This window comes from Pongo abelii, chromosome 2, assembly GCF_028885655.2.
Source record: "Pongo abelii isolate AG06213 chromosome 2, NHGRI_mPonAbe1-v2.0_pri, whole genome shotgun sequence".
NCBI lineage: Eukaryota > Metazoa > Chordata > Mammalia > Primates > Hominidae > Pongo > Pongo abelii.
Window position 1 is genome coordinate 150,713,571 of NC_085928.1, and position 101,966 is coordinate 150,815,536.

At 45.3% G+C, this 101,966-nt stretch overlaps 1 protein-coding gene and 1 pseudogene across 6 annotated transcripts; one reads left to right on the top strand and one right to left on the bottom strand.

Moving 5' to 3' along the window:
- The first annotated feature begins 4,663 nt into the window (after positions 1 to 4,663).
- PXYLP1 (2-phosphoxylose phosphatase 1) lies at positions 4,664 to 67,873 on the top strand. 6 transcript variants are annotated; one of them, XM_054552715.2, is made up of 7 exons: positions 5,169 to 5,256; positions 18,426 to 18,531; positions 33,341 to 33,472; positions 51,638 to 51,796; positions 52,671 to 52,797; positions 60,549 to 60,688; positions 65,506 to 67,873. In XM_054552715.2, exons 3-7 carry the CDS (start codon positions 33,394 to 33,396, stop codon positions 66,441 to 66,443), a joined length of 1,443 nt encoding a protein of 480 aa, XP_054408690.1. In that variant the 5' UTR covers positions 5,169 to 5,256; positions 18,426 to 18,531; positions 33,341 to 33,393; the 3' UTR covers positions 66,444 to 67,873. The 6 variants fall into 6 exon arrangements, with proteins under 6 accessions (XP_054408689.1, XP_002814155.1, XP_054408690.1 ...); XM_054552714.2 differs by lacking the exons at positions 5,169 to 5,256; positions 18,426 to 18,531 and adding an exon at positions 4,664 to 4,837; XM_002814109.5 differs by lacking the exon at positions 18,426 to 18,531 and having other exon boundaries at positions 5,135 to 5,256.
- A 13,000-nt stretch (positions 67,874 to 80,873) lies between these two features.
- Positions 80,874 to 81,303, bottom strand: LOC100443102 (PHD finger-like domain-containing protein 5A; annotated as a pseudogene).
- Between the last annotated feature and the right edge of the window lie 20,663 nt (positions 81,304 to 101,966).

The following is a 101,966-nucleotide window of genomic DNA, read 5'->3' on the forward strand; positions in this document are numbered from 1 at the left end:
CCAAAGTGGGCAAATTAGAGGAATATTCATAGAGGTAATGATGAACAGGACTTGGAAAAAGACCAGATGTGGAGGATGAGGGATAGAGAGGTGTTTCCCACGTTTCGAATTTTCAGATTAGGAGAGTTGGCACAGGTGCTATTCCCTACAATAGAAAACACCAGTTACGTTTTGGACATCATGAAGTTTTTGGTGCTTTGAGAAGTTCAACGGAATCACTGAGTAAGCATTTGGATATTCTGGTCTGTCACGCAACAGGGAGGCATGGGCTGAAGGCAAAGGATCTCAGAACCCAAGGCAACTCAGCCAGTGTTCATGAATATAAGTCGCCTGGATCCACTGAGGGAAGTGGTGAGCCCAAGTAGTTTCGTGATGCAATTTGTGAACAATCCAAACTTGTAAGATAAATTTGTTCTGCTCCTCTTTGGAGAATACTGAGATGTTTTATTTTCTTTTTATTCAGTGGCTTAAAAAACATATATATGGGGCAAAGAACCCAGTGCAGTTTAGTGAAAAGGGCCCTGAAACGTTCAGGAGGCCTGGATTTTAGTCCTGGGTCTCCCACTACCTAATTTTGTGACTGATTTTGGGCAAGTTGATTCTTCTCTGTCTCTTGTTTACTCTGGGCATAGAATTCTACATTGGCAATGACTTACAGCACTTTAAGGCTGTTTTCTAGCTTCCAATCTCTCTCCTTTGGGTCCTAACTGGAAGTCTAGGGTATAGCCTGGGCCCCAACTCTCATGGACCCTGAACTACAATTGCTGTTTCTCAAGTGGCCATGAGACGGCAGAAAGCTCCGTCAGCTGCCCAACCTCCTCTCATCTCCTTTCTGATTAACATTCCATTATAAAACAAGAAGTATGGTCTTTTAGCCCATCTATCCATTCATCCAATTTTTATACAGTACCTACTATGTGCCTGGCATTGTTTTAGATGGAATAGAAAGCCAGAGTCCTTGTTGTCCTTTTATGACTTCTAAATGTGATTTACATGTGTTCATTTAGTACTTGTTTGTTTCTTTTTTTCTTTAGAAGCCTCTTTCAGTTGGGCTTAGAGGTTAGAAGACAAAAATGAATATTTAGATCTATGATTCAGCAAATTATTGCAGTTCTTTGATTTTTTGGCTCAAAGTCAAGTTCAGAGCCATCTCTTATTTTTATTTAATGTGGTTATTTTGTGTTCTGTTCTTCCAGATTTGGCTTTCTAATTAAATTTCACCCAGATAGATGGAAAAATGAGTTTGCCTCCCTAGTTGCTCTCAGGAGGGGGAAGGGACTTGTATAATAGGCCTGCTAGGGGTGGGGAGAAGGGATTACAGGCTGCTAGTAAGTAAAATGAATCATGCATACATAAATAATAGAGAACAGACCACCCTGGAGCTGGCCTGGATTGCATTTTTAAAAACTATATATGTGTTAGAGAGAGTGCAGCATTTCTGCAAGAAGCTAAGAGATGATCTTTAGCTTTTTGCAAGATATTTATCTCCCTGAGGCCCTGCAGTTGCCAGGTGTGGGGTAGACGTGTGAATGAGACAATCTTCTCTCTTTACATCATAGTTTGATGTTCTCTACTATATAAATCAACATAAATCTATTATGTATAATTTTAGTTTTAATCTTTATTTTTGTGTGCTTTGTATTTTTCCAAGTTTCAACAATGAATAGGTACTTCTTTTGTCATCGGAGAAACAAAACCCATGGTAAATGAAATTTTGAAATGAAATTTATTATCTGGATACTGTGATGGGCACAGAAGAAAGGTTTAGTGTGGATGTATAAAATCTGTCATAAGTCAAGATTGCAGGCAGCACAGGCCTTTGGAACTTAGAACATGGTGCAAATAACCACTCCACCTCCATCCCCCAGAGGACTCCCTGGTATTGTCATCTGTCATCTCAGTCTCTGTCCTAGACTATTTGTCTTTCCCCATGGTAAAGTCCCTTTAAGTGTAGAGGCAGTAGCTCCTTGTTTCTCTAAGTCTACAGTACGGGACAAAGGAGGCTGTGCAAATATTTGTACAATTTTTGCTCAAAGGCTTGAAAGCGAATTGAAGCTGGACACCTGCTCCCAGTTGCTTATAGTCAAGGAAGGGATCACTTGTGTAACATGGCAGCAAATGCTGCCTAGCGGAATATTCATGACTTGGGTGAGTCTGGGACTATTTTTATAAGATGGGTGGGCTCTGCTTTTAATGAATGTTGAGGGTTTCCTTGGAGGTCAAGATGTGAATTTGGAAAGGACAAAGGAGCAGGCTGGGAATAAGAGGGGAGACAAAAGTTATCGAGCACATGGCATGCACTTTTCATTTCTACAGTTTACAGTCACCAAAGAGGATGGCTTGCTCATTTATCAGATGAATAATGGTGATGATAGTTGCTATTTTACAGGAACTCCTGTGTGAGGTCCTATGCTAGGGGCTCATACTAGTCAAGACTCTCTTGGTTGCAAGTGACAGAGAAATCCAATTCTAATTTGCTTAGGGGAAAATGGGGTATTTACTGGAACACGTACTTGAAAAATCCAGTGGTATGTGGGATTCAGGCACAGCAGAAACCTGCCTATGACATCCATTCTCTTGTGAAGGTAAATAAAAAAGAAATAAACCTGCCTATCTCACCACTGCTTTCCTCTGTCAGCTGCAGTCTCTGGCACAGTCTCCCCAGGTGCGGGCCAGATGGTCCCCAGCTGTGTCAGGCTGCCATCCTACCTCTTCAGCAACCTTGGAGGAAAGAGATTTAGTGGGAGTAATGGTCTTGAGATACTTCCTCATATCTATTTTCCCTGTAGGAAGCTTTTCTTTTTCCTTCCGTGTAACCCCTTTCTCCATTAAGGCTCGATGGGTACCACTCAGAACCCAGAGTCCACAGGGAGGGGGAGGAGATGCTTCCTCTAGAATGGAAGGTAGCATAGACATCCTCAGGGAATCGGGAAGGTGAGGTAAAGAAACAGGATGTGAGTCTAGGGAGTGTATGATGTCTGATTCCATGAGGGCCTGAGGCCATCCCTATACCAAGTGTGGACCTAGGGAAGGGGGTGGTACAAAGACACAGATCTCAGACAGGTTAAGGAGGAAGCTGAAAGCAGAGAGGGCCTGCATCCTATCTCCAGGCTGAGACTCTGCCCCCACAGTATGCCCTGCGCCGTCAAGCAAAGCGCTGGTGTGGCAAATTTTGCAGAGAAATGGCTAGAGATGGTGCCCTGAATTACCTTTAGTCCCCTTGTGACAGAGAAGGGATCCAGGAGTGCCCACATGCTCCCTGCTGAGCGTGACAGTGTGTCCACGAGTGAACCCACCTGCCATGGAGTCACTGAGGCTGAGAGCACAGCATGGACATGTGGCCCAATCCTGCAAACAAAGCCAGGTCCAAGGCTAGTTGCAATGACTGACAGAGAAGCTGATTTTCTGCTAGAACTAGAGCTGTGAGGCTGTGAGCCTGGATCTGCCAGGATCTCATGTGCGCATGAAAGCGTAGCTCATGTGGAAGAAAGCAAAGCTGAGCCGGGGAGACCCTGAGACCCTGGGACTAGAGCTAGGCCTGAAGCAGACAGGCTCTTCATGTACACAGCAAATCAACCCTTTGTGATTTAAGCTAGTGTGAATTGGGTTGTCTTTTACAGCAGAAAGCACCTTGACTAACCCATGTAGAGAAGAGGGTGACAGTGTGAGCTAAGCAGTAGAGCCTGCAATCGGTGAGAGGACAATCAGAAGGGGCAGAGGGGACATTGTTGGGCGGGCGGGGGTGGGTTTCTGTGGGGGCCAGGTGGGAGAGTTGGGGGTGATGCTAAAGGGGACAGTGAAAAGATTTCGTGCTCATGGATTGGGAGAGGCTGTCAGTATTCAGGGCAGAAAAAGGCCCGGGATAGCACTGCATCGGGGGAATACCAGAGGGGGATAGGCAGCAAAGTCCGGTACTGACGAGCCATTAAGGCACCTGATGAAGAAGCCATGCCAGGTGGCTGAGAGAATGGCGAGACCACGGGGATAAATGGAGTTGGGAGCTTGGAAGAGGTAAAATTTAGTGCCAGACGTGGTAACTTGAGGCGGAAAGTTCTAAGAAAAAAAACCGGAGGGTAGGGGGAAATATGGCTAACATATCTGGGCCAAGTGTGTGGATTTGAGAGCCATCAATCAAGGAGAGAAAGCAAAAGTCAAGGGAGGAGATTCTCCCAAAGGTGCACCTCAAAGGTATATAGTAGCAAATTCGAATCCATATTTATTTTGCCTGAGGCTAGTTGTGCTAGGACACACAGCGTTGCTGTAGACCTCGAGCTGACAGCAAAGGCCTCTCTGACAATCGCTGTTGGTCGTTTCATCTCCCACAGAGAAATCTGGTGGGAATCTCCATCAGCTGGAACCTAACATTTGCAATAAATGACCCACAAATACTGATCAAACCAAATACAACCGTTCGCCCATCAGACGTCTAACGGGGCGTTACAGGCAGCCCTCAAGTGCTCTGAGGATCTTCAGCAGCGGCTCCAAGGAAGCCGCGGGCCGGGAGCAGGTGGGAACGGCGACTGCGCGGGGCCACGACCTCCCCGGGTCCCTGCAGGCCGTTGGAGACGGAGCAGCAGTTAGGACTAGAGCAACACAAGGCCGGATGTGTTCTGAGCCGGAAGAGGAGTGTGGGATAGGCCGAAAGGGGTGGGGGGTGGGGGGTGACAGTTTGGGTCTACGTGGCAGCAGGCGGACCCCAGACGCGCGCGCCCACCCGGCGATAGGATCAGCGGCGCCGGGGCAGGCACATGGCCCCAAAGCACCCACACTAGGGCCCGGGCCGGTTAGGGCTGTGTTCCTGGGCCTGGGGGCGCCTCCGCGCAGTCCCTGATCGCAGGTCAGGAGTTGTGAGGCACGCGGGAGCCCTGCGCGTCTGTGGTCGTGGTCGTGGTCCCTGCGCGCTCGGCTTGCCCGTGCTCGTGGCTTTGCACGCCGAGGGCTCTGCAGACTGACTAGTATCTCGGGGCTGGGCTGGGCCTCCCAGAGGCGGCGTCCTCTCAGCAACCCCGCGCGGTCGCCCCAGCCCAGCCGCACCGCAACACCGCCTCCGGGGCGGAGCTCCAGGGCTCCTGGTGCTCGGCTGGCCGAACTGAGCCGGGGCGCGGCGGGGTCGGCAGGGGGCGCTGCCGGGCCCCGCGAGCTGCCCGGTGGCGGGTGCGCGCCGCCCTCGCCTCCCCTAGCGCCGGGAGGAGCTGGCGGCGAGCGCCGAGCCGGGCGCGCAGCGGCGGAGCCGGGGCCGGCCTGGGACCATGGGCGGTGAGTGCGGCCCGGGCCTGGGCCGGGGCGGTTGTCGTTGGGGCTGAGCCGCGCAGAGGTTCTAGGCGGGTGGGCGTCCAGGGTCCGAGGTTGGGAGACTGAGGGGGTCCCCCTAACTCGCCAGTGGGAGAGGGGCGGGAAGGCTGGGGGCGCTTCGAAGCGTCGGGTCCGAATCCCGCGACTAAGCCTCCTCCTTTATCCCCGCGCTCGCCCCAGAGCCTAGGACTTGCGCCCTCTTTCCTGCCACTCCCCCCGTGAGCCCGCTGTCCCAGCCCTGGCGCCCGCCCCATAGCCCCCTTCTCCCAGCGCTGGCGCCGTCTCACGCCCGCTGCGAACCCCCGGCTCTATCTCCAAGCCCTCGCCCCCTGCAGCCCCGCACTCTCCCACGGAGCCAGCCTCCACCTCGCCCCCGCCCCTCCAGCCCTCTTCCACAAGGCCCCCGCACTCCCGCCGCCGGATTCCAGCTGAGATTCAAGCTCCCGGGATCCCCCTTCCCGGGCGGTCCTGAGCCGGCTAGTCTCCAGGTAAGCAGGCGGCCGCAACTTCGCGGCCTTTCCCGGAGACGGGGCTGGCTCCTCTTGGCAGCCACCTGCAGCCTGACGCCTCCGGGAGTCCCGGGCCTGGCCACGGGGCCGCCCGAGCGCGGTTTAACATTCCTGGATGCGCAGGTTAGGACCGCGTGGTGTAGACCCACGACATTGCTTTTGCTGGTGAACTTGCATATGTCCTGATCTTTTAAATAAGCTGGGTTTGTCACACACATACAGAGACAGAGACAGAGAGAATGGATTTGCTTAGGGTAGGTTGCCTGCTTTGCAGCCGCAGCTGCCTTTTAAATTGTACCTGTGGATGGTAAAGGATTCGCGGTGCAGGACGTGGAGCCATATTTTCCCGCTTCGTCTGTGAGTTCAGCGATTGCGAGGGGGCTCTGTGGTGAGTGAGGTTATCACCGCCTGGCTAGCCAGTGTCTTTGTGGGAAGGCAAGGATCCTTTGTAAGCATTCAACAAGTAAAATCAGGAGAGATGTGGAATCAGATCAAGCTGTGAATGGGGAAGTGTAGGGGGGTGGATGGGGGATCGGAGAGTGCTCCACAAATAGGGCCGTTTGTTGATATTTGCAGAAGGCCCGTGGGTGTGAAGCTGGCAGTGCGGAGCCCACCCTTTCAAACGGGACGCGACTGCGGTCGGGCTTGGCAGTAACTTACCCTCCTCGGAGGTGTTGGTGCCCAATCGGGACATCTGTGGGAAGGGGATTTATAGCAGATGGATCAAAAGGCCTTGGGCGCGGTGGCTCACGCCTGTAATCCCAGCACTTTGGGAGGCCGAGGCGGGCAGATCACCAGAGGTCGGGAGTTCGAGACTAGCCTGACCAACATAAAAACCCCGTCTCTACTAAAAATACAAAATTAGCCGGGCGTGGTGGTGCATACCAGTAATCCCAGCTACTCGGGAGGCTGAGACAGGAGAATCGCTTGAACCTGGGCGGCGGAGGTTGCAGTGAGCTGAGATTGCGCCATTGCACTCCAGTTTGGGCAATAAGAGCAAAACTCCGTCAAAAAAAAAAAAACAAAAAAAACCCTTGTGGTCCCTGGAGAGAGGTGGAGATGCACGGGACAGCCTGAAAGCCAGTGTATGAATCTGCCCCATCCCTTCTCCTGGCTTTCATTAAGCCTTGGATTAAATTAATTGCTTATCTCAGAGAAAGGATGTGTAGGGGGAACTTCTCTGTTAGGGATTGGCTCCTGGCCAGCCCATCCTCACTGATGCCTTGGGAGGCTGCGTTTGGGCACCAGGAACAGCATGGGCCACCTGGCCTTTGGAGCACAGCACTCTGAGTGTTTGTGGAACTGCAGTATCTGTAACTCTTTTTTCTATTGATCAGCTTGAATAGTAATTAGCTCAATATTACTTCACTATTGATTAGATAAGTAGCCCAAGGACACACTGGGGATCAGTAGGGTCTCTCTCTCCAGAAATGCCCGTGGGCTTCTCCTTGGCCCTCCCTACACCGCGCTGTGATGAGTCGCTGTCAGATGCCCCACTGTGCAGGAGCATCCTCAGGGATGGTGGAAGGAACCATCTCTGTGACCCCAGGTCCCTGCCTGGTCCCCCCTGTCTACCACATAGGGGTACTCAGTGTTTGTGAGGAAAAAAAATGGATGCCCCAGTGAATTAGTCTGAGTTCACAACCAATGTTGTCTACACTTTGCTACACTGTTCAAAATGTTACCCTTAAATTCAACAGTTTTTTTTTTTTTTAATGTGTCATATCACCAGAGACAAACTCATTTTTGTGTGTGTTTGGGGCAGGGAATGCAATCTACAGATCAGGCTCTGATGGTGGGTCATTAACCTCAGTGGGGACTCCAGGATTTCCATGAAGAAAATCAGTTGTCTTCATTCAAGAATTGGGGTAGGTGGTGGTGGGCGCCCTTGGGAGCTACTAAGTTTGTCTGTTGAGGGTTGAGTCCACCATAGCTTAACCTATAGTGCCCAGAGCTGTAGCCCCAGTCCCCTTTAACATTTCCTATCCCTGCCCACTGATGGAGGAAGCTCCCAGGGAGACAAGGTACCACTTGCAGAGCCCCACTGGCCGCTTCAGATTGCACCATCCCCACTCCAGTGGGTGCTGCTCCCTGTGGTGGGCTGGGAGTGCCTCTTCTTGCACATTTCTGGCACTGTGGCTTGCAGCTCTATTGGTGGGAGGGAGGTTGGTGTTTTGGGCCAGTGCTTTGGTCTCTTGGAGGTGGCTATAACCCACTGGCAGATGGGGCAAGGTCCAGCTCTTGTGCCTCTGTCAAAGGCCACCCCCAGGCAGTCCAGCCAAATGCTGAGGGGGTGGGAACACCTCATGTCCCCCTTTTTTTGGGGGGGGAATCTGGAAAGGGCTAAAATTGAGACTGCCACTTGGCTGTGGGAGCCTGCACTGCCCCTGGCTGTCACGAACTTATCTTTCTTACCCACATTGTCTCTGTCTTCAGGTCTGGCTCAGAATTCCTGCAGCTGGTGAAAATCTGTTTTCTAGAAGAGATTTAATTAATGCCTGCAGTCTGTGAGTGAGAGAAAGGGAGGAGAGGGAGAAAGAGACATACTACTATCTAGAGGTGGGTGGGAGAAAGGATGGGAGAATGTTCAAGGTCCTGAAAATTCATAGGGGGAGATTTCGGCCCCAGAACCTGTCCCTGGACAAGGTTCCTGGTTGGTGGATAAGGAAGTGTGCCCACATTCCAGTGTAGGGGTTACCAGTTAGGAGCAAAGTCACTGAGATAGGAAAAATGGCCCCATGGGAATCTGAAATCCATTTGCTGGGCCCATCATTCTGGTTTTGAGAAGGCCTTGAAAGCCAGCTGAGACTTGGGCTTAGCACGGCAGGAGAGCACTGAGCTGTTTGAAGTTTTTGAATGAGGTGTGTGCCCTTTTGGAAATAATGGCTTGAGCAAGATTGGTCTGGGGTTTGGCCTGGGAAGACACTTTACCATGGCTTAATTTATAGGCCCTGAGCTATAGCCCCAGTCCCCTTTAACATCCCCCATTTTCCAATGGAGGAAGCTCCCAGGGAGACAAGGTACCACTTGGAGAGCCCCCCTGGCCACTTCAGATTGCAGCCATTGCCACTTCATCTCACTTGAGGTGCTGAGGGGAGAGTCTAGGTAAGTGACAAAAGGAGCAGTGGCTTGGAAGGTCTGTGCACCTGTATTTAGGAGGTGAAGAAGAGGGAGCAGCTTTCTAGTAGGATGGTGGGCCTTTTGTTAGAAGCATCTCCCAGGGACTCTTTTTGAACCTGCTGCGCAGCCCTGCAGGTAAACGAGGGCCCATTGGAGCCTCTCAACCTGGAGATGCTGCACGGCAGCCACGAGGAGGCACCCGTGAAACCAGAATGAATTTCAGGGTCCGCTCTGAGTCCAAAAGGCAGGAGGGCCCTGGCCAACTAACACCTAACTGAGCCACAGACTCTGGCCTGTTTATCCTCCACCCTCAAAACCAGCAGGCTTCTCTGACCCTTTTTGGACTTTGGCTGGGGAAGCCACTGGCTTTTGGAAAAAGTTCAGTCTGTAGTGATGGCAGGAACAATCTCAGGAGTGTGGAAGAAGTTAATGATTAAAAAGGCATGGAAGAAGAACTGGATGGTGGCTTGGGGAGTAGTTCCTGCAGTCAGGAGGCAGCCTTCATCTCATCCCCTTGGCCCACAGTCATCTGTGCATGCGTCTGCCCCTCCCTCCATCAGTGAAGCTCCCTCTGAGCTGCGTAGTCTAGGGTGGAGGAGAGTTTGGGGGAGCTCAAACATCTAGTAGTAGAGACTATAGTAACTTTAAAATTCTCTTTGTATTTGCAGAATCATTTCCCCAATTTATACATTCATGTTTCAGTTTACAGGGCATCCTTTTGTCACCTGCTCGCCACCCCTTATGCCCCTGGGTGTGACCAGCTTCCTTAGAAAGAGCTGTAATCAATAGCATATTGATTAAAAAGCATATTAAGATGAAAATTGTTGCACCTGGTTTTGATACCCCCACTCTCTCCCCTTCCTCCTCTACTTCTGTTTGTGGTTACAGCCATCATTTACATTAAAATTACAAATCATTTTGAATACTATTTGTCCCACCCCTCAATTATTCAGAGACATGTGTCTTTCCAACCAACAAAACCACAGCTTGCTTTCCTAGGCTTACCTCATTCTTGGATCCAACACCAACCTTCAGGCCTTCAGAGATACAGCAGTATCATTTTGAGCTTTTAACTGTAAAATAAAATGAAGCTCTTACTTGCTAAGTTTGTTCTCTGCAGACATAGGAGAATCTAGTTAGAATTAAACATTTACTGTCTTGTTAAGGCTTTATGCTTCTAAAATGAAAGTGGCAGTTGGATTACCGTAAAGTTAGTAAAGTTGTAGAACAAATTTTTGGAAGCTCAGAAATAATAATGGAGGGACTTACAGAAATAAACTATTAAGCTTAAATATTAAAACATGGAGAGATATAAATATGAACTATCTTGAAATTATAGAAAGTTTGGCAAGTATAGATTAATAAGTGTATAATTTTTTTATGCAAGTTATAATATATTAATTATTAGGATCATGCATTATGTTTATACAGTACCTTACTATATAAAAAAGCAACTTTGTCCATGATCTCATTTGATTCAATAAGCCTGTGATCTGCTTAGAGATGGGGAGATGGGACCTTGGGATGGTTAAAAGGCTTCCTCTAGAATTCAGATCTCATAAGCAGAGAAATACTATGTAAACCTAGATATTCCTGCCCACGTTGCTTGATAACCGAATGGTGGTTACATAGTTTTTTGAAAATTGTAGGTGGTCCTATTCTTAGGGATAAAAGTAGGCATTGGTTTTCTCTAAAACTTTCTGCAAGTCAAACAAACAAACAAAAACTGTGTATGTAGTACCCAGAAACCTGAAAGGACTTCTCAAGGTTTGTGGATGTCAGAGGTTCTCTGTTGATGACTTCCTAATACTAGAGTACCTGAGTTGGTTGTGTATTCAGCACAGTGCAGTGATTGAGTGTGTACATTCAGAGGCCAAACTGACTTTAAACCCTGGATCTACCATTACTAGCAATATACCCTTGAGCAAGTTACTTCTCTGTGCCAGTTTCCTTATTTGTAAAATTTGGGTGGTGATAATAATACCTACTTCGTGGTACTGTTGTGAAACTGAAATATAATAATACATGATGAGGGCTTAGAAAAGCACCTACCACATGGTACATGCTTTAAAAATGTTAGCTGCTATTCCTATTCATTTGTTTCTTAAAATTACCTTTTAGGCGCCAACCGACTGCACTGAGATGATGGATACAGGATAATGGTCTCTGTCCTCATGGAACAGAGGACATTATACTTCAGTTTGTGGTGAAGGACATGAATGGCGGTGCAGATCGATTTCCAGGCACTTGCTCACTTACAGCCATGAGAGGCTGTGAAGGGGCTGACCATGGGGTGGTGACCTTGCCAGCTCTTTGAAACAGGCACTCATTTTGACTCATCTGTGTCTGACACATGCTGGTTGTTTTAACTGTCACTCTTGGCCACAGGTTGTTAGTGGGAAGCGTGATAAGAGATCCTAGATCTGTTTAGTCACCTGGTTTTGCCAACACTATTTTTGGTCCTGGTTGACAGAATGCTGCCCTGGCTACTATTTTGGACTGGACTGGCTCTTCAGCAGCCCCAGAAACCTTTGGTACTATCCGAGACCCAGTTCTCTGAGCAAGAAATGGCACAGCTGCTCCTGAGAGCAGGTAGAGGACAAGCCAGAGGCAGGAAGCCAGAACACCGCATTTCCTGTGTCTGCCGTAGCTAGAAACTTCTTGACCCAAAGAAACTATGTTGAGAGGCATAGGTTTTCTAACTGGTGCTGGAAAGACAGGACCTTCCTCCTCAGACCTCGCTTTGCTTGCTCTGTGCGTCCTACAGAGAGGCTCCAGCATGGCAGCCTGCCCGACTAGCACCTGCCATCACAGAGCTGGCACGGCCTCCAGCAATGGGCTGTCGACCAGAAAATCCTTCTGTGATTGCTGCTTCAGGAACTCGAGTGCTTCTCTGCCTTGTTTGAGCGTGATTAGCCTAGCTTGTACTCAGCATACACTGGAATACGTCATACCGATAAGTCAGCAGTCAGACTGGAAAACCAGTCATCAGTTATCTTAGTGGCAACCAGCTTATTTTTATTTACTTTAAACTATGGTTGACCCTTGAACAACTCAGGAGTTAGGAGCACTGACTCCCCCCACTATGGCCCCCCACAGTTGAAAATCCAAGTATAACTTTTGAATCCCCAGCATCGTAACTATACATAGCCTACTGTTGTTAGCCAGAAGCCTTACTGATAATGTAGTCAGTTAACACATATTTTGTATGTTGTATGTATTATATGCTGTATTCTCACAATAAGCTAGAGAAAAGAAAATGTTATTAAGAAAATCATAAGGAAGAGAAAACATTTCCTATTCATTAAGTGGAAGTGGATCATCATAAAGGTTTTATCCTCATTGTCTTCACATTGAGTAGGCTGAGAAGGAGGAAGAGGAGGGGTTGGTCTTGCTGTCTCAGAGGTGGCAGAGGTGGAAGAGAACCTACATGTAAGTCGACCTGCTCAGTTCAAATCCGTGTTGTTCAAGGGTAGGCCTATGTCCTGGAAATTTTAAATGAAGTTTTGTCTTAAAAAAAACCTTGCCCCACACTTGCAAAACAAACAGCAAATAATGCCAACCTTTTGTATGTAAGGAGAATTAAGGTAAAAGGGGGAAAACCCTTTCTCTATTTTACAAATGGCTCCCCAGGTGCTCTGACTTCTCTGGTCATGATCGTCTCTTGATTTCCCAGACTGGAACCTCTTTTGTCGCCAGTGTGTCTGTCTCCGTTGCAGTCCCTAATGGAAACACAGACCTGAAAAATCAAAGCTTATGGTCGAAGGTCATGGCATGGATGGTTGATTTTTTTGGCTCTGTCTTCAAAGTGAAAAATCACTGTCTTCTTTGAGAAAGAAAGTATATTTCGGGAGGTGGCTAACGTCAGCAGGCGGGAAGATCTAAGCAAGCCTGTCTCATCCTCGGTTCACATAATTTCTAGCATTGCTAAGTTAGCAGCATATGATTTTTTTTCTCCTCTTGTGCATCTTGCTCTAATGACTGCTGATTATCTTGAAACAGCTGCATTAATTGATGGTGTTTAACGACTCCACTTACACTAAGTAATCGCAGTTGGCTTGGCTGAGGATCGCGAGTTCTTTTTACTTGCTTTTTAGCTTGAGAAGTGTTTATTTACTCTGTGTGCCAAATGCCAGAAGGGGAGTTGGGAATGCCTCACCTCAGTGCCGGCCCACTGCCCAATGCTCACACTCTCCTGGGACATCATCACGTGCCACCACAGCATCCGTTCCCTGTGTATTCTGATTGTCTGCTCACTGGCATGTCTTCCAGCTTGATAGGGAGCCCCTAGAAAGCAGGGACCATACCCAGCTCATCTCTAAAGCTTTGGCCTTTAGCACAAGGACTGGCATGAAACAGGCCTCAATAAAAGTTGGGTGAATGAATGATGAGTGGTTGCAAAACGTATCAGTTATGAATGTGTCTGGCTGAAAGTAGCAGAAAGCCCTGGCTTAGTGGCTTAAGCAAATAGGGATTTGTTTATCTCATGTAACAAAATGTGTGAAGATAGGTGATTGCTGGTGTTGGTTTTAGCAGCTGACATCTGTCTGTACTGACACTTGTGTTACTCTCTTAGCCTTTCCTTCATGATGGCAAAAAACACCAGCAAACCAGACTTCCCCTGACATTTCACGGCCAGAACTGTATCACATGGGTTGCCCCCAGTTAAACGGGCCATGTGAGTGTGTAGCAGGGCACGCTGAGGAAGGCTCACTGCTTGAACAAACCAAGTATGTTTAATGGTTCAAATATGGTAGGCATTCACTTTTTGCTCACACACAGTCCAAAATGGCTGTTTCTGCTTGGGGCTTTCCTCCAAGAGGAGATTCAGGGACTCAGGCTCTCAAGGCTGCCATGCTCCTTTGCCTCACTCAGCTGAAGAGGAAGGAACATGGAGGATGGTGTGTGGGAGAATTTTGTGGGCCAGGCTCAGAGGTGCTGAACTACTGGCCCTGACATTCCACTGGTCAGGGCTCAGTCGCGTGAACATACCTTCCAAGGGGAGGAAGTGTGGTCCAGCCACATGCCCAGGAGGGAGAGGAGATGGGTATCACAATTAGCTGGCAGTCTCTGCTACACTGTCTGCCCCCTCCTCCCCCCAAAAATCAGGATTCTCTTAACAAGAAAGAATGAGTGGATATTGAGGGGCAAGTGGGGGTGTTTTCTTTAGAAGGAAATGCTGTGCTAAGAAGGCTGCAGCCAGAAGTCGTCTTCATTCCCAGGAGATCATCTGTTCTAAATCCCTGCTTCTGTTCCTACCTTTGGGAACTGGGCCAGATGACTCAGTAGGACAGTGGGAGGCCCTCATTATCCCCCTGTCTTGACACAGGGCATGTTCTTAACAGCTTTGTGGGAATGTGTCCTAGTTGATTCACATCAGCAGTAGGAGGCTACCCCACGGGAAATGGTCTTCAGTCCCCCAAGGCCAGAGGAACCTATGAGAGCTCCTTTTTTCCAAGTGCCCCTGCCCACTCAACCTTCCAAAGCTTCTCTTCCTCTCCAGCCCCCGCCCCAGCCCACATCTGGAGGGGAGGAGAGGACACAGCAAAGAGTGACCTGATTCCCCTCTAATTCATTAAAAAGTGTTTTCCCACTGCTTCCTGCTAGTTTTCCTCAGTAATAATTGATGAGTGATATATTGATATACTGGGGTATAATGCTTTATTCTTGTTTAGTTTGTTGTAGGTTTCTGTGATGCGGCTATTCCATCCACAGCATTCTTCCTGGTGCTCACCCTTCCTTTTTCCCACCCTCCCTCCCTTCCCCTACACACTTCTTGAGCACCTGCTGCTTGCTCTGCTGTCTCTCCACCCAGCCCTGGGGAAGGTGGGCAAGGAAGCTGACATGAGTCTGTCGTGTTGATGAGTAGAGTGGAAGGGGTAGGCTCTGAGGGCTGTGGTTGCCCAGTATTGGAGGATGTCACCCAGCCTTGGGGTCAGGGAAGGCTTCCAGAGGAAGGTGGTGCTTAAGCTGAGTTTAAGGATAAGCAGGAGTTAACCAGGTCAAGAAGGCATCTGGGCCAAGAGAGTGGAATGGGCACAGACATTGAGTTATGAAAAGGGGGAACAGCAAGTCGACTGTGTCAGAGTCGGACTGGATGGTGTGGCCATTCACCCATCCAACACTGCTGTGCCATGGGACCTGGCCTTACAGGGTCTTGCAGGCAGAAAAGGACCAGCCCCCATGGAACTCATGGGCTGGCTGTGAGAGGGGATGAGTCTGCAGAGGAGTTTGGGCCAGAATCTGAGGAGGGCTTGGCTGCTGTCCCAGACTGTGCTCTAAAGGGTCTGCTGCTGGAGGCTGAGTAGGAGAGGGGCCCCATCACTTGTGCCATCATCTCTTGTGCCCCGTCCCTCTGTGTCTGATTCTTGACTGGTCCTTTGCCTGGGCATTACTCAGGCTATAAAAATAGAGGCTGGCACCAGAACTCCAGCATGTAGTTGGTGAAGAAAGCTGAAGCTGTCATTACATATCAAGATACTTGCCAGGGAGATTTTTGATGGAGCACTTTCTTGGAGTCTGGAGGATGAGGTTCTAAAGTTGGCTTATAGTTTTTTTCTCCCTTGGACTTACACCAATGCTTCTGGCAACTCACTTGGAATATGTACTGGTTGTGCTTGTTACTCACCCCCGCCCCAGGCTCATACATGCCCTCAAGGACACATTGAAATGAACACTCAACCCTGAAATCCACCAAATAAGGGCTCACCTTGCCACAGACTGGCCGGATTAGAGGGGCTGAGTCCTCTCCATGGGGCCCGCTGGAGGCTGGCGTGCAGTCCATCAGGTGTTCATGTCCCATATAAGGCAGGACACCCTGGCCCGATAAAGGAACTTTCAGCACTGCCTGAGAAGGTAAGGGTTCTGATAACTGTGCTTTCTTTCCCTAAGGAAATGAGGGCTGAGCCAGGGTTTAGCAAAGCTGTCAGCTGCCTTGATTGTGATGAATGGTTCCAAGGGTAGTTTCCTTCGTTCTCCCTCCCAGCCCTGTTTATTAAGATGGACTGGAGACAGTGCTGGGGGGTGGGGTACAGAGAGATGAACCATCATGCTAGTCTAAGCCAAGGGCTGAATGAACTGCACTTTGCTTCAAGGTGGGTTAATCTGTATTCGTAGACAGAGACTGAATAGTTTGATGCTGTTTTTTGGGTGCCTTCTTGGTCCAAGTGCTGCAGGGAATACAAATAATAATGAGAAGGAAATCATGACTGTCTTATGTTTTCCAGGATGGATCTCATCTAATCCCCTCCATGCCCCCTGAGGCAGGCAGCCATATTACACTCCACTAGAATAGAAGCTCCATGAGGGCAGGAATTTGGGGCTGGTTTGGTCACTTCGAATCCCCAGCTTCTATAACTATCCTTGGCATAGAGCAGATGCTCAGTAAATATCTGAATGAATGAATGAATTACTATTTGCAGGTGAGGACACTGCAGTTCGGAGAGATTAAATACCTTGCCCGAGCTGTTAGGTGGTGGCGTAAAAGGCCTGGTCTCAGTGCCAGGGAGGGACCGTGAGCTGTGACTTGGGGACCCCAACCCTACTGCCCCTGGAATGAGGGCTACTTCTAGGATAGCAGTGTAGGAGGGCCAGAGCCTGCCTGGCCTGGTCTACTGAACACAGCACAATCTTGGAAAAACCCACCAGTTGTATGATGGTAGAGCTGCAAGGACCCAGGAGGTTGGAGGGTGTCTTTCTGCTGCCAGCGCCATGATGTAACTCAGAGGTGGGGTGATATGCAGGCTGTATCTATCAGCAGCTTGAGAGTGACATTTCAAGAATACCACCTTCATCCAGTCAGGCGTATGCTGAGAGACTTTCAGTGGCTCCCTACTCCTACAGGAACCTAGTCTGGCTCCAGCCCTCCTCCACCCTGTTCACTGATGAGTCACTGCATAAGGCCTGTCATCCACAGTACGGTGGCATAGGGGTGGGCTTTGCAGCCTGCCTCTACCATTTATCCTCACATCAGGCACGCCCACTGACATCCTCCCTGCCTTTTAGTTTAGCACAGTTTCTGCCTCTTTCACGCAGCCCTCTCGCTGATCATCCCAGCACAAAGAGTCCGCCACCCCTCAGGTGCCTGTAGCCTTTGTCTGTCTGTACAGTGCATTTCCTAAGGATGTTCTTGGAACTCTGGGTTCTGCAGGTGGATGGAGCTGCTGCTAAGTGGGGCATGAGGCCCCTCCCAGTCTACCTAAGCACCTCCACTGCTACCTGAATTCCACATCAGATTCCATGTTGTGATGAGTTTTGAAAGAGGATACTGTTTGAAAACCACTGGTCTCTATAATTTATCATGTGCCTGCCTTGTGAGATACTGCTTAACTGCATTGTTTAAAAATAATTTAAATATGTTTTACAGTACTCCTTTTTTCTGATTTTTAAAAGTAATACAAGTTTGTTTAAGAAAATTTAGAAAATGCAGAAATATATGTGAGAAAATAAGCCTGCCAGGATTCCTACTTACTTAAGGAGTAGTGAGCCAATCTTCTGTCTTGTAATTTGTTTGTTTTAAAGAAAATTTAGATTACTTGTCAGTACAGCTATAACCACTCATAATATTTAGGACATATTTTCTCTTTTTAATGTTTTTCCTTTTTTTAAAAAAAATTGTTACTTTTACAAATAGCAATTATTTAAATTCACTTTTTAAAATAGCGCAGGTTCAAATTCTAAAGTATACAATAAAAAGTCTTGCTCCCACACCTGCTTCAAGCCATTCAGCCCAGCCTGTACATGCTATATTGTAGCTTGTCTTTTTGACTTAACAATATAATGTTTTCCTCTGTCATTACTCACCTTTTTTTTTGTTATTTGCACCCAACATACTATAAAATCAAAACATTAAAATATGTGAGTAAATATTGGAAAGTTCTTCCTACTTCACAATAGAGATGACACTGTTAATTTCAGCAGCCATCTCCTACTAGACCTTTTTCTGTAAATTTATGTTTTCCGAAAATTTACATATATATGTTGGGATATGCTAGCGTTGGTTTTACCTAAGTAAGATTACACTGTATCTAGTATGCTGCTACTTTTGTTTTCTGTCTTTTGTTTTTAACTTGGCAATATTTCTTGGAGGCTTGTCTGTCCACACCTAAGCCCCACTTCTTTCTTTTTTTAAGACTGAATCGTGTTCCATTGTTTGGACAAACTGTGATTTTCCAACTGTTTCCCTATGGATGAACATTTCGGTTATTTTCACATTTTTATAATGACTCCTAATGCTGCTTTGTACATAGGTGGTAACATTTTTGTAGGATAGAAACCTGAAATACAAATTCTTGGGGCAAAAGATGTGCATGTTTATTGTTTTGGTGGAGACCACCATTTCCCCTTCACAGATACTATTCTAATTAATCCTCTCACCAGCAGTGTATGAAAGAACTCATCCCCCTGAGACTAACTAACATTCATGACAGGTGAGAGGTGAATTTTTTTGGCCAATCTGAAAGGTAAGAAATGCCACTAACTCCCCCTTTTTTTTTTTTTTTTGAGACAGAGTTTTGCACTTTCATGCAGGCTGGAGTGAAGTGGCGCAATCTTGGTTCACTGCATCCTCCGCCCCCCAGGTTCAAGTGATTCTCCTGCCTCAGCCTCCCAGGTAGCTGAGATTATAGGTGCCTGCCACCATGCCCAGCTAATTTTTGTATTTTTAGTAGAGACAGGGGTCTCTACTAAATATAGCCTCGTCATGTTGACCAGGCTGGTCTCGAACTCCTGACCTCAGGTAATCCACCCGCCTCGGCCTCCCAAAGTGCTATGATTATAGGCATGAGCCACCACACCTGGCCGCCAGCTCATTTTTAAATGTATATTTCTTTCCATCCTGGTTTTCCAAACATATACATAACTATACATATTGATTAGAATCGTGCCATGCCTTGTTCTCTGTCCTTTTTTCCTTTCACATTAGGTCAGAGACGTTTTCTCTGTTCGTTGCATTCTCTCCAAAAGCTCAGTTGTTGAGGGTTGTTGGCCTGTTGAGCTATTGCAGATCACCTGGAGTGTTTTTTATTTTAGTTTATTTGTGTCTTTGATCTTCAAAGATCCTGGGAATGACAAGTCATAGAAAAGAAAGTAAAGCAGAAGAAACACCTCCTGCAGAGAATTGGCACAAGAAGTGTCCAATAGACAAGAACCAAATGAAAATCCAAATTGGCTATTTGCTCAGGGGCTCATCTCTTAGGTATTTGGCAGGGAGGTCCCTAAAATATCACCATGAGCTCTTGTTATATATGGATATTGTATACTCTGTGTTATATGTTAAGCTTGACCTGTTCCATGCATTCTGCTATGAAAAGTACACAGCTTTGCTGTTGTTGTTTGGATAGAGAGATTATGATGGTTTCAGAGCATTTAATGTCAGTGGAAACATCCAGGAGTCAGTGTGGTGTGATGGAAATAGCATTGAACTGGAAAGTCAGGAGAGCTGGCTTCAAACTCTAGTTCTTCCCCCGACTTACCGAGTAAACCTGGAGAAGACACCTAGCCTTTTGGGTCGCCTGGGGTCTGCGTGGCAAGGATGACCTGGGTGTAATGGGTTTGGAAAGCTTGTTGGGGGTTAGGCTAGCAGTTAGAGGTCAATTCCAGCTTAATATTAAAAGAGAGCTCTCTAAGAATTGGCACTTTCTAAGATGAGACTGGCTGTATGTTGCCAGTTTTCAGAAATGTTCTGACAGGTGGTCAGTCAGCTCTCTGCAAACACACAGACACTATCCCTACTGTCATGTAGCTTAGGGTCGGTCGCAGGAGACAGCCAGCCAGCCAGGAATTTCACCATGGTCATTTGATTACATAATGATAGTGCTGAGAAGTGTCATGGAGGAGAAATACAGGGTAACTTGAGAGTATGAGACAGGGTGCTAAACAAGGCGGGTGAGTTGAAGGGCAGCCTCTATGAGAAAGTGATCTTTGAGCTGGGATCCAGGGCATGGTCAGCAGTCAACAAAGTGAGAAAGTGGAGGCACAGAGGAGAGGCAGCATGCTGGCTGGAGGCAGGTGGCGGGATTGCTACTGGCTGTAGTGAGTCCTCCATTCATTAATCTCTTCATTCATACATTCATTCACTCTCTCAACAAATATTGGTTAAGCACCTGCTCTGGACCAGGCAGTGTTCTTGGCCCTGGGGATACATGTATAGGGAGCAAGACTGACAAAGTTCCCAGCCTCATGGAACTCAGTGTTGCCACATAGCAAATCATTCCCAAACTTGGTGCCTTAAAACAGCCGTCATTTTACACTTCTCCTCATAGTCTGGAGGTAGGCCAGGCCCAGCCAGCTGTTTCTCATACATGTGTCTCACACAGTTATTCAGGCAATAACTGGTCTCATTCTCTGTGTTTTTGAGCACTTCAGCCTTGGCTTCAAACCCACTACCTGTCTCAGCTCACCAGAGTCCTCCCAAAAAGGCAGTCTAGTGGCCTTGTGTGCTGGCTCCAGCATACTCCTTGGGGTCTTACCTCCCTCCCCTGCCTCAGGCAGCTCCAAGAGTAACAGGTTTCTCCACCTCAGGTTCATTCTTGGGGAGCAGGAGTGATGCCCTTTTGATGTTCCAGGCATCTGCGCAGCTGACCCAGGCCTGGAGTCCCCAGTGAGCAAGGCTCTTCTGTGGGGCTGAGGGATGTCTGGGTCTGGGAGAGGCATAGTGTGAGGGCTTGAGGTGAGGCTGCACTGGTAGGTGGGGCCATGGAGGCCATGGGCAGTATTTGGTTGACATCCGTGGAGCGTTATGGGAACCACTAAAAGACCAGAGATCTGATGACTCCCTAATGGGAAGATTACAGAAGACAGTCCTTCTTGGAAAACAAGATTTTAAAATTAATCTGTTAGAATGATTTGTCTTATAAAACAAGGCTTTCAGGTATGTTCTTGAAATGTAAGTGTCCTCTAGGATTACTTGTCCTCTGGCTTAAAGAGAGGAAGCATAGATGTCCATCCTGATTCTATCAGTTATTATATCACAATCAGTGATATGGCAATCTGCGGTTCATTATCACAGAGTTGGTGGGTAGAGTCAACTTTCTATAACCAAGAGTTCACATTCTACAACAAACATTCCCACCACTGCAATTTCCTATAACACACAACAGTGCCCAAGCAGTAACTCCATGGGCCTTGTAAGAGAACTACAAAAACAAACCTCTAAATAATACAGTATAGCTTTTTGCCCTATTTGATAGACATATTAAGTAAGAAACTCCATCTAGAAACTTGATTTTATGATGATAATACAGAATAAGTACTTGCTCAGTTAGCTGCAGTTTGTGGAAACTGGTGTGTAAACAAGGATCATGGCCACCCCCATTGCTTTTCATTCTCAAAATTACTTGTGTCAACCACTTTTGCTCCCAAATTTCTCATTAAGTTACATCAACCTGGAGTTGTGTGTTTCATTACAACTGTTAGCTAAGCTGAATCAAAGCTTTGGAGCTTTTAAGAGTTTTTGTTTTTTGTTTTTTGTTTTTTGGTTTTTTTTGAGATGGACTCTGTCACCCAGGCTGGAGTGCAGTGGCGCAATTTTGGCTCACTGCAACCTCCGCCTCCCGGGTTCAAGCAGTTCTCCTGCCTCAGCCTCCCAAGGAGCTAGAACTACAGGTGCCCGCCACTACCCCCAGGTAATTTTTTTTTTTTTTTGGCATTTTTAGTAGAGACAGGGTTTCACCATGTTGGTTAGGCTGGTCTCGAACTCCTGACTTCAAATGATCCACCTGCCCCGGCCTCAAAGTGCTGGGATTACAGGAGTGAGCCACTGAGCCTGGCCTCTTAAGAGTCTTATTACCTACTTTACTGGCAGGGAGCTGGGACTCGATGCAGTTCAGATTTCCTCCAAAGCTAAATGTCGTAATTGTAGGTAACAGTGCTCTTAGCTCTATTTTTGCTCTACCTGTCACTTTATAAGTGCAAAGAAGCAATATGTATATATATATATATACACACACACACACACACATATATATACACACACATGTATATATATATATGGAGAGAGAGAGAGAGAGAGTGTGTATGTGTGTGTGTTTTGAGAGCTTGTTTTGGGATCTGAGTCAGAGAATCCTTGGATCTCAGCACGTGGAGGGCTCCGAAAGGTCACCCACATCAGCCCCTCTGTAGCATCACCAGCAGTGGCTACACACGCTTGGCCACCTCCGTGGGCAGGAGGGCTCATTCTATACTGACTCTGTCAACCTCCCACTAAGTGAGACAGCTGTGTTCTCAGATTTACTTCTAAGGACATAAAGTTCATGCCCACTGGCACTGGCAGTGATAACGAGCTACAGGACTCCTGGTGCCCCACTCCTCTTCATGAATGAGTCATAGAATAACCTGCCAGTGAGCACAGGGTCTTGCCAAAGCTCTGTAGGTAAGTGTGATCTCAGCCCAAAAAGGCCTCATTGGGCAAAACGCCTCTCAGTGGCATGCGTGAGTGCTCGTGTCCATGCGTCCATCCAGAGCAAAATCCCGTTCCTATATAATATTGTTAACACAGAAATGCAGGCCTTGGTAACCTGTGCTTTCAGGTGTGCCTGATTTACATTGCACAACTATGAGTCTCAGGACTTTGTAAGCTTTTTTTTTTTTTTTGCCTTTAAAAGTTTGACTTTTATCATTGAAGCCTTTATATTATGCCACTTGTACTTCCAGTCTTGCAGCCTGCCTGTTTAATCCTTTCGTGCTTTCTTTGACATTTTAAGAAACTTTCAGTTGACACACTTTGCTTGCAAAATTTTTTTAAAAACAGCTATATTTTTAAAGTGGCTTTGTGATGAGTAAATCATGCCAACTGCATGTTCTCCTTTCTTTGTTGAGGTACTTATAGCTTCTCGACATTCTAAAATAATAATGCCAGTCTCAGATGTAGCTACTTCGAAACTTAAGAAAGAGCAAAGCAGTAATGTTGGATGGAACACAGACTTGTTCCAAAATGTCAAAAAAATAATAATAATAATAAGTGAAAAGTACATAAAAGTGAAAATCCTGGCTTGATGGGTTAGTTATTTTCGTCTGTTCTGGCCCTGAGAAATGATCAGATGCCTTGACAAGTTTATCCTTTGTAGAGTTGGAAAAAAAACCTCAAAGGAGAGAGTGGTTAGAACATGTAATTCACAAAGGAAAAAAAAAAGTTTACTATTTCAGGGATTTAAAAATACGAAATCTGCAGATTATCAGCCTCAAATCCTTTTAGGAAAGAAATGGTAGGTAAATAATTAATGCTGCATATGTTAAAAACGTAAAATATGAAACAAAAGATCTGTTAGTGGAAGACGTACGGTCAGTAGGCTGCAGGAGGCTGCTCTACTGTTTGTCTCTGCTGAATTACACCTGAGCAAACCAGCACTGATGTTTTTTAAACATATAATTATGACTGTATGTGTTTTGATTACTGGATCTGAAAAGTTGTGGTACTGTCATCAGATGACTGTGTTTGAGAATAATTTTTTAGAATAATTGTGCATGTTGTCACACCTTCTCCAGTTGTGAGTTGTCACAAACATCCCCTTGCTCACTTATTCCTAACAGAGCCCTGACTCTATTCAGGCCTCTGCCCATTCTATCCCTGCATGGGCCTCTGCCAGGAGGTGCATCCTGATTGGTTCCATTCAGTCGTTGTATCCATTCCCAGTGTCAGTGATTGGTTTGGGTGCGGGCACATGACACACTTCAGCCAGTGAGATGCGATGGGCAGCCTGGGGGAGGGGTTTCTGGAGAAGGCTTCTTTGCTTCTAGTAGAAATGAACAGAGTTATCCCTTCTGCCTTTGCCCATGGCTGAGTATGGCTGTGATGCCTGGCAGTGTGGCTGCCAGCTTGCGACCCTGAGAGAAGCAAGCCTAGTAAGAGGACAGACATGGAAAGCTCTTGGTTTCCCATTGATGCTTGGAGTTGCTGAATCAACTAGCCTTGGAGCTGCTGTCCTAATACTATGGTTTGTCATGTGAGAATGTGGATGAGTCTCTTTGCTTGCTAGGGTTTTCTGTTACCTGCAGGCAAGCCATCTTTATAGATACATGAATTATTTAAGATAAAACAAAAACTAAAGTGCAAAAAGAACAAAGGTGACCACAACAGTGTCTCATATCATATCTAAGAGTGGTATTCAGCCTGGTCAGTGATGAGGTTTTCTGCCTAATGCAGCTCATGAACGCCTGTGCACTTACTCATTACACCTCCAGAAGGGAGCCCCATGAAGAGTACCAGCGTTCTGCTAACAGCAAGTTCTAGATCAGAAATTGGTTTGTCTGCTTAAACAGAAGTGAAATAACAATGGATTAAAATGCTGTGAGATTAATTTCTCTCTCCCAAAATGATTTGAGCTGGAAGGCAATGAAGGAATGGGTGGCCTTGCACCTTGGGGTCATCTAGGGTCCTTCTCTGTCATCCACTAGGATGTTGCTTCCATCTGCATGGTGAAAGTTGCTCCTCATCATGCCAGTGTTTCAGAGCCTGGAATAGGAAAGAAAAAAGTCAGGATGGTGGTCTGGGGCAGGCAGCTTCCTTTTGATCTGGAATGACCATATTACGTTCAATCACGACTCATTGGAAGAACTTGATCACATCACTACAACCAGTTGCAAGGGAGTTTAGGAAATATTCTCTCTAGCTGGATGGTCATATATCCAGCTAAAATCCAGAGGGTTCTGCTCATAAGAGGAAGGAAGGAATAGACACTTGGGGAAGCATCTGCCACATGGTAAGTCTTTAGACACTTTAGAAGCATCTGCCACATGGTATGTCTGCTACAGTGAAGAAGAACGTGACAAGGGCAGATTGCTGGGTACCACTCTGAATGTGAAGCAAGGGTTTCAGCCATGCAGGCCAGCCTCCGTGAGCAGCTTGGAGCCTTTTGCCCCTCAGACCTGCCCTGGCCTCTCTTCAGGTAAATGAAGGGGTTTGAACCAAATGATATTTAAAACCTCTTCAAACTCTGACTTCTCTGGCATGGTCCAGTGGAGATTCTATTTCTAGAGTTGGGGAGAGGGAACAAAGACAAGGGAGAAGTAGGGTAAGTAGCTCACTTGTGGCTGGTGGGTATTAAAACCATCAGCAAAATCACTGCTAATACTTACTGAGAGCTTATCAGAGGCTAGGCACTGTACCATGTTCCTTACATATCTTAACCCCACGACTCCCTCCCTATACAACCTATGAAATGGGCTCAGAGATTGTTTTCACTTCATAGATGGGGAAACTGTGGCTTATTATCAGGTAGAGCAGGGCTCTAGACCTAGCCAGCTGACCCCAGGCCCATGCATTTAACAGCCTATTGTGGGTATGACTGGGAAATGAGGTGGGATTTGTGGGGTGTAGCCAGATCATAACAGGTCCTTAAAGCAGGGTAAAGAACATTGAGTTTGGTGCTGCCCTTTATTGAGGGCCTGCTTCAGGATCAATCTGCAGCACTGATCAGCACACCCCCTGTGTTAGTCCATTTTGTGTTGTAAAGGAATACCCAAGACTGGGTAATTTATAAAGAAAAGAAATTTATTTGGTTCACAGTTATGCAGGCTGTAAGAAGCGTAGTGCCAACATCTGCTTCTGCTGAGGCCTCAGGAAGCTTACAATCATGGTGGAAGGCAAAGGCGGAGCCAGCGTATCACATGGTGAGAGCGGGAGCAAGAGAGAGAAGAGGAGGTCCCAGGCGCCTTATAACCAGCTCTCACATGAACTAACAGAACTACAGCTCACTCACCACCAAGAGGACAGCACCAAGCCATTCATGAGGGAACCACTGCCATGACCCAAACACCTCCCACTAGGCCCCACCTACACTGGGGATCACATGTCAACATGAGATTTGGAGGGGACACATATCCAAACCATAGCACCACCTCAGCTCCCCACTGGCTTCCCCACAGCCAAGAGGTGGCTGTTACCACTCCACATCACATCTGGGCATGACAGTGACGCAGGTCAAATCACCCCTCACCACCCTAGGGTAGAAGATGGGCTGTTTTTCAGGAGGAGACCCCCAGGTGAGAGAGGGCCTGGGAGGGTCTGTGGTGCGGCAAAGTGCAAAATGTTCCAGGGGAGCCACGCCTCATGACTATTAGGTATCCTTCAATATGTTGCCCCTGCTGAGAGGGGCAGGGAGGCCTCTGGACCTGCTCCTGTCCAGTATTCCCCAAGGAGGCCAGATGCTGGGAGGAGATAGGACCCTGGCCCTAGAAAATAAGGGTAGGTCCATGAAGTGGGCCTGTCTTTCAAGCTGGCCTGCCTGGTGGCGTGAATCCTGCAATCAGACCCCTCTTCCTGCTCCATCCTGCAGCTCAGTCAGCTTAGTGCCCAGAGGGCACTCCAGGGAGGGAGTGAGAATCAGTGAGTGTGTTTTCTGGTCCCACTGATGGTAGGACACCTTGAGGTCAGTGGGGAAGCTGGCCTGGGTAGAGGGCTGTGGGTGCTGGGCCAGGCAAGCCCATCCTTTGGAGAAGCAGACCCAGACATGGCAGGGGTGCCCCAGCTCTGCCTGTGTGGCCTCTGGGCAGCTGGCTTTCCCTAGGCACAACACTTCCCTGCGTGTATCAGTGTTGGATGTATCATCTCCCTTCTCTGGCTCCTTTCACAACCCGATACCTCCCCACCACCTTTAACACCATCCCTTGAGTTCATTCTGTTTTCCTAAAATTCAATCACAGATGCACCAACACCAATCTGCTCTTCAAGATGGAGTTCTGGCGTTGCCACTTCAGAAAACCAATCTGCCGTATCCTAGCCTGGATGCAGTCTTCTTTCCTCCTGATAGCACTGGTTTGATAGAGCCTTGTGATCTGTTTACTCCCTACTTCCCTCGCCAGACTCTACACTTCTTTTTTTAAAAAAACTTCTTGAAACTTTTCTAAAAAAAAACACCTTTAACTTCCAACATACACAGAAGCAGAGAGGAGCAGATAATGAACCCTCAAGGATCTGTCACCCTGCTTCAACTATTGTCACCATTTTGCCAATCTTTTTTCATCTATTCCCCTCAACCTTTTTATCTCCTCTGGAAAATATATATATATATATGAAACTAATATATATATTAGCTATGTATATTATATATAATATATAAATTATAAATATATATATAATTTTTTTTTTCGAGATGAAGTTTCTCTTTGTCACCCAGGCTGGAATGCAGTGGCGCAATCTCAGCTCACTGCAACCTCCACCTCCGGGGCTCAAGCTATTCTCATGCCTCAGCCTCTTGAATATCTGGGATTACAAGTGTATACCACTATGCCCAGCTAATTTTTTGTATTTTTAGTAAAGATGTGGTTTCGCTGTGTTGGCCAGGCTGGTCTTGAACTGCTGTCCTCAAGTGATCTGCCCGCCACGGCCTCCCAAAGTACTGGGATTACAGGCATGAGCCACCACACCCGGCCCCTCTGGAATATTTTAAAGCAAGTCCTAGGTCTTGTATCATTTCTCCCATAAATACTTTAGTGCCTTTCAGGTGGGACCTTCCATATGACAAAAACTGTGTCCTGTATCCTGTGTCCTGTGTTCTTACCACTTAGAATAGTGCCTGGCACCTATTGGCTCTCAGGAAATGTTATTTTGAATTGACTGACTGAATGAATGAGTGCGTGAACTGGCTTCAGCTTTTAGAAATGAGCCTGCAAATTAAGTGAAGAACTCTGGAATGTGAATAACTGCTGTGAACTCACAGCCCCTTCATCCCAGGTGCCTTCCTGGGGTTTCCAGGAGGCTCTGGAATCTGCCCATCTTCATCAGACTTCAAGGTTGGTTTTTCTTGGGCAAGCATCTTAGATTTTGCAATTAAACTCCATTTTAATGTGACTTTGGAGAAGGAGAACTATTAAGATATAGCTTTTACCTTTGCTTGACTCATATTTTGTTCACAATTGCAGACTTGAAGGGTTTTTTTTTTAATTATAATGCTGTATTTACTTAGGCCAAAATGATTCTGACCAAAAAAATCAACGTGTAGAATACATCTGAAGCATTTTCTTTAATACTACCTTTCTATTCTTGGTAATGGTATTTTAACTGCACAAATGAAAGGTAATTGTACATTTTCTTTCTAGCAGTTGTGGTCATGTTTAAAACCCTAAATTCTGTACACTTTGAAGGACAGCCTGGACCAGAGTTTGTCACTAGATGTGGTGTTTTCAGCTCTTATAAGGTAAAAAATAGGCCAAGACTTGGGCTCAGGAACTCTCTGGTGGTAGAATGGTAGCTTGTAAAAATTCCTTTGACATGTTCTTTTTTTCCTTTTAATTCAGAAATGGCATTCATCATAATGTAATGGGAACTGCTTATTAACTAGTACTATGTTTCAAAATTGTATTCTAAAATCTTTTCTTTCGCAGCTCAGACTTGTAATAAGGTTGAATTGAGTTAGCTGGGTTTTCTGTTTTTTGTTTTGTTTTTGCTGTTTCATCAGGAATTCAGAGTAATAATTCAATTTCTAGGTTTCAGATATTTTTACCACGTAGGTTTAGCACAGGGGAGTGCAGCTGTGCCCAACAGACATGTGATGACTGACAACTATTTCATGTTCAGCCTGGACATATAGCAGTTGTTTACACAGAAGTATTTGTGGGAATTGGATTTGGTCATGATGCCATATTGAGCCAAGAGCATCTTTTCCACAGAAGGTGATGGGACTTGAGAGATGTTTGGGGATTAGAAGATGTGGGAGCTGTAATCCCATAGCACCTCACCCTGCTGGTGAAGCAGGGACTCTTCCTGTGGATCTTATTTTTAGGGCTGTGAGCAAGCAGGCTGTGGGGGTCCTGCTCTGGGCTCAGAATCCTGGCTGTCGCCTGGCATGACTTATATGAGTCTCACCAGATGTCTTGAGGAGCTGCCGTAGACCCCAGGGGTAGGCGCAGAACTCCTGTGGAAAGAAGTGCAGGAAGATGGCAGGAAGGGAACCAAGGACTGCGTGACTTCTTGAGTGGCTGCAGGAGCCTCCTACCTACCTGGAGATGGAAACGGGGAAAGGGAGCTCTGGAAAACTCAGGCTGGAGATTGAACCACAGTGCCAGAAAGAGCCAGTTGGCTGGAACCTCATCCTCTTGGGGTGGGGCCCAACAGAGGCTGAGGCAGATGTTCCAGGCTGGAAAACCTAGGGCAAGGCAGGGACACAACAGCTGAGTCAGCCCCCAGGAAGGCTCACGATGGCAGAGGAGCCATGAACATGGTTGCAGACGTGGCTGCCTACTCTGATGGATGGGATGGTGCTAGTGAGTAGGGGAGGGGCCAGTGGCCAGAATTTGAAAGCAGAGCCACAGCATGGAGCAGAAGCAATAGTTCAAGGAAAAGGGTGACTCCTTGTGTTTAGATTGTGGTATAGGTGTCTGTGTGATTCTTCCAGAGTGTGGAAGTCAGACATAGTACATATCTGCTCGACAGCAGGGCTCTGCCTGTTGTGAGATTTGCTCCCCACCACCACCTGCTCTTTTGTCTCTTATCCTCAGTCTTATTTAAAAAGCAGGATCCTGCAGCTCAGAGAAGTGGAGCCAGTTGTCAAGACACACAGAAAATAAGCAGCAGAACTAGGAATTGAACACAGATCTGCCCATCTCTGGAGCCTCGTCCTTTACACCGCATTAGGTCTCCTTTCAGTCTCTTCCACTGAAGTGTCCCCAGCAAAGAAACACCCACAGCAGCAGAACCACGCACTCCACTTCCCATGTTGGACACAGGCACGTGCACATGTACACACGCACACACACACACGCACATATGCACACACACACACACACCCCTACTCCTTGGGGTCTTAGCTTCAGCTGCAAACTTCTTCAAATCCATGTGAATTTTGGATTCTATCATCATTATTTAGCCATTTTAAAAAACCAAGACTAAAGTATGATCATTATCTTCAAGTTTTCTAGTGAAATGGGCTCCAAAAGAAGGCATCCTGGGATTCAGTGTTCCTCTGGCCAGGCTGTGTACATACACCCCTAGGGCTGTGATCACACCAGACTAGTCCCTAGCACAAGTAGAAATAATGGGAATGCTGACCATGCTAGAGGCTATCAGAAGAGAGTCAGAAGCGGGAGGGTGCAGACCCCAGAGAGTATCAAGGGGAAACGGTGAATGTTCCCACTGTTCAGCAAATTAAAAGTCACAGATAGGTGATGTCAGCAGTGCAGACTAGAAGCAGTCAGGCAGTTACACGATCCCGGCCATCTGGTTAACCTAACATATTTAAATCTAAAACTAAATATAGCTGTTTTCCCAAAAAGCACTCCGCATATTAAAGAACGTAGACAAGATGGAGATTTTCATGTCGTGCCTACAGATGAGGATATTGAGATCTAGATCCTGGCTTAGAATTTCCTGGTGAAGATGCAAGGCATTTCCCGTTTATTGTATCAGTTAGCTTTTGCTTTGTATCAAGCTCCCAAAACTTACTGGCTTAAAATAGCAACCATTATATTTGCTTATAATTCTGGGGACTGGCCATGCAGTTCTTTTAGTCTGGGAAGACCACTGATAACCATCTGCTGGTGGCGTGGCTGGAGCAGGGTGGTCTGGGATGGCCTCATTCACAGTTGTGGTGACAGTTTGCTGTCACCGCAGTTTGTTTGAAGGGAGCCTCAGCAGGGACTGCTTACCTTGGCTCCATGTGGTCTCTCATGCCCCAGCAGTCTGGCCTAGGGTCTTCACATGGTGGTCTCAGTGTTGCAAATGTAGCAAAGGAAGACAAGCCCCAATGCATAAGTACTTTTCAAGTCCCTGCTTGCAACACATTTGCTATTGTCCCATGGCCAAAACAAGTTCCTTGGCCAAGCCAAAAGTCAGTATAGGAAAAGACCAGGTAAGCCCATGGATACAAATGGCATGAAAAAATTGGGGGCTGTTACTGCAACAATTTACCATGCTATAAAACCGAGACTTATAGCAAGTAGCCACTGTTTCCACCGAATGCCTGCCTGAAGACAACTGTAAACCGTACTGTGGCTAATCTCTTATGAAAAGGCAGTGTCAGCCGGGCACAGTGGCTCACACCTGTAATCCCAGCACTTTGGCAGGCAGATCACCTGAGGTCAGGAGTTCAAGACCAGCCTGGCCAATGTGGTGAATCCCTGTCTCTACTAAAAATACAAAAATTAGCCGGGTGTGTGGTGGCAGGCACCTGTAATCCCACCTACTCGGGAGGCTGAAGCAGGAGAATCACGTGAACCCAGGAGGCTGAGGTTGCAGTGATCCAAGATCGCACCACTGCACTCCAGCCTGGGCTACAAGAGCGAAACTCTGTCTCAAAAAAAAAAAAAAGACAAGAAAGAAGAAAATGCAGTATCAAGTAAGACCATAGGAAACATACTTAGCTGTTCTATTGGCCTCTCCCATGAGTCAGGGAGGGGGAAATCCCTTAAGAGCATGGAAGCAGGAAGTAGTTGAGGGACAAGACATGACCCAGCAGCAGAAACAAGGCCCTTGCCTCCCACGTGCAAATGCAGGGCAACCAGCAGGCAGGTCGGCCTCTGAGGTGATGACACAAAAGAAACCATGCGGCATCAGAAACCGGGGGTGGATGATTCCCCAGGGCCAGCACAGTGGCTTCCCAGGCCCAGAGTGAGAGGCCTGAAGACAAGATTTGCACCAGAACTGCAGAGGGAGGGATGTGCAGGAGAACATGTGTACGTGTAGTACTGAGCTTGGGGCATGGAGGCACTGACTCTCAGTTAGGCATAGTGACTCATAGGACAGAAGTGTTTCCCTCAAGCTCTTCCTTTCCATCTTGGGCCTGGGAGAATGGCTCCCACAAAGAAGGGTGGCAAGAAGAAGGGCCATTCCGCCATTAACAAGATGGTGACCTGAAAATACACCATCAATATTCACAAGCATATTCAAGAAGCATATTCAAGAAGGGGCTTCAAGAAGAGTGCCTCTCCAGCACTCAGAGAGATTGAAGGGGAGGGGAACTCCAGATGTGCACATTCATACCAGGTTCAACAAAGCTGTCTGGGCCAGAGGACTAAGGCATGTTCCATACCATCATGCGCGGCTATCCAGGAAACGTAATGAGGATGAAGTTTCAACAAACAAGCTCTATATTTGGTTACCTATGTACCTGTTACCACATTCAAAAATCTAGTCAATGTGGGTGAGAACTAACTGCTGATTGTCACATATGCCAAATAGAGTTACAAAACCACAAAATCAATAAATAAAATGAAATTGGGATCTGTTTGTTAACAGAGATGCTGGTTACTGGACACACAGGCGCAATCGTAAGGTGCAAGTGTGTTTTCATCAATCTGTTAGCAAATGTTCTCTTTTGGTAGAAAGTCTGACAGGTCCCTTAAACAAGTGGGTTTTCAAAGTCACCTACTGGGCCCTTGGGGAGGAAGTGGTAGGCAAGGGGCTCTGGGAGTCTGGCTCCTGCTTCATTCCCAAAAGACGTGCTTTTCATAGTACAGCTTATTGAGATAGAATTCACCCCAGGTGTGCAGCTCAATGGCTATATTCAGTTATATTCACAGTTACGCAGCCCTCACGCATTAGCAGATGAGCTTTTATCTGATTTTGTCTGTCTGGTCTCTGAAGAAGATTATATTTGAATGGGGAAAAGATTCAAGTTTGAAATTACCGTTACAATCTAACTATAGTTTAAGAACCTTTTCTAAAGAGACTATGGTTTGCAAGTTCTCTTTAAAATCCCAAAGAGAACCAGGAAATAAACTTGACTTGTAAAACTGATAGGGTAAAAGTTATAGTAGTCATTCATTTTTTTTTTTTTTTCACAGAAGGGACATTTAGGACCTTATTCAGCTTTTTAAAAAAGTCCTTTTGCACACTTCTAATGTGGTTAAGGGAATTTTGAATAGGCAGGACGAGGCTTCCAGAAGACCCATGGATACAGCTGAAACAGGAGGCTTAGTGGTCCAGGATGAAGGGAGGTCTCAATTAGCAGATGGAGCTAGTCAGTGTAGGAGCAAATCCTTTTGCACACCCAAACCATCCCCCAAGGCATTACTGTGGGACATGTTGCAATGATTGTTGTTCAGATTAACAATTACAACTAAAGAATACCAAGATCATTTCAGCAGAATGTCCGTCAAAAAACGTTGAAGATTTAAAGTTAAAGGTCACAGCAAGATGAGTCCATGTGAAGATTTCCCTCATTTTTCCCTCATTGTCCAGCACATTGTAAATACTCAATAAACATCCTTTGCGTTTTTCCTTGGAAAGGTCATGTCTGTAAAATATCTTATTCCCTGTTGATGTCAGATAAACAAAGCATTCATGAACTGGTTTTTGCTTACTAACTTGAAGGGAGCATTCTCGCTTGGGCTTATTTGGGGGCAAAGACTAATCGTAGAGCATGCTGTTGTTCTCCAGCTAGAGATGCATGCTTCCCTGCCAGGGGACTGGGCTAATCAGATTATTTTCAGTTGACAAATTTAGTTTTCCACCTCTAAACACTCATTTATCACCTCTGCTTTATTCACAGGACATGTTCCCGATTTGAGGTGAAACCATGAAGAGAAAATAGAATACTTAATAATGCTTTTCCGCAACCGCTTCTTGCTGCTGCTGGCCCTGGCTGCGCTGCTGGCCTTTGTGAGCCTCAGCCTGCAGTTCTGTGAGTAGAGCCGGGCACCGCAGGTCGTGGGAGGGTAGAGGCTTCATAGGAAACAAGGAGGCCCCAAAGCCTTGTTTTATAAATGAACAATGAGGCTGAAGACAACGAAGTCTTTTTATTGTTGGCGCTCACAGTGGCCAGTTGCAAGGAGGGATCCTAAACCACCGAGCAGTGTTCTGTGTGCTCTTTTGACTTTTGCATGAATTCCTGAACTGCCTGGTTATTCCCAGATTTTTTGTTCAGATTCACCAGATGGAGACACTAAGTGGCCCTGCTTGACTTCTTATGCTGAGCCACACAGAGCAGAGGTGTTTGGCCCTTTGATTGGGTCCTTGCAAGTTGGGTGTCTGTTTAGCCTTCAGTCAGCCGTGGGGCTGGAGTTGTTTAGAGGGTGGGGAGATTAGGTCACCAGTATCAAACCCACCCCCAAGGCAGCAGGGGCTGCATGGGAAATCCCCTGTGACGAAACAGGAGAACTCTGATAAAGCCAGGCCATGGGCCTCACCATGCAGCATCCTCCACTGAGATTCCTAGGCTCTGGCCAGGCCCCAAATCTATGCACGCTACAGCTCACCTAAGAGTGGCTGTTCTCAGACACAGATGTGGCCCCAGGACCTCCTTAGTGGCAACCCCTCAATGGTGGCCCATGGTCTTCTGGGAGGCCCCTTGCCCTCCTGTGGCCCCTCTCTGCTTCTTCTGTGCTCAGATCCTGGTGCTCCTTTGCCAAGAGCGTTCTCCTCCTCACCCGCTCTCATCATTTCCCTTTCAGCCCTTGCCTCTTCTCCTCTAGGACCCTTCCAGGAATACTTAAGGGTTTGGTGCTTCTTTTATATACATCAGGAGGCCCTGAATCCTTGAACCTGTCTCCCTCCCTCCTTCCCTTCCTTCCTTCCCCCCTTTTTTCTTGAAATAGGGTCTTACTCTGTTGCCCAGGCTGGAGTGCAGTAGCACGATTACAGCTCATTGCAGACTCAACATCTGAGTTTAGGAGTTTAGGTAATCTTCCCACCTCAGCTTCCTGGGTAGCTAGGACTGGAGGCATGCACCACCACACCTAGCTAATTTTTTGTATTTTTATAGAGACAGGGCAGGGTTTCATCATGTTGCCCAGGCTGGTCTCAAACTCCTGACCTCAAGTGAGAACATGAGTTACATAAGCATAAACCTGTGCATTATGGATTAGTGCCATTTTTTACAGCACAATAATAAGCAACCAATAAAGCAATTAAATAAATGGAGCAATTAAACTCCATTTCTACAGAAATGGGGAAATTCCAAAGTCACAGTTTACCTAGAAGAAGAAGAGCAGTAAGAACATCGGCCTCCCTAAGTTCTGGTATTACAGGCCTGAACCACCACGCCTGGCCCCCTCCTTTCACTAACCATGCACTAGTATAATTTTCAGTTCTTGTGTCTCTTCCTCCTACCAGATTGTCTGCTCATTGAGAGCAGGACCACATCTTGTTTCTCTCTGTATCCCAGGAACCAGCACTGCCCAGCACATAGTAATATTTTGTAAATGTCTGCTGAATGCATGAATCCATGCCTGCTCTAAAAAGCAGATGGACCCTTATTTTCTTTCCTTCTGTTGCTGTGTATTTGAAGCTGAGAAAACATCTGTGTGATGCCAGGAATTGTGCTGTTGCTGTCACCTGCCTTCTCTCCATTTAACCACCTCACCCTGATGGGTAGGAGACAAGCAGTTGGCACCCACACCACCCAGGACAGCTGTGTGAGGAGGGGCATTTCTGTTGCAGTTTGAATGATGGAAAGAAGGGCAGGTGGCTCGGTAAGTGGGAATGTTATGAGTGCACAGAGGAACATGGGGAAGGCTTGGCTCTAGGAGGAGGTGGTTTCAAGAGAGGAGGCTTTGAGGAAGTTTCCCTGATTCACTTCCAATTGTGACATATTTCCATGCACATGCATATGACAGGCTATTTCTAATAGTAAAAAGAATTAAAAATACTCGTTTTATCCTTCCAGAATTGGAAAAGAGGTCAAAAGAAGGTGGGCATCAGAAGTTTAAAAATATTCCAGATGGCAAATGAATTGTAAAATATGAATCCTTTCCAAAAAGTGTGGTAAGATTTTCAGTAGTTTAATTGTTTATAAATTTTCATTAAAAATTTTCCATCCTTTGGTTGGAGAAGTAGGATGTTACAATCAACCCTGATTTTATTTTGAGAAGCTGACAGGTTCTGAGACATGAATGTGTGTTACTTGTGTTTGTGGCATTTCTCTTGCATGAGCTGGTTTCCACGTCACTGAATTGGCCTGTGTGTTTTGCTTATATAACTCTTCTGAAAGTACCTTCTGTTTTAGGAAAGCCAATTTTCAGCCATACTTTTTTAAGGAAAATTTTGCAGGGTAAATTAGCCTGTCTGGGTCTGAGCTCTTTATTCTTGGATACGTTGGAGATCGGAAAGATATTAAGATATGGACGTTCTTACTGCTCTTCTTTTAGGTAAACTGTAACTTTGGAATTTCCCCATTTCTGTAGAAGTGAGTTTAATTGCTCTATTTATTTAATTGCTTTATTGGTTGCTTATTATTATGCTGTAAGAAACGGCACTAATTCATAATGCACAGGTTTACGCTTATATACCACTTATGTTCTCATTCTTATCCTAAAATATATGGACTTTTTTCTTTACCATTTCTTTTTACTTATTTTTGAATACCAAATTAGCATATATAATTACTTTAAGTAACATATTTGAGGCAACCAAGTATAACTCGGTTTTCTCATGCTTTAAGTAAAGAGTATGGCTTTGTTATCTGAAATGATCATGTATTTTATTTGGTCTTGTTGGTAGCTTTATTTTCCTGATGTTTTGAATATGAAAAAGAAATAGCCCAGGTTACGATTCAAAAATCAGATTGCTTAAATAAGTATGTCTTCCTCTGGATACAGAAAGTATGAGTGAACCCACATATATTTATTAAGTGCTTATGTGTGTTTGACATTTTTCTACACTATGGAAGCGGAGGTAGTAAGGAAATACAGAAAAGATTAAGATATTGTTCACAGTTTCTCAAAATATGTTCATCTTAAATGGTGCTAATGACTTGCTATATGCTAATAGTCTTTAATAAAAATAATTCCATTTTTGTTTTCAAGTCTTTAATGTTTTGTGTTTGGAAGGTGAAACATTCTGAAATTCCTGATGTTTGAATTGTAGAAGGGAACAGGCAAGGCATAGATATTTTTGGTTATTGTAGTTAAATACATACAAGTGGAAAAATAACTTCAAATTAAAGGACTCTTTTAGTGCAACAAGGAAATACTGTCAGGATGTGAAGACTTAGGAATCATGAGTTATGTTTCTGCTTTTTGTGCTCATTTGTAGTCATTCACTTCCCTCCTTGGCCCTTGCATTTTCTTAATGCTGATTTTATGCTCATTTCTCCATGTTCTGACCACCATTCCCAAAATGGTGGTGTGACAGGAGCACGCAGGCTCTAGAATCATAATTTGAATGTCAGCTTCCCTGCTAAGTGGCTGTGTGTCCTATTCCTTCTTCTGTAAAATAGAGTTAATTATTGCTGTTTTGCAAGGTTGCTGTGAGAACGGAGATATGGGAAAACCCTTGGCTCATGGAAGCATAGCCAACATAAACCTTTTAAGCAAACCAGTGCAGAGTTCCTTCATAGTGCACCATCATCAGAAACCAGGGCTCCTGGTGTTCCAGAAGTTGCCAGAGCTTATGTTACTTCAGCCACTTGGTGGGGAAAGCTTTTGAAATAGATCACGCATGCATTTGTTTTTAATCAGAGGGCGTTGGCCATGATGGGGTTAATTTATACTGAGCACATGGCACCCATATCTGGGATTTCCCTCTTGGTCAGGGCCCTGATTGGCCAGAGCAGAGTCGAAGGGAATGCTGACGGTGAACTGGAGATTCAGATTCCGAGTGGGAAAAGAGGAAAAGAGGAAAAGAGGAGGGCTAACCTGCAAAAATGAGAGTGAGGGTTGTCGTCAGTATCTGAAGGGCCCTTTCTGCAAGAGGAGGTGAACATGGAGACCCATTTCAGTTAAGCATATGGTAGAACTTCCTAAAAGTCAGTGCCATGCAGAGGTGGAATGGATGGTGTGTTCTCCGTCACTGGAGTCTGCAAACTCTGGAGGGCTGCTCTTTGAAGAGTAAAGTATTGGATAGGTCATTGAGTCTGATCCCATTTAAAGTCTCTTTAAACTCTGAGGTTTTATGAATTTTATGTTTTCTCATTGATCCAGTGCCATGAGTATGTGAAACTTTGTTCTTTAGCAAATGTTCTTTAGTTTCCACTGTGTATTAGGCCCCGGGCTGAGAGTTTAATCCCTCATGGGCCCCAGGGAACTCTTTGTCCAGTGGAGAAGAATCACAAGCCTACACCCTGGAATACCAGGTGCTGTGTGCTGGGACAGGTAAGAGGCAGCAGCACAGTGGGGTCGGAAAGAATGTGGGCTCTGGAGTCAGACTGCCTGGATCAAATCCTTGTCCTGCCACTTACCAGCTATGTGACCTCAGGCAACTTCTTTACACTCTCTGTGCCTTTGTTTCCCCATCTGTAAAATGGGGACAATGATAGTTTGTATTTCATAGGGTTGGCAAAGGATTCAGCAAACTAATATTTATAAAACACCCGGAACAGTACCTGGCACATGGTAATCACTACATATGTGTTTGTTAAACAAATGAATTAGAGATTGTTTATGGAAGGGTAGTATGAGAGACTAGAGTACAGGAACCCAGTCCAGCTTGGAGTTGGGGAAGACTCCCTAAAAGAGGTGGCATCTGAGTTCATCCTTTAAAGAAAGCAGGAGTGGTCAAGGAGGCAGCTGAGTACAGGTGCTCCTGGCCAAATGTGCAAAGGCAGAGTGAGAGAGAGCAGGCCTGGGTGAGTCACCTGTAGGTAGATGTGAAGTTGGAACGAAGTCTGGGACCTACCTGCTATCACTACACTATTCCTGAGGCTGTGAGGAGCCACTGAAGCGAGGAAGACACTGTCAGATTTGTGTCTTGGAAAGACTGCAGTCCAGCACAGTGTTTTCCAAAGCACCTTCATCAGAATAACCTGGGAAGCTTGTCAAAATGCATGTTCCAAAACCAAAAAAAAAAAAAAAAAACACATTTTGTGCCCTTCCTTACGGAATCGGTAGCGGAACCCAGAAATCTGCATCTTTAACAAACTCCCTGGGTGAGTCTAATGCACACAAAATCTAAGAACTGCCAATCCAGAGGCTGGTGAAAGGGTGATGCTGGGAGGCACCTTAGAGGCTGTTTTGCTCATCTAGTAGCAAGCTGAGGGTGGCCCCAATGAAGGTATTGACCCTGAAAGGAAGAAGCAAAGCCAAGAGGCGTCATGGTGGTTCTGTGGAACTCTAGCTAATTGGGTGGTGTTGTGGGGCTAGGATGATGGGGTCGGGGGGACTCTACCATGGCACCCAGGAGTCTGGCTCGGGGAGTTCAGTAGACATTTCATTCATGCATGCATTCATTCACGTAAATGTCTCATCTCCATCTGGGATAAGTCTGCCATAGGTGGAAGTAAATTCTCAGAACACAGACTGGGAAGTCAACCATGCAGGGCTGGTGGCTCCCTGGGTCTGAAGGGAGAGGCCCAGGGAAAGTGCTCAGAGCAAGAAGGGAAATGGGACAGGTCCTAGGCAGCAGGACAATCTGGGGCAGAGCAGGAAGGAGACCAGGCTGGGAGGAGTCATTGAAGGCACGGACATCATTGGAGGTAGCCAACGGGCCCAGTGGATGCAGTGTCCTGCCTAAGAGTGGACCTGAGGGTCTGAGGCCTATGAGAGACCCTGTCAGAAGCCACCGTCTGGGGACTTTGTATTCCCTGCTGGTGAAGCCCTGGTTTCCAGAGGACCAGGGCTCCTTGGAGCGGTGGAAGCTGCTCCAGACCAACAGCCTGTGAACTTGTTTTGTTTGGCCCAACCCCTGTTTTTAGATTGTTACATTTATTTACCAAAGTTTTAAAACTAGGCAATTTCGTGTAAACTTCCAGCTCCTCTTTGAAAAACCAGACTCTGCAGCAACCTGAGGCCCACAGTGCATTACAGGGACCGCTGGCAGGAGCCGGGCAGCTGAATTGGGGCTGCCTCCGTGGTGGGGGGAGTGCTGTCTTGGTCGCCACAGCGCCCACCTGCCTAGTCCCTGTCAGCTTCTGAATTTGTGCCCTGTGATGCAGATGGAAGAGAGAGCCAAAAGAAAATCTGGGCAGATAGAGGACAAGGGGCCACGAAGGAGACAGAACAGCAGCAGCCAGGGGGTGGACTGTGGACAGGAGTGGTCTAGAAGCCAAGGGGGCAACCTGCTTAGAAGTTCTCAGGTGGGGAGCTGAGGAGGCCCCACTCAGCCAGCTCTGTGTGTGTGAGAGAGGAAGAGATAGAGGGAGAGAGGGAGAGATGGGGGCAGAGAGGGAGAGATGAGGGGGAGAAGGGGAGAGACAGCCGGTGGGGAGAGAGGGAGAGATGGCAGGGGGAGAGAGGGAGAGACAGCGGTGGGGGGAGAGAGGGAAAGAGCGTGCATGTGTTTTCGATAGTTTCCCTGGAAACTCTCCTACCTGCAGAGCTATCATGTTTCCTGTGGCCCCGATCCCCTATATCCCCTCCCTTTTTCCGTGCTGCTTTCAGTCTGATATCCGCTAAGAAAGAAATTAACAATGCTTGATAGAACAGTGTGTACATTAACATAGAACTGCCTCTGAGTAGGCAAGCAAGGAGCCCTGACAGGTGCCAGGGTGCTCTGACACCTTCCTCGGTGGTTCAGACCCTCGTGTCCTCAGTCCTGCTCACTCTTGTAGATGGCCATTAGCATTTGTGGTTTTGACTCTTTGCAGGGACCCCTGAGATCTGTAGTATATGGTGATAGTGATTCTGCTGAGGCACACATCTGGATGAAAGTAGCGGGAAGTGAGCTGCTCAGCTGCTGAGGAAGCCACGTCCTGCCACACAGCCAGGGGAGGTGGTCGTCCCTTGTTCTTTGTCCTGTGTACGTTCAGTGGAGAAAAGCACGGAGTGGTATGTTTGAATCTGGGGATGCGTGAAGATCTCAGTATGCTTCATGGAAAAGGTTTGGGGATGCAAGCCCTTAGAATGCCCAGGGTCTAACGTACTGCGTCTTCTATTCTAAAAGCCCCAATGCGCTTCCTCCTGGGCTTTTATTTTGTTCAGCTGGAGACAAAAAGTATGAGAAATTGAAAGTGAAGGTTTACATTGTTAACCTAAGAGTTCTGTCATATCGCCATCTCTTCGTTGCGACCAAAGTTTTAAATTCTTTAATGAATTTAAAATTCATTTTAAATTTTTTATTAATTTTGGTCCTTTTCTTAAGATTTTACTTTCTGTTTGATTTCTGGGAATTTTAATTTTGCTTTTCCTCAGAATGCTGTATGTCCAGTTGCCACATAGAGTTAAATATCTGCAGGTGAAAAAAAAAAAACACCATAGATGAGTGACAAAATTAAATCTGACAAATAAGCTATTGTCACAATTTCTTAAGCTCATGTTGTAGATGCGTTGGAGTGGGAAGGTGAGAGTGTCATGTAGCAGGTTCTTCTGCAAGCTGAGAATGGACACATGTCTGTGGGTCATTTCTAGTTTTCTTTCAGGGTGGAGCTAGATAATGACCTCCCTCCCTCCCTCCCTCTCTGTCTCCCTCCCTCCCTCTGTCCCTCTCTGTCTCCCTCCCTCTCTCCCTCTCTCCCTCCTTCCCTCCCTCCCTTTCTCCCTTCTTCCCTTTTTTCTTCTTAGTTCCTTATCTTAAAGAAGTTCTCGTCAATAATTAGATGAGGGGATAGAGATATCTGTTAAAGATGTTTACTGCAGCATCATTTGTAATAGGAAACAGAGGAGAAGGCAACCAACGTGTACGACAGTAAATATCCCATTACCTCATGATCACATAGACCTGTCTCTATTGACTTGGAAGGTTGTGCATAATATATTAAATTTAAAAATGGTACCTTTATATGGGGGTGGGTGGGGGAGAGAGAGAGAGAGAGAGAGAGAGTGTGTGTGTGTGTGTCTCTTAGGTCAGCAAGAGCAAATACTATCATGGCTAGTTAGTAAAAATAGAAAGCATTAGTAGAAGTATTCAGTGAATTCAGGAGAGTGCCTGGAGATCTCCAAGATCCACTGAAGAGATGAACAGAATAGGAAGCCACAGGATTTATGTGGCTGTACCCACTGCAGGGAGAGCGCAAGGCCAGCTGGAGTCTGATAGGCAGAGTGTGCGCCCGCTGATCCAAGCCACCCAGCACAGACCCCGCTCACTCCCTGTTGTCTTGGCAACAGGGCTTCGGCCCCATGCTGATGACATTAAAAGGAGGAAGCCCATCTTGAAATGAAGTGAGTGCTGATCAGAGGCAGAGCCCTGTCATGTACTAGCAGCCCCACCTCACGAGAGGGAAAGAAGAGGCTGATCTAAAAGAGACTATGAAGGCAGAATCTGAATCCTGTACACAAGGGTGAAGTAGGGCGGGCACCTGGGAGGGAGCTCTGGGACTGCCTCACCATCCTACCCTCACTGCCATCCTGCCCTCCTGCCAGTGTGGCTGTCACACACACTGCAGATGCACTCTGTGCCTCAGAGCCGTAGCTCAGGGGTGGGCTCAGGTGGGAGAGAATGGGGAGGTGGCTGGGATGCATGGCCCCTCTAGGATTTATCTGGCTGGAGCTTCAGCATCACATCTTGCCTCTCTTTGCCTTTCTCTTTTCCCTGTGTCATCCGAGGGACTGGACTCCACTGGCCAGGGGTTTGCCCGTCCACACCAGCCCTAGGTATCTACCAGAGGGTGGGGCAGCTCTTGTGGGATGTCCACATGCCTGAGAGTACAGGCCCCACCTTGGGCCACATTCTCTCTTTCCTTGAGGTGGCCTCCTCAAAGCCCCTCGCCTGTCTGGCTATGTCTTTTGAGCCTTTACACAGAAGGCAGACAACCCACCCACCCTCAAGGACAGGTTGCTGGTTTGGTGGCCTCAGTGGGTTGCAGACCTTTGAGACACAGGAAGCTTATTTGCTCCTCTTGGGGAGAGAGAGCAATGTCCTCGGGCCTGAGTGACCATCCGTCACCATTCCCACCGGAGCAGGGACAGAAGCACATGTTTAGCCTCTGGCAGGGCACATATATACTCAAATACTAAAATATTCCTTGTGCGGTTCTCTGGGTGGTAGGATTTATGGGTGATTTTCCTTTTCTTTTTATACTTTAGTGTTGAATCACTATTTTAGGATGAACTCATGTTTTTTATGAAGCCTAAAGATGCCTTTTCATTTTGAAAAAAGAAAATGTGTTCATCTCTTCTTGAGTGTTGAAATTGAAAACCTGTTTCCAGGTACATTGGGTTCTTAGCCTGAACCCGTGGACTTCTGCGCTGTCCCATGGGGTTTCAGGGGTCCTGTAAACCCCCAGAAGTCAAATTCACAAGACTGTGTTCACATCGTCTTTCAGAGATGAGGATCAATCGTTTTCATCAGATTCTCAAAGATGAGGGTCATAACCTTCATGACCCAAAAAGGTTAAGGAGACAGGTTCTTTTCATGGTTCTTTTTGGAGGCCTGTCCTGGAAATCTCTTATTTCTAGTTTCTGTCTTGAGTGTGTGGTGATTTGGAGTCTGGTGTTGGCATCATCTAATCCAATGGCCCTGTTAGGGTAAGGCCAGTTACCAGCAGCTCCCAGAAGAGTGTGGGGTTTCCCGACTCCTCTGAGAGGCTGCAACTGGGGCTCAAGCCCAGGCCACAGGGGGAGCCCCCATGCCCAAGCAATGGGTGGACTTAGGTCCCAGAGGCAAAAGTCAGAGGAAAGGGTCAGGGAGGGAGGAGATAGAGCTTGCAAATAGCCCAGGGAGCAGAGCTCCAGGCTGATAGGATGTGCCCAGCCCTGAACTCTGCTGGAGTTCTCCGGCTCCCTGAATGCTACCAGGCGTATCAGAAGCACTTAATAAATTCTTACCTAATGTGGTTCACCATGAGGCAACATTAAGAATGAGGAAAACAAGAAAGGTTGGTGTATTGTGGCTCAAAGTGGGTAGATCAAAATGGGAAAAGCAGAGTCAACTGTTTGATCAATCTCATTTATGTAAAACCAAGTGTCTCAAAGTCTACAAACATGGGCTTGACTTTTCCCATTTCACCTGTATAACATGATTCCCACTCCAGCCTTTAAAAGCAGATGATGAGAGGCAGATAACAACTGTGGGCTCTTCATTGTGGTTCTGGTTTTCATTTGACACTTACAATGCACTTTTAAAATTCGGTACAGGTTAGAGACAGGGTGGGCATTCAAGATAATTTAGTGTGTCGAGGAGCACTAAGGGAATTGTGGGAACTGACAGAGTGCGTCATTATTCCTTGGCAGACCAGTGAAGGAGAGAGAATTCAAGAGGCTTTTGGTTTATTTGGGGGAGGAAATTGGAGAAATTAGGTGGCAGGACTGGGGGGTGTTTTAGCTTATGAGGAGGCGCTATCTCAGATAAGCTGAATGTATTTAAGGGAGCCAGAAAAGCTGCTAAGATTGGAGTGGCCGAGAGGAGAAGGGAGATTGGCTGGTTGTGCTTTTGTGAAGGGGTGGACGCAGGGGTTTGATATCCCTTCCAGATCCCAAGTTGAAGGGAACGCCTTTTAAGAGCCTGCGAGAAACAGGAATAATCACATCCAGGGGATGGATGTAGAAAATAGCATTCATTCATTCATTTAGAAGATGGGGTCTCACTCTGTCACCCAGGCTGGAATGCAATAGTGTGATCAGGGCTCACTGCAGCCCCGAACTCCTGAGCTCAAGCGATCCTCCTGCCTCAGTCCCCCGAGTAGCTGGAACTCTAGGCGTGCACCACCATATCCCACTCACTTTTTAAACATTGAAAATAGTATTTCTTGATTCCTTACCAGAATCCATTCACAGGTGGTATCTCATCATCATCATTACCACCCTAATCTGTAGGTGTCATCACCTTCATTTGACAGATGAAGGAAATGAGGCACAGAGAGGCAGGGATACTTGCCCCAGGTCACACAGCTAGGAGGTAACAGAGCCAGGATGTGAACTCACATCTTTGTAATACTATAGCTCATTTGCAGCCCCCAGCCCCGGGCTACCTCCCTGCATTCAGAACCATGGTAGCAGGGGCAACTGAGGACAGATGTCAGTGGAGTTCCAAGGAAAAAGTGACTGTAGTCCCCTAAGGAAGTGACTAGCCCAGTGTTGAAGTCCCAAAAAGGGCAAGGCAGACCCTGGAGCTAGGAAGGTAAACAGATAGTGGAGCTGGACCTTGACCCCAAGAGGTTCTTTGCTGGTGTAGTCAGTGGGGTGACTTGTGTGGCAGCTGAGCCCAGAGCAATGGAGACAGAGCTGAGCCAACACTTTAGCCTCATCATGCTCACATTTCCCGGGAAACTCTGGGTCCCTGATACCCAACTGTAATCTGCCAGGTGTCTGTGTAATCAGAAGAAGGCTGGCAGCCAAATCACACAAGCATGGGGATGGCAGGAGGGAGGGGTTTAGAAGCCATCTGACTTCCACTGCAGAAGTGTCTTCCACATGGGACAGCCTGTCTTTCCTGGAAAGGTCCTTTATTGGCACAGCTGCCTAGAGTCAGGTCCCCATCCCTGGGCTAGTTACCAAGGCAGAGACATGGTCCTGGAGGAGCAGCGTGACAGCCCCCACTGGGCCATGGGGTTGGCACGAGGAGGAGCTGCTCCCAAAGGAGGATGGGTCTGTCGCCACAGAAGGAAGTGGGGAAAGATGAGCTGACCCAGGGATGGGGCCCTTCGTTGTGCTCCATTAAAGTCAGTTTCAAGGCACCTGCAAGGAGCTTGCATACAACAGTTTCCTAAGGCAAGAAGAAGGCTGTGTATGCAGGTAGATTTCTGTCCTTGGCCCTATCCCAGGGCCTTGGTATAGGGAGGTGACCTGGATATCAGGGAGGTTGGCTTGACACCCTAGGGGAAAGAAACTGGTGTGTCCTTGTGCAAGTCAAAGTAACTCCCAGATGATGAGCTGGCAGCAGATGCTCGGCTATAACTTTATCTGCTGCCCCTATGGTTGTTGAGTTTCAGGGATAACTAAGGTGCCCTGAGGTTCAAAGGCCAGGCAGGGGTTTGTGGCCTAGCAGCCTGTGCTGTTATGATCTGACTCTGACCCTGGCCTTTTCCCTCCTTTTTTTCTATTCCATGGGGACAATCAATGGAATAAACAAAAATTAAAATGAGCAAATCATCATTAGATGAAACATGTCTCTCTAGAAAAGTTTCTAGTGTTCGCTACTAACCCAAGTCTAGTTGATTAGGTCGTGTTTTGCTTAAAGCTGTTATTGACCACTCCTGGGCTCTCTATAGGGACAGAACTAATGGAATGTGTGTGTGTATATATATATATATATATATATATATTTATAAAGAGGAGTTTATTAAGTATTAACTCACACGATCACAAGGTCCCACAATAGGCTGTCTGCAGGCTGGGGAGCAAGGAGAGCCAGTCTGAGTTCCAAAACTGAAGAACTTGGATCCGATGTTCAAGGGCAGGACGCATCCAGCACGGGAGAAAGATGTAGATTGGGAGGCTAGGCCAGCCTCTCTATTCATATTTTTCTGCCTGCTTATATTCCAGCTGCATTGGCAGCTGATTAGATGGTGCCCACCCAGATTAAGGGGGGGGTCTGCCTTTCCCAGCCCACTGACTCAAATGTTAATCTCCTTTGGCAACACACTCACAGACACACCAAGGAGCAATACTTTGTGTTCTTCAACCCAATCAAGTTGACACCCAGTATTAACCATCACATCGGTAACTTCCCAATATTTCCTTTATATCCATGTCTTCACTGCATCATTTCCATACCTGCACCCCCCCCAACCAGCAACCAGTGAGTATAGGGGGCCCCATGCCTAAGAAGGCTATTTTCTCTTTATGGTCCACGTGCTTTCTCCCCACCTTTTCTTATTTAATGTCTGACTGTCCCCCGCAACTGGATTATAAACCCCATGAGGCTAGAGACCTTGTCCGTTTTATTCTCTGAAGAATCCCCAGCATGTGCTCCATACATGTTGGATGGCCAGATGGACAAATGCATAAATACTGAGCTTAGTGGGTGAGCAGGCCCGGGCTTACAGGCTGCAGGACCTTAGGTAACTCCCTTGACCTGCCTCTGCCTAAGGTCTACTGTCTGGCTGATGGTTACTCTTCCTAGGTTGAGATCCAAAGCTGGGAAAAGCAGAGAGAGGATCAGTTTGGCTTGCATCCTAGCTATAACTATGGGAATGTTTACTAGTAATACATACAGAGTCATCCACTGTGCATTTGGGAGATGGGGTGGGGAAGGGTGGTGGGGAGGGAGCCTGCATGGGATAGCATCTGGTTGTTTCACTCATGATTCTAAGAAATTTGTTGGTTGCTTCTGAGAGGGAGGGTCCAAAGGAGATGCTTTAGAGGTCATGTTCTGTGCCATTTCTTTGAAATTGAGACCTTGTTGTCATCTTTACACATGTGGGTTATAGATGTGTGGACAGGATGAAAGTGATCGTAGATGAGATGAGCAGAGAACGCCGCCATAAAAGAGAGGCTTATTTCCAAAGGTAGCTTATGGAAATTTGCCCTCCTACTTGGTAATCACACCACAGAGAAATTGCATGCCCGTTGGTACAGAGTTAATCATCAGTAAAAGATATCTGGTATCCTGTTATTCATGTTGGTCCTGTTGGCACAGTGGCCCCAGGGCACTCATTTAGATTCATGGGTTTTCCCAACTACATAATGAAACTCGTTATCCTTCCATCTATTTATCTGCCCACTATTCCTTCTGATGCCACCACAGCCTCTTTCTCTTGCCCTGTGACATCTGAGCTGCTGTCATCTGCCTGAGGTCACCAGAGTTTCTAATTGTCCCACAGGACAGCAAGAGGCATGGGGGGCCTGGGCAAAGCCTGCTGGGAGGAGCAGTGTCCTGGAGCAGTGTCTGCCCGCAGCCCCTGGGTCTGTCCCTCAGCTCCCTTTATCTAGATGATCAGGGCAAGCCTCAAGAGCTGATGTGGTGAGTAGCACAGCACCAGGGCAGAGGCAGCCTGCAGCCTGGGGTCTGCTCCTCCAGGCCCCTTCCCAGCCTTCCTCCTGGAGCCTGGCCTGCACATCGACCCTGGTGAGGCCAACCTGACCAGGCCTTACGGGACCTAAGGCGTATCCTGAGCCAGCTTGCTGACCCTCATCTGCCATGTTTGGCTGTGTTTCACGGCCTCCCCTCTGCTCCTCTCCTCTTCCCCTCCACACAGCCAGCTTCATCAGCCTTTCAGGCCCAGCTAGGTGTCTCCTCTGGGAAGCCTGTTTGGATGCCCCTCACCCAGACTGGTTCAGCAACCCTCAGTGCTCCACATGAGGAGTCAATGAGATATTTCATCAAAAGCATGGAGCACAGCATCTGGCCCATTTCAGCAGGTATTTTTGGAAGACCTATCCTCTGTCAGTCAGTGGGGGATATAAATGTGAAAGAGGCACACTCCCAGCCCTCTGGATGTTTGGGATGGCAGGGTGACAAACTGGGATACCCCTGCTTACATATACTATGCTGTGAGCCATGACGGCAGCAGGAACTGGGTAGGCTCATAGAAGAGGATGTGGGAACTGGGGATTCAGGGCGGGCTTCCTGCAGGAAGTGACCCTAGGATCAGTTACAGTGTTGGCCAGATTTCGGGAGCAGAAGGTGAGAGTAGAGTTGCCAGCAAACAGTGGAGCATAGGTGAGAAACATCCTGTGGGGTGGGGCAGCTCAGAGCAGCTCAGAACAGTGAGAACCAAGTTGGGATTGGGGTCAAGATGGAGCTGGGAAGACTTCTCCTCACAGCTTCTATGCGTCAGGACCTGTTTTGGATGCTTGGTATTGGGAAGGCCCCTTGTGAACTGGTGCTATGTCCTGGTGACTCAGGGAGGCACAAATAGTACAGGGTGATCTCACACTCTGAACTAGTAGACAAGGTTGACAGGCCCAGATACCAGAGGAAGCAGCAGATAAAATCTTTCTGGACAGAAGGTCTCATTCTGATCTTTATCTGTGGTTTTCAAACCACTGCTTCCTTGGGTCATGGGTAGGTCATTTGTACCCAGCCACCATGGTTCCCAAATGGCAGCCACAATAGGCCTCACCCCGGGTGCTTACAGATGAACTAGCAAACTGTGGGCACTCTAGGACACCCACTGTCCTCACCTGTGCCCCTCCATTTCTATGTCACTCATATTATCCTGTCTCCTTAGCTGCTTCTCTCCCTGGCCCAGACTCCAAGGGAGTGTGCCCACAGGCATGGCCAAAGGGCCAGGACTTGGTAGATTTCACAAAAGAGCAGAATCAAGGACTGAGCCAGCCAGAAGGGCCAGGTCACTAAGAGACTGCCTTAGCACTTTTCTGTATTTCCATGCTCTTGTGCTAATCCCCCTGTAGTGAATTCCCTCTGAACACCTAGGCTGTGTTAGCCATCCTAGCACCTTCCAACTACTGGAAAGAAAGTGGCCCTAGGAGCAACCAAAGGGCTAATGTTGGGTGGGTGAATCACCAGTTCTGTATCTCTGTGATTGTTGTTTTGGTAACACAAGTAATGAAGGGAAATATGTTCATTGTAAAAAAAAAAAAAAATGCATACCTAGACAGCATAGAAATACAGAAATATATATTTCTATACATATAGAATACATTAATATGTGCTTACTATAAATATATATGCAGTCATGTACCACATAATGACTTCCATCAACGACAGAACACATATATGACAGTGGTGCCATATTATAATACCGTATTTTTACTGTATTCTTTCTAAGTCGAGTTATGTTTAGATACACAAGTACTTACCATTGTGTTACAACTGCTTACAACATTCAGTGCGGTAACATGCAGTTCAGGTTTGTAGCCTAGGAGCGGCAGGCTGACCAAATAGCCTAGGTGTGTAGAAAGCTCTACCATCTAGGTTTGTGTAAGTGCACCCTATGATGTTTACACTATGACAAAATTGCCTAAGGGCCATTTCTCAGTGCATCCCCATTGTTATGCAACTCATCACTGTACGTATATGTGTGTGCGAATATACGAAACAAGTAAAAATACTTTTTGACACCCCATTCCATCCTTTCCCAGAAGAAAACCAGTGCTGTGTTATGATGGGTAACCTTCTAGACATTTTTTCTTTGCATTTACGTAATAAACAAATCCCTGTATATTTATGCATTTATGGTTTGTTTTTTTTCTTTACACAAAGAGGATTATATCAGTATACAGTGACTTGGTGTATTCACTTCACTTAATTTATCTTTGATTCTTTTCCCTTCTTTTTAACTGGGATAGAACATTCCACAGTGGGGACATAACATTCTGTTCTGCTGGGGATGGATATTTAGGTTATTTCCCTTTTTTTGTTATTACAAACAGCACTGCAGGGAATCTCTCTGGCCATATATTTTTGTGCGTGGGCATCGCTATCTTTATAGATACAGAATGGATTCCAAGCCGTAGAATAACGAGATTGGGAGTAGTGCACATATACCATTTTGATAGCTACTGCCAAACACTCCTGAAAGGTGCCAGTTTCCACCCTCCCCATGATGTTTGGAAGCGTCAAGTTTCTCACACCCTTCCCAATATTGAGTGTTATCATTAAAACATGATTTTCCAGTTTGATGAAGAAAAATTATTAATATAGTCCACTGTTTGATTTATATTTCTTTAATTATGAATAAACTTAATTATGAAAAACAGTATCCCATTGTTGTTTTATCTATATCTAATTATGAATAAACTTAAGCATCTCTTCATGTGTTTATTGGCCATTGGTATTTATTTTTCTGCGATTAGCCTGTTCATATCCTTTAATGATTTTTCAGGTGTAGGGGCTCTTATGGACTTTGGATATTAATCATTTGTCTGTTAGGTTAGTTGCAAATATTTTTCTCTCAGTGTGTTGCCTTTTATCTTTGTTTATGGCATCTGTTTGCCAAAGGGAAGTTTTAAATATTTATGTAGAAGAATTTGTAGAAGTAATTAGGGAATTTACATTGATTTAGGCTGGTGGTTGGTCCCTGTTTTAGCTATTGTTCGTGTGCATGTGTAGATATTATGGTGATTAATAAATCTTTTAGAAGTTAAAAAGATCTATGAGCACACTTATTTTCATGTGTTTCCCTCAAAGGGCGGATGCTGAAAGTATAACTATTACTGTGTTAAGAGTTCTAGAGGATCTATGATGCTACAAAGACATTCCCTAGGCATGGAGAGATTAGGGACCACTGAGACAGAAGCTGTTCATGAGGGATAGATGGCTGGGCAGCCCCACATTTCCATTCTTACAGATTAGCATACAAAAGAAAAAGAGCACCTCTTCTAGAGTCTATATATCACCCGTCTTGAGGAAAAGGAGTCCAGTTGCCCCATTACTACACTTATTGACTCTGGTCACATGTCCACCCCTGCCAGGGGGTGGGGACACTGTGATTGACAGTCCAGCCTGACCACACGTGATGGTGAAGGGTCAGCTCACTAATGGAATGAGGGTGGTAGATGGACAAGCACACAGATTGCAGGACCCACACATGCCACCCTGAAGACAGTGGCAGGGAAGCTGGCCTGAAGTCAAGAAGTAAGCGTGAGACAGGCTTTCACCCACCACACATGACTTGGTCCTCGGCTTTCTTCTATAAAGTGCTCTCATGGGTTAAATGAGCGACTCTGAAGGCCCACAAAACATAAAGCAGATGATGATAAATGGGATATGTCAGACACCCACATCTGGCACCTAGCAGGTCTTCAATGAGGAATGATGGTTTTCCTCCTTGTTGTTGTTACTGGAATTAAAGGGCATTAGGAAGAGGTAATCAGGTCCTAAGAAGTTAGTGCGTGAGTTCTTCCTCCAACTGCCCTGAGTGAGGCCCCTTTGCTTGGGAGGCCCCCCTAGTGTTGAGTAGATGGTAAGGAGAGGGTAGTGGCAGTTAGGAAGGGGCAGGACACAGTGGGGCTCAGAAGCCCTTCTCGAATGGAAGCCCTTCTCGAATGGGAAGCTGACTTCTGCTCCACTGAAGTGCACCCTGATTCTCAGTGTAAGAATAGCTCGTCAAAGTGAAATCCACTTTGCACTGGGCCGTGCAGCTGGCCTGGCACCCCAGGAACTGTGCGTCACAACCTGCCTTGCTTCGTTTCAGTCCACCTGATCCCGGTGTCAACAGCTAAGAATGGAGTGAGTAGCAAGAGTCGAAAGAGAATCATGCCCGACCCTGTGACGGAGCCCCCTGTGACAGACCCCATTTATGAAGCTCTTTTGTACTGCAACATCCCCAGCGTGGCCGAGCGCAGCATGGAAGGTAGGCCTGACTGTGCCACCAGGACAGACACCCCTTTGGGGACTAGTTATTCCAGCAGCATTGCACAGCAGTAAGGAGCAAGATGGCCAGCACCCAAGTCCCGCAGTTGCCACCAGGCTGTGCCCTTGAATGAGTTCCTGGGTCCTTGCATTCTCCTCTATAAAATGGGAGTAACTCGCAGGACTTATGCCTGGGACTGGAGAGGTTTCAGTAACTGCTCTGAACATACCACGTGGCTCACGATCAGCCCACCACAAATGTTTGCCATCATCATGATCTTTAGTGAGGCAGCAGCAAGGTAGAAAGGTGGCCTTGGCAGGCACTAGTGCAGCACATTGAGACACTCTGCTTTTCAGGGTAGCCTCTTGAGACTTAGGTTGTCCACGGGATGTCCTGCTGGCGTCTTGCCATAGAAGTGAGGCAATTTCTACAAGTTTTGCTTTTCTAAAAGTGTATCAGAGCATAGTGTCGAATCCTTATTGATCTCTTTATGCCTTCTCTTGTCTCATGAAAGATTTAAAGCAGAAATCATTGTTTCTCGTATTTCTGTGGCTCTCCCCCTGGTCTGTGCATGTGAGTGAGGCCACATTAGTAGTCATGCCCGCATTTCACCGGCCTCCCGTTGTTTCCAGGAGGTCTGGGACATAATCAGCCTACTCACGTTCCTCTGTCCCGCCTTGTAAGACTATTCAGTGGCCCCCATCCAGAACGGCAGCCAGGGCCCCTTCACTGTGGCTCTGCAACCCCACGGTGGCCCCTGCTGCCTCCCACTCAGATTCCCAGCACGAACGTGGCCAGGTCATCCCCTTGGCCCCCTTCTAAAAGGATTGACACCTATTGAGTGATAACCAGACAATGTGCTTCTCTCGCGCAGGTCATGCCCCGCATCATTTTAAGCTGGTCTCAGTGCATGTGTTCATTCGCCACGGAGACAGGTACCCACTGTATGTCATTCCCAAAACAAAGCGACCAGAAATTGACTGCACTCTGGTGGCTAACAGGTAAATTGCACTTTTTCTAAAAGTCATTTTCAAGTATCTGTTATATCCTGTAGGATAGAGAATGACAGGACCTACACTTGGTGAACCATACTGTTTGTAGGAGCCTGAGCTCAGAGCAGTCCTACATGTGAGTGCCATTATACAGTTGAAAAGACGGAGGCCCACAGAGGCGGGGACAGCTGTCTGAAGCAACGCAGCAGATATACTGAGCCCAGGCCAGTCTGAGGCTCACCCTTCCACCCTGATGTTTTTCACTTTAATAAACAGTGGGGACACAGTACAGTGAGCACTGAGTTAAGAGTCCTCCGCCCCAGCTCACCTGCTCCATTCAGAGCAGCGGGCAAGCCCCTTAGTGTCCTCTGAGCCTCAGCCTCCTACCTCTGAAACGGGGATCACAAGGCTCCCCATGCAAAGTTGGGGCAAGGAGTAAGTGAGATGACACAGACAGATGCGCGTTGGCAATTGCAGAGCCATATAAATATAAGAATTATTTCACCCTTCTAATTTTTCACTGGAGTAGAGGCAGCCTGTTCTTGGTTGAAAGCCCTTAGGATGAAAAATAATTGAACAGAGAGTGGAAATTGTATGGAAATGGCATGGCCCTAAAATTAGAGGCATAGTTAGCAATAAAATGTTGAGCTAGACCTCAGCAAATGTGTCTGGAGGCACATAACATTCTAGCAGAGTTTACTGAATGAGGTCAGGAGATGAAGGAAGTGCTCGGTGGGAAAGTCGTTATTTTGATGGAATGCTTCTGGGGTGCCAGCCTGCCCCGGGAGGGCGAGCCTGGTGGAGCTGTGGATTACCTCACTACAGCCAGGGCTGTTCTTTAAAAGTGACACTTTGCAGCTCTTCTTGCAGGGCCCTTGTCACAGTGATGCCAGGACCTTCTAATGGGGCCATTTTTGGCACTCCCATTTGAGAGGTTCAGTTCCTAGGGACCAGTTGGCCTGGCTGCCTCTGCCTTTATTTTCCTTTGCCTAGTTTTATTTTATTGAACATTCTGTATTTTTAGAAGCCACTTTAAATCCTTTGTATAAAGAGGGTGGAGTATGCATAGTTACTTAATATCATTTAATTAATTTAATCTTTAAAAACAGTAATAGTTGACTCATTATTATAAACAGGTACTTAAGAGTAAGAGTGAGCAGGAACCCCGGTGAAGGGGACCCTCTCTAGGCTGCTGACTCCCCCAGGACTGTGGGATCTGGGTCACGAGCAATACCTTCTGTCTTCCCAGGTGCTACTTCAGCTTTAAAAATTACTAATGTTGTGACCTCCTAAAAGGTGGTGTGCCCTGGAGCATGCCCATTATTCTAGTCTAGTGAAACGGAATACTGGGGTCAGCAGGCAGGGTGCAGTGAGCTGAACCAAGCACTAGCTGGCGGTCCACAAGTTTGTTGCCCCAGGGTTTCCATCCACGATGACACACCCTGTGACTCTCAAAGCCTTTGTAGTAGAAGCTGCCCCTTTGTGAATGCCATGTGCTTTATAAGGAAGGCGCTATTTTAACCCTCATAGTATTACGTTTAGCAAGCATTAAGGTTATTAGTTATTTATATGCCATATTTAGTAAATGCTTTTTTGCATTCATAAATATGAATTAAATATGCTTCTCTACATCCAAGGAAGAGAAAACATCCACTTTGATAAGCATTTATTGCACAAATTTTAGTTTTATGCTTCTATCATGTGCCAGGTACCAGAAGGTAGTACACGACCAGGCACCTACATGAAGTGAAGGGGCCAGCCCTGTGATGGTCCGGGCACAGAGCGTTCCCGATGGAGTAAGCAGCAAGTGCAGGGGGCCCGAGGCTGAAAGAACTGGGCAGGTGTGAGCCACAATAAGACCAGGGTATGGCTGGGCTGGAGCAGTGACGAAGGGAGTGGGCTTCTGAGGAGTCGAAGAAGAAAGGCCGCTCCTTGGGGCTGCCCCTGCCCTCAGGGAGCTCAGCACCTTTACAGAGACAGGTCCGGTGCCCAGGACACAGCAGCCCTCAGTGAATAGTGGCTGGCACAGGTGGCAGCAGTGGTGGCAGCATTAGAGAAAGAAGAGGAAGAAATGGAAGAAGAGCAAGAAGTAGAAATGGAAGTAGTTTGGGTGACATATTTGGGGGCATGAGCCAGAAGACGGGCAGCCTGACCCAACCTGGGGCAGGGAGGGGACACGGGGTGGCAGATCAGGGAAGGCCACACAGAGAAAGGGACCAGAAAGGTGTGCAGGAGCAAGTCAGGCAGAAGCTGGTGCTGAATGGCCCCTTGGGCGGTGAGACCAACCCATGCAGTGTGAGGTGGTGGACAGCTTGGCACACTGGGGCCCTCAAAGTTAGTTTCACAGGCTTAAGCATGGAGTGGAAAACTGGGTGGGAACTAGGTTATCTGAGGCTTTGAATACAAGGGAGTGTGTCCAGGCGTGAAGGCAGCGAGAGAGCCGGGCAGTGAAAGGGATGAAAAGATGAAGGTCTCTGACAGCCATAGTGTGGAAGATGGATTGGAAGCTGGTGGCAGCTAGTGGTGTTATTATTAGGGTAGTGATCCAGAGGAGGGACTTCACTCAGAATCAGAATCCACATCCTTAAAATGCCCCACAAGGCCTGAGTGCCCTTCCTCCACCCCTTACCCGCCTGACCTTGCCCTCTGCTCTCCTCGTGCTCGCTTACTGTGCTTCAGCCACAATGCTTCTAGCTCTTCCTTCCACATTCGGGCACTGTATGCTGCCTCAGGGCCTTTGCACAGACTGGTTTCTGTCTCTAGAAGGCTCTTCCCACAGAAAGCTTTATGGCCAGTCCTCTTACCTCCTTTAAGTCTTTGCTCAAATGTCACCTTCTCAATAAAACCTACTCAAAACACTCCAGTTAAAATGACAAGGTGCTCCTCCTTCCACCCTCGTCTCCCACAACCCCCTTAGCCTGCTCTTCTCTTTGCCACAGCATCTGTTACTTTCTAACCCAGACAAACACACATACACACACTGTTCATTGTGTATTGTCTGCTTCCCCAGGCTAGAATATAACCTCCCTGAAGGCAGAGATTTTTATTTGTTTTTGTTCACTGCTGCTGCCTCCCAAGTGCCTAGGACAGTGACTGACATATGAGTGGTGGGGTGTGATTAAATGTTTGTTGAATGAATAAATGATGGCAGCTGAAACTCAGAAAGTGGCAGCAGAGATGGAGAGAGTGAGTGGGTCTTAGAGAAGGTTACAAGGTGGGATCAATAGGACTTGGTGGCAGGTTGGACAGGGGTATGAAAGGCAGGCCCGATGAGGCCCAGGTTTCTGACTGGGTGTCTGGCTGGTGGTGGTACCCCTCCCTGGAATTAGAGAACACAGAAGGGAGGTATGGGGGGAAGTTAGTACAGGCATTGGTGCTACATTTGAGTTATCATGAAACATTCAAGAGACAGTTTCTAGTCAGTAATAGGCTGTATAATTTTTTTTTTTTTTTTTTTTTTTTGAGACAGAGTCTCACTCTGTCACTAGGCTGGAGTGCAATGGCGTGATCTTGGCTTGCTGCAACCTCTGCCTCCCAGGTTCAAGCGATTCTCCTGCCTCAGCCTCCTGAGTAGCTGGGACTACAGGCACGCGCCACCATGCCCAGCTAATTTTTTTTTTTTTTTTTTTTTTTTTAGTAGAGACGGGGTTTCACCATGTTGGCCAGGATGGTCTTGATCTCTTGACCTCATGATCAGCCCGCCTCAGCCTTCCAAAGTGCTGGGATTACAGGTGTGAGCCACCCTGCCTGGCCTAGTCTATATAATTTTGCAGCTCAGGGGCACTGGCTTGCTGGGAGAGAGAGGTTTAGTTGAGAATCTTCAGCATGTTGATGGCATTTGAAGCTGTGGGCTTATATTACAGACAGAACCTGAGGAGTGAGGGATGGGCCAAAATCAGAGTCCTGGGAAACACCAGCATGTGGTACTCAGAGAGAAAAAGGATTTCAAGAGGGGCCAGGGATGTTGCAAACAGGGAAAAGTCAGGAGAGCAATGTTATGAGAGCTAAGGAAAGCAGGGCAATGCATCACATCAAGTAAGACCAAAAGGTCCAGAAAGCTAAAAACAAAGAAAAGTACATTGGGCTTATCTTTTCATAATCTCATGTTATTAATATGTGAGATGATAAATTCTTTAATTGGCATGAATTTTAAAAATCTAGTGTGATTCCAGTTTCCAGCTATGTATGCTCTTTTGGATTGTGTTTTCTGGTAACAGTGTCACTGGTCGTCTGCCTCCTCTGCTTGCCTTAACATTCTGTGCAGAACTCAGTCATTGCTGAGATTTTAAATAAACAATAAATGTTCTCATAGGTGTGTAGATTAGCCTTGGGGTTCAGCCTCAAACTTTGTGGCATTAATAGATGTGAATAATGCATATAAAAGTGAAGATAAGGACTCCAAAGTGAATGACTTGAAGGCTTATGATAGTAACACTTTTGATTATTTCAGTTTTCATTATGAAAGCAGATTTTCAATGAGCCCACAATAATATGAGTTTTTCCTAAAGAAAAGTTTATTTTCATGGATATAATCATGTCTGCATTAGTCAGGGTACACCTATTTGATAAGTTTATTTTGTAGCACAGGGACTCATGAATGGATTACCTTAAGTAACAAGGAAGTTTAGCTCTTCCTCATGTCACGGTCTGATATGTGTGTTCCAGATCGTGCTAGTCAGCTCCACCTGGTCATTCAGGGCCCCAGGTTTCTTCCAGGTTGTTGCTTCTACCATCCCCTGGGGATGGCTACATGGTTGAACCCTGGTTGCTGCCATGCCTAAATAATGGCTGGAAGGAAGGAAGAGAATGTGAAGCGGGCATACACATGATAAGAAAGCCTAAACCCAGAAGTGGCATACATCTTTCCGTTCTATTGGCGAATGCGGCTTTACCTCATTTCAGGACCTCAGAAATAGGATCTAACCAAGTTCTTAAGAAGAGAATGGATTTTAGTGTACAACTAGTACACTAGTCTCATCTGCAGTAGCCTTTAGTTTTAATACAGTCATCCATAGAGGATTGGTTCCAGGATCCTCCTTGGATACCAGAATCTGAGATGCTCAAGTCCCTATGTAAAATGGTGTTGTATTTACATAGAACCTGCACACATTCTCCCATGTACTTTACATCATCTCTAGATTACTTATAATGCCAAATACAATGTAAATGCTATGTAAATAGTTGTTATTTGTATTATTTTTATTGTTGTATTGTTATTTCTTATTGGGTTTTTTCCAAGTATTTTTGGATCCACAGTTGAATCTTCCAATGCAGAATCTGAAGAGATGGAGGGCCGACTGTATTTTCATCAAAATCTGAATATTTTAACAAACTGTATGGGAACTTATCGTATTCATTTCTACAGATTATGGAAGGCTTGCTATTTTCATGAAACATCCAAGGATGGGACACTTCACAGTTGAATTCACTCACATATATTTTTAGAACATCTGCTGTGTGCTAAGCACCCTCTGGGCTCCAGGGATGGAGCAGTGGACCAGGCAGACAGGGCCTGGGTAGTCAGATCCAGGTCCAGGACTCGAGTTACCTGGTCTGCTTTCCACTAAAAAGTTACAGCCATTTGTTGTCAAATGTTTTTTTTCTTTTTCTTTTTTTTTTTTTTTTTTTTTGAGACAGGGTATCTCTTTGTCACCTAGGCTGGTGTCACCTCACTGCAGCCTCGACCTCCTGGACTCATGTGATCCTCCTGCTTTAGCCTCCTGAGTGGCTGAGACTATAGGCCTGCGCCACCATGCCTGGCTAGTTTTTGTATTTTTTATAGAGACATGGTCTCACTATGTTGGCCAGTCTCAAACTCCTGGCTTCAAGCAATCCTCCCACCTCGGCCTCCCAAAATGCTGGGATTGCAGGCATAAGCCACCATGCCCAGCCTGTTAGCTATTCTTTAAATGAAGTTTTTCTTCCACAAATCTTCATCTTTGCATGCCAAAAACAAACAACACAACAACAACAACAAAAATAAAAATAAAAAACATTGGAATGAATGCAGTTAGATATCATTAAGCAGTCAGATGCCCTGAAAACCTGGGTCACCTCAGCAAACACTTCCAGTCGTGAAATTCCATTTCTAAAATTGGCAGCAAAGCTTTCTTAGATCCTCAAAAAACCTCCAACCTGAAATAATGGCCTGGTGCAGAACATTTGACTCCTGTTGATGGATAGCCTTTGTTTATGTGGATTACTTTTGGCAGTCTCATTGTCACTCTGGACATTGTATTTCCCAGTTTGCAAACATTTATGTGCTTTAGCCTCAGGCAAAATAACGTACCCTGTTTTTGTGGAAAGGCATAACTCCCTTTAACCATCCAGGGTGATTTATTAGACTTTACTACATGTCTGGATTAGTATTCTCTAATTTAAAAACATATTTTTAAAAGATGGATTTTTTTTTTTAGCTTTATGTTGTTGATAGATAATAAACCCATTTTGGCAGCCATTTTTAAAGCACTTTCAAAGTTAATTGGGCCTTCAGACAGCAGGGGTTTGCCATTAGAACAGTTTATCTTTGCTTCTTTTCATGCTGATTCTTATAGAGTTTAGGCATGAACTACTCTATCTGTCCACTTCTCTTCAGCTGGAAAATGTATATACATTCATAGGCTACTTTATTATTCAAAGAAAAGATGTTTATATTCATAGGTCATTTCATTATTCAGGGTAATTGTATATTAGTGACTAGAAAGATTTACCACATATACTTTGTGGCAGAAATATAGATGCTCTCAGATCTCATATATAAACTTTTTTTGACATTTATCATTACCCTATATTAAATGAGAGGTTATATGTCCAAAACGTGGAGTGGATTGTAAAGAGGTATAGAGATCCTGGTTATCTTATTCAGTTAACAATTTTCCTAAAGGGAGATTTTTCAGAGGTCAGAAAAATTAAGGATTATGGGTGACCTTGGTAAAGATTAGGGTAGATTTTCTAGGAGGAAGGGATGGCTTGCGGAAAGTGGTGGAAGTGTTGGAGAATGAGGTACGTTGTGTGTTGGAGGAAAGAAGGCCTTTGGCTTGGTGTGGCCAGAGCACAGTATTAGGGTAGAGAGGGCCGGTGAGTACCAGGGCGAGGCCAGAATAGAGTGACAGGCTGTGTGTGGCCCCTTCCAGAAGGTGGTGATAGGGAAGGGCAGTGACTGGTCAGAGTTACCTTTTAAATCAATCCTTCTGGCGGTGGAGAAGGCAAGATTATTAGAGGGGCATGCTTAATCAGCAAGAAGACCAATAAAGAGCCCATTGCCAGCCAGACAAAAGCTGCCTGAGGCCAGAACCTAGGTACTAGCTGTGAGGATGAAGGAGAAGGGGATGGAGAAGCACCAGGAGAAAGAATCTGCAAGACATGGGGAACAGACAGCTTGTGCAGGGGCAGGGAATGGAGAGAGTGGGACGACGCCCAGCCTAGGCGTACCTGCTGGGTGGGTGTTGGCGGACTCCCGAAGAGTGAGCCCGGAAGGCGGTGCAGGTTGGGGAGCCGGAAGATAGACGGCAAAGCTGAATCCCACAGTACTGAGTTCAGCAGAGGTTAGAAACTCTGGCCAACCTCACAGAGGGGATTTCATGTGTCAGTGTCAGTGGTCGAGAAATAATGAAATTGGAACTGAAAAGTGATTGAGCCGGTACCTGTTACAGTGGGTGCAAAAGGCTGCGACACACGTGGGATCTGGCTCACTGAAGCTGGAAACTGTTGGGACTGTTGTGGAGCATTCTGACCTCTAACTGTCTCTATCATCTCTCTAGGAAACCGTATCACCCAAAACTGGAAGCTTTCGTTAGTCACATGTCAAAAGGATCCGGAGCGTCTTTCGAAAGCCCCTTGAACTCCTTGCCTCTTTACCCAAATCACCCACTGTGTGAGATGGGAGAGCTCACACAGACAGGTATGTGTGACCCCCATGTGCTCAGGGGTTCCCCCACGCGCTCTTCTGCTTGCATACCTTCCGAGCAGTTCTCCTGGGCAGGGTGCTGTGCAGCTCAGAGTGGGTAAGCAAGGACTGGCTCTGCAAGGAGCTCGGTCACCAGGGCCTCTAAATAAACATCAGAGTTCTCAAAACTAAATAGAACCTTTCTTCTTACAAAAACAATACGTGTTCATGAAGATAAATTAGGAAAGACAAGTAAAAAGAAGAAAAAGTTTAAGCAACCGTAATTCCACCACAGAAATAGACCCTTAAGAGGAACCCTTCTTCCTGTGCTTATGCAGACACACACATCTTACTAAACACACTATTTCATAACCCACTTTTCCACTCAACAACACATTTTGGTAATATTTCCCTATGAATAACTGTTTATCCACTACATCATTTGTGCTAGCTCCATGTTCTTTCACTCTGGATGGGCAATTGATCATTTCTTTAACTAATCTCATGTTCTCAGATATTTCTAACAAAACTTCTAATAGGTTTTCATGTACAAGATCTCAGGGAGGAAAATGCATGGCACATTTCTACTGTGTGTGGAGTTTGTTTGGCTGAGCTGAGTTCTCACAGAAGCACAGCTTTCCCTCCGCAGTCCTAGTCAGACCATGTGCAGTCAGTTCACCATCAGGATAGGTTGGTGAGTTAACTGTGGAGTCACCTTTGCTGGGAATAGAGGAAGAGGTGGTCCTTCAAGAGGTTTCAGTTTTCTGATTCTTCAGTCTGGAACCTCAGAGGACCTTTGCTTGGTCACCAGCCTTTATGGGTGAATTGGGAAGACCCATTGGCCATGTTCTGTTTTCATCTTGCATCAGCATCTTAGGACCTCAGCAGGGATGGAGGGAAGGTCTCTGTCCTATAGTCAGCCCTCTTAGGTTTTGCCATTATTATTGGGGGAATGATATTGGATGACAGAGTGGAGCAAGCTGAAGCCTCTGGAGGACTAGCCGTGGATAAGGAGTTGTGTCAAAAGCCTTTGGCAATTAGTTCCACATGCATTACTTTAGAACTAGGGTTTTCATCCTAGCAGATCCAACACCCCCTTTGATTACACAATTAACTATTTTGCAATCTCCCTCAACTATCATGAAGTGAAATTTAAATATAATACAACCAGCCAGGCATGGTGCCTCATGCCTGTAATCCCAGCACTTTGGGAGCCTGAGGCAAGATAATCGTTTGAGCCCGAGGGTTCGATAGCAGTCTGAGCAACATAGTGGAACCCCATCTCTACAAACAATTTTTTAAAATTAGCCAAGTATGGTGGCATGTGCCTGTAGTCCCAGCTACTCAGGTGGCTGAGGCGGGAGGACCACTTGAGCCCAGGAGGTCAAGGCTGCAGTGAACCATGATCATGCCACGGCACTCCAGCCTGAGTGACAGAGTGAGGCCCTGTCTCAATGAATGAATGAATGAATGAATGAATGAATGTAATCTTTCTATGCAGTTAATTATTTAAAAGTTATACCAGGGTCCCCAGCTATAACAAACAAAAAGAAACTAATTTATTACCTAATTATATGTGTCTCTGTATAAATGCTTAAGAACAGCTACACTAGAAAATAGAATGAAATCTTCAAATGATTGTACCTAAATGTGACTCTGACAACTACAAATGCAGATGATTGATGGATGCTGTATTGGTGACTCTAATACCACATGTCAGGACATGGTTTTTCTGAAATTCTGATCAAAACAAAGTATAGATGTTCCTTAGTTTATATTGTATTTCTGGCAAATTCAGTGAACATTAATATTATACAAAAATGGTTTTGTGTTCTAGACACAAAAAAAACAGAATTAGATTCTACAGGCTAAAGTATTCAAATATGTTTTGCACATGATGGAATGTCTCATGCTGCATTCAAAAGTTGTGTGGGACACAGACACGTGTCCCTTCTGGAGACTATCTAGCCCCCCAGCCCCTACCCACTAGGTGCCAGGAATGCCTTTCCCCATATTATTGTGATAACTCCACCCCCAAGCCCTCTCTGAAGGCAGTAGCACTCTTGCTGAGAACTGCTGCTTAGATTCTCTGGTTAAAAATAACAGAAAACACCTCAAGCGAAAAAGGGAAATTTATTATAAGAATTCAGGAATGACTCACAGACTCCAAGATCAAGAGTGTGACCAGACCTCTAGAGACTGGAACCAGGAATAAAAAAGCTGTCTTGTCCCTGCCTCTCTGTAATTTTTTGCTGTGTCTGTCAACAAAATTACAGTCCCAGCCACACACACAGATGAACTTGCAAATCCAAATTCTTGAGAGAGGGAGAATCCTTGAGGTCCTAGGGGTTAGCATCCATCAGCCCTGGCTAACAGGTCAGGGTGACTGTGCAGAGAACAGGAGGTGAGGGCGCCAGTCTCTGGATCCAGGAGCTGCTACCTGAGAAGAGGCTGGGGGGTTGGCCCTCACATACCTAATCATTCATTCAGGTCTTTCTTCTCAATTCATCTATCATCATCATCGTTTCTAAATTAGTGTTACTCTAGAAATCATTTTTGTAATACTATCTGCTCCTGTTTCCTCATTCTCTTTTAATGGTCACTTTTATTTCTATTTTAAATATCATGAAAAATGCATGGCTGTTATAATCGTCTTTTGTCCCTGGTGCACTTATGGCACCCTACAGTAACTATGTAAGGTAAGGTTGCTCATGAGTGCCTACCCTGTTGAAGCTGCTTTGGCAGCTGCTGAGTGTGAGAGGGTAGCAAGATGAATAGGACCCTCCTGCCTGTCCTAAAGAAGGTTGCAGCTGCAGCACACAATGCGCGTGGAGACAACTTCCTGTAATGCCAGATACTGCAGGGCCTTAGAGAGTAAACACAGGCCTTGGAGTCAGACAGACCTGTAGCATGGGGAGGAGCCTGTCTCCCTGGTAGCTGGTGGTGAATTTGATGAGGTAGCATGTGTAGAGTGCCTAGTGCAGGGCCGGCATATGAGAGGCTCCCAATAAATGCAGCTGATGTTGTCATGGTCCAGCAGCATATGGGAAGAGGAAGGAATTATTAACTTGACCAGGGAGAAGAAGAAGGAAAGCACTACAAAGAAGGTAGTGTTGGAGCCAGGCCCTGGGAGGATTTCTCTAGGGAGAGAAAGGGGAACGGTATGAACAAAGCCATGAAGATGCAGGCTATGTTTGGCAAGTATAAGAAGCCCTAAATAGCTAGAACTTAGTATTTCGGCATGAAAATCTAAGGGTCTAAGAGCATAAAATTAGGACCAGATGGGGTCTTGGGTTTTCGCTCTGTCACTTTTTAACTGTGAATGGTTCAAGGCCTTCGTTTCTTCATCTATAAAATAAGGAAAATGGGGGTAATATAATAATATACCTTCTTCATTGGGTTTTTGTGAGGATTAAATGAGAAAGGCCTGGCACACAGTAAGCACTCTAACTTTATGTGGCCTAACCAAATAAAATAGGCCCAGCAGTGAACTAGGGCGAGACACAGGATCTAATGTTTGTCTCTCACGGTTTGCATGTTTTTTTGCAAAGCGTCTTGGAAATGCTAAATCCTGTTCCAGCCTTTAGTTCCTGGGTTCCTGGGGGAGTTCTGTTCTCAGCACTCTTCATTCACAGTAGGACCCAGACATCCTTTGTGAGTTTTGCTGAGCTGTTCCCTTTCCCAGGGGAACATATTTCCCTCTGTCTCACAATTTTCAGCTGAAGTTGTCTCATCTTTGCAGTGGGACTTTTCATACTGTTTGGACATCTGAATAAATGGTGTCACTGGTCACAGGGCCTGTGTGTAGAACTCATGCCCATGACAGATTGTGTCCCGCTACCTCCTACTACAGGATGAGAGTGAGCTTGTTTTTGTCTTGGGTTGCCTTCTCCTGCTTAAAGATAAGGCTTTTTCCAATGTTAAAAGTTAATTTATTATCATACTGTGATAGTTCAAAACTAAAACAGTACTAAGAGGTAAACTTTAAATTCTTGCTTCTACCCATGTTCCATCCACCTCATTTTTGTACCTCCATCACCTCCAGGGAACCATTGAGATTAGTTTCTTATACAACGTTCCAAAGTTTCTTTATGCAAAACTCAGGCAACCACAAATACACATTCTTATTTTTCCCTCTTTTTCTTTTTAAAGGAGCATAATCAACATACTGTTCTACACTTGGCTTTTTTCAAGTATTCTATCTGGGTATTGGGAGATTGTTCCATATCATACAGAGAATGCATGTGTGTTGACGAGTCTGTAAAGCCCCCAGGATCAGGCAGAACATACCCAGCAGGTTATCAGAGAACATTCGGTTGGCAGGCTGGAGAGGATGGGGTCAAGGAGGGAACTCTCCAGCAGTGAGGAGACAGCAGCAAGCAGGGAATCTGTAGTCAGCCTTCGCCTGAGCGGTTTCACTGAGCACTCGCTGCACACTGAGGAATGCTGGACTGGAGGGAAAAACCTCTCCTTAGGCCCATGCAATTACAGATATCCCCTGGCTGGGTGACTTCGAATCCTGAGACCCACCAGTCACAACACTTTCCCCAGGGAAGAGGCCGCTCTGGAGGACAAGCGCAAGGCAGATGGTCCAAAAGCCATGGTTCTCAAGGCCAGGGCCCCGCTCTGCTCATCCTTCATGGATACCCCCAAGAGGCTCCCTTCACAAGCTGTTGTGAACTCAAGCATGTAACTTCCACACCATGGGGAAACAGGCTGGATGCCATTCTCTTGCCCTAAAACACTCCAGAGCCAGACACTGACTCCACCTCCCCTTGCTGTTTCTTTTGCTCAGCTGGAAGTAAGGAAAGCTTTGTGTGCTTGTGTTTCAGGAGTCGTGCAGCATTTGCAGAACGGCCAGCTGCTGAGGGACATCTATCTAAAGAAACACAAACTCCTGCCCAATGATTGGTCTGCAGACCAGCTCTATTTAGAGACCACTGGGAAAAGCCGGACCCTACAAAGTGGGCTGGCCTTGCTTTATGGCTTTCTCCCAGATTTTGACTGGAAGAAGATTTATTTCAGGCACCAGCCAAGTGCGCTGTTCTGCTCTGGAAGCTGCTATTGCCCGGTAAGAAACCAGTATCTGGAAAAGGAGCAGCGTCGTCAGTACCTCCTACGTTTGAAAAACAGCCAGCTGGAGAAGACCTACGGGGAGATGGCCAAGATCGTGGACGTCCCCACCAAGCAGCTTCGAGCTGCCAACCCCATAGACTCCATGCTCTGCCACTTCTGCCACAATGTCAGCTTTCCCTGTACCAGAAATGGCTGTGTTGACATGGAGCACTTCAAGGTAATTAAGACCCATCAGATCGAGGATGAAAGGGAAAGACGGGAGAAGAAATTGTACCTCGGGTATTCTCTCCTGGGTGCCCACCCCATCCTGAACCAAACCATCGGCCGGATGCAGCGTGCCACCGAGGGCAGGAAAGAAGAGCTCTTTGCCCTCTACTCTGCTCACGATGTCACTCTGTCACCAGTTCTCAGTGCCTTGGGCCTTTCAGAAGCCAGGTTCCCAAGGTTTGCAGCCAGGTTGATCTTTGAGCTTTGGCAAGACAGAGAAAAGCCCAGTGAACATTCCGTCCGGATTCTTTACAATGGCGTCGATGTCACATTCCACACCTCTTTCTGCCAAGACCACCACAAGCATTCTCCCAAGCCCATGTGCCCGCTTGAAAACTTGGTCCGCTTTGTCAAAAGGGACATGTTTGTAGCCCTGGGTGGCAGTGGTACAAATTATTATGATGCATGTCACAGGGAAGGATTCTAAAAGTTATGCAGTACAGCAGTATAGAATCCATGCCAATACAGAGCACAGGGAAAGGTCCACTTCTAGTTTTGTCTGTTGCTAAGGGTAGAAGATTATTGCTTTTTAAAGGCTAAATATTGTTTGTGGGAACCACAGATGGTTGGGGTTGAACAGTAAGCACATTGCTGCAATGTGGTACGTGAATTGCTTGGTACAAAATGGCCAGTTCACAGAGGAATAGAAGGTACTTTATCATAGCCAGACTTTGCTTAGAATGCCAGAATAATATAGTTCAAGACCTGAAGTTCCCAATCCAAGTTTGCACTCTTCTGGCCTGTCCCATGTTACTATGTGGTGGAACCAGCACACCTCAACCAAAATTTTTTTAATCTCAGACATTTTTACCTTGTCCTTGTTAAGAATTTCTTGAAGTGATTTATCTAAAATAAAGGTTGGCAAACTTTTTCTGTAAAGGGCCAGATTATAAATATTTCAGACTGTGTGGACCAAAAGGCCACATACAGTCTCTGTCATAACTACTCAACTCTGTTTCTGAAGCAGGAAAGCAACCACAGATAGTACATAAAGGAATATGTGTAGCTGAGTTCCCAGGCTGGACAAAACAGATGGTGACCAGATTTGGCCTCTGGGCTGTAGTCTGCTGACCCCTCATCTAAAAAATAGGCTATACTACAATTGCACTTCCAGCACTTTGAGAACGAGTTGAATACCAAGAATTATTCAATGGTTCCTCTAGTAACTTCTGCTAGAAACACAGAATTTGATCTGTATCTGACACTAGAACAAAACTTGAGGGTAAATAAACATTGAATTAGAATGAATCGTAGAAAACTGATTAGAAGAATACTTGATGTTTATGATGATTGTGGTACAAGATAGTTTTAAGTATGTTCTAAGTATTTGTCTGCTGTAGTCTATTTGCTGTATATGCTGAAATTTTTGTATGCCATTTAGTATTTTTATAGTTTAGGAAAATATTTTCTAAGACCAGTTTTAGATGACTCTTATTCCTGTAGTAATATTCAATTTACTGTACCTGCTTGGTGGTTAGAAGGAGGCTAGAAGATGAATTCAGGCACTTTCTTTCAATAAAACTAATTATGGCTCATTCCCTTTGACAAGCCGTAGAACTGGATTCATTTTTAAACCATTTTCATCAGTTTCAAATGGTAAATTCTGATTGATTTTTAAATGCGTTTTTGGAAGAACTTTGCTATTAGATAGTTTACAGATCTTTATAAGGTGTTTTATATATTAGAAGCAATTATAATTACATCTGTGATTTCTGAACTAATGGTGCTAATTCAGAGAAATGGAAAGTGCAAGTGAGATTCTCTGTTGTCATTGGCATTCCAACTTTTTCTCTTTGTTTTTGTCCAGTGTTGCATTTGAATATGTCTGTTTCTATAAATAAATTTTTGAAGAATACCTATACTATACAACTAATGGTTTGTACCTATAAGTCACTCGAGTTATTTTCAAGTGAGAGCCTGTATTTTATTTTTCCCCCTTCATTCAAATGTCATGCAGAGAACCAGTATTTTAAAATTTTATTTTAACTGCTTTACTTACTGCTGAAAGTTGTGTTATCTCTCAAGTATTCAAAGACTAAATGTGTTTTCTTTCCTTCCCACTCACAATATATCTGAATGAGAACTGCTAAACACAGCTTGATGATTTAAAAATAAAAGTGACTCGGAAGATTTTTAAAAAAATCAATTGATAGTATCTGTTGGTAAAAGTAAATATTGTGGCTAAGAGTCAACACCAAAAGTGTAGATAACAGTTTTGTCTTCTAAGACACTGGTATGCACAGCATCAAAATATCTTCCTCACTATCAAGTTCTGAGACACTTCATTCCATAACAAACACTAAGCACAGAGGTGAGATCAGTGGACACAGTCATAGTCCTTGGTTTCTGGGCAGTGGTCTAATGACTTAACTCATGACAGGCCTGGGTGTATACATGCATAATTTAGCTTCCTTGTTTTTATGATTAATACATGCCCACTAGAAAATAATCAATACTGAAAAACAGCTTCAGAAGTGATGTTCTCATCTAATCCCACCTCCAGAGGTAACGTTGTGAGCTGTCTGACATTCTTCTGGAAAAGTTCCATGCAGATTCAGAAATATATATAGTTTTTAATAGGAACTAGATCATTTTATATATATGTAAATATATATAATATATGTGTGTGTATATATATATAGTTCTTGACTTGCTTCCCTTAAAAATATTTTTCCTTTAAAAATATTTTTTAATAACTTGTATCTTTTAATAGTATGTCTTAGAAGGAAGTACTTCTCTTTTTTAACAATGTAATTATTTATTTATTTTTCTTTTTTTTATTATATTTTAAGTTCTAGGGTACATGTTCACAACGTGCAGGTTTGTTACATATGTATACACGTGCCATGTTGGTGTGCTGCACCCATTAACTCGTCATTTACATTAGGTATATCTCCCAGTGCTATCCCTCCCCCAGCACCCCACCTCACAACAGGCCTCAGTGGGTGATGTTCCCCTTCCTGTGTCCAGGTGTTCTCATTGTTCAATTCCCACCTGTGAGTGAGAACACGCGGTGTATGGTTTTTTGTCCTTGTGATAGTTTGCTGAGAATGGTGGTTTCCAGCTTCATCCATGTCCCTACAAAGGACATGAACTCATCCTTTTTTATGGCTGCATGGTATTCCATGGTGTATATGTGCCACATTTTCTTAATCCAGTCTATCATTGATGGACATCTGGGTTGCTTCCAAGTCTTTGCTATTGTGAATAGCGCCGCAATAAACATACATGTGCATGTGTCTTTATAGCAGCATGATTTATAATCTTTTGGGTATATACCCAGTAATGGCATGGCTGGGTCAAATGCTACTTCTAGTTCTAGATCCTTGAGGAATCGCCACACTGTCTTCCACAATGGTTGAACTAGTTTACAGTCCCACCAACAGTGTAAAAGTGTTCCTATTTCTCCACATCCTCTCCAGCACCTGTTGTTTCCTGACTTTTTAATGATCGCCATTCTAACTGGTGTGAGATGGTATCTCATTGTGGTTTTGATTTGCATTTCTCTGATGGCTGCTGATGATGAGCATTTTTTCATGTGTCTGTTGGCTGCATAAATATCTTCTTTTGAGAAGTGTCTGTTCATATCCTTCACCCACTTGTTGATGGGGTTGTTTGTTTCTTGTAAATTTGTTTTGAGTTCTTTGTAGATTCTGGATATCAGCCCTTTGTCAGATGAGTAGACTGCAAAAATTTTTTCCCATTCTGTAGGTTGCCTGTTCACTCTGATGGTAGTTTCTTTTGCTGTGCAGAAGCTCTTTAGTTTAATTAGATCCCATTTGTCAATTTTGGCTTTTGTGGCCATTGCTTTTGGTGTTTTAAACATGAAGTCCTTGCCTATGCCTATGTCCTGAATGGTATTGCCTAGGTTTTCTTCTAGGGTTTTTATGGTTTTAGGTCTAACATTTAGGTCTTTAATCCATCTCGAATTAATTTTTGTATAAGGTGTAAGGAAGGGATCCAGTTTCAGCTTTCTACATATGGCTAGCCAGTTTTCCCAGCACCATTTATTAAATAGGGAATCCTTTCCCTAGTTCTTGTTTTTGTCAGGTTTGTCAAAGATCAGATGGTTGTAGATGTGTGGTATTATTTCTGAGGGTTCTGTTCTGTTCCATTGGTCTATATCTCTGTTTTGGTACCAGTACCATGCTGTTTTGGTTACTGTAGCCTTGTAGTATAGTTTGAAGTCAGGTAGCATGATGCCTCCAGCTTTGTTCTTTTGGCTTAGGATTGACTTGGCAATGCAGGCTCTTTTTTGGTTCCATATGAACTTTAAAGTAGTTTTTTCCAATTCTGTGAAGAAAGTCATTGGTAGCTTGATGGGGATGGTATTGAATCTGTAAATTACCTTGGACAGTATGGCCATTTTCACGATATTGATTCTTCCTAACTATGAGCATGGAATGTTCTTCCATTTGTTTGTGTCCTCTTTTATTTCGTTGAGCAGTGGTTTGTAGCTCTCCTTGAAGAGGTCCTTCACATCCCTTGTAAGTTGGATTCCTAGGTATTTTATTCCCTTTGAAGCAATTGTGAATGGGAGTTCACTCATGATTTGGCTCTCTGTTTGTCTGTTATTGGTGTATAAGAATGCTTGTGATTTTTTCACATTGGTTTTGTGTCCTGAGACTTTGCTGAAGTTGCTTATCAGCTTAAAGGAGATTTTGGGCTGAGATGATGGGGTTTTCTAGATATACAATCATGTCATCTGCAAACAGGGACAATTTGACTTCCTCTTTTCCTAATTGAATACCCTTTATTTCTTTCTTCTGCCTGATTGCCCTGGCCAGAACTTCCAACACTATGTTGAATAGGAGTGGTGACAGAGGGCATCCCTGTCTTGTGCCCGTTTTCAAAGGGAATGCTTCCAGTTTTTGCCCATTCAGTATGATATTGGCTGTGGGTTTGTCATAAATAGCTCTTATTATTTTGAGATAAATCCCATCAATACCTAATTTATTGAGAGTTTTTAGCATGAAGCGCTGTTGAATTTTGTCAAAGGCCTTTTCTGCATCTATTGAGATAATCGTGTGGTTTTTGTCTTTGGTTATGTTTATATGCTGGATTACATTTATTGATTTGCGTATGTTGAACCAACCTTGCATCCCAGGGATGAAGTCCACTTGATCATGGTGGATAAGCTTTTTGATGTGCTCCTGGATTCGGTTTGCCAGTATTTTATTGAGGATTTTTGCATCAGTGTTCATCAGGGATATTGGTCTAAAATTCTCTTTTTTTGTTGTATCTCTGCCAGGCTTTGGTATCAGGATGATCCTGGCCTCATAAAATGAGTTAGGGAGGATTCCCTCTTTTTCTATTGATTGGAATAGTTTCAGAGGGAATGGTACCAGCTCCTCCTTGTACCTCTGGTGGAATTTGGCTGTGAATCCGTCTGGTCCTGGACTTTTTTTGGTTGATAAGCTATTATTACCTCAATTTCAGAGCCTGTTATTGGTCTATTCAGAGATTCAACTTCTTCCTGGTTTAGTCTTGGGAGGGTGTATGTGTCCCAGAATTTGTCCATTTCTTCTAGATTTTCTAGTTTATTTGTGTTGAGGTGTTTATAGTATTCTCTGATGGTAATTTGTGTTTCTGTGGGATCGGTGGTGATATCCCCTTTATCATTTTTTATTGCGTCTATTTGATTCTTCTCTCTTTTCTTCTTTATTAGTCTTGCTATTGGTCTATCAATTTTGTTGATCTTTTCAAAAAACCAGCTCCTGGATTCATTGATTTTTTGAAGGGTTTTTTGTGTGTCTATCTCCTTCAGTTCTGCTCTGATCTTAGTTATTTCTTGCCTTCTGCTAGCTTTTGAATGTGTTTGCTCTTGTTTCTCTAGTTCTTTTAATTGTGATGTTAGGGTGTCGGTTTTAGATCTTTCCTGCTTTCTCTTGTGGCCATTTAGTGCTATAAATTTCCCTCTACACACTGCTTTAAATGTGTCCTAGAGATTCTGGTATGTTGTGTCTTTGTTCTCATTGGTTTCAAAGAACATCTTTATTTCTGCCTTCATTTCGTTATGTACTCAGTAGTCATTCAGGAGCAGGTTGTTTGGTTTCCATGTAGTTGAGCGGTTTTCAGTGAGTTTCTTAATCCTGAGTCCTAGTTTGATTGCACTGTGGTCTGAGAGACAGTTTGTTATAATTTCTGTTATTTTACATTTGCTGAGGAGTGCTTTACTTCCAACTATGTGGTCAATTTTCGAGTAAGTGTGATGTGCTGAGAAGAATGTATATTCTGTTGATTTGGGGTGAAGAGTTCTGTAGATGTCTATTAGGTCCACTTGGTGCAGAGCTGAGTTCAATTCCTGGATATCCTTGTTAACTTTCTGTCTCGTTGATCTGTCTAATGTTGACAGTGGGGTGTTAAAATCTCCCATTATTATTGTGTGGGAGTCTAAGTCTCTTTGTAGGTCTCTAAGGACTTGCTTTATGAATCTGGGTGCTCCTGTATTGGGTACATACATATTTAGGATAGTTAGCTCTTCTTGTTGAATTGATCCCTTTACCATTATGTAATGACCTTCTTTATCTCTTTGGATCTTTGTTGGTTTAAAGTCTGTTTTATCAGAGACGAGGATTGCAACCCCTGCCTTTTTTTGTTTTCCAGTTACTTGGTAGATCTTCCTCCATCCCTTTATTTGAGCCTGTGTGTGTCTCTACATGAGATGGGTCTCCTGAATACAGCACACTGATGGGTCTTGACTCTATCCAATTTGCCAGTCTGTGTCTTTTAATTGGAGCATTTAACCCATTTACATTTAAGGTTAATATTGTTATGTATGAATTTGATCCTGTCAGTATGATGTTAGCTGGTTATTTTGCTCATTAGTTGATGCAGTTTCTTCCTAGCATCAATCGTCTTTACAATTTGGCATGTTTTTGCAGTGGCTGGTGCCGGTTGTTCCTTTCCATGTTTAGTGCTTCCTTCAGGAGATCTTGTAGGGCAGGGCTGGTGGTGACAGAATCTCTCAGCATTTGCTTGTCTGTAAAGGATTTTATTTCTCCTTCACTTATGAAGCTTAGTTTGGCTGGATATGAAATTCTGGATTGAAAATTCTTTTCTTTAAGAATGTTGAATATTGGCCCCCACTGTCTTCTGGCTTGTAGAGTCTCTGCTGAGAGATCCGCTGTTAGTCTGATGGGCTTCCCTTTGTGGGTAACCCGACCTTTCTCTCTGGCTGCCCTTAACATTTTTTCCTTCATTTCAACTTTGGTGAATCTGACAATTACGTGTCTTGGAGTTGCTCTTCTCGAGGAGTATCTTTATGGCGTTCTCTGTATTTCCTGAATTCGAATGTTGGCCTGCCTTGCTAGGTTGGAGAAGTTCTCCTGGATAATATCCTGCAGAGTGTTTTCCAACTTGGTTCCATTCTCCCCGTCACTTTCAGGTACACCAATCAGATGTAGATTTGTTCTTTTCACATAGTCCCATATTTCTTGGAGGGTTTGTTCGTTTCTTTTTACTCTTTTTTCTCTAAACTTCTCTTCTGGCTTCATTTCATTCATTTGATCTTCAATCACTGATACCCTTTCTTCCCATTGATTGAATTGGCTACTGAAGCTTGTGCATTCATCACGTAGTTCTCGTGCCATGGTTTTCAGCTCCATCAGGTCATTTAAAGACTTCTCTACACTGGTTATTCTAGTTAGCCATTCGTCTAATCTTTTTTCAAGGTTTTTAGCTTCTTTGCAATGGGTTCGATCTTCCTCCTTTAGTTTGGAGGAATTTGATCGTCTGCAGCCTTCTTCTCTCAACTCATCATTTTCCATCCAGCTTTGTTCTGTTGCTGGTGAGGCGCTGCGTTCCTTTGGAGGGGGAGAGGCACTCTGATTTTTAGAACTTTCAGTTTTTCTGCTCTGTTTTTTTACCCATCTTTGTGGTTTTATCTACCTTTGGTCTTTGATGATGGTGATGTACAGATGGGGTTTTGGTGTGGATGTCCTTTCTGTTTGTTAGTTTTCCTTCTAACAGTCAGGACCCTCAGCTGCAGGTCTGTTGGAGTTTGCTGGAGGTCCACTCCAGACCCTGTTTGCCTGGGTATCAGCAGCGGAGGCTGCAGAACAGCGAATATTGCTGAACAGCAAATGTCGCTGCCTGATCGTTCCTTTGGAAGTTTCGTCTCAGTGGGGTACCCAGCCATGTGAAGTGTCAGTCTTCCCCTACTGGGGGGTGCCTCCCAGTTAGGCTACTTGGAGGTCAGGGACCCACCTGAGGAGGCAGTCTGTCCGTTCTCAGATCTCAAACTCCGTGCCGGGAGAACCACTACTCTCTTCAAAGCTGTCAGACAGGGACATTTAAGTCTGCACAGGTTTCTGCTGCCTTTTGTTTGGCTATGCCCTGCCCCTAGAAGTGGAGTCTACAGAGGCAGGCAGGCCTCCTTGAGCTGCAGTGGGCTCCACCCAGTTTAAGCTTCTCAGACTGCTGTGCTAGCAATGAGCAAGACTCTGTGGGCGTGGGACCCTCCAAGCCAGGCACAGGATATAATCTCCTGGTGTGTCGTTTGCTAAGACCATTGGAAAAGCGCAGTATTAGGGTGGGAGTGACCCAATTTTCCAGGTGCCATCTGTCACAGCTTCGCTTGGCTAGGAAAGGGAATTCCCTGACCCCTTGAGCTTCCCAGGTGAGGTGATGCCTCGCCCTGCTTCGGCTCACTCTCGGTGCACTGCTCCCACTCACTGTCCTGCACCCACTGTCCGACAAGCCCCAGTGAGCTGAACCCAGTACCTCAGTTGGAAATGCAGAAATCACCCATCTTCTGCGTGCTCACGCTGGGAGCTGTAGACTAGAGCTGTTCCTATTCGGCCATCTTGAGAAGTATTTCTCACTAACTTGCCTCCCTTATCAGTATGTCGTAAAGATATTTCCATGTTAAGATGATAGGTGATTGATTGATTGATTGACTGACTGAGATGTGTATAAATGTAGATGGCTCTTTATAGCCATTGAGTAATATTTCATGGTATAGATTAGACATATTTTTAAAGTCTCATTAAAAAGCCATGAAATGAAAACTTAAAGCCAAGGTACTAAAATAGGACTACAAGGCTTTACACAGAACAAAGCAGAGGCTGCTTCATTGTGGCTGCAGGTATTTATTGATGTGAGGTTTTTTTGGTTTTTTTTTTGACGGAGTTTTGCTCTTGTTGCCGAGGCTGGAGCACAATGGCGTGATCTCAGCTCACTGCAACCTCTACATCCCAGGTTCAAGCGATTCTCCTGCCTCACCCTCCTGGAGTAGCTGGGATTACAGGCATGTGCCACCACCACGCCCAGCTAATTTTGTATTTTTAATAGAGATGGGGTTTCTCCATGTTGGTCAGCCTAGTCTTGAACTCCCAACCTCAGGTGATCCACCTGCCTCAGCCTTCCATAGTGCTGGGATTACAGGTGTGAGCCACCATGCCCAGCCTGATGTAAGTATTCTAACTTCACTTTAAATGAAATTGAGGATCTTAATCTAATATTGCTATTAAGCCTATTTGAGGGTTTTCATAGCCATAGCAGAATTAGACTTTCTGGAAGATTTAGGTGATTCCTTTTTCCAGAAGTCTTAAAGACTGACTAGAGAGAGGCAGAGATACATGCTTCTGTTTCTCTGAATCTCTGGGAAGCTTTCTGAACAGATTTAGCAGCCCAGACAAGGGTGGGTGTGACCCCTTGTGTTTAAACACAACCACAAGTAGCAGAAAATAACTGGGGTTTATGTTGCAGTTGGGGGTTTATGTTGCAGTTGTGGCTTTAAGAGCAGCCAGCACAGAGCTCTGGCCTGAACACCAGTTAACTCCCATTGCCCAAGGCCACTGAACTGAATGTTTGGATTGTCCCCCTATATTTGTGCCTGCCCAAGAGCCAGCTCGGATGAGTAATAGCTTCTGCTGAAGAGGAAGCGGCTGAACACATCAGAGCGTCTGGGCAGGACTTCTTGAAGCCCGACTGCCAGCAGAGACTGGCGTTGATGAGGAGAAGGCATCCCTGAGGGCCAGCTCAGCTCCTGAGAGCTACAGAGCCCCTCAGCAGAGGGATGGCCTGAGGCCTGCCTTCCAGACAATTTTGTCAGCAGTAAAGTTGGCCATGTAGTGCCAACTACATGGTTTCCACAAGTGTTTCTTCATGAATCTTTACAACATTCTGAGGAAAGTCCTAGTTCCCTAATGTGAATGAGGAAGACAGGCGGGGGGAGCCTGGCAGGGGTTGAAGTCACTTTTCCAAAGGAAGAGTCAGAGCTGAGTCTAACTCAAGTTCACATGATACCAGTGAACTGAAGAGCGCTTACAGCTGGGCGTGGTGGCTCATGCCTGTCATCCCAGCACATTGAGCCCAGGAATTTGAGATGAGCCTGGGCAACATAGGGAGACCCTATCTCTACAAAAAATTAAAAATAAAAAAATTAGCTGGGAGTGGTGGCATATGCCTGTGGTCCCAGCTCCTTGGGAGCCTGAGGTGGGAGGATTGCTTAAGCCCATGGGGGTTGAGGCTGCATTGAGCCGTGATTGTGCCACTGCACTCCACCTGGATGACAGAGTAAGACCCTGTCATAAAAAAAAACAAAAAACAACCAACCACTATATGAGATACCATGGGAAAATTTACACCATTTCATTAATCTTCACAATACTCCTACCAGATAGTATATTTGCTGGCAAATATCGATGAATAATATAATAGGGTTAAAGCAGTTCTACATTTAAATCTAAATGGTTAGGGGAATATTCCAACTCTGCCTCTAACCATCTGTGGCTTGCTATTCTTAAGAAAACTTGCAATGTAAAATGTATCTTTGCAGCAGTTACATTACATTCAACCACTAGGGGGCAGCATCAACACAATTTTTCCAGTCTTCATCTGTAAAGGAAGCAGGGTAGTTTGAGAGTGTTTTAATAGGTTGAGCAGCTGTGCAGGTTTGCCTGGCACTGAGTAGTTTCCCAGAATGTGGGGCTTTTGGTGCTTAAAAAACAGGAAAGTCCCAGGCAAACTGGAACAAGTTGGTTACCCTGGTGTTATATGTTGAAATGGTAGTGAGAATACTACTGTCATTCCCACTTTTACAGAAAAGGGAACCACGAGGAGTAGTTCGTCTGAGGCTCCACATGGCTGCTAGTGTGCAGCAGAGCTGGGATTCCCACTGTGCCCATATCACACGCGGGACCATGCTCTTAAGCAGGGTATGTGATAATGCCTCCTGAACCATTTAGGACTACCTTTGGTTCCGTGCTACCCAAACCTGATGACAGTGGCCTAAGCAATAAAGCCTTTCACCAGTGGCGCCATTATGTCGTCAGGAACCCAGACTCCTGTTCACCTCTCACTGGCCAGAGTGAGGCCCCTTGGCTACCTCCGCTGTAAAGGAGTCGAGGGAAGTGAGGATCTTTATTGGGCACACTGCTGTCCCAAACAAGATCAGCCTCCTTTCACTCGAGAAAAAAGGGAAAGTGGGTACTGGGTAGAGTACTAGCAGTGACCAGTTACACTGAAGAGAACTAGCAGTGCACCATTACACTGAAGGTGTGGATGCTGCGCCACCCAGATGCCCCACTTCAGGACTTCTTCCCCCACTTGCTGGTGGTGCTTGGCTGTCAGTGCTTTTAGGGCACTTCTCTGAAGCAGAGGGCCATCTGCTGAAGGACATGCTCCTTCCCAGGGCAGCCACATCCAATGATTGGTCAGAATAGGGATTGGAAGGCCCAGGGACAACCCTGAGGGGCCATCCCAGCTTCAGAGCTCCTTTGGGGTCAAGCCAAGGCCTTGTGACTGCAACATAGCCCAACTTCTGCCTCATCCAGCATCCTTCACAGCGTTAAGAGCACTCTCCAGCAACCCCCTGCACACACGTCTGTCTCAGAATCTGCCTCCTGGGAACGGACCTGAATGGAAGGCAAGCAAATCCTAGAGGCTAAGGTCTCTGCTAGCATGGGCAGGAAAGCTGGACTCATTTCTAGAAAAGGGATAAGTATCTATTGATGACCAATAGATCTTCTATCACTGCCTTTGAGAGGCTTAACATTTTATTGCAGAAGCTAAGTATGCACATAGGAAGCAGTAGGAAAAATTTGATTTCAGACAATCCAGAGCTAATTACAGAGGGCTGTGACTTACCATTTGTTGAACAGATACCACGGGCTGGACACTAGGCTGAACATTCAACTAATGTAGTCTGTGTATCTCACAGTATGAGTGAGCACTTGAAGTAGGCATTTATTATCCCCATTTCACATGTAAGGAAAGGCTCTGAGCTCTGAGGCTCAGAGGTAGACATGTACATAAGATCACACAGTCAATAGTAAGTGGCCAACTCAGGACTGGAATGTGAATTATGCTAGACTATAAAGCTCTTCCAGGTCCCTCTAGCTTGGTACCTCTCCCTGCACCCCCTACTCTGTTACGTCCACACAAGTGAATAAGTAAACTTGACACTTGGGCTGCAGTCAAGAGTCTACTCTGCTCAAGGGGATGATCCCCTTCTTGCATCTCTGTTACGGACATTTATATTTCCAGCTCCTTTTGTTTCTTTTCCCATTTTTTCCTAATGTAGCTTTTCCAAGAAAATAGAATCTTCTTATAATAGATTGTCTTAGCCTGGTCTCCCTTGAAGCAGAGTCTGAGAAAAAAAAAAAAAAAAAGCTTAAATGTAGTAGTTAGTTAAGTTTGTTAGGGGATGTGGTACCAAAGAAGCAGGAGTGAAAGAGGGGAAGGAGGGGAAGAAGGGGAAGGAGGGAAAGCCAGTGTAAGGATGCACAGGGGAAACTGGGTGCTGTATCCCACAGGACCTCCTAAGAAGGCTTGGGAAATACATCTCAGAACTGTTCACTTGTGGGAAACATTTATCCATTGGCTCCCATCCACAGCTGCCTTCCCTGCTCTGCTGACTTGCATGTGCATGACTGCCCAGCAGGAGGGTGCCCTGTACACCATGGCATCAGAGAAACACTAGGGCAGGAAGCAAGAGAATCAATCTCTCTCTCTCTCTCTCTCTCTCCCTTCCTCCCTACCCCCATGTGTGGACACAGTAAGAAGGTGGCTATCTGCAAGCCACGAAGAGAGCCCTCACTAGCAATTGAAAGAGCTGTCTCCCTGACCTTGGACTTCTCAGCCTCCAGACCTGTGAGAAATAAATGTCTGTTATTTAAGGCAAAAAAGAGAGAAATCAGTAACTGGAAAAAGACTAAGAGGGTTGGAAATGGAGCACAAGATGCGTTTTATGTGCAGGATGGGCCAGCATTTGTTGAGCATTTCAACGCCCAAGACATGCAGTGTGCTTTTTACACAGAACCTTGTTTCATCTCACAGTAACCTGTGACTTAGAGATTATCATCCCCTTTTTTTTTTTTTTTTTTTTTGGAGACAAGCTCTCACCCTTGTCATCCAGGCAGGAATACAATGGCAGTAATAGCTCCCTGCAGCCTCAAGCTCCTGGGCTCAAGCAATCCTCCCACCTCAGCCTCCTGAGCAGCTGGGATTGCAGGCACGAGCCACCACACTCAGCTAATTTTCATATATTTCTTTTTGGAGATTGGGTCTTGCTGTGTTGCTCAGGCTGGTCTCAAACTCCTGGGCTCAAGCAATCTGCCTACCTTGGCCTCCCATAGTGCTGGGATTATAGATATGAGCCACCCCGCCCAGCCTATCGTCCCCATTTTTAAGACAGGGAAAGAAACTGAGAGGAGCGGTCCCTTGCCAAGGCCTCTCAGCCAGGAAGTGGCAGAACTGGGAGGCAAAACCAGTCTGACTCAAGCCCTGATTCATAGTCATTATATCATTATATTAAACATTCCTCACAGGGGTCTACAGAAAGCATGTGTGATGGCTTACCAATACATACTAAATATTTCTCTCTGGCATGTATAGATTGTACATTGAAGACAGTGTAAATCAAATTAAAAACCCTTCCTTGGCCCTCCACAGCCTTCCAGATAAAATCCAGGCTCCCTAAGGGCCTCCCTGAGTACATGGACTGCAGTTGTTTATGGATTTTCTGCATGTCTGGAAGACAGAAAAAGCGTCTTGGCATCATGGTGTGGGGTGTGAGATTGACAGGATCTCCGAGAAGACAGTTGCTTCCAGAGCACTTCAGAAGCCAGTGATTTCTCAGTCCTCTGCTCTCCTCCCCTTCCCTATCTGTGGTCTCCAGTGTGATCACCTAGAAAAAGAGCTTTGGAACCATATAGACTGAGCTCAAATCCAGTTCTCTACCACTTCGCAGGAGTGGAGCCTCAAGCAAGGTACCCAGGCTCCTACAATCCCTAAACCGGGGATGATGACTCCCGCAGAGTGTATGTGAAGCTCCAGACACATGGACCATCTCCACCTGGCAGGAGTCATTATTTCACACAAATGACTCTCTCCATTGCTCTGAGACACCAAAACCAGTTGAAAACAGAATGACAGCCCCGCCCACATTTTTTTTTTTTTAATGTGAAAGATGAAAGGCCCTCATTTCTTGTTCTGATAGCTTCCTGCCACACACCGAAGTCTCCTCAAGGACACATCTTTCACTGCGTGCAGCTTCACAGTCAGCTCCTCAAGCGGAAGACTGAACCATGACTCCCTTTTAGAAGCTCTCCAGGTAGGGAGGATATATCCATATGCAGGACAGAAACTTGCTTTTCAAATTCAAGAAAAAACAGTAACTAATCTATCGATTCTTCTGTGATTCAGTCTGCCAGGGTGTTCTGTAAAGAATCCTTTTCCATTCCTATCACACATTTGTTGGAAAGGGGAGGGAGAGGTGGCAGGGTGCCAGTACACCGGGAGGCACTTCCGGCAATGCCCGGGGCTCCGCTCCCTTTCTGTTGATAGTAGTAGGCGTCATTTCTGGCAGCTGCTGCAGCTTGATGCAGGGAAGGAAGGGGCCACCCACCAATCACCTCTTCCTGATGCCATATTTTTGACGTTCATGGAAGAGGCCTGTCTCAGAGCTCCCTAAGATGACAATCTTTGGGCAGCCATCTCTATTCTTCTCCTGGCTGGTGCACTCCTTACAATAATAGGCATCAGAGACTCCCACGGCCTCCACAGATCTCACAGTGCCCCTGGTAAAAGCCATAGTTACACTCATCATATAAGCATACCAGGGTGAAGGGACAGACACAGCGGTCACAAATCACACACTTGCTGTCAATTTTCACACAATCTTCCGATGACAACACCAGCCTGCTTGCAGCAAAAGATCAAATCCAGATAACGTTCAGCCGTAGCTCCCGCCCATGCTGCACTGCCCTCTTTTTAAAGCCAAGAACCCCACCTGGAGGCATCAAATCATGCTTTATGCATAAGTAGGAGCTACAACGCATTGGCCACATGCACCTCCCTTAGGGGGACTCAAATTTACTGAATCCTGCCTTTGTGCCCAACACTGTATTTAGAACCTTATATAAACATCTCCACTATTCCCCAAGAGGGTTCATCCTTTCCCCTTGTTTCTTCATTATCTATGTCTAACTTCCATCCTTCCTGCTTTAGTTGGACTTGCTGTTCATTTGAGAGGAAGCTGCTGACCACAGAATTCAGCAAAAGAATGGGAGTATGGAGGCTCAAAGTGTGGACCCTGGAGAAGCTGAATGAGAAGTAGCCCTGGATATGGTGTAGACTCCCACAAACCAGAGATCCTGGCCTCAGTGCCTCAGCTTTAGGAAGCTGCTCCCCGCCTTGCTCCTGGGCAGACAGGTACGGTATTGATTTCCCCATACCCCAGCATCCCCACCCCAGTTTCCCTCTCTTCCCCCATTGCCCGGTGCTTTGGCTGGCGTGCCCCTGACAACCAAGGAGGGCAAGTCCTTCTCCTGGTGGGTAGCTGGCTGGCTTCCTCCCAGCTCAGAGCCAAGCATGCCTCAGTTAGGTACTCCCTAGGATAGGAAGTCCTTCCAGGGGCCTTTCCTCAAAAGCCGGCCAGAAATGGGCTCCTTCAAGCCTAAAGTTGAGCCAATGGAGTGTGCAGGGTGGAGACGTGAAGGAATGCCACACCACCTTCTGGTGGCAACTCTGCCTGGCCCATGTTTTGCCGCTTTTCCTCTTTCCCTGTCAACCACACCAGGTGAGGCCTCTTTCCCAGCAAACCAAAGCTCCCTCTGGCGGCCCAGGAGGAGTCAAATCTTCTCCCCACCTGTGTACATTATTTTCTAGCTGTACCTAGTGGAGACACACTCTGTGTCCAGATGGCCTCACCCCAGCTGCCCTTTTGTCCCACTGATGAGCCAGGTGTTTAGCATTTTAAACAACTAGCACCCTGATTGACAGACTGACCGTTAAATTGACTTTCTGAATGATGGATCCTGATGGACCACTGTCTATCTGAAAAGTTAATCCTGAATAATTGACTGGCTGGTTGGCTGATTAAATATCTAAACACACAAATCACTTGATTGACCTAATGAATTTCTTTTTTTGTTGCTTTTTGTTTTTTTGTTTGTTTTTGAGGCGGAGTCTCGCACTGTCGCCCAGGCTGGAGTGCAGTGGCGCGATCTGCGCTCACCGCAAGCTCTGCCTCCCGGGTTCATGCCATTCTCCTGCCTCAGCCTCCTAAGTAGCTGGAACTACAGGCGCCCGCCACCACGCCCGGCTAATATATATATATATATAGTATTTTTAGTAGAGACGGGGTTTCACTGTGTTAGCCAGGCTTGTCTCAATCTCCTGACCTCATGATCCGCCCGCCTCGGCCTCCCAAAGTGCTGCGCGATTACAGGCATGAGCCAGCGTACCCGGCCACCTACTGGATTTCTTACTGATGTACTAACTGTAGGTAACTAAACATCTGACAAGCTTAAACTGACTACATAACTGACTCTTTAACCAGCTGAATGACTGACTGCCCAGTGGAGGACCAACAATAACTGATGTCTGGCTCCATAACTAAGGGTTACAGATGGATGGGAGAAGAGGCTGCCCCTTCCTCACACTCCAACTCCTATGGGGATTGAGACCCTATTCTTCTCCCCTCTTGAGCCACTTGAAGACTGCAGAAAGTGTGTGATGGTCAGAATATTGGTGATCTCCCCAAATTCACATATTGGAACCTAATACCCAATGTGATAGTATTAAGAGATGGGACCTTTGGGGAAGTGATTAATTCATGAAGGCTCTGCCTCAGGAATGGGCTTAGTGGCCTTATAAAAGGAGTTGGAGTTGAAGGGAGCTAACCTGGCCCTTCCACCATGTGAGGACAGAGCTACAAGGCACCATTTTTTTTTTTTTTTTTTTTTTGAGATGGAGTCTTGCTCTGTTGCCCAGGCTGGAGTGGTGCAGTGGCTTGATCTCGGCTCACTACAAGCTCTGCCTCCTGGGTTCACGCCATTCTCCTGCCTCAGCCTCCCAAGTAGCTGGGACCACAGGCGCCTGCCACCATGCCCGGCCAATTTTTTTTTATTTTTAGTAGAGACAGGGTTTCACCGTGCTAGCCAGGATGGTCTCGATCTCCTGACCTTGTGATCTGCCCGCCTCGGCCTCCCAAAGTGCTGGGATTACAGGCGTGAGCCACCGCACCCAGCCCCAAGGCACCATCTTTGAAGCAGAGAGTAAGCCTTCACCAGTCCAGTCCTTGATCTTGGACTTCCTAGCTTCCAAAACTATAAACAATATATTTCTGTTACTTATAAATTACCTACTCTAAGGTATTTTGTTAGAGCAGCCTGAATGAGCTAAGACAGAGGGCAATCAGGAAACTGATGTTCTGATCTCCTTCTGGTGAGGTTCTTAACCAGGGCCCCACATATGGGTTTCAATTTTGCTTTCAAAACAGTGTGGATGTAAAGATGTGTGTTTATCCAGGAAGAGGGTTCACAACTTTCTTTGGATTCTCAACAGAATTCAGCACACACGAAATATTAATATGTTCAGAGCTACTACTCTGGGAATAAGATCCTCAGCAAACACATTTCAGATAAGCAAAGCCCTTGTCTGAATTGAAGCCCATTTCTATCTCCCTCCCATCAAGCCAGAGTGGCAGAAGATGACTAGGAAGAGTCAGAGGGCCTTAGAGGAGGTGGATGTAGCAGAGAGAAAGGATAAAGGCTGAGCTGTTTGAAGTTTCCAGAGAGGACTGGGGAAGTCAACCCGGGTCCTTCTTGTGTGGAGGTCACACTTTGCCCAAGATAGCAGAGGCCATTTAAATTGAGATGGATACATTTACCCTTTGTTTGATGCCAGGAGTATGTGATCATGAATTGTTATGTGGCTGTGTGTACTAAATACCGGTGTGTTCACAAGGGTAGGTATAACTGAGCTGTGTGCATAAGTGAATGAGTGGCCTTTGGGTTTAGTGTGAGCATCTGAATGGTTTGGTGAATGGACGTGCACGTGCATCCTTAACCATTTACCCATCAAGCCTCTCATTAAGTTAAGACAGGTTACGGAAAAGAATTCCACTACATGAGAGTATCTGCAGACAGGCCTACAGCCCACACCAGAAAACTGGGAATCCTCAACTCGCCCCGCTCCCTGATCCCTCATCATCCACTGAATCCATGCTGCCACTCCCACCATCAGCCCCCGTCACCTCTCCCTGGGCTACTGCTCAGCCTTCAATGGCCTCCCCCAAAACCCTTCTGAATGAACTGCAGCAACAGTGACGATGGTAAAATGACTTTTAGGTCACAGCGCGTCTCCCCTGAAGCGGACAACGGCTTTCCATTGTCGGAGGATACTGCCCATCTCCTCAGTCTGACTCGAGGGCTCTTTCAAGGTCGACTCTGGGGTAGTGAGGTCCCCGGCTTTGGGCGCGTCTCCCCTCAGTAGGCTCGTATCCCACACCCTTCCCCCTTGGATGCCTCGTTCTCTGGGGCCCTTTGGCGCTGCCTCTGCGTCCCCATCATGGAAACCACCACCTGCTGCCTAACTGCCAGACGCAAAAGTGCCCGAGCCTGTCTGTCACGTTCCACCCCATAAACCTTCCCCACCCGATCAGAAGCCAGAGAGAACACAGGTCGAAGCAGGACCACGCAAGGACGCGCATGCCTCTTTCCCACGCCGCAGAGCTACAGAACCCGCAACAGGAAAACGGAAAGGCAGTGCACCGGGAGAACAGGTAGGGACTACGACTCCCAGAAGCCTCTTGATAAGGACTACATTTCCCAGAAAGCTCCGCGCGGTTCCCACCCCGGAACTGCCTCTGCTTTCGAAAGCGGAAGGCGGGCCCACCGGGCAGGGCACAGGGTTTCTGAAGGGATAGACCGGTGGGCGGTGTTGCCGGGTGTTTACCTCCAGGGGTCATTCGTGAGCCAGAGAAACCCGGACTTAGGAAGGAAGGGGCCTGGCCACAGCTCTTCCGCTGTTGGCTGTGCATTGCCCTGCTTCCCAGCTCATTCTCTGTCGTGAGCCGAGCAAGGGAGGTCAGACAGAACCAGGTCCACCACGTTTGTGTCTTTCCGCAAGGTCAGACTTTTACTGATGCTATTCCAGTCATAAAAGCCAGGAGCTACATGGAGTTCCCAAGGAGGCAGTTCCCCTAATACTACCCGCTCACTCCGTAGTCAGAGCCATAGGCACACAGGCTTCGGCCACTACACCAAGTCAGTATTGCAAAGCATACAAAATAGTATACTTAGTCAACATGTTAAATGTTGTAGATTAAATATTCCACATCAAGCAAGGTAACATTTAACATCAAGAGCAAAGGAGATAGATAGGAAAAGGGGTTAACAAACTAGTCCCAGGAGAGACAAGGTGTCCTGGCCTCAATGTCTTGCAAGGAAGAGTCTTTTATGTGGGCAAAGCCTTAGGCAGCAGATGCCGGGTGTTTATCACGGGCGACAGCAAGATAGGGTCTGTTAAGACGGCCATTTAGAGCTAGAGAAGTCCTGCTCTTTTTATGGCCACGGGGGTCTTCTGGTGACGACTGATAGTGAAGGAGTGTGCCTGTTTATGCCCGTATTTGGTTGGGTACACTCTTTTTTGGTTAGGCGAACATCGGGACTCTGTTGGCATGATGCTTTTGAAACGTAAAGTGGAGTCTTTTGCTAAGATGGAGTTACTTATGTCAAGGGTGTTCTATACACTCCCTCTGCCTGCTCTGGCTTTGCCTGTGGCCAGTACTTGCTCTCTGCCCACCTCTTGGTGTCTCTAGGGGGTAGAGGCTGGTGGCTAGATGGTCTGTCCCTTGCCCTTATCTCCAATCCTGCATTGCTTATCTGCCACTTGGAGGCAGTGACCATCTTGACTCTAAGAGCCAAACCCACAGAGTCCTACATGTGAATTCCACAGCTCTTCTACTTCTAGCTGTGGCTATCGGAGGAGGGGCTTCAGGCGGTGGAGACAGGCGTGGACAGTAGCTGGGGGGTGGCGGGGAGATCTGTGGCTCCTGATCTGCCACCTCTGTTCCCAAGAAGATAATTTTCCTGTGGCCTGGGCTCATCCAGCTCCTATTCTCAAGTGCCTGAGTTCTGTAGGTGGCCGGCCTTCTTCCTCACTTCCTCCACTCCCAGCCTTATCCCTCAGACCCTAGCAATGGGCCCCATGGCATATTTTCACCTTTCCCCTTTAGAGCCACTTAGAGGACCTGTCGAGAAATGAACGTAACTGGATGGGCTAAAACAAGGATGAGGCAGAAGCAACTTTCCGTAAGACATGTCCACCAGTGTGCCATGTCAGTCTACTATAACCATGGCAACACCTGGGAGTTCCTGCCTCTTTCCATGGCAATGACCCAATGACGCAGAAGTTACTCCCCTTTTCCTAGAAAATTCTGCATAAACCAACCCTTAATCTGCATGCAGTTAAAAATAGGTATAAATATGACCGTAGAACTGCCCTGAGCAGCTACTCTCTGCCTATGGGGTAGTCCTGCTCTGCAGGATCAGTCATGGAGCTGTAACACTGCCACTTCAATCAAGCTGTTTTCAGCTACCCTGCCACCAGCTAGCCCTTGAATTCTTTCCTGGGCAAAGCCAAGGAAAAAGCCACATCTTGTGGCTCTCCTGTCCTGCATCACAACCGCTCCTAGGGAGCTACAACCACTGGTAACTCAGTGTCTTCTGACAGACAGTTTCATGAAGTACAGGCTTCCCAGAGGTGCCTGTCCCTTCTCCCATGTTGCTCCATGTTACCACATTTCCTACCTGGGTAGACCTGTGGAGGTCCCTGAGATCCTTTTAGGGAATCTGCAAGGTCAAAACTGTTTTCACAGTAATACTAAGTTTTATTTGCATTTTTCACTGTAGTGACATTTACGTTTAAAATCGTAGGTAAAACTGCTGGAACCTTGGTGTGATTCAAGGCAGTGGCACCAAACTATATTGGCAGTTACTGTATTTTTCACCAGTATACTTGTAGGGGAAGGGGATGGGAAAGCCAGTTCCACTTAATGTCCTTAATGAAGCTGTAAAGAGTATTCATTTTACTCCATTTTGAGCCTTGATTACATGGCATTTAAATATTTTGTGTGCATGGGAATATTTGTGTACAAATGGGAAGTGTGCATAAAGCAAGTCTGCTACACACCAAGGTATTATGTCCTGAGGAAAAGCAGTTCTGTGCTTGAGTCTGTAGCTGAACTAGACCTTTTTTTCTGGAAAACACCTCTTTTTTTTTTTCATTGTATCTTTGCAAACTTTTATTTATTTATTTATTTTACTTTAAGTTCCAGGATACATGTACAGAATGTGCAGGTTTGTTACATAGGTATACATGTGCCATGGTGGTTTGCTGCACCTATCAACCCGTCATCTAGGTTTTAAGACCGCATACATAGGTATTTGTCCTAATGCTCTCCCTTCCCTTGTCCCCACCGCCGACAGACTCCAGTGTGTGTCGTTCCCTTCCCTGTGTCCATGTGTTTTCATCGTTCAACTCCCACTTATGAATGAGAACATGCAGTGTTTGGTTTTCTGTTCCTGTGTTAGTTTGCTAAGAATGATGGCTTCCAGCTTCATCCATGTCCCTGCAAAGGACATGATCTCATTCTTTTTGATGGCTGCATAGTATTCCATGGTGTATATGTGCCACATTTTCTTTATCCAGTCTATCATTGATGGCCATTTGGGTTGGTTCCAAGTATTTGCTGTTGTGAATAGTGCTGCAATAAACATACGTGGAAAACACCTCTTTTACTTGATAACTGATAGTATGATTACTTGGACCTGGGTATTTAATAGACATTTTCTTAAAAAAGCAAAGTAAGCTAATCACTTCAAAGGAAACAACTGACATTATTTGATGCCAATGAGAAAATTTGAGTTTTCAAGAAAAAGGTTAGAATTTTGAAAAACATATCCAGGCTGGGCACGGTGGCTCATGCCTGTAATCCCAGCATTTTGGGAGCCAAGGAGGACAGATTGCTTGAGGCCAGGAGTTCCAGACCAGCCTGGGCAACGTGGCAAAACCCTGTCTCTACAAAAAAATTAGCTGAGCACAGTGGTGTGTGCCTATGGTCACAGCTGAGCTGAGGCAGAAGGATCACTTGAGCCTGGCAGGTCAAGGCTGCAGTGAGCCATGTTTGTGCCACTGAACTTCAGCCTGGGTGACAGAGTGAGACCCTATCTCAAAAAAGAAAGAAAAAGAAAACATATCTGCCATCACAAGCTTAACAACATCCCAATACTTAAAAAGTTTTTCTGATGAGCTTGGTGATGGTATTAACAAACGTGATTTTAAAAAATATTGAATAATGAAATGTGCCAACATTTGGAAGATCTGCATAACTCCATGTATTAGATATCTATTGTTACATAACAAATTATCCCAAAACATAGTGACTTAAAACAACAAACATCTATTATCATACAGTTTCTGTGGGTCAAGAATTTGACCAGGTGGTTCTGACTTCAGGTTTCTCCTGAAGTTGCAGTCAAGGTATCTGCCGGCTGTTGTCATCTAAAGGATTAATTGGAGATGGAGGATCTGCTTTCAAGATGCCTTACATACATGGCTGTCAGCAGGAGGCCTCGTTTCCTTGTTGATTGTTGGCAGGAGGCCTCAGTTCCTCACCACATGGACCTCTCCACAGGGCTTTCAGTATCTTCATAACATCACAGCTAGCTTCCCCCAGAGCAAGTGATCTGAGAGAGAGAGAGCAAAATGGAACCCTTGGTGTCTTTTATAATCTACCCTTAGAAGTCATGCTTTGTCACATTCTATTTATTAGAAGTGTCACCAGAAAGGGTTTCTGATCCAGACCCCAAGAGAGGGTTCTTGGATCTCATGCAAGGAAGAATTTGGGGCGAGTCTACAAAGTGAAAGGAAGTTTATTAAGAAAGTGAAGGAATAGGCCAGGTGCAGTGGCTCATGCCTGTAAACCCAGCACTTATGGAGGCAGTCAGGTGGATCACTTGAGGTCAGGAGTTCGAGACCAGCCTGGCCAACATGGCGAAACCTCGTCTCTACTGAATATACAAAACTTAGCTGGGCATGGTGGCACACATCTAGAATCCCAGCTACTTGGGAGGCTGAAGCATGAGAATTGCATGAACCCAGGAGGCAGAGGTTGCAGTGAGCCAAGATGGCACCACTGCACTCCAGCCTGGGCAACAGAAGGAGACTTCATCTCAAAAAAAAAAAAAAAAAAAAAAAAGAAAAAGAAAAAAGTGAAGGAATAATGTCTACTCCATAGGCAGTATTAAGTAAAGGAATAAAAGAATGGCTACTCCCTTGGGGTTGCTCGTTTTTATAATTATTTCCTGATTATATGCTAAACAAGAGGTGAATTATTCTTGCCTCCCCGTTTTAGACCATATAGGGCAACTTCCTGACGTTGCCATGGCAAAACTGTCACAGCACTGGTGGGAGTGTAGCAGAGAGGATGACCAGAGGTCACTCTCATTGCCATTTTTGTTTTGGTGGGTTGTAGCCAGCTTCTTTACTGCAACCTGTTTTATCAGCAAGGTCTTTACTACCTGTATCTTGTGCTGACCTCCTGTCTCATCCCGTGATTTAGAATGCCTAACTTCCTGGGAATGCAGCCAGCAGATCTCAAGCCTTATTTTACCCGGCCCCTATTTAAAATGGAGTTGCTCTGGTTCAAATGCCTCTGACGGAAGCAACCCACTATGCACAGCCAACAATCAAAGACAGGAGAATTAATCTCTACCTCTTTTTTTTTTTTTTTTTGAGATGGAGTCTTGCTCTGTCACCCAGGCTGGAGTGCAGTTGCATGATCTCAGCTCACTGCAGCCTCTGCCTCCCAAGTTCAAGGAATTCCCAGGCCTCACCCTCTTGAGTAGCTGGGATTACAGGCGCCCACCACCACACCGGGCTAATTTTTTGTATTATTAGTAGAGATAGGGTTTCACCATGTTGGCCAGGCTGGTCTCGAACTTCTGACCTCGAGATCCACCACCTCAGCCTCCCAAAATGCTGGGATTACAGGCCTGAGCCACTGCGCCCGGCCTAAGCTCCGCCTCTTAAAGTGAGGAGTATCAAAGAATATGTGGACATATTTTAATAACACTACACTTAATGAACCAGTATTTATTCATGATGGTACAAAACCATGATGAATGGGTAAGAAAAAAAAAAATCTCTTCCAATTGCAAGACAGTCCAATGGATTTTTAATGTAATAATAACTCAAGAAGTTGATGGATGTAGTTCTAGATTCCACTTTGCTTCTAAACATTAACAAGCTATATATTTGTTGAGTTTTGGTATAGTATCCAAGAATAATATTCACAATTGCCTGAAAAGCTGTTAAAATAATCTCCCCATTTCCAACTACCTATCTCTGGTAGGCCAGATTTTCTGCATATACTTTTAACTAAAGCATCAGACTAGACAGGAACATGGAAGCTGAGAACCCAGCTGTCATTTATTAAGCCAGACAATTAAAGAGATTTGCCAAAGAAAAATTTGATATATTGGGCCTGAATGTGCATTGTTTGGCTTTAAAAAATTTTATGCACATTTCACAGCTTCCTGAGTCTGTCTCTGCAACATATTTGTGACTTTTTCTTTTTCAACCGATGAGGTCTTGCTCTGTCACCCAGGCGGTGGGGCAGTGGCACAATCATAGCTCACTACAGCCTTGAACTCCTGGGTTCAAGCAATCCTCTTGCCCCGCCTATTGAGTAGCTGGGATTACAGGTGCATGCCACCATGCCTGGTTAATTCTTTCTATTTTTGAGAGATGGGATCTCACTACATTGCCCACGTTGGTCTCAAACTCTGGTCCCAAGTTGCTGGAATTACAGGCTTAAACCACCACACCTGTTTTGTAACCCGAGAGCCTCCAGACCTCTAGCCACATATGAGATCGCAATGGAATCTGGCGTAGTCTCTCTCTCCCCTAGGGTCAGGCAAGATATCATCATTTGTCATACATACATATACAGCGTCTACCAGATTCTCTCACAAAAAGCCCTCATGAATAGATATATACTGGGGTGGCTGCCGTACCCTGAATCCGCTTTAGACCACTTTAGAAATTCATCTGAGCACCTTCTAAATGGAAGTCCACAAGAGGGATAAAGGCGGCCTCACTACACCGTGGTTGAGTGAGTGGACCTGCTCCCAGTATGATCACCATATGTGGTTCCAGGGTCCCTCCCTCTCACCAAAGGGCCTTTGGGCTAGGAAAGCAAATTTCTCTTAATGTAACTCTTAGAAATTCATAAATCAAAGACAAGTTTCCTTCTCTTAATGTAACTCTTAGAAATCCATAAACCTGTTACCAGTTGAACATCCTAATCCCAAAATCTGAAACCCAAAATGCTCCAAAATTTGAAACTTTTTGAGTGCCCATATGATGCTCAAAGAAAATGCTCACTGGACATTTTGGATTTTGGATTTTCAGATTAAGGATGCTGAACTGGTAAGTATAATGCAAATATTCAGAAATCTGAAAAAGTCCAAAATACTCCTGGTCCCAAGCATTTTGGATAAGTGATACACAAGCTATAATAAAATTATTTTTATTTTTATTTTTTATAAACAGGGTCTCGCTCTGTCACCTAGGCTGGAATGCAGTGGTGTAATCAGAGCTCACTGTAGCCTCAACCTTCTAGGCTCAAGTGATAATCCCGCCTCAGCCTTCTGAGTGTCTGGGCATACAGGAGAGTGCCACCACACCCAGCTCCTGTGATGATATTAGAGAATTAAATAATTCAGTTAACAAGATTAGTAGATACTTGAGCAAAATACAGGAGAATGCCACCACACCCAGCTCCTGTGATGATATTAGAGAATTAAATAATTCAGTTAACAAGATTAGTAGATACTTGAGCAAAATTTGGGCTTTGCCAACATGGAAGACAGGGCATGACTATTAGGTAGGCACAAAAAAATGCCTGCTACAATTCCCTGTATATATTTAAATTATTTCCACAATAAAATATATTGCCTACATGATTAAAGAAGGAAAGAAATAAAGGTAATGAATATGAGGGGAAAATGGAAATATAAAACTAAGAAGTGATGTCATATTTTGAGGTATTTGAGAAGACATGCTGGTAAAATAAACAGACTAATTTGCTAAAAGCCAATTCAATGATTGACCAATTCATCTCATTTACTTGCTCCTTTTACTTATTTACAAGGTTTTTGGCAATTCATACTGGATGGTATTCTTTTAACAGTTTTTGAACATTTCTGCAAAATATTTGTTGGCCAGTATTCCTTTATATCTGTATAACAGCATTTTAAGGAATATTCAATCTGTCTCAGCCCAGTTAGTTAGAAAACAAGGTATATGTAGGAGAAAAATATTCACAAGATAAATAAAAAATAAATCAGTAAGAAAAAGGCAACCCAATTGAAAAATGGAAAAAGAATATTAACAGGCTGTATTAATCTATTTTCACACTGCTGATAAAGACATACCCAAGACTGGACAATTTACAAAAGAAAGAGGCTTAATGGACTTATAGTTCCACATGGCTGGGGAGGCCTCACAATCATGGCTGAAGACAAGGAGGAGCAAGTCACGTCTTTCATGGATGGCAGCAGGCAAAGAGAGCTTGTGCGGGGAAATTCGCCTTATAATACCATCAGATCTCATGAGTCTTATTCACTATCAAAAGAACAGCATGAGAAAGACCTGCCCCCATGATTCTATTACCTCCCACCAGGTCCCTCCCACAACATATGGGAATTCAAGATGAGATTTGGGTGGGGACACAGAGCCAAACCATATCATTCCACCCCTGGCTCCTCCCAAATCTCATGTCTTTATATTTCAAAACCAATCATCACTTCCGAACAGTCCCCCAAAGTCTTAACCCATTTCAGCATTAACTCAAAAGTTCACAGTCCAAAATCTCATCTGAGACAAGGCAAGTCCCTTCTACCTATGAGCCTGTAAAATCAAAAGCAAGTTAGTTACTTCCTAGATACAGTGGGAGTATAGGCATTGGGTAAATACAGCTGTTCCAAATGGGAGAAGTTGGCCAAAACAAAGGGGCTACAGGCCCCATGCAAGTCTGAAATCTAGCAGAGCGGTAAAATCTTAAAGCTCTAAAATGATCTCCTTTGACTCTATGTCTCACATCTGGGTCATGCTGATGCAAAAGGTGGGATCCCATGGTCTTGAACAGCTCTGCCCCAGTGGCTTTGCAGGGTATAGCCTCCTTCCTGGCTGCTTTCACAGGCTGGCGTTGAGTGTCTGCAGCTTTTCCAGGTGCACAGTGCAAGCTGTTGGTCTATCCACTATTCTAGGGTTTGGAAGATGGTGGTCCTCTTCTTACAGCTCCACTAGGCAGTGCTGCATTAAGGACTCTGTGTGGGGGCTCCTACCCCACACTTCCCTTCTGCACTGTCCTAGCACAGGTACTCCATGAGGGCACTGCCCCCGCAGCGAATTTCTTCCTGGACATCTAGGTGTTTCCGTACATCCTCTGAAATCTAGGCAGAGGTTCCCAAACCCCCAATTCTTGACTTCTGTGCACTCACAGGCTCAACACCGTGTGGAAACTGCCAAGGCTTGGGGCTTGCACCCTCTGAAGCCACAGCCCAAGCTCTACATTGGCCCCTTTCAGCCACAGCTGGAGTGGCTGGGACATGGGGCACCAAGTCCCTAGGCTGCACACAGCACAGGGACTTTGGGCCCAGCCCATGAAACCACTTTTTCCTCCTAGGCCTCCAGACCTGTGATGGGAGGGGCTGCCATGAAGACCTCTGACATGCCCTGGAGACATTTTCCCCATTGTCTTGCAGATTAACATTTGGCTCCTCATTATGTACATTTCTGAAGCTGGCTTCAATTTCTCCTCAGAAAATGGGATTTTCTTTTCTAACGCATTGTCAGACTGCAAATTTTCCAAACTTTTGTGCACCACTTCCCTTATAAAATTGAATGGCTTTAACAATGCCCAAGTCACCTCTTGAATGCTTTGCTGCTTAGAAATTTCTTCCACCAGACACTCTAAATCATCTCTCTCCATTTCAAAGTTCCACAAATCTCTAGGATAGGGTCAAAATGCTGCCAGTCTCTTCACTAAAACATAAGAGTCACCTTTGCTCTAATTCCCAACAAGTTCCTCATCTCCATCTGAGACCACCTCAGCCTGGATTTCATTGTCCATATCATTATCAGCATTTTGGTCAAAGCCATTCAACAAGTCTCTAGGAGGTTCCAAACTTTCCCACATTTTTCTCTCTTCTTCCAAGCCCTCCAAACTGTTCCAATCTCTGTATGTTACCCAGTTCCAAAGTCACTTCCACATTTTCAGGTATCTTTTCAGCAATGCCCCCACTCTACTGGTACCAATTTACTGTATTAGTTCATTTTCACACTGCTGATAAAGACATAGCCAAGACTGGGCAATTTACAAAAGAAAGAGGCTTAGTGGACTTACAGTCCCACATGGCTGGGGAGGCCTCACAATCATGGCTAAAGGCAAGGAGGAACAAGTCACATCTTACATGAATGGCAGCAGGCAAAGAGAGAGCTTGTGCGGGGAAACTCCCCTTATAATATCATCAGATCTCATGAGACTTTTTTCACTATCATGAGAACAGCATGGAAAGACCTGCCACCATAATTCTATTACTCCCACCAGGTCTTTTCCACAGCACATGGGAATTCAAGATGAGATTTGGGTAGGGACACAGCCAAACCATATCACAGGTAATTACAGAGTAAGAAACACAATTGGACAACCAACATATGACAGCATTTTCAACATTACTAGTATTCAAAAAAATACTAAATAAAGTAGCAGTAAGATGTTTATTTTCACAAAGCATATTATCAGATAGTTAAAGAGTAATAGGGTTATTGAAGGTATTTCTGAGATCAAGTCTTTTCATTGAGTTTAATGTTGATGTGCATGTAAATTGGTACAGCATTTGTGGTAGGCAATTTGGCCCCCTTATCAACATTAAAATGCATGTGTACACTTTGAGGTAGTGGGGAGCTGGGGAAGAGTGGGAGGGGCTAGGGGAATGGACACAATGGGAGGTACTAAAAGACTAGAATATAAAGGGGGGGATGTGTGGGGCCAGGAGGGATTTGGAAGAACTAGGATTGATTGGAGGAGGGGGAGAGGAGATAAAAGGCACTTAGAGGGACTGGTGGAAAAAAAAAATGAGAGGGATTGGAAACAACTGAAGAAACTTAGAGGGACAGGAAGAGAAGGGGTGGGACTGGCAGGGACTACACATGTAAAATGGAAACAACTGGCATTCAGCAAATTGACCTACAGCCACTGGCAAATGGGACCTGTTCACAATGACCAGGGTCCCTCGGGAGAATGAGGTTTGTTAGCAAACAGGAAACATTGATTTTCAGGGTGGTACTAACTGTGCTTTGCAGAGTTCTTTTACTTCCTGTCATCTTGGCTCTATTATTACGTTGTATTTTGCTTCTACAAAGCAGCCTGAGCTCTTTGAAGACTCCTTAGTATGAAGCCTCTGATGGCCAATGGTCTGCATCTTTCCCATGTGCTCCTGAGGTACAAAATGAACATTTCAGCTGCTTTTAATAGAAACTCACTGTGTCACTCATAAAACTCAGGAAGCTGTCCCAAATCCTGGGAGGACATGAAAAGAGGCTCACTCTGCAGTCAAGTGCAGGTATGCCTAAGGTGTGCAGGTCCCAAGACTCTCCCACTTCTCTCTTAGTTTGGAGTGGACATTCTTTTAAGAAGTGGAGGACCCTGTGGTCACTGGCTTCCTTAGTGGTGAATCATAGGGCAATCAGAGAACAGGAATCTGCAAAGGGGCACTGTCATGTGCTGAATTGTATCTCCTCAACATTTATAGATTGAAGCCCTAGCCTCCAGTATCTCAGGATGTGACAGTATTTGGAGGTGGGGCTTTTAAAGAGGTGGTTAAGTTAAAATGAAGCCATTAGAGTGGTCCTTAATCCAATATGACTGGTCTCCTTATAAGAAGGAACTTGTACACAGAAGAGATACACTAGGGACATGGAGGCACAGAGAAAAGCCCATGTGAAGAGGCAGCAAAAGAGTGGCCATGTGCAAGCCAAGAAGAGAGGCCTCAGAGAAAGCCAGCCCTGCCAACACTTTGATCTTGAACTTTCGGCTTCCAGACTGTGAGAAAATAAATTTTTATTGTTTAAGCCACCCAGTCTACGGTGTTTTGTTATGACACCCCTACCAGAGGCTCGAAAGCCTAAAGGCTTAGGGTCCTGGGAAAATAAAAGTTAATTCAAGTCCTCCAGTTAACTGTTATTAGGAACTATTTGAAAATACCTTCTTTAAGTATAGAAGAGGCCCCTGCTACACTCCCATACGCATTTTTACTTTTTGTTTAGGAAGTGTGGAGCTTGCTGTTACACTGCCCTAAAAGTTCCTGGGTTGAGCCAGTTGCCAATAGTAAGTTGGTAAAGAAAAATAGGGATGTCTGGCCAATTAGGCTGGGTCTTTCAGTTATCATATCTTCTACCCCTGCTAAAGGATTAGTCTTGGGCTTTGAAGATTCAAAAAAAATTTCAGTTCAGGCCTAAGTAAGTAATTTACACACTAGTTCTAAGTAATTAATTGGAATTCACTGGTTAACAATGAGAACTATATTTTTCAAGAATACTGAACTGTTCATGGTAGACTAGTCCTAAAAAATCTTTTCCCATTAGGAAGAGCTAAGTGAAGACAAAAAAAAAAGTTTACCTTGGAAGGATCCTTGTGACCCTTGTCCAACTGAAAGATCACTTCCTCAGGAATGCTTTCTCTCAGCTTCCTGGGGAGCATTAGCTTGCCTTTGCTCTGAGATCCCAAGGAAACTTCTGTCAGAAACCTCAACCCACAGTTTTTTAATTAGTCGAGTATAAGCCTGCATTTCCCATTAGACTGTGAGCTCAAAGAGGAAAGGGATTGTGTCTTACCTATCAAGTTATATTAATAGTATCTAGATTTAAAAAGGAGGCTGAGAACAGTGGCCCACCCCTGTAATCCCAGCACTTTGGGAGGCTGAGATGGGCAGATCACTTGAGGTCAGGAGTTTAAGACCAGCCTGGCCAACATGGTGAAACCCCATCACAGCTAAAATATAAAAATTAGCTAGGCATGGTGGTGTGTGCCTGTAGTCCCAGCTACCCGAGAGGCTGAGGCAGGAGAATCACTTAAACCTGGGAGGCGAGGTTACAGTGAGCCAACATGGCACCACTGCACTCCAGCCTGGCCAACAGAGTGAGACTCCATCTCAAAAAAATTAAATAATAAAATAAAATAAACAGGAGAATGAATGAATGAATGAAATTATGATAGTACATGTCTGTAGGACATGGCTTCCAAATGGACAAGAAGATCAGTCAATCATCCATCCATCCATCCCACCAGTGCTGATGACACGGTGATAAATCCTTATTCCCTAGCTTTTCCAGACTCTTCAAGGACAATCACTCTTCTACAGGTAGTTATTTGTCCTGTACCCTTCTGTTTTGTCTGAATTAACAAATAGTCTTTTCCCTGATTTTATTCGCAAAGAGGCCCCTTACTCTCACCACAAAACTATCTGCAAGTCACAATACAGCATGAAAAATTTCTGGGAGAGTCTTCTAGAAGAAATGTGTTCTCCATAAACTATGATGCCTGTGATCTACACTCCCTGATCTGGCCTCCAGGTGTTTAACCCATCTCAGTTTTGGGTTTGCTCACCTCTGTCCACTGACTGCACTTCCTACATATTCTGAATGGACTGTTACACCCCCAACTCCAATTCTTCAGGTTAGAGATTTGAGTGGGGTCATGAAGATTGATGGATATCAGTTAAGCAAAGGACATTGGGTAAATATTGAGCCTGGGAAAGCCAGGGACTTGAGCTCAATTTTCAGAGGTCAAAAATCATAAAGAAATCCAAATTCAAGAAGCTGATTCCTAGGCAAGTGCAGACATCCAAGGGTTTCATGTTTCCTGTTAGGGCAGGACTGGAGGCCTCAGTATAGATGAGCCTGAGCCTGAAGATGTGGATGCTTATATGATCTTGCTGAGCTGAGAGAAAGATAAAAAAAGGACGCAACCTCAGACTAGTTAAAAGTTGAAGGGGTAGGTTCTTTGGGCTCTGATATGCCAAAGAAACTGGCCAAACTTGGCAGATTCAAGTTTCAACATTGTCTTTTTCTTTGTATAATCCCTATCTACATTCCAGTTGATTTTTCAACATGCCCCCTGAATGTTGCTGAATTTTAAGCTTCGTGAGGGTATGTTCACTGCTGTATCCCCAGCACCATCACCTAGAACAGTGGTAATCAACAAGCATTTGCTGAATCGATCATCAACAGATGTACATATGGGTAGATGGATGTATGAACAAATCTGTTTCCATCCATTGTACAGTGCATACTCCTGCTCCCCATGATGATTTGTGACTCTCTCTGTGATAGGTCCCTTTGTCCAGCCACGTGCCTCTTGGTAGCTCTGAAGGCCCTTAGTCATTTGGCTCAAAAGCCCTAGCTTTGGAGACTAGCTTCTTATTAACTAAGCCGTTGCACCGCTTGTTCTTGTAGCCTTAAATTAATTTGAGTTAATTCTTAACTGTTTCCCTTCTGTACATGTGTCATTTAATGGTTTGCCTTTATCTGATTTTCCCCAATTTTTCCTGTGCATTTGTGGTTGTCTACAGAAGCCCTCTAGCCAAGGCCTCGGGCAGCCCTACCAAATGAATATGGGCACTTGAGTTTTCTAGGAGGCCTTTCCTGCTGCCCTGGGTCTCATCCAACTGGTATCCATCTAAACATTCCCATCCAGGGTTATTTACGCTAGAGCAAGAAGAATGTCCTTTCCAGAGCCAGTTCTTGGGGAAAGGAGGAACTGTTGATATAGCCAGAGCCAGAAAAGAAGATTACTCTGCAACAGCTAAAGGTTGGTGACATACTTTTTCTCCAACTTAGTGAAAGCTCTCTATGTTTGCTTTCCTTCTCATGAATTCCATTAGTGTATTTTCTCTAAATGACCCTTGGAACGAACAGATAGGAAAGATTTTAAATCAATAGAATAAGCTTCATGGAGACCAAGAGTTTATCTATTATTGATTCCCCAGCATCTAGCGTAGTGCCTAACATGTTGATGCTCAATAAATCATTGATGAAGAAAGAAAAGAAAGACAGGTGGAAAGGAGGGCAGAAGAGAAAGAAAAAGGGATTGGAGAATAGGTATGAATGTAAAAAGTGCTAATGTATTATTCAGAAATCATGTGATGATAACAGTCTTGTTTTCAAAGTAATTGGGTATATTATCCCTGCTATCTGGAGTCAATAAAGCAATTGAAGTTACTTTGTAAAATGAAGAGTGTATTTATAAAGATAAAATAATAGCAGACAAGCAGAATAACAACAAAAAAGGTATTCTTTGAAACTTAGGTGTAAACAGCAGTGATCATATGCTAAGATAAATTCAAAACTCTGTAACATTAGCAGCCATTTGTTCTGTGTCTATGCCAGTTCTCAAAAGCAAACTAAAACAGTGAAGAACTTTATTTTGGTGTACAAACAGATGTCTTATGGATAAATGCAAGCTGATCATGGTGGTGATAGAATTGACTACAACTGGTCCATTTGGTATTTAGAAAAGGTCAACTAATCAGGAATGATGCACTGAGGAAATTTACAAATATCTAACCTTCCTGCCGTTGAGCAAAATTAACCACACAGTAATTTAGCAAAGGCTCAAAAATATTTGTGTGTCAAGGAAAAACATTTCAGTGCAGGCGGAAAAAATTAAGAAAATTAGCATTTTTTTAATATCAGTCTTTCATTTATTTGAGATCATACATTGACACACTTCAGGTCCAGCAAGCCAACTTTAAATGACATACACTGTTCATTGCAAAAGAACCCACCTACAGTGGAGATAGAAGGGGAGCAATTACATATAGTTTGTACAGAGTCAGGCTGTTAAGACTAAGGGATTCTTTCTTCAGCAACCCGGGTAGCAACATATATTAAAGTTCTCAAGGTTAGGAAAAGTCACTATATTTGTATACTTCCTTAATTTGGGGAAAATAAAATGTAACCTAGGAGAAAATATAAAAACATCTCCAAGGCAAATTCAGAAAAATCTTCCTTTTAATACCAGCTTTGCAAAGATTGCATTAGTGAAGCATAGAGTTTGGTGAGTTGAAGTGTTTGCTAGACTAATTGAGACTACGATTAACACAACTGTAAAAAAGACAAACCAACAAACAAACACCCTTGATAATTTAAGCAGACGATGGCTGGTGACTAGCAAAACAAATAAATGTACATCTTAGCTGCTGTGGGTTGTTCCTAAAGTTATAATAAGATGATTAAGGTTTTACCTGTGCGATCAATTTTACTTGTGAAACTGACTAATGAAAGTGTTCAGAGAGTCCCAAACTTCAGCCAGTATAATTTTTTCCCCATCTTTTAACCACCTGTGCTGCCATTTAACATATTTTTTCTTTAATTAAAAAAAAAGTAACAACATTTTTTAAACTTAGTGGATATTGCTATCTAAAATCATCTCGAAGAGGCATTCTTTGGAAAACATGTCAATACCAAAGTAATAAAAATAATAATGATAAGTTAAGACTATTTCAAAGTAGTTCTATGGGATAGAGACATACTGGTAGAGAAGAAATCAGAATCCTTAGAGCTCATGGGAAAATGTTGAGGTAAATCATATGCTCAGATTACTGTTTGCTCTTTGCAGCTTTATTTAAGAAGCAAGTTAATGTTTACATGACATTGAACTTCAAAGTCCAGGCAATAAGGAGGAAAAGAGAATGAGAGAAAAACAGTTAATGTGCTTTGCCTCCTTGCTCCTCCCAACCCATGGAGAGGCAGGGGGGTTGCAGGGGAGCAAGGTGGGGGACAGGAAACAGCCACTGGAGGGAACCAAAGCAGGGGTGTTAAGGTTTTATCTTATCAGAGTGCAATAATGTTTTATTAAATTGTAAAAATTTATTGTGCTAAGATACAAGTACTATGTTTCCTAACTCACATGACAATTATTCTTGTTAGAGTTTCAGTATCTTTAAATAATAATCCTCTTTTCTACCGTCTTGGTGTGAAACTCAGTGCCTTAATTCTCTTTGAAGTGATCCAATCTCTGATCATGTTGTGTTTTTTACAATGATACTCTTGGTTTACAGGAACAAAGTGTTGTTTTTGGAACAAAGTAGGACTTTATTTATCTATAATACAATGAAAAGGTCTTCTGCATCATTATTCTTTTCAAGTACTTCCTTTCCAATTCCTCCCTCTTGAGGGGGATGGTGTCATTATTCCTGACTTTGCAGTTAGGCCAGGCTCATTTGTGGCACCAGTAGAGCAGACAAAGGGTGAGGCTTTGCCAGATGGACCCCTGGACAAGGAGGCATCCTTCTAGGCCTGCTTCGAAGGGGACCTCCATGCCCAAAGGGAAGTCATTTTACCTGCATTTTAAAATCTTGTGATGTAGTTTTTTTGAGGTGTTTGTATTTAGATACAGTTAGAAATATTAAGTCCCATAAAAGGTCCCTATAAAGTCAGGCTCTATAGTTGACAGGCCTGTGTGTTCTTAAAAGGGTGTCTGAAAGAAAGGAAAAGAAGCTGAAGAGATATTCTCTTCAAATGAAAAGGCAGGGTGAGATTTTAAAAGCTGACTGCCTCTTTCCTCAAGAAGGTGGGGCATAACTCC

Coding starts and splice junctions, on each gene's coding strand:
- PXYLP1 (XM_024244301.3), top strand. CDS start 47,792: ATGCCCCTCACCCAGACTGGTTCAGCAACCCTCAGTGCTCCACATGAG. Junction 47,898..51,637: donor CATCTGGCCCATTTCAGCAG/GTATTTTTGGAA, acceptor GCTTCGTTTCAG/TCCACCTGATCCCGGTGTCA. Junction 52,798..60,548: donor TGCACTCTGGTGGCTAACAG/GTAAATTGCACT, acceptor TCATCTCTCTAG/GAAACCGTATCACCCAAAAC.